Source organism: Drosophila tropicalis, unplaced genomic scaffold (assembly GCF_018151085.1).
Source record: "Drosophila tropicalis isolate 14030-0801.00 unplaced genomic scaffold, ASM1815108v1 contig_573, whole genome shotgun sequence".
NCBI lineage: Eukaryota > Metazoa > Arthropoda > Insecta > Diptera > Drosophilidae > Drosophila > Drosophila tropicalis.
The window spans coordinates 4,082,812-4,226,990 of NW_027173049.1; the positions used below are offsets into that span (position 1 = coordinate 4,082,812).

The 144,179-nt window shown below is 37.6% G+C and overlaps 1 protein-coding gene across 4 annotated transcripts; it reads right to left on the reverse strand.

Annotated features, from left to right (window-relative positions):
• Positions 1-29,848: 29,848 nt before the first annotated feature.
• Positions 29,849-75,836, reverse strand: Dg (Dystroglycan). 4 transcript variants are annotated; one of them, XM_068287627.1, is made up of 13 exons: positions 75,498-75,836; positions 70,697-70,803; positions 57,082-57,276; positions 56,874-57,005; positions 56,661-56,809; positions 39,274-39,360; positions 39,114-39,177; positions 37,930-38,688; positions 32,987-33,055; positions 32,635-32,927; positions 31,421-32,574; positions 30,784-31,146; positions 29,849-30,728 (listed from the first exon to the last, which is right to left on the reverse strand). In XM_068287627.1, exons 2-13 carry the CDS (start codon positions 70,796-70,798, stop codon positions 30,607-30,609), a joined length of 3,489 nt encoding a protein of 1,162 aa, XP_068143728.1. In that variant the 5' UTR covers positions 70,799-70,803; positions 75,498-75,836; the 3' UTR covers positions 29,849-30,606. The 4 variants fall into 4 exon arrangements, with proteins under 4 accessions (XP_068143728.1, XP_068143729.1, XP_068143731.1 ...); XM_068287628.1 differs by lacking the exon at positions 70,697-70,803; XM_068287630.1 differs by lacking the exon at positions 37,930-38,688 and having other exon boundaries at positions 75,498-75,833.
• Positions 75,837-144,179: the final 68,343 nt, after the last annotated feature.

Consider the following 144,179-nt stretch of genomic DNA (forward strand, 5'->3'; position numbering starts at 1 on the left):
CCTGTACCCATCTTTCCGTAGTATTGACCTTTACCATTTCGATAATCCATTTCAGGCCGGACATCTCTGATCTCTTCTTTGAAATCACCACGGTTCACGGCTGAACTGATTCTATGCTAATTCTGGTATTAGATAAGTATCTAGTCTCTTATCGTGCTAGTTTATTATTAAAAAGGACCTGTTTCACTTCTTTTTTTTTTCAGAACCAGACTAAGCAATTCCTTCGTAAAGCTAGCAGTATTTGGGATATTTGATTTATTATACTTTTCCGTTGCTGCATTCTTTGTCTAACTTTTAATTTTTTTTTTTTAATTGGGCGCCACTTGTTTTGATCCGATTATTTTATTATCTGCAATCCATCATCATCACCACCTAGCACGTATGCTCAGGAATGGATTCGACCTCGATACTCAGACTTTTTTTTTCAGTTATATATATATATAATATTAAACAATTTTACTTTTTTTCACAATATTAATATAGCCATCCAGGGTACCACTGGGACGTATACAAATATAAATTAAATAAATAAACAAAATACAATCACACACACAGGAGTCAGCGGACAGCCAATTCGACGGGATCCAATTTGCCAATCAGATCCAGGATTCAGCGGACAGCCAATTCGACGGGATCCAATTGGCCACCCAGATTCGGGTGCTCCAGGTTTTTTTCCCCTTCGATTTAACCTTAACATAAGGTCTAAGAGCCTATCTTATCTTTCTTTTCTTGGTCCTTTTCCTCTTTTTCCATAAAAAACTCAACTCCGCCGTTCTCTTAGATTTCCTAAAATTCAACTTTGTTCCCGGAATCGGAACCGCTCCCAGAACTAACTCGGTTCTGTTCGTTTCTTTCCCGCCTAATTCCCAGCTAATTTTCTAGCTAACGAGCCAACATCATCGATATCCGCATTATTGTTATTCATTTATTTGGCCCATAACATATTAAAGAATATAAAAAATGGTAAGTATTTACTTAAGCTACTCGAGATTTCAGTGTTGAAAAGTGGAAAAACCGGCTAAAGCTAGATTTTAGTGTTGGCAAACGGTTTTTTATTTGGCGCGTTGTTTGACCGCCCTGGTAGCCAATTATTTTACTCTAAATTATAAATAAATTGAATTTAAACCGGCTCGAGGTCAATCTTACAAAAGAAGATTATTTCAAAGGTAACACACAAAAAGGTGAGCAGGTTGTCTGTATAGCTATTTCAAGAACTACCAAGTTCTATCATCAGCAGACTTTGCTAAAGAACTCCAGAATTGCAATAGCCATACCATGTCTTCAACGCTAAAACTAGTTGGGAATTACATTGCCAACTAAATGAAGCGAAAAAAGCTGGCGAAGCCTACAATACCGAAGACCACCTTTTGTGCATTACCCTTAGGCGCTATGAAATATTAGTGTAAGAGCTTCGCCCTTAACAAACTAAATTCAAGACCTGTTTCTTTTTATACACGGTATATTGTACCATATAGAAAAAGGGGTTTTTTTGGAATAAAATTCCAAAAATAACGGCGTGCCTTCCGTTAGTGTTATCTGGTTAGAGATTGCGACCTATTGAAATTTAAATTGAATTTAAACCGGCTCGAGGTCAATCTTACAAAAGAAGATTATTTCAAAGGTAACACACAAAAAGGTGAGCAGGTTGTCTGTATAGCTATTTCAAGAACTACCAAGTTCTATCATCAGCAGACTTTGCTAAAGAACTCCAGAATTGCAATAGCCATACCATGTCTTCAACGCTAAAACTAGTTGGGAATTACATTGCCAACTAAATGAAGCGAAAAAAGCTGGCGAAGCCTACAATACCGAAGACCACCTTTTGTGCATTACCCTTAGGCGCTATGAAATATTAGTGTAAGAGCTTCGCCCTTAACAAACTAAATTCAAGACCTGTTTCTTTTTATACACGGTATATTGTACCATATAGAAAAAGGGGTTTTTTTGGAATAAAATTCCAAAAATAACGGCGTGCCTTCCGTTAGTGTTATCTGGTTAGAGATTGCGACCTATTGAAATTTAAATTGAATTTAAACCGGCTCGAGGTCAATCTTACAAAAGAAGATTATTTCAAAGGTAACACACAAAAAGGTGAGCAGGTTGTCTGTATAGCTATTTCAAGAACTACCAAGTTCTATCATCAGCAGACTTTGCTAAAGAACTCCAGAATTGCAATAGCCATACCATGTCTTCAACGCTAAAACTAGTTGGGAATTACATTGCCAACTAAATGAAGCGAAAAAAGCTGGCGAAGCCTACAATACCGAAGACCACCTTTTGTGCATTACCCTTAGGCGCTATGAAATATTAGTGTAAGAGCTTCGCCCTTAACAAACTAAATTCAAGACCTGTTTCTTTTTATACACGGTATATTGTACCATATAGAAAAAGGGGTTTTTTTGGAATAAAATTCCAAAAATAACGGCGTGCCTTCCGTTAGTGTTATCTGGTTAGAGATTGCGACCTATTGAAATTTAAATTGAATTTAAACCGGCTCGAGGTCAATCTTACAAAAGAAGATTATTTCAAAGGTAACACACAAAAAGGTGAGCAGGTTGTCTGTATAGCTATTTCAAGAACTACCAAGTTCTATAATCAGCAGACTTTGCTAAAGAACTCCAGAATTGCAATAGCCATACCATGTCTTCAACGCTAAAACTAGTTGGGAATTACATTGCCAACTAAATGAAGCGAAAAAAGCTGGCGAAGCCTACAATACCGAAGACCACCTTTTGTGCATTACCCTTAGGCGCTATGAAATATTAGTGTAAGAGCTTCGCCCTTAACAAACTAAATTCAAGACCTGTTTCTTTTTATACACGGTATATTGTACCATATAGAAAAAGGGGTTTTTTTTGGAATAAAATTCCAAAAATAACGGCGTGCCTTCCGTTAGTGTTATCTGGTTAGAGATTGCGACCTATTGAAATTTAAATTGAATTTAAACCGGCTCGAGGTCAATCTTACAAAAGAAGATTATTTCAAAGGTAACACACAAAAAGGTGAGCAGGTTGTCTGTATAGCTATTTCAAGAACTACCAAGTTCTATCATCAGCAGACTTTGCTAAAGAACTCCAGAATTTGTGTGTTACCTTTGAAATAATCTTCTTTTGTAAGATTGACCTCGAGCCGGTTTAAATTCAATTTAAATTTCAATAGGTCGCAATCTCTAACCAGCTAAATTATAAATTTGAGAAATATTGGCTGCTCTGACAGCCGAATAAAGTATTCTGAACTACATTTTTTCTATAAAATTGTTAAAACTTTATTTATTTTATTTATTTATTTATAAGTTATTATACATAATAACTAACTTAATATATAATAACTAAGATAACTAAGATGGGGAGTGCTAGCTACTTTGGCCATCGGCTCGACATGTTCATTATAAGTAACTAAAGATAATATTGTTGTTGTGTGAGTAGGGTTAGAGAGGAGTTGGAGGGGTTGGGTTGAGCAAAATGACCTAATCTAATATTTACAGTTTGAGTGCTTACTTCAAAGATGTGTTGGACTGTTAGTTCCCTTCCGCAATCTGGACATGAAGGTTTGATTTGATGTTTTAGAACGTGTGTGTGAGTTAAGTCGGTGTGGCCAGTTCTCGAACGTTGAGTACGTTGCATTTCGTTCTATATTGGGAAGATGAATGTCGTACGGGTTCTTAGTGTGGATTGCATTTTTTAACGAACTATGGGCAAACAAATCGTAATCAGCAAATCGATCTCTTTTTTAAAATGTTTCCAATATTACGCCACATATTTAGTGGCGCACCAGGTATGACTGTGGTGCATGGGGAACGTGCAGCAAGTTTGGCAGCTGCATCTGCGAGATCGTTTCCTTTAATGTCCATATGGGATCCAGAGAAGTTTTATTTTTTTGGAGTGTCGGATGCAAAGATGGCGTATTTCCGTCACTAGGAAGTTTTGGTGTTTTTTACACCAAGTAAAGTGGATAGGCTATCGCTGCAGATGACGAACTTCCCCCGTACTTTGGCGGCGTATTGGGTTGATTTTAGTACGGCAAATGCTTCTGCTGTGAAGATTGAAAAGTTTGAGGGCAGTAGTCCGTAGGAGATAGTCAATCCCTTACAATCGACGACTGCGAAACTAGTGGAAGTGCCCGTTTTAGAACCATCGGTGTATAAGTTCAGAGGCGTACAACTGGCCTTGTTAGTGATACTCTTTTGGAAAGAGTAGCGTTAAATTGTAGCGTTAAATTGATGGATTCTACTGGCAGCTTCCATGGCGGGGACAGGCTGACCTTGTTCCAACGGTATGGGGTTTCCAGCTAGTGTCTTTTGTAAAAACTGACGCATCTGCGAATTGATCTTATCATCTGTTGTGTCTTTTGTGGTGTTTAGCGGCTGTCAGGAAATCGCTGAGAATGATTGTGTTTTTTGTGCACAGTATTTTTGGTATGTCAGTTGAGCAACTCTCGTAGTCACTTCTGGAAGACCCGCTTCGGAAAGTAGACATTTAGTTGGTGTTGTAGGAAATGCTCCGATACTCCGTCTCACAGCTCTGTGATACGGTGGCATTATTATTTTTAAGTTGGAGCGGGCGCACCACACATAAATTGGCCGTCCGTACTCAATTTTACATAGGATCAATGCCCTTGTTACATGTATGAGCGAGGTAGGATGGATATGAGATTTTAGGGATGTCAGGAATTTTATAATATTAAGGTCTTTACAATGTTGCTTAAAAGTAAGTTGATTGTCGAAGGTGAGTCCAAGAATTTTTAATGCTGTTACTTGTTGTATTTCTATATTATTTTCAAATAGTGTTGGAAATGAACAAAGTTTTCTTCTACAAATGTGAAATAATTTACATTTTTCCAGGGCTAAAGTAGCTCCTGAGGACTTCCCCCCATTGTTCGATGTCTGAAAGTATGATTTGAAGTGTATTGAAGAGGGAATTGAAGTCCGTACATTTACTAAATATAATACCGTCGTCAGCGTAAACTGAAAGCTCGATATTTCTGTGACGTAAGAGAATATTTAGGGATTCGAAGGTAATCATGATCGAATGCCTTTTCAAAATCTGTTGCCAAAATGAAGACATGATTTTTCGAAAAAAGTGCATCAGACGCGTAATGATGGTGCTGTGTTGAGGTTTTAAAGCGATTTGATGAGGGGAAATAAGTTTATTTTTGGTAACAAACCACATAATACGTCTGGCTAGTACTTTTTCTAAAGTTTTGCTCAAACAAGGAAGTAGAGATATGGGCCGGAAGGAAGACAATTCGTTGGGAGGTTTTTGGGTATTAAGATTGGTATGATAGTGGCAGTTTTCCAAACATGTGAATATTTGCCAGTACTAAACATTAAATTGAAAATAAAATTAGGGAGTTGCCGAAGCAATGCGTAGGAAATACGGTCGAAACCGGGGGTTTTTCCTTTTGCGTGCTGAAGTGCTAGCTCCAGTTCTTTATAAGTTAAATTAGAATCTAAATCAGTACTGTCGGGAGAGACGTGGGAGGGCTGATAAAGGTGGGAGGGGTTTAAAGAGTTCTGTATTTACAAGATTTGAAATCGGAAGAGAAGTTGTTGTCCATAGAGTAATGAGGGCCACATACGACCGAAGGAATTTTCGATGTCAGCTGGGGTATGTAAGTGTTGTTTTGGTCTTTGATGGCTTTGAGAGGAGCTGAAAAATTACCGATTAATTTATTGATATCTGTCCATATTTTTTTTGTGGTGGAAAGGGTGTTAATATTAGCCATGAAGTATTGGAAGGAAACTCGCTTAGAAATTTTTGTAAGCGATTAAATTTTCTGTCGTTTGGCAACTTGTGCCAGAGAAACCTCTTTTGTTATCTTAAATCATTCAGTTGGGAGTTGAGCCATATAGATTTACTGTTGAATTTTTTTTGGACGGGTTTGCGGGATGGCTACATGGGCTGCAGTTCAGATGGATTTAGTTACCTTAATCTAACCACAGCTAGAATAACTAAAGCCATCAGAAGGAAAATAGAATATAGTTTAATGTATTCTGATTGAAAATAATCCCATAATCTGTTATAAATTTTACATTAGGAATACATTTTTATACCCTTGCAGAGGGTATTATAAAATTGATCAGATGTTTGTAACGCACAGAAGGAGACGTTTCCGACCCCATAAAGTATATATATTCTTGATCAGCATGAGAAGCTGAGTTGATATAGCCATGTCCGTCTGACCGTCTGTCCGTCCGTCTGTGCGTACGCGTTTTACTCAGCCGTGTTAAGAGCTATCGGGCTGAAATTTTATTTCGGGGGTTTTATTACCCGGGAAAAATAAAGTATGAAAACCATCAGGATCGGACCACTATATCATATAGCTCTAGAAGAACTAGAAGAAACATTTTCATAAAAATCGAGTATGCTATGAAATTTACATATGTGATAATATTGGATATAAAAGCAGATACCAAAATTTGAATGTGATCGGATAAATATAACACAAGTTACAGTCAATATTATAATCGGCTCTGCTCCCAGCTCTGCCGGCAGCGCTGCTTTCGTCATCAACAGAGTACATGCATACACACAGACGCAACGCTACATAAAGTGTATGTGTATGCGTGCGTTGTTTTGCTTTGGGAATGAGGGAAGAAGAAGAACAAATTGTAGTAAAAAGAATAAAATTGGTTTGTTCGTATGAAGAAAAACAAATTGTAAAATAGAGAGTAAAATGGTTTTGTTTGTATATTCATCAATTGAGTTGCAGAAAACAAATTTTGAACATGTAAAATTATTATTACCAAGCACTGCAAGGGTATTTAAACTTCGGCATATCCGATGTTAGCTTCTTTGATATTTCGGCTTTAAAATGGGTCTGAAAAACCATTTTTTTTGGAAAATGATCACTCCCATGTAAGTTTTTGTTGATGGACCATTTGCAAAAGGGGAGAAAAAGTGAGGAGATCGTTGTTAGATTAATATGCGTTAATGAGTTGTGGGTAGAGAGATGGGTGGGGGAGCCGTTGTTAAGTGGGACTAAATTTGTTTTATTTATGACATCTTCAATCCTCTGGCATTCTGACAGCTGGAGCACCATAATGGGCTCCAAGCGTTAAAGTCGCCGGTGTACACAATTGGATAGCGCTATAATTTAACGATATGTAGTAGATCATTAGCAGAGAAGCTGATGTTAGGAGATAAGTAGGAATTAAGCATCGTCATGTTGGGTTGGGATAATATTTCAATTCCAATAGAACGAGTAGTCATATTTAGTGGAATAGCCTTGTGAGGAATGTTCTGACGTATTAGTATTCCAACTACGTGCTTAGCATTAAGATTGGTTGCGCTATTAAAGAAGTAACCTATAAAAGGTTTGGGTGTAGGAATATTATTGTTATGTAATTTGTATGTCTCTTGTAAGCAGATAATATCAGGGTTTTTTTCCTTTATTAATAATAATAGGTTAATATAGTTATTTCCATTGTACGAAAGAGAGAGTCATAGAAAATGTAGAGAAGAAATAATATTATATGCACTGGTAAAAGTTGGGGTTAGTTAATATATATCAGAATCATCAGAGTCGTCGAATAAAATTTTTTGGGAGGGGGTTTTTAATTTGTTTTGATTTGAAAGATTAGAGGTAGAGGGTGTGTTGATGTTAAAATGATTTTGGGTCTTTTCTTTTAGTTGTTTGTTACTTTCAGGCGAAATGCCTGTAAGAGCACCATCGTTAGGTGCATCGAGTTTTTATTTTTTGTGATGTTTTTGCTTAATGGGCAGCGTAGGAACGCCTTTGGTTGTTTGTGTGTTTATTGGTTTGCTTGTGGATGGTTTAGTATTTTCGTTATTATATCTTATGAGCGTAGGAATAGGGAGCGTCTGTCGCTTCCGACTAATGAGTGGGGACGCTAGAGAGCTTCGGAGTGTTTGCTTGTATATTGTTTTCCCTATGTTGCTGATATTTTGGGCATTGGCGGGAAGAGGAAGGGTGTTCTTCGGTACAGTTAACGCATTTTAGCTGTGTGCACTCAGTTGGCGTGTGGGGGGGGGAAGGCACAATTGCCACAGAGAGCATCATTTTTGCAATGTTTGGCCGTATGGCAAAGTGGTTGGCGTTTTTTACAGCGCATTGGGTTGGGGATGTATTCACGTACCTTTACTGAGTGCCAGGAAATATCGATTTTGCGTGGGAGATGATAGAGATAACTCCGGTTGGTTTGGGGGTCATGTCAGATGTTTTAGTGAATTTGTAAATGCCGCAGATTTTATGTGCTTTAATTCTTCTAAGATTTCCTCATCGGGAATTTTGGAAAGGTATGGGGCGTAGATAGTACCCTTGACCTGATTAAGAGTGTCATGAAGCTTGCATTTTATTTCGCAGATGCCTGGAAGCGAAGAAGAGTTGATGAATTTGTCCGCCTCACTTTGGTTCTTAACCAGTATGAGTAGGTTGCCGTCCCGTAAATCCGTGACTGATATAATGTTTTTAGACAATAGACGTAATGCCTTATAAACAGCAATGCAGGAAAATTCAGACATTTTTTTTAACGTTATTCATGTATTCGATAACTATATATTTAGTATTTTCAAGGGTAATTGCAGGGAGTTGGGGGAAAGAAAAATCTTGCATCGGAACTGTCTTTTTGGTGGAGGGCTATCAGAGAAAAAAGCAAACTGATTGCGCCTTGGGCTGTGGGGCCGCTGGGAGGGCCCCATAACTGACGTGCTTGGTTAAGTTTTCTTCAAGCTAAGGTACCGTGTGAAACACGTGTAGAGTAATGAATAAGATGTGAAAAGAACCCAACAGACCGCGGAGGTCGCGAAAGAAGACACAGATAATGCTCTGTTAATAAGAAATAGTGCGTCCGCCCACAACGAAAGCTAGCCGAAGACTGTCTGTTGAAAATAGTACGAACAAAAGATTCAAAAAGACCGCGTATTCGAGTATCCGAAATTCGGCATCTGGCAACACTATCTCAACAATTTTACAGTTTTTTTTAGCCGGAAACAGCTACTTTCAACTAAAGTCCCGCTAAGAACATAAATTTTCTTTTGTTAATTACTTAAAAACTACGAAATAAATCGCCAAGACGCACCTGACTTTGTGCTCGTGGAATTTTTTTCTTTCGTTTGATACCAAATTTATGTAGTTTTAGCGCGTTTTGGGCCCGAGTAATTAACGTAAATATTTACCCTTTTTTTAAGTTTTGAAGGAAATAATATTTTTTATACCCTTGTAGAGTCTACAATGTAGACGGTAACAGAAGCAGAAGTTTCCGCCCCAATAAAGTATCCATATATTCTTGATCAGCAGAAGAAGCTAAGTCGATATAGTCATGTCTGTCTGTCCGTTGGTGCGAATGCGTTTTACTCAGCCATCCTAGAAGCTATTGGCATGAAACTTGGTATTTGGGTAAGATAAAGTATGAAAAGTGTCAGGATCGAACCACCATGTCATATAGTCATAGAAAAACAAGAGGTGAAGAAATTCGAATATCCCTATGAAAGTTACTCATATAATAGGTTTATATAAAACATCAGATCGCCAAATTTTAATCAGATCGGAGAATGCATGGGGAAGAAGAACAAGAAATGAAAATGATATTTGAAAGGTTTTGTCTGTGCATTGATGAATTGAGTTACAGCAAAAGAGTTTGGAACATGTACAAATGCTATGGCCAAGGACTGCAAGGTTATATAACCTTCCGCCCAAGAATTATTCTACAAATAATTTGTATTAATTTTAGGATTATTTTTATACCCTTGCAGAGGGTAATCATCATTCAACTCCTGGATGGCGTTTAGGTTGAGTTCATTCATTCGCTGTAGCAGAGGTAAACTTAACACATGTTCGTGTCCCGTTATATGTAGCAAAGGGGAAGTTAGGATGCCAGGAACCTTGCTTACGACCTTGTTGTGGTTGAGGTACATGGTTCCGTTTATCGTAGCGCTTTTCTCAAACGTTATTAGATGGGTTCCATTGACGTGTGACGTAGGGCCATCATCTACGCTGATACTCGCCCGCGTGTTGATTAATTACATTTAATAATTTAATTATCCCCTCGTCAACCCTTGTAATGGTCTCCAGGTGACTGGGCTGCGTGCGACATATAGCAGATTGCCCTGAATGTAGTCCGCGAGCGCATGTGTCATGCTTAGCCAGTTTGCAAAATGTTGCGTGATTGTTGGTAACGCATTCTGTGACCGCCTTCACTCCGTCGTCGCATTCTGCCACTATCTTATCGTGTATCTGTAGTATGGTGTCCCCATGTATCACAGGGAAAATAATGACCTTCTTACATAAAAGTTTAATTCTAGGGTAATCTATAATTATATGTATGGTACTATCGGACTGAAATATTTTAATGTTAGACACAGCCATTAAATTAACTAAGGAGACTGTTGTGAACTGTTCGGTAAAAATAGATTTTAAATCTTCTTGATCAAAAATGGCTGGGTTTATTATATTAGATTTGGCAAGTGTGACAGTAAGCATAAAGTCTTGAATTTCTGTAATTAGCATTCTATTTCTTGCTAGTAAAGTTTCGTACAAGTGTGGGATATCGGTAATTTCACCACTTCTGGACTGTATTATTTTATTAACAGTATTTGTAAGTAAATTAATCTGCCTTTGAGTTTCTGTGTTAATTATTATTATGCAGCATTTCGCCGGGATAAGACGGAATAGGTGTTTGCCCAAGTTCTTGTATTTTTGGGTGACGGGCGTACTTAGGTGTGGTGCAGACTTTGCAATTTAAGACGATTTCATTGGTTAATTTGGCCATTTTTGGGAAGTAATACTCCCGGAGTATTTGTTTGATATTTTCTTGCGCTGCTCTATGCTATCTGAATCTGATCATCTTTGTTGGTTATATCAGTAACCATGTTCTTGCAATGCTAAAACTTTGTTATGGGGAAAAGTCGCACTAATTCATGTTGAAAGGCGGCTAGTGTAGGAAGATCGCAATGGAGTGCATTTACAACATCACGGTTCACTACAAGCTTTAAGGACTCGTTCTTGTCTGTGAATTGTAACACAAGGCGAGTTTTGCTGCCGAATAGAATTAGTCTGCGATGCAAGTTGTAGCGCGCCTCTTCTGGGATTACTTGGTTTCTAAAGAGATTAACAGGCTTGTCTGTTGTCTCGATTGTGTAGGTCAAGGAAAGCTCACTGTGGACGGTGGCAGCACATGATTGAATTTCTTCTTGTAGGGCATTTACATTTTGCCTTGATAAGGCAGCTGCCACTAGGTTTTCTTTCCCTGGCTTGTAATGAATTTGAGCCTTACGTTTTTCAATAAAAGCCATCCACTTTTTTATTCTCGCATTTGTGTTTTTTTGTGACACGGAAAATGTGAGCGGTTGGTGATCTGTAAAAATGTGCAACTCTCTGGTTCCATACAGGTAGTTCTGTAGTTTTCCCAGAGCCCACACGATTGCCAACAATTCCCTTTCATTAGTGGCGTAAAGTGATTCACTTTGCTTTAATATTCGGGATATCATTGTTATTGGCCTCCCGCCCTGTGAGGTCGAACGGTTTTTGAAAGTTCGGGTACATGAGTATGACATCCTCGGATGCCAGAATGTTTCTTAAGCGGTCAAAGGTGTGACGTTGCGATTCATCAAAGTCGATCGGGACCTTTTTGGACATGTGCTTGCCTACTATTCCATTTTCGCCTTTCAGTATGTCGGTTAAAGGTCTTGCGATTGATGCAAAATCCTTAATAAGCACCCTGTAATAACTAGCAAGGCCCAAAACGATCTTAGTGCATAGAGGCTCTTTGGCTCGGGGTACTCGTGAATTGCCTTGACCTTTTCGGGGTCAGTTTTTGTTCCGTCACTAGAGACGATGAAACCCAAATATTCGACGCTTTCTTTAAAAAATTTTATCTTTTCTTTCGACACTCTCATGTTAGCGTTGCAGAGCAGCTGGAGCGCAGTGTCAATGTGTTTGACATGATCGGCTTCATTTTCAGAAAATATTAACACGTCATCTACGTAGACGTAGCATATTTTCCCGATTTGTTTCCTTAGAACATCATCGATTGCTCTCTGAAATATGCTTCCGGCATTTTTCAAACCAAAGGGTAAGCGACAGAATTCGTATTTCCCTCCGTTTACTGAGAACGCCGTTTTCGCGCGATCCTTTTCAGCTAGATAAATTTGATGGTATCCAGATTTTAAGTTCAGAGTCGTGAAAAATTTTGCCTTTCCAAGATTCGCTAGAATCATTGGAATGCTTGGCATTGGGTACCGGTCGGCAATGGTTCGCTCGTTTAACTTTCGAAAGTCAATAACGAGTCGTTTGTTTTTGTTACCGTTTGAGTCCAAGCCTTTTTTGTCAACAACCCATGCAGGACTGTTGTACGCAGACCGAGATGGTCTTATAATGCCGTCTTTTAACAATTGAGCGATTTCGTGATTAACAAAATCGGCTACACCCATAGGATATGGATAAGACTTGGACAAGGACTTCTTGGTTGTCTATTGTGTGAATTGTGGCAATAACTGAAGTGTTATATGGCAATGCCTCGTTAGAGGTCGAAAATGCGCCCATCCTGTTCAGTATTACCTTTTTAAATTCCTCTCTTACGCTATCAGGAACTATTATGTCATCAATGCGTGTGAAATTAACGCTATCGCAAGTATGGTGTTGCATTGCTTCCGCCGTACTGCCATATGTAATACTACCGCTGTGTAAGTTTAGGGTTACCCCTTGCGTTAGCAAATCGAAGCCTATTATGGCATCAAAAGTATCAAGGGTATCTAAAATGAAAAACGGGGCATTCTTTCCGAAAATTCTCATGAAGCATTTTTCTTTAATTTTACTGGACCCATGTATGAAGTTCACAGTAAATGGGGTGTCGACAAATGTTATGTTTCTTAACTCCTTTACGGGTTTTACATAATTCTTTGCCCTCCCAGTGTCGATTAGAATTTTAAGTGTTCTACCAGCCAACTGTCGCTCGACGAACGGTAGTTGGGAGCGTTCTCTAAACAATTTACCAAATCATTGTCCGGTATGGAGTCGTTCTCATCGCTAGCCGCTGCGACGGCGGTCTCTGCTATACGCGCGTATTGTTGGTCTTGGGCCGAGTCTTTTTGAGAAATGTTGTTAATATTCTGGCGACTCTGTCCAGTCGCTCTAATGCGTTCTGTCTCTTTTGAGATTCGCCGTGAGTGGCGCTACCGCGGGTTTTACCCCAAGCAGTCTGCTGTCTCAGTTTGGAAACTGATGGATCAACATCCATCGGTTGTGCTTGGTCTTGGGCTCAAATTTGTTTACTGTTCGATGTTGGTCCCTGCTCACCCTGTTGGGGTCTGTTTTGGACTTGTTTTCCTGTAAAATGGGGGTTTTTCTCAAAATGTTTTCCCTGTATGGGCATTGATTCCCTTGCTTGTTATTTTCTCCTGGGTGGCTCCTATCTTGAATTGCTTTAGCATACGTAGCAGCGAACATGCTCCTTTCTATAATATTCTCAGCCTCGCGAGCCAGTGCTAAAGCCGAAGGCAAATCTTTGGGCTGTGCTGGTATAACTAGTGCCTTAATAGGCCTCCTCAGGCCTGCCATGAAGGCGTGCAGAGCATCGCTCCTAATTTATGTATTAAGAATGACGGCTGCTTGCACCTCATGCGTCATGGCAATTTTATTTGTAATAAGAGTGAGTTTTTTCTCACCCTCATCATAGTACTGCATTAATTCTAGGTCTCCTTGTCTAACCATTTCTAATTGATGTCTAAGAACGCGCAGAGACGTTTTATCGGCGTTTGTGCAATCAAGTTTAGCAATGATTGCATCGAAATTTAGCGCAGTGTTATGTGAGGTAAGCACTGCGCGTGCGGCACCACAAAATTTATTTTTTAAAATGATCACTGCCTGGTAATGTGTTTCACTCCCATAGTATCCCTTGTAGGCTTGATATGCCTCTATGGCTGATTTTCTCCAAGACACATATTCTTCATGGTCACCATTAAAATTCGGCACCGATTTCGCAGCGTCGAGTCCAACCTCACATCTAATGCTGGGGTCAATTGTTACGCTTCCGTACACCTGTACTTGGGGCGCTTCAATTCTAAATGAGTTCACTTGGTTTCTCAGATGTTCGAGTTCTGCGTGTATCTCGCCTCTTATGCGTTGTTCTTGTGCGTTAAGCACGGTGCTGACTGCGCTCTCTATTATAACTTTTAACGTTTGTGGATCATTTCTGTTTGATCGAGTGCCTGAGGCCTAGATTGTACTATAATATCTTCGTCGCCATCAGATTCTTTTTTAATGTCCCTATAGGGCCAACTCATTGGCAGTTATTTAACACAGTGTCTTAGCGAATTCAATCTAACAATTCAATCACAATTAAATTCAATGCAAATAAATTCAATGCAAATTAGTTACAAATCTAATGCAAATTATTCACAAGATCACTTTATGCTGCCACTTTTATTATTATTTTTTTATTATTGTTTTTATATTTGTTTGGTTTCAAATTTCTATATTATAATTTGTCTTTATTTTTTCCGAACAGTCACTTACATGTTGGTAGGGTGTGTATTCTTAGAGGGTAATCCAATTCCGGTTGGGCGCCAGTTATTATGTTGGATATGTCCACTGGTTCCTGTTAGGGGTTGCCGTTGGTGGGATCCAGCTTATGGATTGATTTATGTTGATTAGGATGAGATACGATTAGGTATCTGAATCACCGTCCTTGTGGATCAGCAATATATTAGAGATTATAATTTGTGTTACGGCTAAGTGCCGGAATTATGCTTCTTTATTGTTAAAGGGTTATACCAAAACTGAATATATTGAAGGAAATAAAAGAGAACTAAACCTAAGTACATAAATTGGAATATGAATCTAAAGCTAAATACATAAGTGGGAATATGAATCTAAAGCTAAATACATAAGAAGTAAGGCGTATGGTCATGCTATGAGCTCATGGTCAGACGCTGTGTCAGCGTATTTATGCTTATGTGGAATTCTTCACATCGACGTTGCAGCTGCACAGATTCTTCTAAGACTTAGTGCAGGGGCAGTTCGCTAGATTGTTTGTTAACTTATACAGAGCGTAATCTGATGAACGTCGTGTTTTTTTAAACTTCTTGTAATATTGAGTCTTCACATTTTTCAAATTGGATAACTATCGAGAGAACCAGGGAGGTTTGTTAAGCCGCTCCAGCCTACCAAGAGGCACACAAATATCAAAGAGTAAATTCAGAGTATCATAAAAAAACGAACAGCTGTGTTCATGTCTCTACAATTGTACAGATAAGACCATTCGGTAGTAGTAATGTTTTCATTAAGGCTGGCAAAGTCAGTCTTACGAAAGCACCTATTTAGAGGTAACTCATTTGAACAAAATAATGGTGAAAGCAAGGGCAGATCAATTTTGAAATTTAATGTAGGATGAAATTTGTCTTCGGGAAGAAGAAATGGTTCGATCCTAGAAACATCACAATAAGAAGAATCCAATACAAAAATAAGATCTATCGATTTTCCATTAGAATTTAAGACAGGATTGACTTGCGATAAAGATAAGCCTAGAAAGCCATCAATAAAGTCATGTGACATAGAGGGCAGCAACATGGTAGATTCATCTGTTGATGACCATGCTAAAACGGGTAAATTAAAATCACCTACAACAATGAGCATGTCTTGACCGGAAACAAAAGAGGAGACAAACTGAATTGCCTCTAAATGATTTAAATATACCATAGGAATATAGGAACAAGTAATAAAAGCATTAAAAGATTTAAAATTTACTTTAACCGACAAACTCAATCTCCTGGGTACTAATAAAATGAATCATTTCAGATGATAAAGCAGCACTTCAATAGGCATCGTTTTTAAGAGATCATTCCCAGGTGATACCGGTAATTCCTTACTAATCGCATTCACAACCGGACTCTTAAACGATTTCAATTGCTGTACATTAGGAGTGGACAGCAAAGAATATAATCATGGGAGTCAACCTCCTTGCCTTAGTGGTGACTATGCAATTATTTTTTGAGCAGACAACCATTTCACCATAAAGTTAAATTTATTTTAAAAAAGGAATAAAAAAAATTAAAAATTGTAAAGGTAAAAAATCAAAGAAGCTAACATCGGCTATGCCGAAGTTTGTATACCCTTGCAGTCCTTGGTAATAATAATTTTACATGTTCAAAATTTGTTTTCTGCAACTCAATTCATCAAAATACAAACAAAACAATTTTACTCTCATATTATCAAATAAGTAAATTTCATAGCATACTCGATTTTTATGAAAATGTTTCTTCTAGTTCTTCTAGAGCTATATGATATAGTGGTCCGATCCTGATGGTTTTCATACTTTATTTTTCCCGGGTAATAAAAACCCCCGAAAAGAAATTTCAGCCCGATAGCTCTTAAGACGGCTGAGTAAAACGCGTACGCACAGACGGACGGACAGACGGACATTGCTATATCAACTCAGCTTCTCACGCTGATCAAGAATATATATACTTAATGGGGTAGGAAACGTCTCCTTCTGTGCGTTACAAACATTTGATCAATTTTATAATACCCTCTGCAAGGGTGTATGAGAATATACTGACCAGTACTGACTCAAGGCCTAATGTGCAGAGTAAGCCTTCACAACTAAAGAAATTAACAAGCAAGAATACACAAATCAAACAAGAATAGGAAAGAGCGGGAGAGCGGGTCAAATCGAACACATGCAACAACAATTTGTACGCAAGAGCGCGAGAGTTAGTTACAACGGTAAAGACACAAAAGCAATAGAGATAAGCAAAACAACAACACCGCTATTGCAAGTATTGTTGTAAGTTTTAGTTTATGTATATTTAAACAAAAACACAAAAGTGACAGCAAGAATTCGCGAAATAAAAATAAAATAAGTATGCTGAAATTATTATTAAGTCGATAATGAGATTAAAAGTTATAGAAAAGTATTTAGTCGCGAAAAAAAAAAATTAAAAACGCGCAAAAAAAAACCTGCCCGTCCTCAGCAACGAGTGAAAAGTTTTTGTAAGAGTCAACGAGGTAGCATATGGTATGATGAAACATGTAAAATTTAATTAATAAACATACAAACATTTGTTCTACGAAATTTGAAATATTTTTTTCAATTGGTGCATGGTATACCAAAGTCGTCGGGACGACTTACTTATATATTAATTTTTTATATATGGGCATTTCCGGAAAAAGGTCAACCACAAGATCCAAACATAAAGTACCATTATTTTTTATTAAGAAATGTTCCAATTTTATATTTTTGGATAGAAATAGTGAAAAAACGTTCAAAATGTACAAAATATGTGTACGAAAAGTTGAGTTTGTGTTTTTGGTGAAATTGCTACTTTTTTTACAGATTACTCTTTTTAATTATTTGCGGCATTAGAGGTTCTGTTAACATAAAGATTCTGCTCCTAAATGAAACTTATATACGTGAACTAACCGTAATATATATAAAGAGACCCGTAAGAGTACGAGTTTACCGTAATTTCCCTTATTTGTGAAGTCGTCTTTTTTGTCGTGTGAGTGACCGAAAATCAGTAAAAGTTTTCTAACCGCTTGCATTTTTCCAGAAGAATAGATGAAAATATATTTTTTGCGTGAAATTGGTTTAACAATCATAAAAAACAAAAAAAAATCCTTTGGTCAAATCATTTTTTGTTTTATTAACTACGAAAGTTTGTCGTGTGAGTGACCATAAGTGAAAACCCTTATAAATACATTTGTTTGTAAAGTTATCGTTATTTTAATTGAAATTTAGATGGAGAAAGAAAATATAAATAAAAACCAGAGGGCCGGGGCTAACTTCGACCGCGTCAAAGTTTGTATACCCTTGCAACTTTTTTGGTAACTCTTTCCTTACCTATTAGCCATCAATGGCTAATGTTTGCGAAAGAATGGCCTACAATCAAAGGAAATAACGAAGATATTGATCATAGTCACTGTTTTCCACCGATCGTTCCTATGGGAGCTATATGATATAGTCACCCGATCTTTATCAAATTCGTAACAGTCATTAACAGATATATTAAACTAACAAATGTTTAATTTGAAAGCAATTGCGTTGATCCAGACGGACGGACGGACATGGCTATTTGAACTCGTCTCGTCGTGCTGATCAAGAATATATATACTTTGTATGGTCGGAGATGCTTAGTTCTATGCGTTGCACACTTCTGACCAAAATTAATATACCCTTTTTGCAAGGGTATAAAAAGTGAAAATCTCAGGCGGTATAGGGTAAAAATAAAAAGAGACCCACTAAAACTTGCGGAATACAAAAAAAAAGAAAGACAATTAACCCGAAATTACAGAAAAAAGGCAGAGAATCCAATTGACGTCGAAAGTAGGTTCTTTTTAACCTAAGGAAATATGACACCGAAAAGAATATAAAAGTGGGCCGAACTTCCTATTCCCAAAAATCCTACATAAATTAGTATATATTTCTTGGGCACAATTTGAAAATAAATTCTTCTTTCTCTAACATTAAATGAATAGAGTATTTATTAGTCGGTCAGTCACACTTCTAATCTCCACGCGTACAGTCGAAACAAGAGCGAGCTAATTTACGTTCCCTCTATCTGTAAGCTTGAATATGTACGACAGCTACAACCACTTCCCAAGACCGTCGAAATCTACCAACAAAATTAAACGTCGTAGCAACACTATTGGCGATGCAATTGCATCTGCCTCTCCTACAATGTCTCAACGCAGAAAAACTTACAAACGAGACCAAAACTCTAAAGAATACACTAACTACTTCCTACCACTCCAAGTGCGGGACGAAGCGACCAATGATAGGGCGAACGAAAGTGAAGCGGAGGCCCAAACAGTGGTTGAACCCAAACCACCTCCAATAACTGTACTTAAGCAAAGTGCAGAATTCATCCACAAACTTATCGGAAAACTTAAAACCCAGGAGTACTTTATAAGGTCCATTTCCATCGGCATAAAAATCTTCCTACCAAACATGAAATTATTCGACAGAGCCTCCTTCATGCCCCTAAGACCACTCAACCATTCAAAGCAGTACTATCAGGACTGGATAAACACACTGGTGAAGATGTTAAAACCATGTTAGTCAATCTTGGACTACAATGCCTTGACGTTAAGATTGTTGAAAAGAAAACAAAATCGAATCATAGACTGCTGCTGTACATCATATATTTTACCACCAAAAGCATAACAATGCAGCAACTGCGCGAAAAAGCAACATCTCTTCGGCTAACATCCAAACGCAAGCAACAGATCTCATCTCTTTCGAAGAAATTAACACTATCCTAACCGAGATGATCTCCAAATTAAGCTGCTGCTTTAACAAAGGCGAACAATTTAAAGTTATTACAGAACTTGCTATTAAACATGTCTATGCAACTAAATAACTCAATTGACGGGATTAAAATCATGGCATGGAATGCGCGAGCCCTCAAAACAAAAAGAATCGAATTAGTTATGTTTTTAAATGATAATCTTATTCATATTGCCCTGATAAATGAAACATGGCTTACCCCTAATGATCGCATTAGTGTTCCCAACTATACCCTATATCGATGCGACAGAACCTCAAGCAGAGGTGGTGGGGTTGCTTTAGCTATTAACAATAAACTTGACCACAAACAAATATCCGGTGTCAAGACGCACCTCATAGAAAACGTAGGAATCCAAATTAAAACTAACTTGAATAGCTACCTTAGTATATTTGCCGTTTACTATGCGGGCAACACTGCAAAATGCCTTTCCAGTGCGTGTAATTTAGCCGGTAATAGGATTCATATGAAAAATATCTACAAGTCAGACCTGATCAAGTTTTCTTAATTAAGCGGGGAATTCTTTGTTCTTGGTGACCTTAACTCTAGGCACCGTAACTGGAATTGCACTCGAGCAAATAGTTGGGAAAATATTCTTCATGACCTCGCCGTACTGGGCAAATTTAATATATTATTTCCAAAAGATCCTACTTACATCCCAACATGTGTAACGTCTAAGCCCTTCACTATCGATCTCTGTCTAACAAATTTAACAAATCGTATTAGCAACCCGATAGTTTTTAAAGATCAAGTATTCCAAAAACATAGCTCTCATCGAGAAAACGCTTCCAATCTTCAAAAAAGCTAACTGGAAAATGTTCAAACGTGTAGTTGACAATATGCTCATGCCAAATGAAGTAAGCCTTAGTAATCTTCCAATAGCACCTTCTCATATAGATTCGCTAGTCGACTCATTTTCTAAAACTATTAATTGTGCCTTTACGAGATCGACTCCTCACAAACACATCCGAGATACCAACATCAAGCTTCCAGAGCACATTTCTATTATCAAAGCAAGATGTAATCATCTAAACTATATAATCCGCAGAGAGATATTTATTTTTAACAACCAACAATGGAATAGAAAGCAAAATGAACAAATGTAGTAAGTCTTTTGGAACACCACTAAAGCAATCAAAAGAAGGAAACAGTATATTCCCACCTTATATTAGGCTGATGTGGCTTATATAACCGAAATTGAAAAGGCTAATCTATTAAGCAATTCCTTTGCATCTAAACACTGCTTGACATTTTCGTACTCAAATCTGATTACAATAGACTTGGTTGCCAGTACTGTGCAAAACAATATGAGAGATCAGATTCAGATCAATAAAATTACGATCAGCGAAATAGTTTCCATCCTAAAAAGCCTGAAACGAAAAAGTCCAGCGCACACTGGGCTGAATTGCCAAATAAGTGGCATAAAGTCGAATAACTCATATATCGAGCTGAAACTTGGTATATTTGATAAGAATAGCACTCTAAATATTGAAACAAAATTTGAAGTTCATTTGACCACGCCTACCCCAGTAGCCCATATAAGGCAACAATGCGTATACGTGATCACAAAGGAAAGTGTGAAAACTATATAAAGTACAGATAGTAATATAATATTTATTATGATTAAATTCTTACTTAAAGACAGGTCTTAGTTACTAACAATTTTAAAAAAGTTCATTTTTTAATTGTTTTCCACATCTAATTCAAACGCATATGGATTTATATCCTCTATTTCTGAGTCGAAGTCATCATGAAAACTGTAATCATTATCTAAAGACTGAACATTTATTGGAAAATTATAATGTGGCGTTTCTAAAAGTTCAATGACATCTCGCGGAAGGGGTTTTTTTTTATGTCGAGCTGCCCTTTTCTTAATGGATATACTTGAAATGAGGGGATCTGAAGTGTCCATAGATCTTTCGAATACATCCATCATATTATTGTGATTTAACAAATCAAGGTAACTTTTGCCATAGTTTCTGTAACTGTTATACCCATAGGTCTCAATTGCAATTTAGCTTCCTGGACATTTCGGTAGCTTGGATATATGTCACAATTATGCTGTTTGCTTATTTGACGAATTTCATTGTATAATCGTTTGCTTATCGAGTTTTCCAGCAAGAATTTCAAAGCTTCATTTATTGTTAAAGGTATTGGTTCTGCAATACCGAATTTTCTTTTAGCTTCAGTTGCATCACATTCAGAATTGCTAAAATTTTTAAGCACAAATGCAGTGTTACTTTCATTTGATTTTCTGGCTGCCATTGTAGCAGCATGAATCAAGACGGGGCCCAGCTTCATCATAATTTAGCTTTGGTCTACCCAATTGAAGACTGTCCGTATCTTCTTTATTGTCCAATCCAATTTTAAAGCTCATTGATAGCCACTGTGAATGTTTTATTCGGAATGTGCGCATATTTCTGCTGCACTTTTGTAAATTCGAAGTAATGTATATTTCAAAGGTTTTAACATTCTTTTTAATTTCACTAATGCTTTCATTGGTTAGCGAACATTCCGTCAATTGGCCAAATATCCAGTTTGCAAGAACGGCAGAGTTGCGGTCGCTGTCAATCCATACGTCCAGCAGCGTTGAATGACAGAACTCAATGTGATCTACAAGTTCAGAATACCGCCAAAGCCGCAAAAAGCCGCAAACAAGATTATTACTAACTTTTTATACACACTCTCTACTTAGTTTTCACATACATTACATATCCCAGAAACACACAGAAGGTAAGTTTTTACTCCGCAGAAGACGAACACGTTTGTTTAATTTTCTATCTTTTTGGACAATACAAAACAGTACAGATATACAAAATATAATAAATTTGAACACCAAATTGTTGTGTTTTATACATTCTACATAGCTTGGCCTCCAAAATCCATTTTTTCCACTATCTTATTTTTCTTTTGTGTAAATTTGCCAAGCGCTCAAAGTAAATAAAAAATTTCTCGCAAATTTTGTCGCATGCATCAGCTGACTAATCACCTGACTTTGAAGCTTGATCAGAATGACAGGGTTGCATGTTTGGTAAAAGCTATCATCGATTTTTCCTATTTAGGGACTCTAGTTTGAATATACATAATTAGAATTATTATTTGCTTCCACAAAATTTTCGACTTTATGCCACTTATTTGGCAATTCAGCCCAGTGTGAAGCGGTCCAGATAACATATAGAATATTTCCTTAAAAAACCTTCAAGAAATTTCTATTAGTTTTCTCGCTGCTCTACACAATAGCAGCCTACAAATAGTATATTTCCCAAATCCTTGGAAAATAGCTAAAATTATCCCAATTGCTAAAGCTGGAAAACCTCCGGACAAGCCACACAGCTATAGGCCTATTAGTCTTTTAAGCAGTCTCTCCAAAATATTTGAAAAAATAATTAAAAGTAGACTCCTAGTCCACCTAGAAACACATAATATTTTACCACCTACCCAATACGGCTTCAGAGCTGGCTTAAACAGCTCGTTCCCAAACAAGAAGCTAAGGAGCTACGCTCAAAACAGTCTGTTGGACTCGTCTCTGGATATCTCTGGATATTGAAGCTGCTTTTGATACAGTCTGTCACGAAGCAATCATTTTCAAACATTAATAAACATTAAAACACCCACATATCTTGTGAACATCCTGAAAAGTTTCTTGCTAGATCGCTCCCTTTAAATTAAAATAGATGGAAATAGGTCAACAACAAAGCTGGTGTCCCACAGGGTTCAGTTCTAGCGCCAGTGCTTTTTAACGTCTTCATATACGATATTCCGCAACATCCCCGATGTAAGCTATCGATGTTTGCGGATGACACAGCCATCTATTGTAAAGGCATGTATTATGCTGACATTAAACAAGCCATTCAAAGCGGGCTAAACGAAATCTAAGCTTACTACCATAAGTGGAAAATAAAAGTTAATGCCACTAAAACTAATGCCATCTTCTCTTTCAAGAAAAGAAACGCTTGCTTTCTCCCTGACGGGCCTCTGAAAATCTGAAATTCTCCAGTTAACTAGGTAGATACAGGGCGATACTTAGGTATCCACTTCGATAAAAAGCTAACGTTTAGCACTCATGTTGGTACCACAATCAATAAGATTAACAAAACTATCTGCACCCTTTATCCAATTATTAATCGAAAATCTAAACATTCTACAGCTAACAAAATGATCATATTCAAAACCATTTTTCTCCCTATACTAACCTACGGCTCAAGTACCTGGAAGAGATGTGCTGCATCTCACATCAAGAAATTGCAAATATGCGAAAACAAAATATTAAAGCTTCGACTCAACCTTCCATTTTTTACCAAAACATCCACCTTATATCATACGGCTGGCGTCAAAACCATTAAACAGATTATTGACCAATCTGACGACTCTTAGTGAAAACACTACTCTTAAACTACTATTAGACAGTTAAGGAGCATATTTTCTTGATCACAATACTCATATCCCCTAAGGGTAGCCACTTTTAGTATCCGAATCCGAATTCTTTGTCTTTTAGTCATCCGAATATGCCAGTGTGCCAGGTGCATAATTGCTTAAGTATTGGCTTGAATAATGGCGGAAAGTTCCTTTTTTCATGACAATTTTTTTTCTGTAAACTCTAATATCTTGGACGATCTTCTAGGCACTTAGTGTTTGGATTTTTATTTTTTTAGGTTTTAATTGAATTTGTTGTATTTAATATTCGGACCAAAAGGATTGTTTTGGTTGAAAATTGTATTTCTAACAAAAAATTCCATGCTCAATTTCTTCATTTATAATTGGAAAATTATGTTCGATTGAATTTATTATAAGTTGAACAACTTCAGCGTGAGCTGGAAATAATAAAAAATTCACAAGTGTGAATTATTGGTAAAAGTATTGGCCGAAGTATCAAAACGTCACTTGTTTGTGTAAAATCTAATTTCCGATTGGTATTGGAAAATTTTCATAGACTAAATGTTTCCAAAATGTATGCACAGGCAAAAGGAAGCCTTTTCAACCCCATAAAGTATATATACATACATATGTATGTACATGTAAGTATTCTTAATCAACATTAGTAGCCGAGACGATCTAGCCAAGTCTGTCCGTATGAAACACCTAGATCTTGGAGAGCAAATTTGGTGTGCAGGTTCTTGTAGCACGTACAGTTATTGAGTATATTTTAAAATTTTGCCTTGCCCCTTCCGCCCCCCGAAAATTAAATAAAACAGATTTTCTCGAAGACTATACCAGCTGTAGACATCGAATTTGGTATGCGTACTTTTTTAAAAATTTTGTCACTCCCCGCAAATTAAAAAAAAAAAAACGATTTTGCCGAGAACTAACCATACATATGTAACAAAATTTGGCACGTAGACTTGTTTAGTATGCGCGCAGATTATGATTATTTACTTCCGCCTTCATAATTTAAAAAAAAGTAGCTTGCCTTCCGCAATTTTTTTAAATAACAAAATCAAATTCAGCACACTAATTAGTATTATTCATTTCTACCAACCGGCCAAGTACAAACTGATTCAATTATATGGAGGGGTACACGCCAGGATGCTCTCATGTCTTTCCGCGCCTTGTATGTATATGCATTGCCTTCCCTACTTGAATCCGTTTGACAAGCATAGATTAAATCAACAGTTGCCCATTTGCGTCAAATTTATGAAAAACATACATACATATGTAGGCCTCTCTTATTATTTCTCTGATTTGTGTTACAATTTGTGCATAGTCCAATGTCCCCTTAGGCTAGGAGTATGCAGGCTTGAATGCAGCAGAAATTCTCATGCTCTATGCTTCCCATATCTTCCACCCGTAACAAATTCATGAATTGGCATGTATCTCACAATACATAAAGCATATTCTCATAGCCAAAGCGTTGAATTTAGCTAAATGTTAAAAAAAAAAAAAAGGAATCTGCAATTTTGTGTGAAGTAGCTGTAAATAATAGTCTGGGACAGCTTCTTCTTAAGATTATAATTTTAATTTAATTATTAAAGATTTATTTAGCTTAAAATCAAAGCCGGCAGAAAAACTTTTAAGTTATTACGAGCAATCAAGGCAAACGGACGCGCAAACATGGTTATGGATATATAACAGTGATCGGCACGGCCCATTCCCCGGACTGGGCCTAGCTCTGCCGCAGCGCACGTGTTTGTTGCAACACACAAATCACTTGCTGTTCAGCAACAAATAATCGGTTACCGGTGAATCACCAGGGATTCCCCGGGGACATGTCGCTTGTCTCCGGGGACAAACTGGCTACACTCCCATTTAAATTGCGGCGTCATTTAACATTGCATGTCCTAGCTTTCAAGACCGGATGTCGCTATGTCGCTAGGTTGTCCTAGGGACCACAGGGACAAAAACGACAGATTGTCGTAGGGACGATAGGGACAATATCGATAGTTTGTCCTAGGGACTAGAAGGAGAATTTCCATAGTTTGTCCTAGCGACCGGAGGGACAATTTCCTAATTTTGTCCTAGGGAGTAGAGGGACATAAATTACATAAAAAAAAATAAAATAATTGAATTAATTTTTTTAAATTTATTTTTTATTTAGCTAATTTGGCAGCTGCTGCTTTAATTTTCTGCTTTTTGGGTTGTTGTCCTTATTTTTGACTCAGGCCATCGCATTCTAAAGCCCATTCTGGCTACCCCGAGGAAGTGTTTTGAGCTGCTTCTGGAATAAAAAATTGCAATTAGTAAAAATAAAATAAATTATAATATCAAAACTAACGCTTTAGCTTTCAACAATTAATCTACTTACCAAGTAAAATGTTCAAAACCTTTAGATAAGTTCTAAGGCTCAACTTTTAGTTTTTCGTATCCATATTGTGGCTCTTCAGAAGAGAGTCAGCCACTTCAGATGTCTGTAAATATAAAAAAGAATTAAAATTTTGTGATTTTCATATAACAATTGTATACTTACATGGCTTGTTTGACTTTCCGACGTAATGCTGTTTTTCAAGTCAATTATACCCAAATCAGTTGCTAATGTTTTTTTTATTTAAAGAAAAAAAAAATGTAATTATTGCAAAATAAAAAAAAGTATCCTTTTGGCACGGCCCGGGGTCGAACTCGCATTTGATTCTGTTGGCAAAATACTTTGTTTTCCTTTCACTCTGTGTTCTCAGATGTTTTCACTCATTTTCTCACTCTATTGATTAGTGTTGTATTTTAAAGAGAAAAAAAAAAAAACACTTTGCCATAAAATTACTATTCACTATTTGGTATAATATTAAATAGCACTAACCTTTAATTGTATCTAAAATTAATCAGAAAACACTAATATAAAATATTTTCACTGCGTGCTCCGAAAAACGACTCGAACAGAAAAACAACAAAAAAATCAAAGAAGCTAACATCGGCTATGCCGAAGTTTGTATACCCTTGCAGTCCTTGGTAATAATAATTTTACATGTTCAAAATTTGTTTTCTGCAACTCAATTCATCAATATACAAACAAAACAATTTCATAGCATACTCGATTTTTATGAAAATGTTTCTTCTAGTTCTTCTAGAGCTATATGATATAGTAGTCCGATCCTTATGGTTTTCATACTTTATTTTTGCCGGGTAATAAAAACTCCCGGAAAAAATTTCAGCCCGATAGCTCTTAAGACGGCTGAGTAAAACGCGTACGCACAGACGGACGGACAGACGGTCAGACGAACAGACGGACATGGCTATATCAACTCAGCTTCTCATGCTGATCAAAAATATATATACTTTATGGGGTCGGAAACGTCTCCTGTGCGTTACAAACATCTGATCAATTTTATAATACCCTCTGCAAGGGTAAAAAAATATAAAACAACAACACAGCCTCGAATGAGAAATATTTATATATACCCTTAAGGGTATAGCAGCAATTCAGTACCAAATTGTCCCCGCCGACAATGTCGATTTCAGACGTTTTCTGGCGTATCCCAATCTTCCAGGGATGTTATTTCCACCTCAGTACCTTCAGCTGTGTTTGTAAGATGGTTTTTGCGTGCTCGTTGGCTCTAGGACAAATCCCGTGGCCGTTTGTTATGCAGGAGGATTTTTCCTCAGCAATTGGTATTCGTCAGGATATATAGACCCTGGAATTTCGGCATTGGGATATATCCTCGTGCCTTCCAATGCGCTATGGATCATCCTGGAGCCGCTTGACGTCTCTCTTTTTATTGCTTGGGCACGGTGTTCCAAGGTATTCCAAGGACTTGTTTGTTGTCTGATAACTTGAGAGGTTACTCGTAAGGTCTTCTCAGTTATTGTACTTTTCCCCGATCCTTTTCACAGGACTTGCTGAGCTTTTAAGGTTACTCGTAAGACCTTAAAACTCCTTAGTTGATCACGACTTGTTGACTTGATCCTTTCCTTGATGGGTGTTGCCTTTATATAGGGAGCTTCCACGGCCTCAGGAATTGATTGGTGTTGTACCGCTATCCAGCTGGTACTTTTCCATCGGCCCTCTGCTTTCACCCACGCATTTACTTGTTGCTATGCATGGTGGCTTCCGTCCCTTTCTCTCCTTTGCGGCGCCTTCCCATAGGCTGCCCAATGTCTCTCATTGATTTCATAATGCCTATCTTCTCTGCCTACGCTGCCGTTGCCCGTCGCTTCCCTTGATCCATCAGTCATACCAGCTATGCTTTTTTCTCCCATATAGGAACCTACATATACAATCATACATCTGTATTAAAATTAACTTAGTCTATTATTTTATATTAATTAGTACGATTATTCTACATGCTAGTATCTAATTTAATTATATCGCGCATAATTCATCCACCAGATATGGGGCTTTCCTCAATGTTTATTTCCCCTTCTTCGACTTGTATATTCCCCTCACATATCCACGAGCAAGATCTCAACACGCTCGGCTCTGATGCGCAGCGCAGTCAGAGAGCACCTGCATTATCCACCGGTACTCTCTCTCGCACACGCATAGTGTACGTGTGACTGCTCTCCCACATCTCGCTCCATGGGCCCCACGCATGCTAGACAAGTGCATGCATTTCTCTTATTATCTTTCCCACTCTGCGCTTTTGGGTCTCGTCAATGCCCTCAAGATTCGTCTCACTCGCGCTTTCGTTTTTTGGGTGTAGCCGATTTTCTGGGTTACGACTTCCACGCATCTTCCCGCTTGGACGAAATTTGTCAGCGGTTGCTTGTGGTTCGATCGGCCATACTTGTGTTTGATCGTATATCGTATGCTTCGATTGAGTTCGACCGGTCCCAATTGTGCATGCGCGTATATTATTCGACCTGAAAATCACTGTTTAAGAATGTGGGATATATGTATGTGTATCCTCTTCGGCATATGGTAACATCACTTCTTCAACAATTTTAACCTAAACATGCATGTCCATGATGCCTTCTATGCAGCATATAAGACCAACACCGTAATAGGGAAAACAGCCCGACACCAACACACTTGATAGTCTTGGTGAACAATACTCCGTGTTTTTTGGGCGACAAACATACAGCTTAAATCTACTCCTTCTAAACATCACAATTTTGGACTCATCTGACCACAGTATGTTTCGCCATCTTCCCCAGGCCAATTTAAGTGGAATTTTCAGTATTCAATCCGTTCTTTTCTTAAAAAAACAAACTTCTAGCAATAGTTTAGGTTTACTGCATAAAAAGATCCTTCACTACTATTATTTTGCTCGCTCTAAATTTGGCATTAAGCTTAAAAATGAAATAGCATAAAAGTTAAGTTCCCAAGTCAGGTTACAATGTAATAGACAAGTGTTAGACATTGCTAATAACGGTATTTAGAGGTGTTAAAGAGATCAGAATATTATCTTGCAAGTTATAGTAATAAATATCAGCGAGTGTTATGCGCTACTATTTTTTTGCTCGCAACTTTAAATATAGGCTGAAGCAAACTACCAAAATTAAACAGTTCAACTATTTTTCCGACTGCTGCTTTCGTCGACTTCCCAACCAGGACAAAAGTAACATTCGGAACAGTTCCTAGTTCATGAAAGTATTTTGTTTCGGTTTTCGTTTTTGCTGCTGCTTTTGCTTCCACTGATTATAGTTTCGGAAGCAGAAGCATCAGCACACATCCTGGCGTTAAACAGTAACAACACCACAAAAATAAAGGTAAAATGGAGGCCATTAAAATTTTAATGCGCTGTTTTGCATTGGACTTTTTGGGACAAATATTAGGATATAATTAAGAAGGATTTAATTATTGGCACAAACAGAGAAAACAAAAATAATAAAAAAAAAAAAAATGTTATTCGCTATAACCCATCATGTACCTGATGGATCAACCTTTCAACACTTGTTGGGGTTTGAACCCGATATCATCAGTATTGTAGAATAGTATTGTAATAAATACTAAACACTAAAATCAGAAATTGAATTCAAATGCATTTAAATTTCAAAGTCATTCAATTCGTTTCGAATATTGTTTACTCAAATCTATGTTTTTATCATTCATGCAACGCTCTTGTGTGAATATGTCGACGAAGCAAGTCAAAATTATGCCTACCATTATGTTTAACCCGACTTTTAACTGATTTACTTACTTATTGTTGGTTTCGAACAATTTGTTATATGTATTACTTTATTTTGAATTAAGACAGAACTTAATTTTATGTGGGGTTAGAGGTCCGTATTAAACATGTATGTATCTTTGGCTTTTTTGGTTTATTTAAAATAAATGGGTTACTTTATGTGATTTTCCATTGTTATATCTATTGATCGATATAGATTTTTAGCTCAATATTATATTAGTTGTCTGTTGTTTTAATAAATCTTAATTAAAGGGGCTTGAACTTTATACGTGAGCGTTATTTGTAATGTTAATTTGTTATGAGTTTAAATTTTGAAAAAAATTACAAAATAATTTATACTCTAGGTAAATTCTCAGTTAAAGTTTGCGTTAATATGTCTAGCATTAGGTATGAGAGAACTTTGGGTTTAAATGTGTGAGCTAAAAAAGGTATATGTGGTATGGGAAAAAAACTTTGTTTTTAAAATAAGTAGATGTGGTTTTTTAATAAATTGTGAGTTTTTAAATGTTTAAATGTTATTAACTTAAATTAAGTTACTTATAACGGTATAGTCAGCAAGATAAATTTGTATTTATGTCTAACACATTTCAGTTTTCTTAGTTTTTCTCAATTTGCACATTGTTTCTGTAATAACCAAAAACCAAATAGAGGAATTTAAAAATACTCTTCCTTTGTGAACTCAATCACTACTTAATCTCAAATATTATCCATTCTTTTTTTATTTTATACATAGAAAACGGCTAGAAATAGCAAAAGCCTTGTATAAATTATTATAATTGTAGTTAGTGCCAAGAAACGTATTGGGTAATGTTTGGCAGAGTTTTTGTGATACGTTGCGACGATTGATAATGTATTTGATTGAGGATAAATATTTATGGCGAAACATATGGTGGAGGCTTGCGATATGATGGGGTGGCTGGAGACTTGCCGCGCGCTTCTCGTCCTCCTACAACAACAGCAGGTGGGGGGACATACTCATCCACGTCGTTGTCACCTATGAAGGCAGGAGTAAAAATTTGACGGAACTGATTATTTATGTAAGTACTTACCATTCATATTAGAAGTATTGTAAGACGGTGGAAGCAATGGTGGCTTTTCGTCTTTCAGTATCACGGGACTTTTATTCCCCATTTCAGGCTTCTCTTCGAATTCATCTTGGAAAATAACAGGTATACCTTTGTTGCGAAACGATTTACGTTCCTCATCGTCACCCAATTCCATTTTACCACTCTTGTTCCGACGTCTGTGCAAACAACAAGCTATAATGGAGGCCAGCAAAATCATTACAACAATAATGATAGCGGGTAAAATAAAAGTAGCTATATTGTGTTCACTAAAAGTTGATTTTAAACGGGGCTCTTCAGGTCGTTTTGGAATAAATTCATGAGGATTTATGGCGTTGTAATCAGTTACTGCAAAATTTAAATTAAATTTTCATTAGAATTATATATACGTGACAGTCAATGAATGAACTAAATAATAAGGTGTCGGCCATTAACCACGTGATGCAAATTAAAAAAAAGCTTTGTTTTCTCTTTAAAAAGTCAATTAAGTTTAGAAACAATTTCATTAAAAATTATGTATTATAATTAGACTTGCACGTCTGCTTTTTAGTCATGCTAATAATGGACACATTTCTATGACAAGCAAATGACATTTTAAGTTAAATAATCAGATATAACTTACTATGGCAACTACCAATAGGCACCACAGAAAAGTTGGTTAAGTTTAAATCAGGGCCCATCCAACGTTTGACTCCTTCTCTTAGCATTTGATCGTTATCTAAATATACATTTCTGGTGGCAGCCAATTCTTTATCAGGGCATCGATTTTGTACTTTAAACAGCGATGTATTATAAAAGTTCACAATAGTGCCATCTGAATCATGATGTGTTGTTATCGAACGTATTTGTATTTTATTTGTGTTTGCATCGTTATGAATTTTGGCAATGCGTTCCACAAACTTCCGTTGCAAATCCGCATTAAAATTCTCATGGCGAATTGCCAAATACGCTTTAAACAAAGTACTGAACTCTTTTTTGTGTGCATGAGCCACAACAACAACTAGGGCGTCGGTTGCGCTGAGACCTCCACTATCCTCAGCAACTAGCAAATATTCCTCAGATCCTATATCTCCACTTTTGGGAATTCCAAAAAATTCCTGATTTTTGGAATCAAATTGTAGCCATTGCCGTGCACTGAGCTCTTTGTGATCTTTGCTTTTTAAGGTAAGAGTTAGCTCGTTGTCATTAGGATCATAAAAGGTATCGCCGGGAACTTTGTAGACCAGCAACTGACCAACACTAGCATTCACTCGATCTACTTGATTGCGAGGCATAGGTGGCAGGTTTTTAGTCATGGTAATAGTTGGTTTTATTTGGTTTAGCTCTACTTTTTGACAGGATCCAATCAAGTTTCCTGCAATGGATTTAATACTTAACATAGGTTGTACTAATTCGTTTAGACGGTTGACATCTAAACTGCTAAGTATGTCATTTAAAGCTTCTTCGGGACATTCTATTGAGGGCAGAGTCTCATTAAAATAAACAAAAGTAGCGTTGTGAAGATTTTGCGGTTGTTGACGTATCTCACGTACCACAACAGCGGCACTGTTAAGATCGTGCAAAGTCTGTACTAAGGCATGAATTAGTTTTAATTGCCAATCAATGCTGCGATCATTATTGTCAACTATTTCCACACCTATACTGATTTCATGGTTGATGGTCCTCACTGCGCGATGTTGCTGTACGCTGATTTCTACAACCTCAGAAGTACTTGCGTTGCTGGAATCGGTGGCGGTAAGACAATACTGCCAACGAGAAACAGTGTCGTCCAAGGGTCTGTTAAAAGAATTCAAGAATTAAATTGCAATCAGGATTGTTTTAGTATCATTATCTTACAGTCCATAAAGCTCCCTTTTATCAGAATTAAATTGTACCCAAGATGAACCCTTTAATTCATTGCCATCCATATCAGTCAGCTCCAGTCTAAGATTATTGTAATCTTCCGCATCAGCAAACGTTTGCTCTGGAACGATAAATTTAAAAGCTTTTCCCGACGTCACAGCCAATTTTTGCAACCTCGTCTTTATTATGGGCGGACTATTTTCCATGGCTGATTCTAAATCGTCTAAAGTTGCAGGTATTTCCACAGGTGCAAATGTAGATGAAGGAATGTCAATGCTAGAACCCAGCTGTAAGAAATTGGCAATGGTGATGATTAAAATTCGTATCCAAGTGTTTAAATGCTAACCTCATTCCCAATTAAAGTAATGAAGTCAGCATTGCTGATAGCATTCGCTTCAATAGTTGGGTTCACCACCTGAAAATTGATACAAAAAAATAAAACATAATTTAAAATATTTGTGGGAGTTTAATCAAAATTAAATCGAAATTTTTCTAAATTAAAGTGACCTGCGTAAAGTAGGCTGAAGGCCATCAGAGAAGTTTTTAAAAAAATAATTCTTAACATTTATCCTTGAAAATAAAGCACAATTTTAAGGTATTTTGTGTTTTAATCATTTTTATTATTTATGTATGTGCTCAAATTATTAATTAACCAGAGGGCCGGGGCTAACTTCGACCGCGTCAAAGTTTGTATACCTTTGCAACTTTTTTGGTAACTCTTTCCTTACCTATTAGCTATCAATGTAGCTATGTTTGCGATAGAATGGCCTACAATTATAGGAAATAACGAAGATATTGATCAAAGTCACTGTTTTCCACCGATCGTTCCTATGGGAGCTACATGATAAAGTCACCCGATCTTTATCAAATTCGGTACAGTCATTAACAGATATATTAAACTAACAAATGTTTAATTTGAAAGCAATCGCAATAAAAGTAACGAAGTTATTTACAAAAGTCACTATATCATATAGTCACCCGATCTTGATCAAATTTGGCACAGTCGTTTTTAGGCATAAAATCTCTCTCTCTTGACGATGTGCGGCCGTGTTTCGCTCTTGTTCTTCAGCAGCATAGCTCGGATCCAGACGAGCTCGACTATGTGCGGCCGTGTTTCGCTCTTGTTCTTCAGCAGCATAGCTCGGATCCAGACGAGCTTGACGATGTCCGACCGTGTTTCTCTCTTGTTCTTCAGCAACATAGCTCGGATCCAGACGAGCTCGACGATGTCCGACCGTGTTTCTCTCTTGTTCTTCAGCAGCATAGCCCGGATCCAGACGAGCTCGACGATGTCCGACCGTGTTTCTCTCTTGTTCTTCAGCAGCATAGCCCGGATCCAGACGAGCTCGACGATGTCCGACCGTGTTTCTCTCTTGTTCTTCAGCAGCATAGCTCGGATCCAGACGAGCTTGACGATGTGCGGCCGTGTTTCGCTCTTGTTCTTGAGCGCGGTATTGCGGATCCAGGCGAGCTTGCCGACGTTCACCCGTGTTTCGTTCTTGTTCTACAGCATTATAGTCCGCATCGAGACGAGATTGGTGGCGCGATTCCGTATTTCGAAGGCGTTGTGCAAGCCTAACTCGTAGGCTGCGGCGCCTTTCAGAATGATTCTGAGCGTCGAGTAGCCGTTCAATTTCTCGCTGTTCTACATTGGCCTGTCGGACAGTAGCGATGTATTGAGAATGGCGATTATTAATTTCAGCCGTGTTAAGCTGATAATAGACACGAAATCGGTTCCGTGCTGCCCGACGTCGAGTTCCTTGGGATGAGGAAGCAGCGCGTGGCATTTCAAAGGCTTTACATCGATTTACACAAAAAAAAAAAAATAAAAAAGTGAATTTTCATATGGCAGTTTGAAATCTATTGAAATATTTCCGTCTCGTAACCAGAATTAAAAGATACACTTTGATTGTTAGATTACCTTTAACTGACGTGTTCCAACAAAATACTTATTCACTTTAGTTACTGTTTTAAACCACTTTTAACTTGTTATTAAACACTATAAATTACATGTACTTTTCATTCACTTTATATTATATAGTTATGTTTACTTGTCTGTTGTTCACTTTAAATTAAAAGACTTTTCACTTTACACATTCACTTTGGACTTCAAATATACGATGTTGCTCGCTCAATTTTTTTAAATTGACTAAACATTGCAATGAAATGTGCAAGGTAGGTACCGAATTTAAAAATTGAACACGTGCACTATTACGCAACAGGTCATATTTATACATAAATGTTTACCTATTATTCCCACATATTATTGCCTAATTGGGTCGTTACCTGAATCCAATAAACCCATTTTCAAAAACGGGCCAAATAATTGGTAAACAACATTCTTGAATTCACTTTTTTTAGGACTTTCAGGCATAGAAACGGGAAGACCTGTGGGTGGCAGTTCCAAATTCCATTTTGGTATTTTCCGATAGGTACCGAATCAACCTGTGCACTATTGTATTTTTTAAGCAAACGCATCTATGCATACTTTTCACTTACCCTTTAATAATCACTCTTTTTGGTTTAAATGGTATAACGAAATAGTTAAAGGCAAAATTGATTTTTTGGCATTTGTGACAATAGCTTAGAAAAAACCGAAGTCATCGAGAAGATTTACTATTTAACACCGACTGCTCTTTTGGGAGCCAATGTCACCCGATCTTAATCAAATTCAATCAAATATTAAGAAAGTTAAAAGTTCGTGACTTAGCGGGTTGTATGGGATCTAGTCAGCTGATCTTAATCAAATTTGGCACAAATATTAATACGAACACAAAACTGAAAAATACCAACGTTTATAACAAAAGCTATAAAAATAATTAAGTTATTGAAAAAGTCACTGTTCGTGACTAGGCCGTTTGTATGGGAGCTATATGATATAGTCACCCGATCTTGATCAAATTTGGCATAGTCGCTTATAGGCTTAGTAAACTCTCTAATATTAAGTTTCACGACAATAGCACAGAAAATAACGATGTTATTGAGAACAGTCACTGTTCGTGACTTTGTCGTTTGTATGGGAGCTATATGATATAGTGGTCCGATCCGGCTGAATCGGAGATATACAATCCCTGCTGTATGTTAGTGTTTAGCTTTTTGCCTCATCAATTTTGCAACACTTTTTCTGAAAACTTTGTTTATATAATGTTAATGTTGATGTTAATTTTTTATGGCTGCTTGTCTATTAAACATGCTAACAAGGGGATGTTTAGGTATGCGAAACGCATTGAAGGAAGCATCTTCGACCGTATAAAGTAAATTCATTCTTGATCAGCACGACGAGACCAGTTCATATAGCCTTGCCATATATATGTATATACCTATGTATATATGACTTTATAATATAGCTTCAAACACAGCGACCTTTATAAATACCTTCGTTACTTTTGACGCGATTGTCATAAAAATTTATATTTGTCAGATTAACCTACCTATTAATGACTGTGTCAAAGATCGGGTAACTATATCAAATAGCTCCCATAGGAACGTTCCGTCGATAACAGTGACTTTTATGAATAATAACATTTGTCAGTTTTATATTTCTCTCAATGACTGCCAAATTTGGTCAAGTTCAGGTGATTATATCAAACAGTGAGTTTGACCAATACCTTCGTTATTTGGTGTGCTAAGATTGCAGGCCGTTCTTTCGCATACATACTCTTTAGATAATGTTTTTCTGCAACCGCAAGGGTATAAAAAACTAAAAAAACCCTAGTAGATCAATTGCAGAGATTTCAAAGTAAATGAATTGCTCTAAAATAAAAGGGGTTTTAACTATTCATTGTGAATATAGGTTTAAAACGCGTCACAACGTCAAAATTTTAATAGATCTGTTGATCGGTTTCAGCATGATTGCTGGAAGCTACAAAAAAAAAACACATTCCTGTCATCGGAAAAGCTTAAAAATAAGTTAAATCCACCAATTAGCAGAAGAACTATCCGGGCAAGATTGATATTAAGTCTTGAGCACGAAAAATATAAAACATAAAATATATTTTGCTACCCAACATGTGCTTCGGGCCTTTTCAAAAAATGAAAAGGATGAAACAAAGGTAAATTTGTTTGGATCTCATGGCAAGGTGTTTGTGAGACAGCAAAATCACTGCTTATGATCCAAAACAAACTTTAATGACCGTTACGCACCGAGTTGGCAACATTCTGTTTTGAGGATGCTTTTCTTCTTCAAGTGTCGTTCCGTTGTTTTGGATAAAAGGTAAAATATGCGCCATCGGCAAAGCAATACTTTGCGTTTCTTTCCCGAAGAAGAATTGCATTTAAAGTAGGAATATTCAGCAGTAAAACGATTCAATAAAAATAAAGTTCATATTTTGGGGTCGCCATTTCAGTCCCTTGACCTAATAGAACTTAATAGAACTACTACTTTTGAGATTATCGTTTGCATTTTATCTTCCAAAAGTATAAGTTATTGCTTTCGTTTTTAAATAAAACTTAAAAAAAACCAGAGGTCCGGGGCTAACTTCGACCGCGTCAAAGTTTATATACCCTTGCAACTTTTTTGGTAACTCTTTCCTTACCTATTAGCCATCAATGTGGAAGAACGTTTTATCTAAAAAAGGCTTATGTTTGCGAAAGAATGGCCTACAATCATAGGAAATAACGAAGATATTGATCAAAGTCACTGTTTTCCACCGATCGTTCCTATGGGAGCTATATGATATAGTCACCCGATCTTGATCAAATTTGGCACAGTAGTTTATAGGCGTAATAATCTCTCTAATATCACGATAATTGCGCTGAAAATAACGAAGTCACTGTTATTGAGAAAAGTCACTGTTCGTGACTTTGGGGTTTGTATGGGAGCTATATTATATAGTGGTCCGTTCCGGCTGAAACCGAGATATACAACCCCTGCAGTATATACAAGCCTACGTGCAAAATTTTAGCTCTGTAGCTCTTACGGTCTAGTAGGAGTTTGCGTTGATCCAGACGGACGGACGGACGGACATGGCTATTTGAACTCTTCTCGTCGTGCTGATCAAGAATATATATACTTTGTATGGTCGGAGATGCTTCGTTCTATGCGTTGCACACTTCTGACCAAAATTAATGTACCCTTTTTGCAAGGGTATAAATATAAAATTTTATATATACAATTCTTAAGATAGCGTCATGAACTCCAAAAATTTGTATTTGATAAAGACAGACTCAAGAAAAAACGGAATTCTATGCAGTTTCTTCTGCCTGTTACGTCAATTTCGGCAAATTTAATATAGCATTTAACCCTCTGGGTACATGGTATAACCAGACTTACAAAACCAACAATATTACCTTTGATAAATTTGATTGTGGTGTAGCTAAAATGGTTGACTCTGTTAAAGTTGACATTGTTGTTTCTGTTGATGGGTATTGTATTGTTGAAGTTAAAAATTTAGGTGATGAAGTAGACGTAATGTTTTCAATTTCGATGTTAGTTGATGCTGAGAAAGACGAGGGATAAAACGACATTACCGATGAGGACGAGTACTGTGGAGTCGTGGTGAATTCAAGGGTTGACTTATTTGAAGAAAAGTTTGCATGACGAGGCGAAAAAAATTCTAGAGTTGGTTTTTCTTGGACCTGTACGATAACGGCGGTGCTTCCTTGAGTTCTCATAGAAGTGTTGGTTACTGATTCGGTGTCGAATTCTTTAGGATTATTGTATATGCTAAAGGGATTCTTCAAAGTGATGGGACTTCCTATAGATAGAAGCGGAACATCTGTAGTAGTCAAAGTTATTTCCACGTCATTCTGTTTATGAGTGCTGGATTCTCCCCGAATAGCTCCTAAGCGTTGTAATTCAAACTGTTCACCATTGTCAACAGCTACATCCATAGTTATAAGAGCTAGCTCTTTAATGTTTTTGGTATTTTCAATTGTTTTGCTTATCACCGATTCCAATTTCGAGACACTTTCCTTAATTTCCTCTTCCACATTAGTAACAATTGATGCTTCTAATGGTGTTGATGCTATTGATGTTACTAATCGCGTTGATTCAGCCACAGTAGGCAAGAAACCCGGTGCACTGACATTCTCCCATATTAATGCTGACTGAGGTTAGGCTCGCGAGTTTTATGATTTTTTTGAAGTAAACGTTTTGCATTTATTTGTACCATTTTAAGTAATGGTAATAGGAAAAAATTAAGAATGAGAGAGAGGAAAAGATGTAATATTAAATGAAATATAAACATTATCAAAAATGATGTCGTGTTTCTTTAAATTAACATTTTAACTTTCGGAAACAACAGCCGAATATTCACTGCCAAGCATTTAATAAGGAACAAGATTTTTTTTATAAATTGACATCTCTAATCAATGACAAATAATTTTAGTTTTAGTTTTAGTCTATTTCTTTTTGTTAAAAAGACGTCAATTCATAAAAAATTCTTGTCTATAGTAAAAAATATAAAATAAAAAATGTTTATTTTTTGTAAAAACAAAACAAAAAAAATAAAATACATTCATCTTATACTCACGACTGCATGGTGATGCCGATGTGCATGGGTTGTACTGACTACCGGAACTTCTGTGTTTAGGTCACTAATACAAAGAAGGAAATTATAATTTTTTTACATAATCATCCATAGGTACCTTAAAAATTGATTGACGGGATTTAGAAAATAATTTGAGACATACCTTACGTCTTCATCCCCATAATCATAGTCCTCATCGTTGTCCGCACCAGAACCTTCATTCTGTGATTGGCGTCGCACTCGTTCAGATCTTATTAGAAATTAAACAAATTTAAAAAAATGTTCATATAAATACGTATTAAAAATGACCTTTAGATCCTATTTTATTTTAAAATTGAGGTCCGATAGATATTGACAACAAATATACAGTTGCGAGCAAATAATTAGTACCGCATAACATTGACCTATGCTTATTAATATAGCATTCAAGATATTATTCTGATCCGTTTAACACCCCTAAGTACCGTTTTTAGCAATGTCTAACACTTGTTTGTTATTTCTTTTTTAAGCTTAATTGCCAAATTTAGAGCAAAATAATAGTAGTGAAGGAAATTTCCATGCAGGAAACTTAAACTATTGTTAGAAGGTTGGCTTTTATTACTCTATTTAATATGTTGAGTGTTTGGGATAGAAAATTCACTAAAGTATTCCAATCTGCAAACTTAAATGGGCCGTGGTACGCACATTGTTTGGGCTGCAACTGAAGCAAGACTCACTATGCTGAAAAGAGAAAACGACCGAAGAGAGAGAGAGAGACCAAGAACGCATGTTACTTTGAAGAGAAAAACTTGGAGATTCGTTACGTCAATTCTTTTTTTTCTTATTTCTTCTATGAAAATTTTCAGAATTTTGAATTTTGTAAAAGACAGCGTAGTTTGCTGTACTTGAATTTTTACTCTTGAAATTAATCTCGTTCGATGCGGTTTCACCTTCTGTGCCCGCCGACAATTGTACTATAGTTTAGGTTAAAAAAACCTTGCCTATGCACACCTTGCCTATGAACACCTTGCCTATGCACAGCCCTTTATAGTGAGGTACTTATTTGGTTGGAGCCCACAAAAAATTGCAGGCGAACAAATTGTCCTATTCTTGGAACATTACAAAAAATATTGACCCAGCATTATTGAAAAAGGGATTGACATTCAATTGGTACTTCAACCCACCAGCGGTGTTGGATTTAGCACAGCCCTCAATAGCTACATAAGTAAAACTGACATAATTCATAAAAGTAAAAGAATGTATATGCTTTATACGGTCGGAGATGGTACTTCTGAAAAAAATGAATATACCGTTTTTGCAAAGGTAAAAAAAAATTCCAAACGCGTAACAGAATGGCCACCACTGTATGACAATGAAAAGGTACGGATAGTTTACAAGCAGTACCATTGTTATATATATACCAAGACCGGGTTCCTTTGATAAAAATAGTATATCCAAGATGAACACGTCAGTGTCCATGCATAGTCGTTTCTGGCCTGGCTCTAGCTCATGTTACGCTTGTGCATACATTGCCTATGTGAATATATGTATGTGCATATACAAATGTACATACATATATGATCATGCTTAGCTGTAGATTTATGTGAATATGTTTATGTACATACATCAATGTATATATATAAACATATTCAAGTGCACAATTATATTTTAATGCGTATATGTTTAATTGTTTATACTTGCAACAGAGTGTTACAAGTTGAGTTCATTGTACTGAATGATTATTTGTATGAACATACTACACCTCCCCTTTTTAGAGAATAACGTAATATTATGGAGTTATTAATAATCATTAGTTAATTAATTAAAGGTAAAATAAGGGTAAGGTAAATGTGTATATTAGAAAAAAATTTTTTTTTTTGTGTTTTAGTTTGTGTCTGCTTAGACAAATTTTCTTTCTCTCTTTTCTTTTCGAAATCATATGAATATATTTTCGATAATAGATGAATCCATAAAAAATTTTTTATATATATATATATTTTTTTTTTTAATTACCTTTTGATATTATATATTTATTTTATTATTTTTTTTTTTTTAATCTATCTTTATGTACTTTTTGTATCCTAACTTTTTTTTTTTTTTTTTTTAATTTTTATATTGTTATTTTTACCTATTTCTACAACATCGAAGGGTCCTAAATACACTGAATCAAGCCTATGACCAGTTTCGTTTTTTAAGAAAACCTTGTCTCCTATTTCTATTTTAAAATCTGATACTTTTTTATCATTTATTTCTTTTTGCTTAATTTTATTGTTTTCTAAAAGTATTCTAGCTCTTTTATACGCGTTTTCTAATCTAAACTTAACTTCCTTAGAATAGTCTTCTATATTATATATTGGATCTATAGTATTAACGCTATTAAATTGAATTGGTAGGTTACTTTGTCTACCAAATACAAGTTCATATGGACAATAATCATGTGTTACTGATGGTGTTGTGTTAAAACAATACACGAAATACTGTAACCATATGTCCCAAGTTTTATCTACTGAAATATATGAACGAATGTACTCGTTGAAGGTCCTATGACTTCTTTCAACGGTACCTAATGTCTGGTGATGGTGTGCTGTAGATGTTATGTTATCTATTTTCAAATATTTGCACAGCTCAGTAATAATGGAATTTTTATATTCTGTTCCCATGTCCGTAATGAACGTCTTCATTGGACCGTACTTCAGAATAAAAGATTCGAATATGGCTTTTGCTACAGTTTTTGCACTTTTGTTTGCAACAGGAACTGCTACTAAATACTTTGTCAGGTCACATATTAATGTGATTGCGTATTCATTCCCATTTTCCGAATGCGGTAGTGGACCGATCGTGTCTACTATCACTCTGTCAAAAGCATATAGTGGTGTTTCGGTTATAATCATAGGTGATCTTGTATGTTTTGTCGTTTTCGACGTCAGGCATTTTGGACATTTATTAATGTACTTTTTTACACATTTAGTCATGTTTTTCCAATAATATCGTCTCTTTATTTTTGTAATTGTTTTATTTATGCCTGTATGACCTCCTTGAATTGGATCGTCATGGAATGTAGACAATATAGCTTCTTTTTCTTTCTTATTATTTACTTGGGTCACCGGCTTGAGTAGCGCTACTCTTAAAAATTGTAAAATTTTATTGCCCATATTTTTGAAAGATTCTATTCAAATAGTTTCAAAGATCTTTTCGCTCGGTGCCACTTTGACTTTGGTGATACTAAGTATACCGGCTTCTTTTTCGAGCCTTTGAAAAAACTGACCTAAGTCGAGAATTCCATTGGTATACATATCGCAAATGTCAATTCTTGCTATAACTTTCTTGCCATGTTTGAATGTGGTCGAGGAATCAGTTATTCGCAAGGTCACTACTTTTCGTACTTCGTCATTTACAATAACGTCATATACGTTGGGCTCGGAAGCTTTTTCAAGATTTTGCCTTGGCAATAGTTCTTGTTTATTTTCTGCGCAGAAATTGTTTTGCCTACTTTGGTACCTGGTAGTGACTTTCAGAATTTTTTTGTTCATGTCAATTAGATCGGATATTGTTATCCTTGATAGGGCATCTGCCACAAAGTTATCTTTACCTCTCAAATACTCTACTGTAAAGTCGTACTCTTCCAATTCTAGCCGCATGCGTGTCAGTTTTAAACTCGGGTTGACCATGGAGAACAAATATGTTAATGGTCTATGGTCTGTTCGCACTGTGAAATGTTTTCCATATATATATATGGTCGAAAATATGTTATTGCCCAGTGTATTGCTGCTAGCTCTTGTTCTGTAGTACTCTTGTTGCTTTCACCTTTAGTGAATGCTCTTGATGCATATGAAACTGGAAGCTGGAGTCCATTATAGTTTTGTGTTAAAACTGCTCCACATGCTTGTTTGCTTGCATCTGTGATTATGCAAAATTCTTTGCTAAAATCCGGGTACTGCAATAGATTAGGTTGAACGAGCTTTTCTTTTAAGTATTGGAATGCATTTTCGCATTCTGCTGTCCATTCGAATGGAACATTCTTTTTACATAATCTTGTTATGTGCCGGGAATATTCGGCGAAATTTTTTATGAAACGTCTATAGTAATTGCAAAATGCAACGAAACGTCTAGCACTATCTGCATCATGTGGGACTGGATAATTCTTGATGACGTCAAATTTTGTGTTGTCTGGCAAGATTCCTTTATCTGTGCATTTGTGACCTAGGAATGTCACCTCATGCATAAAGAATGAGCATTTTTCTAGATGCAGTTTTAGATTATTTTTTCTGCATAGTTTAAAAAGATCTACTAAATTTTTAATCATATGTTGTTCAGAACAACCAATAACGATTAAATCATCCATATAGAGGAAAGCTTGACTTGGCTCAAGCCCCGAGAATGCTATTGTCATCATTCTCTGAAATGAATTAGGTGCTATTTTTAGACCGAAAGGTAATCGTGTAAAACGATATGAGCCATTGCTCGTTGAAAAAGACGTTATATCTCTTGATTTTTCTTCTAGTTCAATTTGATGAAAACCTGACATTAAGTCAAGGCAAGAAAAATATTTTGCTCTTCCCAATTGATCAAGAATATCATGAATTCTGGGGAGCGGAAACTTATCTGACAGCAATTTTTTGTTTATTTGACGATAGTCAATTACTAATCGCCAGTTTTTTTCTTTAGATCCCGAAAGTGTTTTCTTTGGGACTAGCAAGAGTGGGCTATTATAAGGCGAAACAGATGGTTCAACAATACCCTGTTCGATTAACTTTCCAACTTGTCGCTGGATCTCGTTTATTTGGCTATGCGGACTCCGGTAGTTTTTCACATATACCGGTTCATCATCCTTAAGTCTTAATTTTTTGTTTATAAAAATTATTTGTTGTGATCGGTTCGGTGTCAAGTCCGAACACATCACTATATTCAGTGCATAACTTTTCGGTTTGTCTTTGAATAGTATTGGGAAATTTTTCTTCAATTTATGAATTACAGATTCTTTTCTTATATCTTTATTATTTTGAACTAAATCGTAGTTCGAAAGTGATTCAAATTTTATATTGTTAACGCCTACTATTTGGCATTTCTCTGTGGTATTTAAGAATCGGACAAAAGTACTTTGGGCTGTTGTAATAGTGTTTGCAACATAAACGCCCGGTTTAATTTCCTGATTGGGAATTAATATTTTATCTTCTGCTGAAGATAGTTCTATTTTGCGTACCACTTGGGATCTTGCTGGTAGAAGTGTTGAGTTATTACCAGAATTGAATGTTATTGGAACATAAATTGGGTACGTTAATTTTTGTGGTCTAAGTATAAACCAATCTTCTGAATTGCTGTAATCTAATTTGCAATTAAAAGTTTTTATGAAATCTAATCCTATTATTCCATCGCATGGGATTGCGAAATCTGAATGAAGCATGTGAAATTCGTATGGAATAATATATTTATCTGTCTGCAATTCTATTGAGACTAGGCCTTTGGAGTTTATTACTCCTTCTCCTATGCCTCGAATGTCTATAGTTTTGTTTACTTGGATGTCGTGAAATACATCAGAATTTTCTTTTATTATTGAAATGTCTGCACCGGTATCAATTAAGAATGTTATTTTCTTATTTGTTTTAACATTCTTAAATGATACGAAATTATTAAGACTTAGGTTAATGGAATAGACTTTATTTTTTAATTTTGAGCATTTGGAGGATCTTGTCCGTTTCCCTGGTCGCTTTGGGTAATTCGGACATTTGTGTTGTTGTAACCATTCTGTTGGTTATTTGTAATTAATATTAATATTTGTAAGTGTAAGACTTAATTGTCAATTAAGTCTTGGACTATGCTAGGGTGCCTGTTGTTTATTTTTTCAAAGTACCTGTCACAATGGGTAATTTTTTATTTTTTTTTTTTTTTTTTTTTGTATATATGTATATATATTTTATCTTTTGTTAAAAAGGTTTTGATTTATAATTGCTTGTGTGCATATGTATTTTTAGATCTTATCTAGATCATTAGCTTGGCTTAGAGCTCTTTTTGTTACACATTTATTGTGTAATAGGTAAGCCTTATATAATACATATGCGCACAATATTATGACAATTATTAAAAGTAGTATGTTCGTTAATCTCATATCAGCATTTGATGATTCAATTTTATTTATGACATTTGCAGTGGAGTCCACTGATTTTGTTTCGATTAACCCCATTGTGGGTATAACGGATATATCATCAAATTTACTTATGCTATTATCGAACATACGTATGGGATTTTTGTTTTTATTTATTACAAGTATACAAGAATATGAAATAAAGTTCATAAAGACAGGTTAAAAACTTTTGTATAGCAATTACCTAAAATTTTTTTTTCATAAATATGTTTTGACCGGTACATATTTGTCTGAATTTGATTTCTATTTGAAATATTAAAATAAAATTGTTATGGATTCATGCATATATTTTTTTTTTTTTTTTTTAATTATTTGTGAAGAGAAAAAAAAAGTAAGAGAGAAATAAAATTTATCTCAACTGTGTCTTGCACAGCGAGCCAGAGACGTGGAAAAATTATTGAAAATGTGGTTGGCTCACAATTCAGGTATACATTTCATTTGTTTTATTGTTAAAAAAAAAAAAAAATCTCCAACCACATTGTTAGTAAAACCCTATCAGACAGTTAGTATGTCGCAAGTTGCACTTTCGTGATTCAACTTGCTAATAAGGTTATTATTACAATTATTAAATTAAAGGCAAGTTAAGGCTTGCGCATTTCTGCGGCCCCCTTGAGTTTCTTCGCTCTTTGGCGAAGTTCAGCTTTCAGTATGTCAATACGCTCTATGCAGCGTTGTCGGTCTTCCTCCGTCTTCAGAGTGGGCAGTAGATTGCGGGCCCGGTACTCAGCTATTGTGAGTGGGCGCGATCCATCGTTGGGATACAACTCTAACGCTTCTTCTAGCGTCGGCGCATCCCTTTGCTCGATAGGAGCAGATTCCGCAAAGGGAATATCTTCACTGTTCATTCGTGTTCCTTGTTGGTTGATTGGTTGATTTTCTTTTGGTTCGCTTGATTTATCAGTTGTTCCAACCGCTGCTTCTGCTTTCTTCTGGGCATTTATTCCAATTGATTTAAAATAAAATTTTCATTTAAATAAATAAAATGTTCATGTTTTGTGTTGTGGTTAATATTTGCAGTTGTTGTTCTTCTGCCATTAACGTTGATTGATGGTTTGATTTTTGCATTTGGTTTGCAGATTGCAGTTGTTGTTTTTGTTAGCAGATTGCGGGTCCCCGGTCCTGTCACCAAGACCGGGTTCCTTTGATAAAAATAGTATATCCAAGATGAACACGTCAGTGTCCATGCATAGTCGTTTTCAGAATGATTCTTTATTCCAAATTATTATTTTGCTTAAGCTAAGTTTACATACATATTCTTATGCTGCGACTTATGCGACAGCTACAAAAGAGAGGGAGAGTGTCAGTACATACAAACATATTGTTGGAGCGCTTGCATCAAAGTGCTTGGTCAGCGTTCACACGCTGGCCTGGCTCTAGCTCATGTTACGCTTGTGCATACATTGCTTATGTGAATATATGTATGTGCATATACAAATGTACATACATATATGATCATGCTTAGCTGTAGATTTATGTGAATATGTTTATGTACATACATCAATGTATATATATAAACATATTCAAGTGCACAATTATATTTTAATGCGTATATGTTTAATTGTTTATACTTGCAACAGAGTGTTACAAGTTGAGTTCATTGTACTGAATGATTATTTGTATGAATATAATACACCATACGACATGTTCTTCACATTCTGCATTTTGTAATTGGTGGCATAATAATCTATTCCTTAAAATGCCACAGAATTATCTTTTATGATATTTAGCTCTTTGAATTGGTTTCTAGCTCAATCCTCCATTGTTGTCGTTTAATAATTTGGGCGTGCTTTTGATCAAAACCTGTCTTTCAATCTTAATATACATTGAAGTGTAAACAGTAGTGTTTAAGAATAAACATCGTGTTCATCTGAAATGGCTTCACCAAATCAGATTGATCAAAGAATTATACAGTACGAAACAAAAATTTAAAACAAATATAAGTCATAAAGATTCATATATGAAATATTGGTTAAATTCGCAATATCAAGTCGCCAACTCTGAGCGTGAAATATAAACATTAGAAAAAGCATTTTTAAGAAGAACGCAGCATCCTAGAGTCTAAGGGTTCATTTATGTACACAACACTTTTGTAAATAAAATTAGTTCATATTTTGAATTCAAGGAATAAAGTTCGTGTTTTTAGTTGTGGTACTACATTTCCCTTCAGTAGTCTTCTTGACATTATAAAACGTTGATGACGCTTGCGTATCGAAGGTTTCAAATACTTTTTAAAATCGCCGAACTCTGGAATGTTGCTCCCCAGTGTGAAATCCCTAATACGATATGCACCAGCGTAGTATTGAATTGTTACAGAAGCGCAACTCATCAAGTTCGCGTTATGCGGTCTTAATAAAGAACTTAATCTTCCCTTACCTTCTAATTGTGCCAGACTTCTCATGAATCGTCCTCCACTTCACAACCGTAGCTTTGTATTCTCCATAAACTTATCAACGGTGAAGTCAGTTTTAACTTGATTTATCAGTTTTCCTATGCCGGGCCACAAGCTTTTTTTCTTTTCATCTTAGTACTTATATGCTTCACTAAGTCGATATCCCATAGATGTATTGCCCATTTCGTCGGAAATCTCAGCTCGCTTGAAAGTTGCGCAACAAAAGGATCCTTACATAAAAGCAGTACTCGAAATTATTAAATCTCACCCTTATGATGACTTCAAACTTAAAGGTGAAATATTGTACAAAGTCGTTGAAGGAAATGATTTACTGGTTTTAACCAAAGCAATGGAGCGAGAAATAATCACAGATAGTCATAATGTTGGACACTTTGCGCTACAGAAAACAATTCACGCTCTTCAACAGCAATTCTGGAATCCACATGTCGAGAACAAAGTAAAACAAATCATATACAATTGCATTTCTTGTATCATCAGCAATAAGAAACTAGGAAAACAGGAGTGCAGATGCACTGTATTGAAAAAGGGGAACAGGCCATTACACACTAATTAGTTGATGCTTTCTCAAAGTTTGTATGGCTATTCAACACTAAAAGTACAGGAACTGAAGAAGTTTTAAAAAAACTTGAGGAGTGGTCGAACGTTTTTGGCCAACCCCACCGCATAGTGAGCGACAGAGGAAGTGCATTTACATCAAATGCCTTTGTTGACTACATGGAACAGAATGGAATCGAGCACGTATTGACAACAACTGGAGTGGCCAGGGGTAATGATCAGATAGAGCGAGTAAACAGGGTTATTCTTTCGATGATTTGCAAGCTGTCGGCTGAGGATTCCTCAAAATGGTATAAATTCGTGGCTCAAGTCTAAAGAGCTATAAATTCGCATGTACACTACTCAACGAAAAAAACCCCGTTTCAGTTAATGTTTGGAGTAGAGATGCAGAACAAATCAAACGACAAAATTTTATCTATGTTGGAACAGGAGCTTATTGAAAACTTAGAAAACAACAGGATGCAAATGCGTGTGGAAGCAAAGAGCCAAATAGAACAAGCACAAAAAATTTATAAGCAGAACCATGATAAAAAATCAAAGAAGCTAACATCGGCTATGCCGAAGTTTGTATACCCTTGCAGTCCTTGGTAATAATAATTTTACATGTTCAAAATTTGTTTTCTGCTACTCAATTCATCAATATACAAACAAAACAATTTTACTCTCATATATGTAAATTTCATAGCATACTCGATTTTTATGAAAATGTTTCTTCTAGTTCTTCTATTATTTAGTGAGCCGATCCTTATGGTTTTCATACTTTATTTTTGCCGGGTAATAAAAACCCACGAAAAAAATTTCAGCCCGATAGTTCTTAAGACGGCTGAGTAAAACGCGTACGCACAGACGGACGGACAGATGGACAGACGGACATGGCTATATCGACTCAGCTTCTCACGCTTTTCAAGAATATATGTATATACTTTATGGGGTCAGAAACGCCTCCTTCTGTGCGTTACAAACATCTGATCAATTTTATTATACCCTCTGCAAGGGTATAAAAACGCAAAGACGATCGTAAATACCAGCTGGGCGATCTGGTCGCAATAAAACGTACTCAGTTTGTTGCTGGGAGAAAACTAGCAACCACTTTTCTTGGACCATATGAAGTAGTTAACATCAAGCGCAACAGCCGATACGAAGTGAGAAAAGCTGCTCAGGTAGAAGGTCCCACAACAACTTCAACAAGTTCAGACAATATGAAACTCTGGAAGTACGTCGAGACCAACGAAGAACTATTGTCGTCTGGGTCAGACGACGAGGATCAGGATGACCGAATGTAAGGTGGCTATAACGCATGCACCGACGGTGTGGCATCCCTAAAGAGGGCAGGATTTCGGTCGGAGGTTGCCATCATGTGAGAAAAAGTAGTCGAGCGTCAGTAGCAGAAGAAGTCGCGAGTTGTCGGTCGAGAGTTAAGTTGCAAGTCGTCAGTTGTTTAATTTGCCTAAAGTTGTTTAAGTTGCCTAAAATTGTTTATGTTGCCTACTAGAAGTCGCAAAATATAAATATCCTAAGCTATATATAAACTTAATATAATAAAACTACACAATAATAATCTACATACATATATTCTTGTTAGCATGAGAAGCTGGGTCAATATAGCCATGTCCGTCTGTCCGTCGGTGCGAATGCGTTTTACTCAGCCATCTCAAAAGATATCGGGATGCAATTTTTTTCGGGACTTTTTATTACCGGGTAAGATAAAGTCTGAAAATCATCAGGATCGGACTACTATAACATATAGTTCTAGAAGAGACATTTTCATAAAAATTGGAGTATCTCCATGAAATTTACTACTATGATAGTATTGGATATAAAGACTTCTATTCCAAAGTTTGATTCTGATCGAATAAGTAGAACACAAGTTACAGTCAATATAGATCGGTTCAACCGCTGCCGGCAGCGCTGCTTGCTGCCTACTACGTCATCATCAAATCTACAGAGCACATGCATACACACACACGCAACGCTACATAAACTGTATGTGTATGCGTGCGTTGCTTTGCTTAGGGAATGAGGGAAGAAGAAGAAAAATTATGGAGTTGAATTGAGTTTCAGAAATCAAATTTTGAACATGTAAGATTATTATTGTCAAGGACTGCAAGTGCATATAAACTTCGGCATAGCCGATGTTAGCTTTTTGTGTAGCCTCCGTTGGCTTTTACAACTGCATTTAGACATTTATTCATTGATATAATCAAGTTTTGAACATAGTCAATGGGTATTTTGGAACATTCCTCCATGATTACCGATATATGGTCACTTTTGTTCTTTGGCTGACGCTTGGCGGTACGTTTTTTGAGATATGACCACAGATTTTTAATTGGGTTCAAGTCTGGGCTCTGGGCAGGGGTATAACAAACTTTTTTACAGTTGTGAAGCAACCAGCACAACACACTGTTGGACTTATACTTAGGGTCGTTATCTTGGTAGAACTTAAAGTTCGGTTTGCCATCAAGATAAAAACCAAATTTGCTAGCACTGCCTACTAAAATGTTCACCTAAAATGTCCAAGTATTGATGTGTTTTCAATAAAACATAATTGGCCACCTCCTTTGCTGGAGATGCACCCCCAAATTTTCCAAATTTTACGGTGGGCTTTAAGGGGTTTTCGCCACACTCTGCTGAGTCCATCATTGTAGTAAAGCATTATTTTTGTTTAATTGCAAAAGATGACATCATCCCAATAGGATTCGGGCTCTGCTACAAAGATCCTGGCAAAACTTACCCGTTTTTCTACATTCTCTGCTGACAACAAAGGTTTTTTGCTGGCAACACATGATGAAAACACCTGTTGTTTGATGGCCTGACGAACGGTTTTACGTGAAACAATAATGCCACAGTCTTCCTCCAACTCACTAGCAAGGGATCTTGTCGAAATGAATGGATTCTCTTTTATCTTTCTGCCCTAGGTGTTATTATACGGGGCCGCCCAGTTGTGGGCTTCGCATCTAGGCTTCCCTCTGATTTTGCGCGATTTAAAATATTTTACACCGTCTTCTTTGTAATGCAAAAAATTTTTAGCTAGTTCAGAGACCGTTTTACCGTTAGTGTGATAATAAAAAAAATCAGTTGTGTGATATCAAAAGATATGCGTTTGCCCCGCATTTTGATTGCATCTGAAACTTTCGCACTTATGCTTCTCTTACCATCTAACATTTTGTCGTTTTTGACGCAGAAAATTGTTTATTTCATAATTCTACGCTTTAGAAACTCAATTACAACGGTAAAAATACGAATTAACTACAAAATAGAAACCGAAAACAATTTCTGTGTGTGCCTTCTCTAGTTTTTGTTTTGTTTTATTTTCATCTTAAAGTAGAAAAACGAAGAAATTTTTCCTTGTGTAAACACTTTTTTGCCAAACTGTACATATTTATGTACTTAAAAAGCGCTTGACGTAAAGTCAAGGACTGCATTAGATTTAAACTATGAGGGATGTAGCTTAGGGGTGTTCCTATTTTCAAGAATTCAAAATTCACCAAGTGCCAGGCGTTTTTTTTTTTCCTTTTAGTCTAAAAAAAAATATTTTGGGGCCAATCGAATTATGGTTCATGGACGCGGAACTCACCTAAAATTTTCAGTTTGATGCTCCCATATAAACATACATATACCATTCAAATATCATAAGAGTGACAGACTGTTAACACCATTGATGTTATTTTAAGAAAAGAAAAGAACAAAAACAAATGTTTCTTAAATAATGACTAACTAGAGTTACATTTTTTACAGTGGGTTATTTTTTTTATAAGCTGCAACAACTTGAAGTAATAATTGCTTTTCTTCCTCGTGGTTTGTGAGATCTCTGTTGTACTCCTGCAGAAATTCCACTTTCGGCCATATTTACGACAAGAAGATTCATTTACGACAAAAAAATCCCGGCAGTATGTAAAACATTCCTCAAATTCAAATGGTTTGTGTTCCAATTCAATCGACCCAGTTCAAAAAATGTTTGTGGCATTTTAGCTCACTCAAAAAAATTGTTTGTTTTTGCTGATACAAAGTCAGACAAGGAGTATTTTTGAAAGTTTACCAAATTAGAATAGTGTCTAATGTTTTTTAGTTGAACAGTTTGTTCCTTTGACTGTAGATTGCTAACCATTCAAATATTTTTATCGCAGGAGACATTTAATTAAAAAAACACCAGAGATATTAAATCTTCGGCAAGGTATGGTGTGTCAGTATTTGCATATTTTAAAGAATTTATATGGTTCAGATTATTATCTATGGAAAGGAGCTTTAGTTGCGTTTGTGCACTTAAACCGTGCTTTAATATACATTTTGACTAAAACCAGAGGGCCGGGGCTAACTTCGACCGCGTCAAAGTTTGTATACCCTTGCAACTGTTTTGGTAACTCTTTCCTTACCTATTAGCCATTAATGTGGAAAAACGTTTTATCTAAAAAGGCTTATGTTTGCGAAAGAATGGCCTACAATCATAGGAAATAACGGAGATATTGATCATAGTCACTGTTTTCCACCGATCGTTCCTATGGGAGCTATATGATATAGTCACCCGATCTTTATCAAATTCGGCACAGTCATTAACAGATACACCCATGATGAATATAATAGGTACACCCCTTAAAATTAATTTTTTTGACTTTAAATTAGCACAACTTTTTTTCTTTTACCTTAATCACCAAAATTTAAATGCACATTTGTTTATTGAACATTTGTGTATTGTTTACCATAATTTGGAAAAGAAAAATTATTTTATTCAAAAGTTACAACAAAAAATATGAAATTTCAGAATTTCGTGCTTGATGAAAATAATAGGTACACTTTAATTGACTAAGTTTTATTTTTTTTTTTTTGGTTTTGAAATCACTGAAAATCTATTTTTGTTTCATTATCTGATTAATATGGAATGTATCCACCTTAATTTTACCGTTACTTTTCTCATCCGACTGGGAATACTCTTAATCAAAACTTGGCAGGACTCTATCGAAGTCTTCTTCGACGCACTCCCACAATTGTCGGTTGTTGCCACTTTTTTCTGTTCGAGACTGATCCTATAGCTCACCCCACAAGTTATCGATGAGATTCAGATCCGGAGACTAAGTGGGCTAGGTAAGAGCGACCACTATATTGACCTCTAACCAAGTTTTTAAAATTTTTGAGGTGTGTTTTACGTCGTTATCCTGTTGATAAACCCACCACAGGGACTTTTTTTCCTCTAAATATGCTAGCATAATATTTTCCAGGACATCCCTATAGTCAGCTGCTCCCATCATGTCAGATACTAGGAATATTGGATAGTGTTCTGACCAAGACAAACAACCCCACACTATAATATTTTTAACACCATGCACCACTGTAGCGGTGATCAAAGTTTTTGGTTATAGGGCGCCTTAAATGTTAGGAACAGTCATTTCCGAAAAGATAAATTTTAGTTTCGTTGCTAAGAAGGATATTAGGCCGGTTTTTTTGAACTTCAGATGCTGCCCATGTGAAGTAGTCGTTAAGAAATCTTTGCTATATGATCAAATCTTTGGTTCGCATCAAAGGAACCCTTCTTGCGATACGAACTGATAGATTAGCCATTTGTAGTCATATCCTAATTGGAAAAACATTAATATCATTGTCCATTTTGGATCCAATGGCTCTCAAGGACTCGAAAGTGTCCGAATTTCTTAGGTTAGGAGTGGTTTTCTCTTGACCCACTTAGTCTCCGGATCTGAATCTCATCGATAACTTGTGGGGTGAGCTATAGGATCAGTCTCGAACAGAAAAAAGTGGCAACAACCGACAATTGTGGGAGTGCGTCGAAGAAGACTTCGATAGAGTCCTGCCAAGCTTTGATTAAGAGTATTCCCAGTCGGATGAGAAAAGTAACGGTAAAATTAAGGTGGATACATTCCATATTAATCAGATAATGAAACAAAAATAGATTTTCAGTGATTTCAAAACCAAAAAAAAAAAAATAAAACTTAGTCAATTAAAGTGTACCTATTATTTTCATCAAGCACGAAATTCTGAAATTTCATATTTTTTGTTGTAACTTTTGAATAAAATAATTTTTCTTTTCCAAATTATGGTAAACAATACACAAATGTTCAATAAACAAATGTGCATTTAAATTTTGGTGATTAAGGTAAAAGAAAAAAAGTTGTGCTAATTTAAAGTCAAAAAAATTAATTTTAAGGGGTGTACCTATTATATTCATCATGGGTGTATATTAAATTAAGAAATGTTTAATTTGAAAGCAATCGCGTTGAAAGTAACGACGTAATTTACAAAAGTCACTGTTTTCCACCGATCATTCCTATCGGAGCTATATGATATAGTCACCCGATCTTGATCAAATTTGGCACAGTCATTAACAGATATATTAAACAAACTAATGTTTAATTTGAAAGCAATCACGTTAAAAGTAACGAAGTTATTTACAAAAGTCATTGTATTCGCCCGATCGTTCCTATGGGAGCTATATGATATAGTCACCCGATCTTGATCAAACTTGGCACAGTCATTAACAGATATACTAAACTAACAAATGTTTAAGTTTAAAGCAAATGGCGGTAAAAGTAACGAAGGTATTTACAAAAGTCACTGTTTTCGACCGATCGTTCCTATGGGAGCTATATGATATAGTCACCCGATCTTTATCAAATTCGGCACAGTCATTAACAGATATACTAAATTAAGAAATGTTTAATTTGAAAGCAATCGCGTTGAAAGTAACGACGTAATTTACAAAAGTCACTGTTTTCCACCGATCGTTCCTATCGGAGCTATATGATATAGTCACCCGATCTTGATCAAATTTGGCACAGTCATTAACAGATATATTAAACTAACAAATGTTTAATTTGAAAGCAATCACGTTAAAAGTAATGAAGTTATTTACAAAAGTCATTGTTTTCGCCCGATCGTTCCTATGGGAGCTATATGATATAGTCACCCGATCTTGATCAAATTTGGCACAGTCATTAACAGATATATTAAACTAACAAATGTTTAATTTGAAATCAATCACGTTAAAAGTAACGAAGTTATTTACAAAAGTCATTGTTTTCGCCCGATCGTTCCTATGGGAGCTATATGATATGCAGTATATACAAGCCTACGTGCAAAATTTCACACTTCTGACCAAAATTAATATACCCTTTTTGCAAGTGTATAAAAACGCCAACATCAAGCAAACCATTCGCTTCATTTTTTTATACCCTTGCAAAAAGGGTATATTAATTTTGGTCAGAAGTGTGCAACGCATAGAACGAAGCATCTCCGACCATACAAAGTATATATATTCTTGATCAGCACGACGAGACGAGTTCAAATAGCCATGTCCGTCCGTCCGTCCGTCCGTCTGGATCAACGCAAACTCCTCCTAGACCGTAAGAACTACAGAGCTGAAATTTTGCACCTAGGCTTGTATATACTGCAGGGGTTGTATACTATATCATATACCTCCCATACAAACCCCAAAGTCACGAACAGTGACTTTTCTCAATAACTCCGTTATTTTCTGTGCTATTATCGTGAAACATAATATTAGAGAGTTTATTACGCTTATAAACGATCAAGATCGGATGACTATATCATATAGCTCCCATAGGAACGATCGGTCGAAAACAGTGACTTTTGTAAATACCTTCGTTACTTTTACCGCCATTTGCTTTAAACTTAAACATTTGTTAGTTTAGTATATCTGTTAATGACTGTGCCAAGTTTGATCAAGATCGGGTGACTATATCATATAGCTCCCATAGGAACGATCGGTGGAAAACAGTGACTATGATCAATATCTTCGTTATTTCTTATGATTGTAGGCCATTCTTTCGCAAACATAAGCCTTTTTAGATAAAACGTTCTTCCACATTGACGGCTAATAGGTAAGGAAAGAGTTACCAAAAAAGTTGCAAGGGTATACAAACTTTGACGCGGTCGAAGTTAGCCCCGGCTCTCTGGTTTTAGCCGAAATTGATGTATAAATAAAACCAGGGGGCCAACTTTTTTGGTAACTATTTCCTTACCTATTAGAAATCAATGTGGAAGAACGTTTTATATAAAAAGGCTTATGTTTGCGAAAGTATGCGTTGCACACTTCTGACCAAAATTAATATACCCTTTTTGCAAGGGTATAAATATCTTAAAGGAATAAATGGGTCTCGACATCCAGCGTGCATGGTTAGTTGGTCTAGGTGAAAAAAAGGATACTGTTCTGCACCAAAAAAAATTAAAGCTATCTGAAGCAGTTCTTTATGATCTTTTTGGCTCTGCCATTTTCGTGGTTCACCAACACCATTTTTAAATTTCTCCTTCAAATTTGGCCATGATTTTGAAAATCTTTTAACTATCGCGAAACTTCTCAGCAGCTGTTTATTTAAATATACAAATATTTTTACCAATAAAAAGATCACTTGCTTGATTTTTTCCCCATAGAACTAAGAACACCCACTAAGAACAATGTAGCTATAAGATAGTGTTTTTTGTGTTTATAAGATTGCTTGCTTACCTGATTGTTAATTCCTTATGTCTATTAAATATCATCCACTTTCCAAAATTTTCCTCAGTTAAAGCATTAATCGTACCGTCTTTGATCTGATGCGAAATATCTTTAGCAATAAATTTACCCATGTTGAACAAATTAGCACCACAACCTATCTGTAAAAAAAATTGTTTTAAAGAAAATCTAGTGTTATTTAACCTAAAGTTATCATGTTCTCACAACAAAACTAGCTCGTCCTAGGGATTGTTTTGGGTAATTAACGTCTTTAATATTCTTGCTCCCCTTGTATATAGACATCAAATGCATGGCGTTTAAATCATGGTTTGAAATTGAATCCAAATAAACAAATTCCTTAGAAGCCAAACAAGCATATAAAATTGAAAAAGAAATTATTAATAGAGATTTTAAATTCAAGTATTTATCTTACCTTTGGTATTGCAAAAAACGTAGCTAATTTTTCCTTTACTTGATCTCGTTTTTCAGTTGATAATTCGCTCCAGTCATACATTTTAAGCAGTAATCCAAAAACTACTTCGATTTCTGACTGCTTACAGTTCATAAGCTCCTTTACATATGGGTTTTGTTTAAAGGCGGGTACATCTGGGGGCTCAATAAGAGGTACCTAAAAAAGAAGGTTGGAAAAAGCTTTATATTTCCTTATTAGATAAAAAGATAGTTTAGTATTTTTAATTGAATGATTGAATCTCAGTGTACCTAAACTAGGCAAACCTGTGTCGTTTCCGAGGCCTGATGGTGTACCCAAATGTGTACTTAGGGTAAAATGAATTAAAAACCAGAGGGCCGGGGCTAACTTTGACCGCGTCAAAGTTTGTATACCCTTGCAACTTTTTTGGTAACTCTTTTCTTACCTATTAGCCATCAATGTGGAAGAACGTTTTATCTAAAAAGGCTTACATATGTTTGCGAAAGAATGGCCTACAATCATATTGACCAAAGTCACTGTACTCCACCGATCGTTCCTATGGGAGCTATATGATATAGACACCCGATCTTTATCAAATTCGACACAGTCATTAACAGATATATTAAATTAAGAAATGTTTAATTTGAAAACAATTACGTTAAAAGTAACGAAGTTATTTACAAAAGTCACTGTTTTCGACCGATCGTTCCTATGGGAGCTATATGATATAGTCATCCGATCTTGATCAAATTTGGCACAGTCGTTTATAAGCGTAATAAACTCTCTAATATTAAGTTTCAATATAATAACATAGAAAATAACGAAGTTATTGAGAAAAGTCTCTGTTCGTGACTTTGGGGTTTGTATGGGAGCTATATGATATAGTGGTCCGATCCGGCTGAATCCGAGATATACAACGCCTGCAGTATATACAAGCCTAGGTGCAAAATTTCAGCTCTGTAGCTCTTACGGTCTAGAAGGAGTTTGCGTTGATCCAGACGGACGGACGGACGGACGGACGGACATGGCTATTTGAACTCGTCTCGTCGTGCTGATCAAGAATATATATACTTTGTATGGTCGGAGATGCTTCGTTCTATGCGTTGCACACTTCTGACCAAAATTAATATACCCTTTTTGCAAGGGTATAAAAAAAAATGAAGCAAGTAAGTCGACTCGTCGACTTGGGTATACCATACACCAGGTGAAACAAATATTTCAAATTTCGAAAACCAAATGTATGTCTATTAAATTGTTTTTACATGTTTCATAGTATGTGCTATCTCGCTCACTCTACGAACACACGAGCACTCTAGCGCCGCCACTAGCCAACGGCCAATTCTGGCCTTGTGGACCGCTTAGTAAAATACGTTCATACGCATATTTTGCATGTTTCTAGTCCGATCTCAATAAAATTTGGTAGTTTTGTAGAAATAGAAAAGATTAATTAGTCTGCCGAATTTGAATGCGATAGTCTACAAAAACTACAGGAGAAAATCGGTTTTTTTCTTAATTATAGAGGCGGAAGTGGGCGTGGCAAAATATGAAAATATATATACTCTGCGCGCATACTAAGCCAGTATACATAAAAAAAATTTTTAAATAGCCAGTTTCTGCGCGTCTATTAAACTAGTCTGCATACCAAATTTGATGTCTCTAGCTATTACACTTTTTAAGAAAAACAGTTTCATGTGATTCCTGGGGGCGTAAAGGGGCGTGGCAAAAAGTTTGAACAATTAATTTCTGCGCGCTAACTAAACGGTTTTACAAACTAAATTTAATGTCTCTAGCTGTTATACTTTTTAAAAAAAATAGTTTTATGTGATTCCTGGGGGCGTGGCCGAAATTCCAATTAACTCTATATATGTACATAATACACGAGTATACATACCAAATTTGGTGGCACTAGCTCTTATAGTCTCCGAGATCTGTGTGTTCATACGGACGGACGGACATGGCTAGATCGACTTGGCTGTTCATCCTGATCAAGAATATATAAACTTTATAGGGTCGGAGAAGCTTCCTTCTGCCTGTTACATACATTTTGGCGACTTTAATATACCATTTCACCCTATGGGTGTATGGTATAATGAACAAAGTGGTGACATATATGTATATGTACATACAATATGGGAAATTTTTTTCAAAACTACCCTTCTATTCTCCATCTCTTTCTTTTCATGCGTATACCCCTTCCAAAGGCCGCTGTTTAGATTGGCGTAAAATGTCCCTTATTGATAGGCAAAAAAAATATCTAATTCTTATCCGATTTTAATGAAAAATATGTCATTCGATGGGAAATTTAATTTACTTTCTTTCGTAATTCAAGAAAAAAAGTACTTTTGTATGAATTAGTGTCGTAAAATGGACTCGCCCAAAGGACCAAAAATTTTCATACAAAATTCAGATTTTCAATTGGCCCCAAATTGAAAGTTGGGGCTAAATCCAAAATTTGTGGTATGCAGTTTATCTTAGTTTTGCTAGATCTACAACTTATTCGAAGATTTCAAACGTCTATCTTTAATATTTAAGATTTTGGAAAAAACGTCTTAAATAAATGCCCCCCAAAAAACGGACTTCTCTTTGTTCAAATGCACCTGTGAAAAAAACGGATTGAACTATGAAGACCATTCTTACGGTCCATTATCTGAACACAATAACCAAGAAATTACAGAAAAAATTATTCCATTAAGTTTGTTAGGAGCCGGGAAAATCAAAAACACAAAAAAAAGAAAAGAAACGTCTTAAATTCGTGTCCGCCACTGTATGTATGTACATATATACTCACTTCTGATACCCATACAGTAGTGTTCTTAAAACTAAACGACATCGGCTATTCGCCTCTTACTTTTTTTGGCTTAAAGAGTGTATAAAAAATAGATTACATAGTGCACTTTTCAAGTCTTTTTTATACACTTATAGAGGGTACTATAAAATTGGTAAGATGTTTGTAACGCAAAGCACACAATTCCGACATTATAAAGTATTTATATTCCTTGATCAGCACCAGAAGCTGAGTTGAAATGCGTTTTATTTCGCGATCTACTTTTTGAGAAGACAGTGTCGAGTACATACAGTCCACGGCATAAGTATTTTGACAAAAGTTGTTGCTCTCTTTAGCGATTTGTTTTGAAGAAATTGAGTTGTTAACGGTTCTTACTTTATAAGAAATGCATACAACTCTTAATAAAAAAGCAGAATGAAAATTTGTTTTTTTTAATTGCTCTATGCATTTTCTTAATTTTTGCTTTACTGTCTTCCGTTAGCTGATGAGAGGTGGACAAAGGTATTCTCAGTATTTAGTCTTTAGTATTCTGCTCAAGAGTAAACAATTATCACACGTGGTTATTATTGTTCAATAATTAGTTCAATGAAATAAAAAATCAATTTTACTTATTTGTTTTGCAACATTATCGTATTTGCCAAAAAATATATTGCTAAGCCCCATTGGTTTTGGCGTCAAGTTTTATGGAGTGATGAAAGCTCCTTTTGCTTCCACTGCTCCAAAAAAAAAAGTTTATGTGACAATGCCAAAAATCACACATCAAAAAAGAAGACCGATTTGTGAAAAAGTTAGCCATTGGGGTGGGTCAGTTATGTTTTGGGGATGCGTTGCTTATAACGGCGTAGGAGATTTGGTTCCCGTCGATGGAACCATGACGAAAGATAAATATTTGACCGTCATTAAAGAGCATGCTTTGCCTTCAGGGGATAAACTTATCGGAGAGTCCTTTATTTTCCAGCAGGACAATGCGCCATGCCATAAGGCAAAAATGATTACATTTTTTTTTTTAATGAAAATGAAGTAAATGTCCTAGATTGGCCACCGCAAAGTCCTGATGTGAACATTATTGAAAACCTATGGGCTTATATTAAGCGACAGCGTTGTGCTGATCTCGAAAGGACACGGCAGGACACTATTTCTGAGGTTGGAGAGCTCTGGAGACATATTTCGTTGGATTACATCCGTAACTTAGTAGATTCGGTCACGAGACGTCTACAAAAAGTAATAAATGCTAAAGGAGGGTATATTTTTTATTAAACATATGAAACAATACGTTGAAACGTAAAATTTGATTAATTTTTGTTATTTTGGACATTTGTCAAAATACTTTTGTCACCATGCATTTAGTTACTTCGAATTTTCTGATTATTAATGTTAATTTTAGGAATTCCTTTTTGAGTGAAATAAACTGCGGATATTCATATCTTTTCACCAAAAAATATCTCTTTTCTTTTTATGGTCTTTTAAAAAAAACCAGAACATATTCTCTGAAAATTTTGTTTGTCAACTTACTTATGCAGTCTACTGTATAAGCCAACTTAACAAAAGTGCTGTGAACACCTACCACTAACCGCTAGCAATTTCCTCCCACGCTCGTTCTTCCACTTAAAGTGGAAGCATCTGGCAACCCCATAACTGTTGACAGAGATGTCAGATTAACAAATGTCATACCGTGTTGGAAGCGTCATTTCAGTACAATTTTATCCATGGAACAATAAACACCTAAACAACGCGCTGAAATTGTTCAGCTGTATATTCAAAATAACTTCTTAATTGTGTTAACTAAACGTGCGTGGAAAAAGAAAAATAAAGTTAAAACATCGTCTGGAGACAACACTGTACGTCGATTATAATCCAAATTTATATCGTCTGGTAGTGTTGGTAGTGCCAGTCATCTGTCCAGACGAGAATATTGATGCCGTTCGAGCCAGTGTTGCAGAGTAACACCGTATGGGGTAACCGTGAATGGGGAACGGTTTCGGACAATGATAACCGATTTTTTATTGCCATTTGTCCGTGAAAATGAATTGGATAATTACTGGTTCCAACAGGACGGCGCTACATGCCATACAGCGCATGCCACGACGCGAAATGTTCCCCGGAAGAATAATTTCGAAAAATGGCGATTAAGACTGGCCACCGAGATCACCTGATTTGACGCCTCCTGACTTTTTTTATGGAGATATTTAAAATCCAAGGTAAACTGGTAAACCAGAGACATTGGCTGCGCTGAAAAAAGGGCACATTTTGCGGTCAAAGCCAGAGGCGGTCATTTACGAGATATCATATTCAAAAAGTAGTTAGAACAAATCTCCTTAAACCTAAATAAATGAATTTAAAAAAAAAAAAAAAAATTAAAAAATTCCACTTTTTACTTTGCTATTGCAAAAACAAATCCCTCCACTTTAAATGGCCCACCCTGTAGCATTCAGATTACTTAGGCAGAAAGAATGAAAATATAGAAAGGAAAGGTAACTGACATCGAAGAAGTCACAGCAACTATCAAAGCCTTTAAGCCTAAGGAATTCCCGGGATCGGATAAAAACGACAGCAAGACTATAAGGGCACTTCCAGAAAACTGTATAGAGTTCTAGTTAAAGGCCACGCTAAATTTCTCGTGGAAACATGCTGAAGTCAAAATGATCCTAAAACCAGGCAAACTTGTCGAAGCTATCGAATCTTACCGCAAAATCAGTTTTCTGCCAGTCCTCTCTAAAATATTCAAATTATTGCTCTTAACGAAGATATCGGCGAAGCTTGATAACCAAGACATATTACCACACCATCAATTTAGTTTTAGAGGTCAGCTTCTGAGCAGATCCACCGAGTCGTGCAACATATTATGGAATATTATGAACTTCGTACAATCGAAACAGACATACTTTTGGCAAAATTTGCCGGTGACACTTTAGGTTCGGGATTATCTAAAATGGTCCAAGAATGGGCAAGACATTTGAGAATCGGAATTAACACAAATAAATCCCAAAGCGTTACATCTACACAACGAGAAGAAAACTGCCCCGAAGTATTTTACGATTACCAATTCCACAAACAAGGCAACATATCTGGGAATGACCCTCGTTGTTAGATTATCTTTTAAACCCCACATTTCAACACTAGTGAAGAAGCACAACTACAGAATGAACAAACTAAATTGGTGATTTTTAAAAATAAAAAAGAAGAAAATCGTCCCGACCATCTTAGAAATACCAAGTAAAAAATATTTAAAATTTCGAAAACAGAATTTTTATTACATGCGACATAGCCTTAACCATCTCGCTAACAATTACAAAAACACGAGCACTCTAGCGCCGCACAGTTGGGCCTCTGCTCGGATAGCGTTGCAAGAATCGATTTTTTCATTATCACGTTTGGCAAAAATTATATATGCAATCAATAGGGAATACTTCAGAGATCATGAATCCAAAATATTTTTGAAATCGGTTGAGATTCCTGGGTGCTTGAGACGTCCAAAGTTGAGACATTTTTAGTAAATGGAAACAAATGATAACTTTTACAAATATTGGGCGATTTCAACAATCTTTTGGTTTTATCTGAAAAGTATGTTCTTTATTAAAGGTATCTTTCATAAATGAACTATTAAAAATAATATACTAAGAATAATAATATACTAATAATAATAACATACTAATAATAATAATATACTAATAATAATAATATACTAATAATAATAATCTATCTATATATAACGATAACTGATCAATCGTCATTGAATTAGTTGTCACATTTTTCATCATTAAATAATTTCATTAAGCACCACGAACACCCAGCACTCTTGCCCAACATTCATTTTGAACCTTTTATCATAAGCTTTTGAAATTTTTTTAATTACTTTATCGGTTTAGAAGCTATGATTTTTGCAATGTAAAACGCCAAAAATCCTACCGCAAACTCCGCCCTTATGAACCGCCTCGTGAAACATAGGTTTGTGGAAATTAGTAAGACTAATGAGTGTGCTGTGTAAATTTGATTTGATTTACATTTGCAAAATTTAAATTGACAAAATCAAGAATTGTTTTATACAGATAATAGTACAGCAGATATTCTGAGGCAACCGTTCGGTTACACGCATTAGAGGTGCCGAACGTGTTCGACCCCGGGGGATATCAGTGACAGGCCCTGATTTAACATGGTCGGAGATGCTTCCTTCTATGCTTTGCACACTTCTGACCAAAATTAATATATCTTTTTTTCAGGGGTATAAAAATAGGCAAGGCAAGCAAAGGTTACAATCATAGATGCAATATAAATTTTTAGTGTATGCATCCCGATTACAGATTAATGTATGTACAAGGTGGCGCAAAAGAAGTCATCCGATGTTGTTTGGCTCTTATTATACCCTTGCAAAAAGGGTATATTAATTTTGGTCAGAAGTGTGCAACGCATAGAACGAAGCATCTCCGACAATACAAAGTATATATATTCTTGATCAGCACGACGAGACGAGTTCAAATAGCCATGTCCGTCCGTCCGTCTGGATCAACGCAAACTCCTCCTAGACCGTAAGAGCTACAGAGCTGAAAGCATGTAGGCTTGTAGATTCTTGTATATCTCGGACTTAGCCGGATCGGACCACTATATCATATAGCTCCCATACAAACCCCAAAGTCACGAACAGTGACTTTTCTCAATGACTTCGTTATTTTCTGTGTTATTATCGTGAAACTTAATATTAGAGAGCTACGCCTAAAAACTACTTTACCAAATTTGATCAAGATACGATGACTATATCATATAGCTCCCATAGGAACGATCGGTCGCAAACAAAGACTTTTGTAAATAACTTCGTTATTTTTAACGCGATTGCTTTCAAATTAAACATTTGCTAGTTTAATATGTATGTTAATGACTGTGCCAAATTTGATCAAGATCCGATGACTATATCATATAGCTCCCATAGGATCGATCGGTCGCAAACAGTGATTTTTGTAAATAACTTCGTTACTTTTAACGCGATTGCTTTCAAATTAAACATTTGTCAGTTTAATATATCTGTTAATGACTGTGCCAAATTTGATCAAGATCGGGCGACTATATCATATAGCTCCCATAGGAACGATCGGTGAAAAACAGTGACTTTGATCAATATCTTAGTTTTTTCTTATGATTGTAGGCCATTCTTTCGCAAACATAAGCCTTTTAAGAAAAAACGTTCTTCCACATTGATGGCTAATAGGTAAGGAAAGAGTTACCAAAAAAGTTGCATGGGTATACAAACTTTGACGCGGTCGAAGTTAGCCCCGGCCCTCTGGTTTTTTTTCTAAATGAAAAACTTCGATTCTGTTTTATATATGTCGGGGCGTAGCCTGTATTATTTAAATCACTCATTATCTTTTTACTGTTTTCTTTTACTTTGTACTACTTTCACTTTTTCACTTGTATTTTAAACTGTACGGCTAGTTCCCGGGGAGGTTGTCCACTGAGCTCTCTAGCCCCCCTTTATATAGGACCTGACCTGAAGACAGCTCTCAACATTAGTTACTAAGATGCTCAACCAGGGCTACAACTGACGCACCTGTCAATACATTGGAACTAACTAGTAGGCTTTGACTTATTAGTCAGGTGTCAGTCAGCAAACGCTGCACGGCAGTGTTGTAAACTACACAATGCACTGACACCTGACAATTCTCAAAGCACCATAGTAGGCTCTGATTCATTGACACCTGATAATTCGAAAAACAACATAGTAGGCTTTGATTCATTCTCCGACATATGTATATATATTCTTTATAAATAAACAAAATCAAAAAACAAAATTGAAGTTTTTCATTTAGAAAAAATAAGAGCCAAACAACATCGGATGACTTCTTTTGCTTCTGTTCATATGTGCCAGAGATTTACAGGCACAATCAAACTACATAAACTCCAATGATTTCACTCAACAGTTTTGCAACAACATAAAAACTCTGCACGAATCCAGTATACCGACGGATTTCACGCACATAAATTGAGAATAAATTTGACAAACAGAATCGACATGAATTGAGGTAAGATTGTGAAGTTGTTGAAGGAGGAAGGAACTTTTTAAAGATATGCGGGATAGGAAAAAAGTGGTCGCGATCACAAGCACGCAATTTTTAGTCAGATGGAAGGAGCGAAGGTAAAAAAGAATTGTGGTTTTTCTTTTAGCAGAGAATCGAAAAGTTTGATTCTGAGCAAATACTTATAACTTTGTTCTCTAGGGCGAAACAAAATGTCGATCACATGTGCTAATGCAATATATCCGATCCTCTAATTCCAGCGGTACAAAGAACCGCATCGAACAAAATCAAACCCAATGTTTGAGTGCACCGCAAAACTTATAAATCAATGCAGCTGGTATATACACACTAGAGAGCTGCATGAGTAGTCAAAAAACCTTATTCGAATTGACAATGCTCAAAATGAGTTGAGTGAGTTCGAGTGCGAGGCCGAAAAAGTATGAGTGAGTGAGTGCTCTAGCACAGGACTCATACACACAAAGCTAAAACACATAAGAGAATTGAATGAATTGTGACAGGTAAAGAAAAGTGAGTTGGTTTCGAATGGATTCGAGTTGCCAAGTAGTTTTTCATTTCATTTATTTGTATAATAGAAAAGAAAGAGAGAAAGAGACAAAAACCAATGAAATGTAAACTGTTATTTTTTTTTTGCATATATTTTATTACATTTATTTCTATTTTATATTGGAATGCAAGAATATAATTTTATTTATATTTTCTGAGTTACTAGAAATAAGACAACGCTTTTCTGAAATCAAATTTCTAGCGTTGGAAAATGTTCGCTCCGAAGCTGCGCTGCTCGCTGGAATACACAATATTTTGCAACTTGTCTTATAAAGCAGAGGAAAAAAATTTGCATGCAAATTCCACCAAGCCAATGGGTCAAAATCTTTTCAACGACACAAACGGAATGACTGTACAAAATTTGTAAGCTATAACTCGAATGAATTCGAATTCGAATTGTGTTAGCCAAATTTTTCATTCGGTTTTATACTTCATTCATTCGAACTTTTTTCGTTGGATGCTGTGAGTTATGAGAAGCAATATACATTCACACTCACACACATTCACTCTAGTATTAGCAAGCACTCACTCAATTCAATTCAATTCGAGTCCATTCATTTCTTTATATGTATTGAGTGAAGCCGAGCAGCTCTCTAATACACACATAATGGGTTTACAAAATGGAGTGGTAAAGAGCGAGGAAGAAAATATTGCGGGTATGACGAAATAAAATGGGATAGAGTGAGAATTTGAATGTTATGTACATATGTCTATGTGTGCATGTTTGCGAACATCTAAACATTGACGCCCAAAAAAAAAATATGGAACACTTAATAATATCATGGTCGATATTATCTTTGACAGCTTCTGGATAGCTTCTTTGATATTTTGAATATATGGAAGGTCTGTGAAAAAAAATGAAGTGCAAACTGGAAAAATAACGTAACCGATACCACCTTTACTGGAGTAAAAACCTTCGCTTTCTATCCCTCATTATATTTATGAGTGGAAAAGAGATACAAAAATAATTTTGTTGATTAAGGTAGTTCATATGTTGTACCTTAAAAGCGCGAACTAAGTGGTGGGCAATATACATTATTCTCTCTCATTATTGAATATTACGAAAGCAAAATTTCCACCACCTGTTTTTGTGATAGGGCCACGGAATAGGTAAACAACAATTTCTGTGCGTTTAATCTGCATTTCACTAGCTTTTAACAGTAATGGATCTTCATTTCGTCTGCGTTTGGGACCATCTCAGTACCTGCTACGGATCAACTGTAAAAAAACCCCCTTTTAGAGATAGATGATCAATGGCGGTGAAAAAATGAATAATGTTGATTAGAAAGTTATGAATATGTATAATATTTGACAGAAAGTTTAATTCAGTTTCATTTATAGTTCAAACAAAAAGCACTTTTGTACATATAGGTGTCGTAAAACGGCGCACGGTGGGGCCTTTTGGCATTTTACATTGCAAAACTTATAGCTTTTAAATCGATACAGCGATTTAAAAAATGTTTAAAGCATATGATAAAGAATACCTCAAGCTTTAAATGTTTGCCAAGAGTGCTGGGTGCTCGTGGTGCTGTAACATTTAAGGTCAAAGTCAGAAAATATTTCCCAGCATGTTTTTCCTTTCCGGTTTTTTTCAATCACAAACGGAATTTTTCATCGTTTAAAACGACTATGTAACATTTTTTAATGTTTTACATTTATTTTTTAAAAGTAAAGTAAAAACTAAACATTTTTTTAATTTTGTTTACCCTTGCAAAAATTGTATATTAATTTTGGTCAGACGTGTGCAAAGCATAGAACGAAGCACCTCCGAGCATAAAAAGTATATATATTCTTGATCAGCACGACGAGACAAGTTCGAATAGCCATGTCCGTCCGTCGTACGTCGTACTAGACCGTAAGAGCTACAGAGCTGAAATTTTCCACGTAGGCTTGTATATACTGCAGGGGTTGTATATTTTGGATTCAGCCGGATCGGACAACAATATCATATAGCTCCCAAACAAACGCCAAAGTTAAGAACAGTGACTTTTCTCAATAATTTCGTTATTTTTTATGTTATTATCGTGAAACTTAATATTAGAGAGTTTATTTTTATTATTATTTTTTCAGAGCTATATTAGAAAGTTCATTACGCATATAAACAACTGTGCCAAATTTAATCAAGATCGGGTGACTATATCTTATAGCTGGCATAGAAACGATCGGTGGAAAACAGTGACTTTGATCAATAACTTTGTTTTTTTCTTTGTAAGCCGTTTCGCAAACATTAGACTTTAAAGAGCATAGGTAAGGAAAGAGTAACAAAAAACTTGACGCGGTCGAAGTTAGCCCCGGCCCTCTGGTTTATACTTAAATCGCAGCTAGCTCGGGTGTGGTCAGTCTCACGATAATTGACAACAACGGTGTATAGTTAATTTAAGCGCAAACTATTCCTAGACCCTAAGAGCTTGTATATACAGCACAGCTGGATCGGAACACCATATCATATAGCTCCCATACACACGGCAAAGTCCAGAACAGTGGCTTTTCTTTTTTCATAGCTATTACCTAATTTAATATTGCTTAGTATAACTATAAAGACTGCCAATATTAATGACCTAACTAAATTTAATTAAGATCGGGTGACTATATCATATAGCTCCCATAGGAACAATCGGTGGAAAACAGTTACTTTGATCAATAACTTCGTTATTTGGCATGCTAAGATTGTACGCCGTACATTAGACTTTAAATAAAACATTGTCCACTTTGACGGCTATAAGAAAGGAAAATTTAACAAAATAAACTTGCAAGGGTATACAAACTTCGGCGCGGTCGAAGTTAGCCCCGGCCCTCTGGTTTTTTATTGATTTATTAAAAAATAGACTGAATGGCGTTTTTTAAAAAAGTTAGTCATCATTATGCATTCTTAAAGCAATTAGGAATGAGTTTAACAAAACTTAATTTCACAAATTTTTTTTTTTTTGTCTATTAATCCATTATTGATGATACTATTAATATGTTTATAACACACAATCGTAGTTGGACCACTCTAGTCTTAATCTTCGATTAATGCAAATATGTTTAAATAAAATTTATTAGTCTAATATTATGTTTACATTGCACAATAAAATATTTTAAATGCAATTACATGGTTTAAAAAATTTCAACACACTTGTTTTTCGAAAACTTGCAGTCATGGACTAATACTAAGTAAAAGGTTGTCATCATCGCACCCAATTACTACACGACACCCATTGAACTTACAACACTTCTTCATCAACTTACAACGGTTGCTTATTAATGGTCGAGAAAAAACCTTTCAGAAATATACTGCATTTTGATTTAAGTGATTTCTGTATGTGTTTTGATTTGTATTGTCCAAAAGGGTAAAAATTTAATGCGAAGTGCTTTTGTGAAGTAAAATTTTATCTACTGCGTTTTTCATAATGTTCTTTGTACATACATTTGTGAAAAAGGGTAGAAAGTATAAATTTAGCAATAGCAAAAGTTGTTGTTCCCTTCAAATTATGGATCTACTTAAATTGAAGTTAGACGTAATAAAAAATCTAAATTAAAAAACAAATATTTTATAAATTATTATACATATATGGGCGCTGAGGTAGGCTTTATTATACCCTTGCAGACGGTATTATAAAATTGGTCAGATGTTTGTAACGCACAGAAGGAGACGTCTCCGACCCCATAAAGTATATATATTCTTGATCAGCATGAGAAGCTGAGTCGATATAGCCGTCTGTCCGTCCGCGCGTATGCGTTTTACTCAGCCATCTTAAGAGCTATCGGGCTGATTTGTGTGCTTTTTATTACCCGGAGCAGATCAAGAATGAAAATTGTCAGGATCGGACCACTATAACATATAGCTATAGAAAAAACATTTTCAAAAAAATTACATAAAAATTGGAGTATCCCCATGAAATTTGCTTATGTAATAGTATTGGATATATCCAATGCGTGCGTTGCTTTGCTTAGGGAATGAGGGAAGAAGAAGAACAAATTGTAGTATGAAGAGTCAAATTATTTTGCTTGTATATTGATGAATTGAGTTGCAGAAAACAAATTTTGAACATGAAAAATTATTATTGTCAAGGACTGCAAGCGTATCTAAACTTCGGCATAGCCAGATTTAACTTCTTTGATGTTTTATAAAAATAAATTTAAAAATCAAACATATATCAGTTCGATATCTGCATTATTTGACTTTATTATAAAAATTTTGTCGATACGGCCAAACATGCGCTTTTTATCAATGTAACCCTTTTCTACTTTGCCTTGATTTCATTCAATGATTATCTTACATACTCACATGAGTATCATCTACATTAAAGTCCATCTCAGCGTTCACAAAAAGTACCCAAACCAGCGCGATCCACCAGCAGCTGAATGCTATCCTTCGTTGACAGTTCATATTCCCTGAAAACAGACAAAAATGTGTATATGAGATACAACTTTTTTTTTAATTTTCCAATTTTGTTGTAATTAAAGACCAATTTTTGGTGAAGATATGAATAATTATTTGCAGTATCTTTGGTAAAATTTTGAATTCTATATATGTATATACATATGTGAAGGGGCTGAGTCCACTGGACCAAAGTACAATGAACTTGACACCAATTCACTTGTATGTACAGCTGTGTTCACAAAAATATCAGTGCCCTTAAGCTTTGACTTCAAAATTGTTAAATCATATTACCAGATGGCCGGGGCTAACTTCGACCGCGTCAAAGTTTGTATACCCTTGCAACTCTTTTGGTAACTCTTTCCTTACCTATTAGCCATCAAAGCCATGGAAGAACGTTTAATCTAAAAAGGCTTATGTTTGCGAAAGAATGTCCTACAATCATAAGAAATAACGAAGATATTGATCATAGTCACTGTTTTCCACCGATCATTCCTATGGAAGCAATATGATATAGTCATTCGATCTTTATCAATTCGGAACAGTCATTAAAAGATATATTAAATTAAGAAATGTTTAATTTGAATGCAATCGCGTTAAAAGTAACGAAGTTATTTACAAAAGTCACTGTTTTCGACCGATCGGAGCTATATGGTATAATCGCCCGATATTGATCAAATTTGGCAGTCATTGACAGATATATCAAACTAACAAATATTTAATTTAAAAACAATCGCGTTAAAAGTAACGAAGTTATTTAAAAAAGTCAATCTGTTTTCGACAGAGCGTTCCTATTTTGTGTGATACCCATTGATTTTAATGGTATCATCAAGACGTTTTGGCATATTTTTCATAATTTGTTCAGTGTAATCTTTGCCGATTCCGTGAAGTCTTTGTTGTAAGCCAAGATATCGAAGCAATTAGCGTTTATGTCTCCGCTTAGATACTCAGCTTGTCTGCTGTTTTATGCCTCCTGCGTATCCTATACTCTTACTTTGTACTTTGGCTTTGGTTTGTTGTGTGAAACAACGAATGGTATGTTCTTCACAGATTCCAAAACAAGCTTCTACGCAGAATTGTTGAAGTTCCTCCTTACGTGAGTAACTGAGTCATCCACATGGATTGGGCATTCGGTACCTCTAAGGGTTAGAAACCCATGAAAATGCACCAGCACTCAAACTGCTGGCCAACAGCATGCAGACTAGACGTCTAAAAAAAAGCCACCCACTTGACCTGCCATTTAGACCAGAGACGGACTGATAAATCCACTCCCATCTCATGATTATCTTTGACAATATTTGCTTATTTGCAGCATTTAGGATAAATCGCAAAAAAAAAACAAGAGGGCCGGGGCTAACTTCGACCGCGTCAAAGTTTGTATACCCTTGCAACTTTTTTGGTAACTCTTTCCCTTACCTATTAGCCATCAATGTGGAAGAACGTTTTATATAAAAAGGCCCTATGTTTGCGAAAGAATGGCCTACAATCATAGGAAATAACGAAGATATTGATCATAGTCACTGTTTTCCACCGATCGTTCCTATGGGAGCTATATGATATAGTCACCGGATCTTTATCAAATTCGGCACAGTCATTACCAGATATATTAAACTAACAAATGTTTAATTTGAAAGCAATCGCGTTGAAAGTAACGAAGTAATTTACAAAAGTCACTGTTGTTCCACCGATCGTTCCTATGGGAGCTATATGATATAGTCACCCGATCTTGATCAAATTTGGCACAGTCATTAACAGATATATTAAACTAACAAATGTTTAATTTGAAAGCAATCGCGTTAAAAGTAACGAAGTTATTTACAAAAGTCACTGTTTTCGCCCGATCGTTCCTATGGGAGCTATATGATATAGTCACCCAATCTTGATCAAAATTCGGCACAGTCATTAACAGATATACTAGACTAACAATCTTTAATTTGAAAGCAATCGCGTTAAAAGTAACGAAGTTATTTACAAAAGTCATTGTTTTCGCCCGATCGTTCCTATGGGAGCTATATGATATAGTCACCCGATCTTGATCAAATTTGGCACAGTCATTAACAGATATACTAAACTAACAAATCTTTAATTTGAAAGCAATCGCGTTAAAAGTAACGAAGTTATTTACAAAAGTCACTGTTTTCGACCGATCGTTCCTATGGGAGCTATATGATATAGTTGCCCGACCTTGACCAAATTTGGTACAGTAGTTTATAGGCGTAATAAACTCTATAATATATATAACTTATCTCACGACAATAGCACAAAAAATAACGAAGTTATTAAGAAAAGTCACTGTTTGTGACTTTGGGGTTTGTATGGGAGCTATATGATATAGTGGTCCGATCCGGCTGAATCCGAGATATACAACCCTTGCAGTATATACAAGCCTACGTGCAAAATCTCTGTAGCTTTTACGGTCTAGGAGGAGTTTGCGTTGACGTCCAGACGGACGGACGGACATGGCTATTTGAACTCGTCTCGAGAATATATATACTTTATATGGTCGGAGATGCTTCGTTCTATGCGTTGCACACTTCTGACCAAAATTAATACACCCTTTTTGCAAGGGTATAAAAAGTATACAATAAGAAACAACAAGAAAAAAATAACATTTAAGAGTCAAAGGCACGGAAAGTTCCTGCACGAAATAAGCTGTGACATGGAAACACCCAATAGTGTTCGTTTTTAAAAATTTTTTTAATGGTTTATTGTTTTTTAAAAAGAAGAAAAATAATGAAAGTGAAGGATTTTAAAACAAAACTGCATTTACCAATTTAGATTTCTTGAATAGTTCAAAGGTTAGAAGGGTTTAAAGTATTTCAGTACCTCTACACGAAATAATCACAGCCACTTGCCGATAGTGCAACCATTAATTGTTTACTGGAATGTGTTTGCTGTCTAAAGCACAGTTGTGAGTAACCTTCCGAATCAGATGTCTGGCTCTTATTATTCAGAAATGGTGAAGAACGATGACAAAGAGTGCCGAAACACCAGCGTGTTAGTTATGTTGGTGCTCGTGTCTTAAGATCAAGATCAAGTTTTGAATAAGTTCCTCGAGTGCAGAAGACTCACTCTTTCATCTGCAATAAAGTTAACGGGACCCTTTTACCAGAGAGTAACCTGGAGTAAGTCATTAGCCAGCGTTTTTCTAATCACCCCAAGCATACACTGTGCTTTCTAGATTCTTCCAATCTAACTCAGACGGCTTTGCAGGAGTGCGTCACATTTATTTCACGTGTGCCCTCCAAATGGTTCACATTTGAGAATAAAGGGGAAAAAAAAAAAAAACCCTGCAGTATATACAAGCCTACGTGCAAAATTTCAGCTCTGTAGATCTTACGGTCTAGGAGGAGTTTGCGTTGATCCAGACGGACGGACATGGCTATTTGAACTCGTCTCGTCGTGCTGATCAAGAATATATACATATACTTTGTATGGTCGGAGATGCTTCGTTCTATGCGTTGCACACTTCTGACCAAAATTAATACATATACCCTTTTTGCAAGGGTATAATAATTATGCTAAAAATCAATCTTGAATTTAAAATTTTTGCGCAGCCTTTGCAATATGACTCCAAAACTGTAATGGCCATACCATGTCTTCAACAATAAAACTAGTTTGGATTGGATCTAAATTGCCGTCATTCATTGCAGAGGACAGACATTTTTATTTTGCGCTCATTAAATTTAAATTTTTTTCTCACGATTAAAATCTTTTCAATCACACGACACATCTACAGTTACTGGCTAGCACTAACACTAGAACAGATATAGAAAGTCACGGTGGCAAGTGAGAGGTAAAAAATAACAGGGTTGTACAAATAAGCATACCCTTGCAGTCCTTGGCAATAATATTTTTACATTTTGAAATTTCTTTCCCTGCAACTAAATTCATCAATACACAAACAAAACATTATTACTCTTTATACCCTTGCAGAGGGTATTATAAAATTGGTCAGATGTTTGTAACGCACAGAAGGAGACGTTACCGACCCCATAAAGTATATATATTCTTGATCAGCATGAGAAACTCAGTCGTATAGTCTGTCGGTTCGTATGCGTTTTACTCACCCATGTTAAGAGCTATTCGGATAAACCTTTAAAATCCAAACTAACAAGAAAAGAAAAAAATTTAAAATATACACCGATGCTTTATTATGCAAGAAATAAAATCTTTTGTTAAAAACTACTGCTTAGATATTTCTTGCATATATATGTTTGTACATACATATGTACATCTATTTGTTTTACTTTTTGATAGTATTAAAGGACTGTAGAACTTACTTTTTTAAATTAGAAATTGTAATGATTCTTAAATTGCAGTTCTAAATGGCGACATCTGACAAGCCCCCGCGGATTCTCTGTCGTATTTCCGGTGACCGGTACTGAAGGGATGATTTATCATATTTTGTACAGAAAAGTCGTTTATGTTAAATGTTATGGAGCAAATACAATAGGTGTACGATTTTCAGTGACACTGACTGTGTGTGGAATTAACAGATTATACATTAGTTTGGGCAAACATTAAACTTCGTACAAAAGCGAAGAATATGTTTATATACATACATACATACATTTAAATTTTATCGTGTACATATGTATGTATCTATGTATGTAAAGCATGCATACATATGTATATGCATACATACGAATGGTTTTACACTTTGTAATCACCTTTCCTGATGACTTAGCATACATCATATACTTACCGGGTGGTTTGGTATCTTTCTTTTTAGTTGTGCTCCCTTACAGTCAATTTACGGGTTTAGAACCACTTTGCGGCATAGATACAAATTACTGTCCTTCTTTTCACTTTTAATAATCAATTCAATAAAAAATATACAGATATGTTAGAGAATGTGTTTACTGTTCTCTTTGTTGATTGGGTGCAATAATGGCCAAATATCACTCGACGAAGTTATTAATTTACGCATTACGCTCTGTAGCTTTTACACATTTTCAAAGATATTAGTTTTTCAGTTGCATTAATAGAAAACACAACAATTTAAATGCCTCTTATTGTCTAAATGTCAGATATGACACATAGTAATGTTTTAGCAAAAATTGCTCAACAGAATAACAATTCTGTTTCCACCTAGCGACATTTGGCGGAACATTGAATGTGTCAATATAACACCCGAGCTCGACATAATGCTTCTATGGAGAACGGTTGGCATATCGGATGGATGTAGCATAATGGACAACAGCTGCTACAGCCAGAGTTGTTTCTATATTCAGTGCGAAGAAACAATATTCATTATTGATGCAACTGATAAATACCTATTGTGGATCTGTAGTTACTTATTAGAGTTGCAAATTCTTGGGCACAGCATTAAAGGTTGTGTCAAGAATACTCATGCGACGCATTTGAAACGAATCAAAATAACAAAACCACAGCTGATCGAATCTTACAATAAACCAGTAATAATTAACACAGAAACTCAAAGCAAATTAATTCACTAACAAATACAGTACATAAAATAAAATAATCCAGAAGTGATGAAATTAGCAATATCCCATTAATAATATCCCCAACAAGAAGTAGAACGCTAATTGCAGAAATTTAGGATCTTTTGCTTACTAAGACGCTTGCCAAATCAATTATAATAAACCCGTTTTTTTTGGTCAAGAAGATTTAAAATCCATTTTTATCAAACAACTCACAACAGTCTCCATAGTTAGTTAGTTTAATTGGAGGTCAACATTAAAATATTTTAATTCGATAGGACCATTTACATTCTTATCATTACTCTAAAATTAAACATCTATGTAAGAAGGTCATAATGTTCCCCGTGGCACATTGTGGCACTTCAGATACACGATAGCGTAGTAGTGGATTGCGACGCCGGAGTGAAGGCGGTCACCAAATGCGTTACAAACAACCACATAACATTCTGCAAGCTGTCTACTCAGGACACATGCGCTCGCGGATTATAGGTCAATCAGCTATGTGCCGTACGCAGCCCAGTCCCTTGGAATCCATCACAAAGGTTGACGAGGGGATAATCGCTGTCAACAGGCTTGCAAGCATCAGCGTAGATGTCGGCCTGACATTGCACATCAAGCGGGACCCTATACCTATACCACAACACACAGCTGTAAACAAGGTTCCTGGCATTCCTGCTTCCCCTTTGCTGCATATAACAGGACACGATCATATGTTAATCCTACCTTTTGGTTCGCCATCGGAGTCAAATAATGAATCGCAGATATTCGTCTAAAATAATAAAAATCAGGAAAGTGACTGTTCGGAACAAGTATGGAACAATCGGATAGTGAAACATTCAAAAAGAAATAATAAACCAATATGACAGCGAATAAGAGCGTAAAATGACTTTTTAAGTAATTTGCCTTGATTAAGAGATTAAATGTATGCGGTTCTATTGTTAGATTTATATCGCAAAAACACTGTTCTCGACAACTTTCAATGAGTTGGGCCTATGGGAACATTAAAAGTTAATCCGATACAGAAGATGATATTATAATAGGATCTGGATCCGAGGCAAACCGAAATTTATCCATACTTCTCAGAAAGACTCGGTCCAAGAGCTTTTAAGTTGACTTTTTGCAGAGGACGGGCGTGTTTTTTTTTTTGCGCTTATCAAATTTAATTTTTTCTCGCGATTAAATACTTTTCTACTAATAATAATTTCAGCATCCGAATTTTATTTTCATTTCACGAATTCTTGCAGTCGCTTTTGTGTTTTTGTTTAAATTTACATAAATCAAAACATACAACAATACTTGCATTAGCGGTGTTGTAGTTTTGCTTATCTCTTTTGCTTTTGTGTCTTTACCGTTGTAATTAGCTCCCGTGCTCTTGCGTACAAATTGTTGTTGTATGTGTTCAATTTGACCCGCTCTCCCGCTCTTTCCTATTCTTGTTTGATTTGCGCTCTCGTCTTTTGCCTACCCGCGACTCTGTGATACGTGTTTTTGTTGTTGTGTATTCTTGCTTGTTAATTTCTTTAGTTGTAAAGGTTTATTCTGCACATTAATCCTTGTGTCAAAACTGGTCAGTATATTCTTATACACAGATTTTTTACCTTTACAATTTTTATTTTTTATTCCTTTTTATACCCTTGCAAAAAGGGTATATTAATTTTGGTCAGAAGTGTGCAACGCATAGAACGAAGCATCTCCGACCATACAAAGTATATATATTCTTGATCAGCACGACGAGAAGAGTTCAAATAGCCATGTCGGTCCGTCCGTCCGTCTGGATCAACGCAAACTCCTCCTAGACCGTAAGAGCTACAATTTTGCACGTAGGCTGCAGGGGTTGTATATGTCGGATTCAGCCGGATCGGACCACTATATCATATAGCTCCCATACAAACCCCAAAGTCACGAACAGTGACTTTTCTCAATTCGTTAATTTCTGTGCTATTATTGAAACTTAATATTAGAGAGTTTATTACGCCTATAAGCTACTGTGCCAAATTTGATAAAGATCGAATGACTATATCATATAGCTGCCATAGGAACGATCGGTCGCAAACAGTGACTTTTGTAAATAACTTCGTTACTTTTAACGCGATTGCTTTCAAATTAAACATTTGTTAGTTTAATATATCTGTTAATGACTGTGCCGAATTTGATAGAGATCGGGCGACTATAGCATATAGCTCCCATAGGAACAATCGGTGGAAAACAGTGACTATGATCAATATCTTCGTTATTTCCTATGACTGTAGGCCTTTCTTTCGCAAGCATAAGCCTTTTTAGATAAAACGTTCTTCCACATTGATGGCTAATAGGTAAGGAAAGAGTTACCAAAAAAGTTGCAAGGGTATACAAACTTTGACGCGGTCGAAGTTAGCCCCGGCCCTCTGGTTTAAAATAAATTTAACTTTTTGATAAAATGGTTGTCTGCTCAAAAAATAATTGCATAGTTGCCACTAACACTGTGCAACACCAAAAATCAAACCGCACCCGACCCCTTTTTCTGAAAGTACATTTATTGACTAGCAAACCCCTTTTTGGATTTTTCAAAGTTAGCTTGTTTTTTTGATTTTTAGCGAGTTGAAATTTTCCATTTTGAGGTTATTTATTAGTTTGTCATTTAAGCCAAATATGACTTATGACTTACGTATATCGATTCCATTTTCATGCATTCGACCTAAATCATCTCATTTGTTGTGGAAATAATGTTAATGGTTAAATAAATTAATTTTATGAATGTTATGTAACCGAAAATGCCTTATTTAGCTACGGTTTTCGAAATAATTACAATTAAGCCCTTTTTTTCGTACCCTTGCAAATATGGTATATTGATTTCGGTCAGAAGTGTACAACGCTTAGAAGGAAGCATCTCCGACTAAATAAAGTATATACAAGTTAACACCATACAACAGCATTAGTGGCTGCAGCAGCATCAGCGGCAGCAGCAGCAGCGCCAACATCAGCGGCAGCAGCAGCAGCGCCAGCATCAAGAGCAGCGCCAGCATCAGCGGCAGCAGCAGCAGCGTCAGCCGGGGGTGGCTGGGTGGAGAACACGCGAGAGACATTACAAGAGGAATAAAACCATTATAACGTGAGATCGAACCAAAGTCTTGATGATTGGGTGGTGTGCGTGCCGTTGGGGGGACGGAAATCAAATCCTTGCTACTGCAAGGTGACCTCCTCAAATAAGAGGAAGTTAACTGGCGCCCGAGCAGGGACCGTCTTCCGTCGCGTCTTTAAATAATAAAATTGTTTTTTTTTTTCTTGACCATAAGTGCCTTAAGCGAATGTGTTCCCAAAATAAAGTGAATAAAAAATTAAGTAAATGCAGTAAAAAGTGAAAAAAAAAATCTAAAAGTTTTTTATCTTGTAAATGCCCACCGAAAAATTAAAGCGGATGTCACGAATTTGTGTATTGGATGATGAGACATTTCTCCGAATCTCAGCAAATACAATTTTTCAGTTGTTTTGCGTGTGCCGAACAAATTCAATAATTCTAGTTGATCTGCGACCGCCGCGACGCTTCTAAATTCCTATAAAATAAAAGCATCGCTAAGCAATTGTTTCAATTGCTCTGCGTGTGCCAAGGTTCCTGGGAACCTTGACAAACGCAAAATTTCTTGTTGCTCTGCGACCGCCGCTACGCACCTAAAATTCCTATGAAATAAAGACAGCGCAGATCAAATATTCAATTATTCTGCGTGTAAGTGTAGCAAACAATTTTCGTTTCAAGATCACTCTCCCTAAATCTGTCAAACAGACAAGTCGTGGTTTATTTTTGATATCAAATTTCCAATGATAAACAAATTCTCTGGTAATACTGGCATTATCTGGCAATACATAAGTAAATTTTGGTTTTGTGTAACTGGGTTTCAAAATCCTGTCGGTGAATGGCATAGGTAAGAAATTCTTAAAATAATAAAATAAAAAAATGTTTTGTTTTGTGTTGCCAAGTGAATGTGAAATGTTGGTTTTAAAAGAATAAAAATAAAGTTTTAATTTTTTGTGTCCGGGGTTCAAATCTCCATCAGTGCATGATATAAAAAATAAAGAATATCCGCTGAAAATTAAAGTGGTTGGAACTCAAAGAGTTAATTTGGGAGTCGAATTTTACATTCTCATTGGCGACATAAATGAATAAAAATTATAAAAAATAAGAAAAAGGGAATAACATTCGTTCAGCAATTGACGGGCACTCGTGAACGTGGCGGTTGGCGGTCACCTACAAAAATATTAATGAGTGTCAAATCCACCGCGAGTGGCAAGTTATAAAGAATAGAATAAAATCAAAAATGCGCAGGTATCGGCCAACAGTGGTGCTTCCCACCGAAGGTATTCTCCCAAATGAGGATGTGGAGTCACCTCCACCTAAGTAGGTCCTTGTTAGGACTAAAAGGGATAATGGAGATCTCTCTCAACCGACATAGGGGGGCATCACGATAAACAGCCTTGCGACAATTAAAAACGAAAATATTCAAAAATTGAAAACAAAAAGCAAATAAAATTGTGAATTAACATAATAAACAAAAAATATAAAAAAAAAAACACAATATGAAAAAGAAAAAAAACAAATATAAATTAAACACTTCCTTCACTCACGGTATAAAAAAATATAATTTTTATTTAAAGTCACTTTACAATTACAACTTAATGATAACTGAAAGATTCTGACTGAGTGAATTCCGCGGAGCTAAAGCGAAGTTTTACCGGATGGTTTCGACTAAGGCTTAAGACTGATTTTCTATGATTTGATTATGTTGGATGAAGGCTTGGATAATTGACGTCGTCGCAGGCGGCGGCGTTGGCTGAGTCCAATAGTCCACTAAGAGCGTGGGACCATTCTTTGTTTACACAAGTGTTCAGGACCATTCTTTGTTTATTGCCGAAATTTGTGGGGTGATTCTGGGTATCAGGTTTGTTGTTTATCCTAACGATCGGACTGTTGCTGGGGATAGGCGATCATGCGACAAATTGGCATCTGACGATTGAGTGGGGTGACTTGTTGTTTATCCTAGCTATCGGACTGTTATTTGAGACAGGCGATCATGCGACAAATGGGCATGTGACGACTGGGTGGGGTTGACCAATGGGAATTGCTTGTGATGATGAAATAGGATCGGCCAATGGGCATGTGTTGACGGACTTGGGTTTTATGGTATAAGTACTTGACTCCTTGTTATGATAGAAGTGCTTAACTCCTCGCCCTTTAAGTGCGGACGTCCTCGGTCGCAACAACATATTGAACTGGCGCGATTGAGACTTCCATTGGTGGACCATGGTTGCCTGTTTCGTGGCTGCAGAATTTTTTGATGATGTAATATGTTATCACTGCGGCTGCCAGAAGGGTTAGAATAATCCAGCTTGACGAAGACATAATCAAGTTGTTTCTTTGGATTCTCTCCAGATTATTAGTATTATTGATGTGTAGTTCCTTGATCATTTCCAGAGATAACCTTTCACCTCTTTGCTGCTTATCTGATAGTAATTGCAACAGCGGCGGTTGAACCTCGACTTCAAAGCGTGTCTTCACAATATACCAGGAGTCTTCTATGACGACTGTCGCGTTTTCCGCTTGAATTATGAAGGTGCCTTCTAGGGTAATATTTTCTCCATTGATGTTGATGTCTCCTTGAAATTGGTTCAGCAGCAAGGTACCGGGCATTATTTCCGAATGGGATTTTACGTGCTGGTTGTTGATGACCTTACATTGTGGATTCCTTCTTTGCAAGTAGGCTCCTACACATTTACTGTTTTCTAAATTAGTCAGATCTTCCAGTTTACAGATTGTCTTACCATTATGAATATTACATTTACTCTTATTGATTAACCCGAAGTATTTCTTGTTACATTTCATGATATTCTCATAGTCTATTTCTTCTATAAATTTTTGATATTTAATTGGTATTGCAAGGATTTGTTTACAAATTTCATTAATTACTCTGGGTAGGCTAACAATATAAAGGAGTGATTTACCGTCTGAGGCTATGCTGACCTCGGCAAACTCTATTAGTTCTCCAATGTTTACAAATGTTAGACTCTCTTCTTTAATTGTGTCAATAAAATCTATTTCATCAGAGGACAGTATTAATGAGTTTACGGTATTGGCCTTAGCCCAATCAATTGCGTAAATAATATTTGTTATTTCTTCTCTTAAAAGACTCAATTTAAATTTGGTTATTTCGATTTCTTCTGTCTTATTATTATATTCGGGTTTACCTCTAATTAATATGGTATTAGTTATCTTAATTAAATCGTTTATCTTATTTTCTATTAGATTATTAATAATGACCTGCCGATTATTGTTTTCCAATTGTTCATTGATCTTATCTACCACAATCTTATGATCCTCGTGATCAGGTGTGCCCGCTAACCATTTCCAAGCCGTGCCAAGTATATCAAGCGATCTTTTGTTTCTGAATTTCATCGGCTGAAGCCTCCTTAATTCGTTCTGTATCCGAGTTATCTCATAGGCCAAAAAAGGTTGATACGGACTAAGGTTTGATGAATTCTTAACGACTTCTTTTAGAACGGATATGGCCATTTGATATTTTTCTAATTCGATGACGTGAATGATTTTAAACGTTCCGTTCTGGCGCGCGGCTAACCCGGTTTCCAACATGACCACTCTTGACTTAGTATAGTCTAATATGGTTGTGTGACCCCAGCAAAGTGGTAACATGAGCAATCTGTCGGAAGAGGATGTTTATCAATACTTCAAGTGGTTTTTATGAACTATCCTTCCTGACCTGGTTTTAATCTTGGTATTAAGATCTTCGGCTACTATTTCTTTTTTATATCTAGACGTTAGTTTCGAGCCTAGCCGTTTATTAATCCTAACGTAGATGATTTCACCTGGATCGTAGATTTTGACGGGTTTTTTTGTTTTATTATGGTACTCTAGGTCCTTATTTTGCTTCTTTAAAATGGTTTCTGCAATCTTTTCCCTTTCAAGTGCTAATTTTTCTGGATTATGGATTAAATTTGTTACAAAAAATGCTTCTATTGGCTTTTTGTTGGTGGTACTATGGATGGTTTTATTGTATTCGTCAACGGCTTTGAATATTAGATCCTCAAATTCCATTTCGGGGTGCTCTAGCTTCAAGCATCTCATTATTTCTGTTTATGTTGAATGAAATCTTTCTACTTGGCCGTTGCTAGACGAAGTATATGGTGGAGTAGTGTGGACTTGTATACCTAACTGATTATTCAAAAGAAATTTTATTGATGCAGAATTTAAAGCCTTTTCGTTATCCATCACCACGGTTTTTGTCATACCGAAGGCTATTAACAACTCACGTAAGGGTACTTTAAGATGTTCTGCTGCTTTTGAGTTTACGAGTTTAACTTGCGCGTATTTAGAAAATTTGTCTATTGCGGTTAAAATAATCTTATTTTGGGTGGAATATAAATCTATATGAATAATTTCACCTGGATATTTCGGAATAGGGGTTGGTTGTATTTCTTGGTTCGGAGGGTGTCTTTGGTATTTAGAGAGTTTGCACGTTTGGCAAGAGTTTACTATTGCTTCTATCTTTTTCTTCATACCGGGGAAAAAATATTCAGATAAAATTTGTTTTTTATTTTCAACGGAATTTCTATGTGCTCTGAGGTGTTCTTTTATTATGATATCTTGTTGTTGGATCTGATCATGGACATCTATAGTTTGAATATGCGTGAACCTTGCCTTGTAATTCCTAAAATGCTCTGGAAATATTTCTTGGATTTTTCCCATGATACTTTCAGAAGTAAAAATACCATTAACTATTCTAGGATCCATTTTTTCTTTCAAGATGGTTACAAGATCTTCTTCGGAATAATTGCTTCTCACTATTGTATGTCTATGATATGTAGGGAACGGTATTTCAAAGGTAGTGGATTCGTTATCACCAGTGAGGATAAACAATTGGTTTTTAAAGACATTGATGGGAACTTCCATTGCTGGAATGAGTTCATGACCTGAGCTTTCATCACTATGGGCTGTAGCTGACGTACTGCTAGCATTTATGCTGGTAGGGTTTATAGAGAGTGCGTCTGCTACCACATTTGAGCTACCCGGCTTATATTTCAACTCGTAGTTATATTCCTCCAGGTAACTTTTCCATTTCTTCAGCTTTGTGTTGTTATTTTTCGGGCTGAGAGCATAAGTGAGAGTCTGGTGGTCAGTGTAAATGATCACTTTGGATTTGCCGTATACATACATCCTTAACTTATCCAATGCCCATACTATTGCTAGCATTTCTCTTTCATTTGTAGCATAATTTTCTTCGGCCTTGGATAACGCACGGGAAAGGAATGTAATGGGTCTACCGTTCTGTTCTAGAGAAGCTCCTAATGCAAAGTTTGAAGCATCAGTGGTTAGATGGAACTCTTGTTTAAAATCAGGGTATGCTAACATCACATCTTGTGATACTAATGCATTTTTTACTTTCTCAAAGGCATCGAGTTCGGCTTCACCGAATCGGACTTCAATCTTGCTTGAGACATTCTTTTTAGCTCTGCCATGTTCTCCTCTCAATAACGCCGTCAAGGGTCTAGCTAACTTAGCAAAATCTTTGATAAATCTTCTGTAATAACTAGCTAATCCCAGGAAGGACCTTAGTTGTTTTAGGTTCTTTGGTATGGGGAACTTTTTAATGGCTTGAATTTTCTCTGGATTGGTTTTAACTCCTTCCCTTGAGATAACTACGCCTAGGAAGTCAACACTGTGTCTTAGGAATTTGCATTTATCTACTTGGACCTTCATATTCGCTTTGGACAAGGTAGAAAATACTAGAGCTAGATGTCGGAAATGCTCTTCCTCAGATTTACTGAATATTATAATATCATCAATGTAGACATAGCAAATTTTTCCGATGAGGTCTCTCAAGATGTCATCGAGAGCTCTTTGGAATATTGATGGGGAATTTTTTAGACCGAAGGGGAGTCTTGTGAACTCATATTTCCCTCCATTTACAGAAAATGCTGTTTTTTCAATATCAGATTCCTTAAGGGAAATCTGATGAAATCCGCTCTTTAGATCAAGAACAGAGAAATACTTATTGTTGCCCAACTGCGCAACCATTTCTCCGATTTCAGGGATAGGATACTTATCCGAAACTGTAACTGCATTGAGCTTTCTGTAATCAATGACCATCCTATATTTCTTATTCCCAAGGCTATCGCTCTTTTTAGGGACTATCCATACAGGGGAATTATAGGGCGACCGTGAGGGTCGTATTATACCATCTCGTAGTAATTCTTGTAACTGGTCTTCTACTACTTCTTTGAGAGAAGCTGGGTACGGATAATGTTTGGTGTAGACTGGAGTGTCTATTGTCGTTCGGATTTCTCCTTGGACATTAGTAGCATAAGTCAACTTCTTATTTGGGTCTGCGAAAAGCGATTCGTACTCCTCTTGGAGTGCCTTTAACCCTAGTTTCTGCTGATTGGTGAGCTCCTCTGATTCGATCGTATGGACCTGATGAGCTCGCATCTGCTTTACTTTAACAACGTGAGAGTTGTTGACAAATAATAGATCTTTCCCTATATCAATAATGGCGTTTAATTCTCTTAGTGTGTCATTACCTAGAATCCCATGGAACGGATTCAAATTAGGTAATAAGAAGAAAGTTATAGGTTTGTTGGGCTCGTTAAATAAACCCAAATGGATATGGCTGGTGATTAGAATGCTACCACTTACGGTGTTCGCGTAAAACTTGTGTTCATTTGTTTTGACGTTTTTGGCTATTTCTGGTTGGACATAGTTTTTGTTGGAGCCGGTGTCTATTAAGAAATTGTATGCGGTTCCGTCTTTGTCCCGGACAACAAAGTACGGCAAAGAGGAACACTTTAACCTAAAAAATTAACGGTGTCCTCAATTTGTGGCTTTTGAGATTCCTGTGATTGTGATTTGGTTTCCTCTTTATTCTGCGGGACTAACTCTGAGTTGTCACCTTGTGAGGTAAAATATTCCTCCTGCTGTTGATATTCACGAACCTCAGAATATGGGACTAATTCGTAAAGGTCTTCTTGGCCTTGGTAAGCAGACTGATAATCGGACATATCGGAGTAATGCTCTTCTTGAGGCGGTATGGTGATATATTGTTCACCTGACATACCGGTTTCGATATGGAATTGCCTCTGAACTTTATTGGGAAAATTTCCGGTGGACTGGTTGACTCTTTTGAGAGCAAACTGTTGTGGTGAATTAGCGTTTGGCTTGTTCATGTAGTCAACTTTTTTGTTAGAATAGAGCCGTCGACATCCATAGGAGTTGGTGCCGGCTGAGGCTTCGGAGCAAATGGCCTCGGTGGTGCATTGAAAAACATGGGGTTTTTCGTTTGAGGAAATTTATTTTGGGGAATGAACACGTTTTGCATTGGTTTTTGATTATAAAAGTTGTTGTTATTATAAGGTTTTGGTGGAATTGCCGGTATGTATGATTGTTGAGGTTGCAAGTAATTTTTTGCATAATGCGGGGGTTTTGGTCCTACTGGTGGACGAGTGTCACGATGGCTGATATTGTTCCTAGCCCTTTTATTGTCCAACATCTCGCACAGTTGCAATGCATGCCTCAGATCTCTGGTTTGAGCTAAGCTCATTCTATCTGATAGATCTCCGTTAAGACCTCTGATGAAGGTATCTAGAGCCCTATCTCTGACCTGTTTTACCATGGCTTCCATAGTCTCGGGAGTGTAACCCAGTGTTTCGATTTGGTCTAGTATTAAAGACATCTGTTGGTAAACGGCGAAGTAAAATTGATGAATGGATGCGCCTTTCTGGGTCATGGTGAATAGCTGATATTCTAGAGTGCTTAAATCTCGTTTGTCTGAGTACTCAGATAACAGACACTGAGAGATTGCACCCCAATGTAAAGCAGTGCGATATACTTTCAACAGTGTATTCGCATGGCCTGTAATTTTGCCTCGAATGGTTACCAGAATTGCAAAGTATTTGGGTGTTCCCTGAATGGGAGCATACAATTCCATCAAACGTGTGGCGGAAGCAAACCATGTTGAGAATTCTTCACGACTACCTGAGAATTTGTCAAGATTTTTTACGATATCTGGCACTTTGTCTAATTCATGCCAGTTATCCTGGACGCTAGCTGTCTGGTCCCTAAAGGGAATGTGTCCTGGCTGGGAAAAATTTAATTGTTTCACTATTTCCTGTAGCTGAGATGACAAAATTGTTTGGATAGCTACATCTAATCCTTGTATCGACAGTGCCTCTATTCTATTTACGGCTGCTGCACCTGAGGTGGATGCTGTCGGAGCATCGGAAGCTGCTGCCTGACTACCACCCTGCTGGAGGACTGCTGCTTTAACCCAGTTGTCATTAGTCATTTTGGAAAAAATATTTCGAACCAGGTTTCTTTCAGGGAAATAAGTGTTACGATATCGCGAATATTATGACGTCACGAACGATATAATGCCGCGAAAATTGGATTTCAGTTTATATTGACAAAGGTATAGCGGTATGTCCGCTAATCTTGGTGGAAATGGTTTTTGGTACTTAAATACTTAGTTTGTGGTATTATGCAAAATTTTCAATATTAGATGATTATTCTCTTTTTTTTTCAAAATTATTTCTTAAATCTTAATTTGTGGTATTATGCAAAATTTTTCAATATTAAATGATTATTCTCTTTTTTTTCAAAATTATTTCTTAAATCTTAATTTGTGGTATTATGCAAAATTTTTCAATATTAAATGATTATTCTCTTTTTTTACAAAAAAATTTTTTTTTTTTTTAAATTTTGAATTATTTCTTTCCCCTTTTTTTGGGATTACTTATTACTAGTTTCTCTTTCAATTTTTGATTCTTTTTTCTTGAGTGAGAAAAAAATTTAATTAAGGATTTTATAAATATTTTAGCTTGTGTTTTTCTTTTTTTCTTTTTAAATTTAAACTTTTGGTTTTGGCTCACAAATTTTTTCTCACTGTGTTTACACAAATTCTTTTATCTTTTCTTGATTTTCTTTCACTTAGAATTATTTTGCTTAACTTACATTATTAATAACATCTTCGGTGCTTGTACTGATCGGCTTGTAGGAGGGCTCGCTTTTCCAACGTTGAAGGTACTAACGCTCCTGGGCAAACACGTTTGGGTTATCAGTTTTCCTCTGAACGGATCTTGGAGGAAATTGCAGCGATAAATTTGACCCTGTCTGATTCTTGGTGTAGTTCAATATAGTGTTTTTATTTCGTTGACACTTTAAGGCATTTAACGCGTTTTCTCGGTCACGACCACTGATATCTTTCACTAACACTCGATCAAGTTTTATTTAGCAGGGTCCCTGCTCGGGCGCCAATTAAACACTTCCTTCACTCACGGTATAAAAAAATATAATTTTTATTTAAAGTCACTTTACAATTACAACTTAATGATAACTGAAAGATTCTGACTGAGTGAATTCCGCGGAGCTAAAGCGAAGTTTTACCGGATGGTTTCGACTAAGGCTTAAGACTGATTTTCTATGATTTGATTATGTTGGATGAAGGCTTGGATAATTGACGTCGTCGCAGGCGGCGGCGTTGGCTGAGTCCAATAGTCCACTAAGAGCGTGGGACCATTCTTTGTTTACACAAGTGTTCAGGACCATTCTTTGTTTATTGCCGAAATTTGTGGGGTGATTCTGGGTATCAGGTTTGTTGTTTATCCTAACGATCGGACTGTTGCTGGGGATAGGCGATCATGCGACAAATTGGCATCTGACGATTGAGTGGGGTGACTTGTTGTTTATCCTAGCTATCGGACTGTTATTTGAGACAGGCGATCATGCGACAAATGGGCATGTGACGACTGGGTGGGGTTGACCAATGGGAATTGCTTGTGATGATGAAATAGGATCGGCCAATGGGCATGTGTTGACGGACTTGGGTTTTATAGTATAAGTACTTGACTCCTTGTTATGATAGAAGTGCTTAACTTATATAAAATATACAAATATATCAACGACAAAAATTTGTACATACAAACACTTATTCCATTTTTCATCTTTTCACATAGCACCATCGTTCTTTGGACAATTTGGAATCGTTGAAAAACGGAAGAACTGCAAACTACACTGTTATATTTGGGGAAAGAAGAAATACTCACAACATTAACATACGATAATTAAATAACGGGTGAGTGAAGAAGTTGCCTCTTGGAAATTGTACTTCGAATTTATTTTCGGGCGAATAAAGCCCACACATACCCAATTAAATTTAATTTTGATTCAGCAATAAAGAAAGTTCGAAAACAAAACTTAATGAATAAAACGAAAAATCATACCCAATTTTATCCTAGAAAAAAATGAAATTACACTATTGAAATAAACTGAAAAAATTTATTATTATTTTTATTTTTTTTTTTTTTTTAAATCGAAAAACTGAAAAGAATTTATTATTTTACTAAAATCAAAAAATAAGTTGGAGAACAGAAAAAAGTACAAACAATGGAAGAAATCAAACAGTCAATTAAATGTTGGGTAGAACAAGTGGCAGTGTTGACCGAGGAGCTAAAAAAGCAAAAGGAGAAAGTAACAATCTTAGAAGATAGGCGTGGGGAAACTGTGGTCGAAGTGGCTAGCCCACCCACTCGCGCAACAAACGAATATGACCTTATGCAGATAGCAACCCTCCCCGATTGCCTAAAGAAGAAGTGCAGGAAAATAGAAAAGTGACAGTTCGTACTAAGTCTGGTAAACTCATTCACAAGGCACACCTTAAATCTAACCGTAAGCGTTCATAATTCGCACATTTGGCCTTACTACTATTAATTTTTCGTTGTTGCTGTTTTTTCTACGTTTTTCTTTGGGTATGTCGCGATTAAAAAATTATTCGAAATCACTATCTTTTATCAAAATAATTAATAAATGGCACTCTTCACAAACCTGGTAAATAATAAAACACAATACCATTTAAGAATACTAACCTAACATTGTAAGTAATATTTAATGTCTCCACCACCAAAGATGCTCACTCTACAACAGTCTGCTACAGCTCATTTCTTCAGCTCCTGTTATCCCAAAGCTCGCTCGAACCGCTGACCTGCGCCATACCAACTTTACAATTGAAGATGCAAGACAAAAAGATGCTCTGATTGCAGATAGCTATGCTGACAAGACATTAAATGGACTGGGCAAAACGTAAACCGCTGTCCTATTTTGCCGACCCAGAACCTCTTGATTGGGCATTCCTGGAAAACATTACGGGTATCACCTAGGGGGAGGAGTTACCATACAACAGCATTAGTGGCTGCAGCAGCATCAGCGGCAGCAGCATTAGCGGCAGCTGCAGCAGCGGGAGAGTGAGCAGAACGGGCCTAGAGGCCGAAGCCGCAGGTGGCTGGGTGGAGAACACGCGAGAGACATTACAAGAGGAATAAAACCATTATAACGTGAGCTCGAACCAAAGTCTTGATGATTGGGTGGTGTGCGTGCCGTTGGGGGACGGAAATCAAATCCTTGCTACTGCAAGGTGACCTCCTCAAATAAGAGGAAGTTAACTTACATATATTCTTGATCAGCACGACGAGACGAGCTCGTATAGCCAGTTCCGTCCGTCTGTCTAGATCAACGCAAACTTCTCTTAGACCACATTAGACCACATTAATGACTCTGTAAAATTCTTTAAAAATTATATAGCTGTTATACTTATAAACCAACGATAAAATATGCTGCATGCACCGGATTGCTTTAGCCTAAGCTTGAGGACTGTTTTTTCGTGAACATCACACTTTTTAAAAAACCCCTCTTCGACTGCAGTAGGGAAAAAAACTTGGAAGGGTATAGTTTTCAAAATATTTTAAATTTATAAAATTTTTTTTATGAGAATATATGTGAAATTACGATTACTCGTCGCGGTAGAACTTCCACAACAGTAGCAAAAGTTATTAATATTTGGTGGAGGACACCTGTTCTTAATACTGATTTTTATGGCAGTAAGTTTAATGTAAGTTTTGAAAGTTGTGCTTGAGTATATGGCGTGCCCTAACCGGTGTCAATTGCTATCGGTCATATTCTTTGCACTATATTTAAACAAATTGACTACTGCAGTGGGTGACTTGTCCAACGTTGCCGCTGCGGCTGATGCTTCGGGACCGCGGCCTCTCGTTGGCATACCACCAAAGAAACATATACATGTTTGTTTCTAAGCTAGACCCAGTTGTCACATCTGATGATGTAATGGCCTATATTCGGAAGAAAGTTAACGTCTCGAATATTGCGGTGGAAAAGTTTAAATTTTTTTATTCTCGGGACATTTCGTTCTTTAAAATTAGTGTTTCTGCCAATATCTTCGACATTATTTGTCGAGAAGATTTTTGGCCGAAACATCTAATAGTTAAGGAATATAAGGAAAGAAAAATCGGCAACCGATTCGCCTGCCAACAACAACAACTTATACTATTCCTGTCACATCAGCATCTGCTGGTGTGTCCGTCCATTAACATGGGTTACCACAACGTTAGAGGACTGAAATCTAAACTTCATAATCTCTATGTAGATAGTCTTTCTTTTGAACATAACATTCTAGCTTGAGCTTTTACAGAGACGTGGCTAAAACCTGTAGAAGAAGGATTTCACTGTCTTGAGGGTATTTCCATAATCCACCAAGAACACAATAAAATAGAGTTTCCGACTCGTTCTTTTGAGTTTGGTTTATCGAATGATTCTTAAATGTATTACAATTGTTCAGTAGAGCTAAAGTCCGCGTGAATGCGCTGCCAGTGAAGCTAGCAGAGGAGCGGATATACATATATACATATATGTTTCAATAATTATGTATGGGTCGCTGCGGGAGAGTGGGAGCGTATCATGTTCACTTGGTGACTGAGTCGTTGCGCATGTTAGATATGCCGACTCAGCACTGTGCAGTACCATCCATTCATGTTACCGAGAATGCGTGGTACTTGAATTTGTATATACAGGAATATTGCAACAAAGTGCTACAATATGTTTATAATATTATTAATGTATTAAAAGGAGTACAGTGATCATTTTATATGTGAACATGCTACATCTCCCTCCATTAGAAAAATGACGTAATTATATGAAGTTATTTTAGTATCTTTATGAAAAAATTTTTGTTTGGTTTTATTTTTGAGATTTTTTTTAAAGTCATATTTCTATTAATATGAGTAACAAAATATTGATTTATTACAAAATAAAACAAATTTTTTGTTTTGTTTTTATTCTCTTGCAGAGGGTATTATAAAATTGGTCAGATGTTTGTAACGCACAGAAGGAAACGTTACCGACCCCATAAAGTATATATATTGATCAGCATTATAGATATAGCCATGTCCGTCTGTGCGTATGCGTTTTACTCAGCAGATCAAGTATGAAAATTGTCAGGATAGAACCACTGTATCATATAGCTCTAGAACAAACATTTTCAAAAAAATTTCATAAAAATTGGAGTATCCCCATGAAATTTGCTAATGTGATAGTATTGGAAATAACATGAGATCCCAAAATTTCAATCCGATCGGATAAATAGAACACACGTTACTGTCAATATAGATCGGTTCAACCGCTGCCGGCAGCGCTGCTTGCTGCCTACTACGTCATTCCTCAAATCAACAGAGCACATGCATACTCACACAGACGCAACGCTACATAAACTGTATGTGTATGCGTGCGTTGCTTTGCTCAGGGAATGAGAGAAGAAGAACAAATTGTAGTATGAAGAGTAAAATTCTTTTGTTTGTATATTGATGAATTGAGTTGCAGAAAACAAATTTTGAACATGTAAAATTATTATTGTCAAGGACTGCAAGGGTATATAAACTTCGGCATAGCCGAATCTAAGTTCTTTGATATTTTTTGTTATATTTTAGGATGGTGTTGTTATTCTATGTATGACCATACTCGATATATTTAGAGAAAATAAATTGATTATGAAATAAAACCTTTTAACCTATCCTTATTTATTTTTATTGCTTAAAACTGTTATATTATCGTTGGCTCCTATACTTTCAACCTTATATGGTCCTGTATAAGTTAACACGCGCAACACAAGTTATGCTGAGGGCGCACTTAGACCGGACGCGCATGGGACACCCGACACCACCATGCCCACGCTGAGTGACCGCTCCGAGAAGAGTCACGAGGCGTGGAGTCAGCAATCTGTCGGCGGCTCTGCGATGGGCCGCGGTCTGTGTCTGAGGGATGTAGCCTTGGGGTCTGGGTAATTTAAGTTTAGTTTTAATTCACCAACCAATAAGCTCAGTTGCGGCTTAACAAAGAATATTTAATAAACGAATAATCGAAATGTCGTTTAATTTATATTTGAAATCTAGCTTATGACCTGTTTCATTCCATAGCAAAACGTGGTCTCCTATCTTTAAATCAAAGTCTAAAGTATTTCTATCTGAATTAATTTTTTGTTTTGCCTTATTTTCTTCTAACATTAATCTAGCTCGTTTATACGCCTGTTCTAATCTAAATTTTGATTCCTTAGCATAATCTTCTACATTATACAATGGTTTTATATTATCTATGCTATTAAAACGTTTTGGAAAATTCGATGTTTTACCAAATACCAACTCATATGGACAATAATCATGTGCCATAGCGGGTGTTATATTAAAACAATATGCGAAGTATCGTATCCATACATCCCAGTCAGTTTTGTCAGCTAAAATGAATGATCGTAAAAATTCGTTAAGTGTTCGGTGGCTTCGCTCTACAGTGCCTACTGTCTGGTGATGATGTGCGGTTGAAGTTATATTTTTTATTTTCAAATTTTTACATAAATCTTCAATTATTGAATTATATTCTGTTCCCATGTCCGTAATGAACGTCTTCATTGGACCGTACTTCAGAATAAAATCTTCAAATATAGCTTTTGCTACTGTTTTCGCACTTTTATCTTGAATTGCTATTGCTACAAGATATTTTGTCAAGTCGCAGATTAAAGTTAATGCATATTCATTACATTTTTCTGATTTAGGGAATGGACCGATCGTGTCTACAATTACCCAGTCGAAAACCATTTGTGGCGTTTCGGTAATAATCAATGGAGTTTTAATATGTTTTGTTGTTTTTGACTTTTGACACTTATTAAATTTTTTTATGTACATTGAGATATCTCGTGTTATGTTTTTCCAATAGTAATGTCTTTTTAGTTTTGCTAATGTTCTAGCTATTCCCGTATGACCTCCTTGTATAGGATCATCATGGAATGTAAACAGTATTGCTTCTTTTTCTTTATCATTATTTGATAATAGGGTCACCGGCTTGAGTAGCTCTACTCATCATTTACAATGACTTTGTATACGTTGGGCTTAAAAGCATTTAGAGATTGTTTTTGCAAATCTTCTATATCATTTTCTTTTCCTGCGCAGGAATTTGACTGTTTACTTTAATTTCTGGTAGTGACTTTCAGAACTTTATTATTGCTTGTATATTTTGTAAATCCGTGATTGTTATTCTAGATAGGGCATCAGCTACGTAATTATCTTTACCCTTTAGATAGTCTACTGTAAAGTTATATTCCTCTAATTCAAGTCTCATTCGCGTTAGTTTCGAACTGGGGCTTATCATTGACGGTGAAATGTCTACCATAAATTTATGGTCTGAAATGTGTTATTGCCCAGTGAAAGGCTGCTAGTTCCTGTTCTGTTGTACTTTTGTTGCTTTCGCCTCTTGTAAAGGATCTTGATGCGTATGCAACTGATAGCTGGAGTCTTCTTTTTTTGTGTTAGGACTGCTCCGCATGCGTACTTACGAAATGCGAAATCTGGGTATTGCAAGAGGGTTGGATTCATTAATGCCGATTTTAGATGGTCGAAGGCCTTTTTACAGTCAACTGTCCATTCAAATTTTACACCTTTTTTTACATAATCTCGTTATGTGACGAGAGCGGTCTGAAAAATTTTTTATGAATCTTCTGTAATAATTGCAAAATGCAACAAATCTTCTAGCACTGTTCGCATCTTGTGGGACTGGGTAATTTTGAATTACGTCATATTTTGTGTCGTCGGGTAAGATTCCTTTGTCTGTAAATATATGCCCCAAAAAGGCGACTTCATGCATAAAGAATGAACATTTTTCAGGATGTAATTTTAGGTTTTGTTGCCTACATTTCTCAAAAACATCAGTTAAATTGTTGAGCATATGTTTTTCGGAACAACCAATGACTATTAAGTCATCCATATAAAGGAATGCTTGAGAAGGTTCAAGACCAGTGAATGCTATAGTCATCATTCTCTGCAATGAATTTGTTGATATTTTTAGACCAAATGGTAATCGTGTGAAGTGATATGAACCGTTGTTTGTTGAAAAGGACATAACTTTTCGTGACTCTTCCTCGAGTTCTATTTCTATATTCTAGCCGTTCCCAGTTGATCTAAAATATCATGAATCCTTGGGAGTGGAAATTTATCAGACAACAATTTTTTATTAATTTGACGATAGTCAATTACTAGTCTCCATTTTTTCTTTTCAGAATCAGGAAGTGACTTTTTTGGTACTAGCAACAGATGTTTCAACTATGTTATCATATGATACAGATGGTTCAACTATGTTATCATCTATTAATTTTTTGTTTACTTGTTTTTGGATTTCGTCTTTCTGACTATGGTGATTTCTATAGTTTTTTTTATATATACATAGGTTCATCATCCTTCACTCTCAGTTTTTGTTTGTAAAAGTTATTGGTGGTTATTGATTCGGTTTCTAATCCGAATACATCACTATATTGTGTGCATAATTTCGTTAGCTGGGTATTGAATTGTGGTGGGTAATTTTTCGAGAGTGTATTTAATACTTTTAAATCTGTTTTAACTACTTCGTAGTTTGAAAGTGGTTCATACTGGAGGTTATTTAAATTGATTAATTGGTCTGTGTTTGTTGTGTTTAGTAATCTTAGGAATGCGTTTTCGGATAATGCCATGGTATTTGCAATGTAAATACCATGCTGAATTTCTTGGTTCGGAATTAATACACTGTCTTCTGCTGAGGTTATTTCAAGTTTTCGGACAACTTGTGATCTTGCTTTCAGAATTATTGAATTGTTGCCAGAACTGTAAGCTATTGGTACGTTTAAGGGATATTGTAAATTATTTGGTCTAATTATTAGCCAATCCTCAATGGGTTTGAAATCTAGTTGACAGTTGTATTTTTTTATAAAATCGATGCCTAGTATTCACAAGGAATAGCGAATTGAAAATTAACGATGTGAAAATCATGTGGGATCATGCATTTAGAAGTTTTGATTTCTATGGAAGTAAGTCCTTTTGATTTTGTTATCTCTTCACTTATCCCCTGTATATTTATTATTTTATTGGTTTGGATGTATTGAAAGATGTCAGCATTTTCTTTTAATATTAATATACCTGCACCTGTGTCTATTAAAAATATCAATTCTTTTCCTGTTGCTACGTTAGTGAATCTTACAAATGTGCTTTGACTGACAATGAGACTGATGGTATAAACTTTGTAATTGTTTATTGGTGAGTATCTAAAGGCAGCTGCGAGTTTCCCGAAGTGTTTTGGGCTACCCTCACATTGCTGTTGTTAGAGTTGTAACCTCTGTTTTCTTGGTTATTTCCTCTATTATTATTTCTTCCGAAACCTCTATTGTTTCCTCTGTGATTGTAATTCTGGCCGTTATTGCGGTTATTGTTATAGTTATTATAGTTATTATAGTTGCTATAATTGTTATAATTACCGCGACCATTTCCTCTACCGCGATAATTATATCTGTTATTACAATTACCACGCATTCTTTGGGCAAACAGAACCCTATTTGGGTTTCCAGTTATCTCAGTACTCTTTTGTAAGTACTTTGCTATGGCTTCATCCATGGTTCTAAAGTTGCCAAGGTCAAGGATTTCAATCATTGCTTCTATAGCAACATCAGTGCTATTCTTATGAGCAAGTTCCGCTGGCGTACCTTCATCGATATAAGAAGTTTGCTTAAGTTATCAATCTCCGTTGTGAATTTGTCAGCGGTTTTACCATTCTGAGTTGTATTCTTTAATCTGGCTTTTATAACTATGGATGTTTCACCAACTATAATGCCTTGCAATTTTAGTATTATTGCATCGATTGAAGTTTCATGTTGGACTTATTATTTAACTGCTATATCTTCGAAGTCGCCTTTTTCATGTTTACTAACCTTAAAGTTGTTATAAATCTTTGAAATTGTATATTTTGTCCATTGAATTCAGGGATGGCGTTTGAAGTATCCTTCGGGCATTTAATTCTGCCATTTTGTGGTTTGGATGTATGACACTCGTGTTGAATTCTTATTCTGATTCGTTGTCTTGTTCAGACAATGTTTCTATTTCTATTTCGTTATCTTTCTCAGATAATGTCAATAGCGCAGGAATTGTTAGATCGTTTAGATCTTTTTCCTCTATTTCTCTCTCGCTGGTATCAGACTCTTCAACTTCTAATTCTATTTCTTCTTTAGGTATGTATTCTTGATCTTTATCGGTGTCTATACTCAAAGGTGAATTAAGTATGGTAGGTGCAAATATATCTAGGTTGTATTTTCCCTTTATAGGTTTGTACGCAACTTGATCAATAATATTCAATAATCAATAATCAATAGATTAGAAATCTTAGACAAGTTCGTTTTACCTATGTTTTCTCTATTGTCATGCACTAATTTTCGTGCCTCATTGAAAGAATCAACAAGAATTTTTGCATGCCTATTCCGAGTTTCCTTCTGAATGTTTCTTTTTTGGAGTACACATTTATACGATTTTTTAAAAGTTTCTTTTATGCCTTGGATATGGGGAATGAATTCTTCCCATTCAATGTTTTAGGATTAATGGCAAGATAAATTAGCAAGTGTTCTGCTTCTGATTATGTTCTCGTGATATTTAATCACTATGCGCATGCAGAAGTCTCTTTACATAAATGCAAAGCCTTAAGAAGACAAACAAATTTGTTTTTTCTTTTAAATTTAATCCTCCTATTCTATTACCTCTACATCTGAATCCTCTGTATTTACCAATTCGATCATATCCATAAAAAGTTCGTGAAGCCATTCTTTTTGGTTCCTTAATCAGTAGTTTACTATATGCTACCTTTAAGGATTTTTCCATACGGTCTACTATATTCCTGTCAAATTTAAAATTATTAGATATCCAGTACCTGATTTCCTTGTATTTGTAATAAGCCTCACCTGAACGTATCAGGTAATCAAGGAATGGTGTGTATATCTGTAAATGTTTTAATTCGACTTTGCCCATTTCTGCGATAATAAGTTCGAATTTTTTTTAGTTTGCGCGCTCTGTTTCATCCATTAAGTTGAAACGTAACGTACCTGCTGCGCGAAACTAGTTTGCACTCTACTGCTACCCTGTACTGGAAATGTTTCTCCTATGAAGTCTAAATACGCTAGCTTGATTTGCGCCAAGTTTATTGAACGCTGGGGTAAGGTTCTTTGTTCACTTTTAAAAATTTTGATCAAATCTTCTGCTATTGTGGGGTTCCTATCATTTACCTTCTCGAATTATTTATTAAGAGTGGTCATTTTATACCCTTGTAAAAAGGGTATATTAATTTTGGTCAGAAGTGTGCAACGCATAGAACGAAGCATCTCCGACCATACAAAGTATATATATTCTTGATCAGCACGACGAGACGAGTTCAAGTAGCCATGTCCGTCCGTCCGTCTGGATCAACGCAAACTCCTCCTAGACCGTAAGAGCTACAGAGCTGAAATTTTGCACGTAGGCTTGTATATACTGCAGGGGTTGTATATCTCAGCCGCATCGGACCACTATATCATATAGCTCCCATACAAACCCCAAAGTCACGAACAGTGACTTTTCTCAATAACTTCGTTAATTTCAGTGCTATTATCGTGAGATAATATATATATATTAGAGAGTTTATTACGCCTATAAACTACTGTGCCAAATTTGGTCATGATCGGGTGACTATATCATATAGCTCCCATAGGAACGATCGGTCGAAAACAGTGACTTTTGTAAACATTCGTTGACATTCGTTGTGCCGGGGGTGTGTTTTTAATTTGCAATTAAAAACTTTTTTCTATTTGCACTCTCCTTGCCATCACTCGCACTCTACTCACTCATTTTTTTTTTTTTTTTTGTATATGATTTCTCCTTTTTGTTGCGGTGTTTTTTTTTTTTTTTTTTCTCCAGGTCGCTTGGGCCTCTTCGACCTATGTCACGGTCGCCATGTAGTAGAGGGTCTTGAGGGTCCATGTTTTTGACTCGTTCTTTTGAGTTTGGTTTATTGAATGATTCTTAAATATATTACAATTGTTCAGTACAGCTACAGTCCGCGTGACTGCGCTGCCAGTGAAGCTAGCAGAGGAGCGGATATACTTATATATATTGTAAGATGTCAGTTTTTTAGGAATTCTTTTAAATGTTCACACATATATCGACGCCCGTATTTTAAGTTGCCATTGTTCCCGCCGCTGCTACTGACTCCATTGCCATGTCCACTACGGTGCCTGCCGCTGCGGTGCCGGTTGCCATGGTGGCCGCCGCTGATGTCGTAGCCACTGCAGTGTCGGCCGCTGCGGTACATGTGACCGCCTTGCCAACCACTGCTCTACCCGCCGCCGCTGCACCCGATACCGACGCATCCAATGCGGTACCCGCCGCCTTTGTACCCGCTGCCGCCTTACTTGCTGCTGTACCCGCCGCAGCTGCACCCGCTAACGCCGCCTCCAATGCGGTACCCGCCACCACTGTACCAGCTGCAGCCTAACTTGCTGCTGTGCCCGCCGCCGCTGCACCCGTTACCTCCGCCTCCAATGCGGTACCCGCCGCAAAGTACAGCTAACAACAACTGCCTCGGCGTTTGGAAGCAAATATTCAGGCACCGCCACAAGTGAGACCAGGTGTTTTAACTGCTCGGGATGGGGGCATTATAAAAGCCAATGCCCGAAGCCAATCCGACCTCCAATTTCCTGCTTCAAGTGCGGCATAGTGGGCCACATTTATAGGAACTGCCCGTCTCGGATGGGGACTGCCGCCGGCACCACGGCCGCCACCACGGCCGACACCACGCCCGCCACCACGGCCGCCAATACGGCCGCCACCACTGCCGCCATGATGATGTGGGCGATAGATTGAACAAACTGGTGAGTGTCGCTTTTGTTGCAAGATAGGGAATTTATAAATCTGTTTTCCCTTCTCGACTCGGGCAGCCCAAAGAGTTTTATCCGTGAATCTGAAGTCCTCCCCAACTGTCGTCTTAGGCCCAGTAGATTGAACTGCCGTGGCTTAGGAAACAGCCAACTTCAGTCTTTGGGCCAAATCGTTTGTAGGGTTCACCTCCGCAGCACGGAGACCATCCATACGTTTAAAATTTTACCCAACAAAGCAACTGAATTGCCGATGATTCTCGGTAGAGATCTCCTGTATAAAATTAATATTAGACTTAAATTGAAAGAGATTAAATATGAAAAAACAACTATGATGCTTATAAATAAACCGACTGAATATATAAACATAAAACTCACGGCTGTTCTGAAGTCATTTGATTTATTGAGGAAAGATACAATATGTAAGAATGATATTGTATCTGCCGAATTGTTGTCTGATTCTCCCCTTCTAAAAACTTCTGCAGGACCTTCGGAAACACTGAATGATGCACTTATGGCTATAAATGCCATTGAGGCCCTGCTGTCAATGATTCAGAGTTTGATATAGAGGCCACTTTACGGGAAGAGCAAGCCGCACTTTTAAGGTCTATTATTTCCACTGCATATGTACAGGTTGCCCCTGAGTTAGTTGAGCCCGTGAACTATGAGATGAAAATAGAACTGACTAGTCAAACTCCGATTTTCTGCCGTCCCCGCCGTGTGTCACACCATGAATGCATCGAGGTGCGTGAGATCTGTAATGATATCTTGAAAGCTGGCATTATTCGCCACAGTATTTCCCCTTACGCTGCCGCGATTGTCCCTGTACGTAAGAAGGACCACACCATGAGAAAGTGTGTAGATTATCGGCCGTTGAACAAAATTACGGTTCGGGATCATTTTCCGATTCCTCTGTTAGATGATTGCATCGAACACCTGGGTGGTAAATCATTCTTCACCGCCTTGGACTTGAAGAACGGGTTCCACCATGTGAAAATGCAACCAGATTCAATCAAATATACTGCCTTTGTAACCCCTGATGGTCAGTTTGAATATGTACGCATGCCCTTTGGACTTTGTAATGGCCCTTCCGTGTTCGCTAGATTCGTTTATTCTGTCCTTAAGAAATTCATAAACCAAGGTCAACTGGTGATCTATATGGACGATATACTAGTAGTATCGCATGACTTTGAAACCCATCTCGAAATACTGACGGAAATACTGTATACGTTAAGAGTGAACGGGCTATGCCTGAAGCTGACTAAATGCCGTTTTGCGTATAGGGAATTAGAGTATTTGGTTGGCGCTGCTTAGGTTTATTCTCATACTTCCGCTGATTTGTACTTGGTTTCGCCAAGATTGCGTATCCGATTTCCCGATTGTTAAGAAAAAATACCCCTTACGTCTTCTCCGAGGAATGCCTCGAATCCTTCCGAACTGGTTTCGGAGCAGTGCTCCTCCAGAAACATACCGACGGTAAATTGCACCCAGTGTTCTACTTCTCTAAGATAGCCTCCGCTGCCGAATCGAAACTACACAGTTATGAACTGGAGACTTTAGCTATCGTGTATGCTTTGAAACGTTTTGAGACGTTAAGTTCATTCCGTTCAAAATCGTGACGGATTGTAATTCCCTGGCGCTGACACTGAGAAATGGTGGGCATTCCGCAAAAATTGCTCGCTGGGCCCTGCTGTTAGAAAATTACAACTACACAATTGTACACCGCTCGGGGGTTAGCATGCCCCATGCCGATGCTTTAAGTAGAATAGAAACCGCCGCATACGTTGACGATTTAAACCTCGACTTCCAATTGCAGTTAACTCAGAACCGTGACCCCGATATTGTTAAACTCCGAGATGATTTAGAGAAACATAAAATAGCAGATTTCGAACTGCGTGACGGAGTAGTGTACCATCTGTCCCCGACGAGTGTACCTCAACTTTATGTCCCTTGGGAAATGATTAACCATGTCATTCGAATAGTGCATGAGAAGCTTGGCCATATGGCCACTGAGAAGTGTTGTGCACAAATCAAGAAGTACTACTGGTTTCCGTCAACAATTATATCAAAAACTGCCTCAAGTGTATTTATTATTCCGCTTCCGCTCAAGACAACCGCATCACGCTACACAGTATTCCGAAAATGCCCCTGCTGTTTGATACCATTCATATTGATCATCTAGGCCCCCTTCCGTCCATACGCTCTAAGAAAAAATATCTTCTGGTTGTCATTGACGCTATCACTAAATTTGTGAAGCTGTACCCTGCAGCCACTACCAATTCGCGTGAAGTATGTCAGACGTTAAAATCTTAGTATTTCGCGAATTACAGTAGACCCCGACGGATTATCAGTGACCGCGGTACCTGCTTTACTTCTTCCGAATTCGCAGAATTTCTAAGGGACAACAATATAATTCATGTGCAGAATGCCACTGCCTCTCCCCGGGCCAATGGCCAAGTCGAGCGGGTAAACCGTGTCTTGGGCCTTATGCTAGGTAAACTGACGGAACCGGTGGACCACGCGGATTGGGTCCAACAACTGTTTATTCCACAACGAAATTCGCCGCTTCCGTACTCCTATTCGGGGTGGAACAACGAGGTGTTGTAGTAGATGAATTAACCGAACGGTTGGGTGAGAGAACGGCGGAAGTCGATGCCTCAGAGGTAGACTTCCGGAGATTGGCCTTCCGTAATATTGTCAAGTCTCAAGAATATAATGCTGAGTATTATGCGATGCATCACCCCCCTGCCGTTAGTTTTGACGAAAGGGATTTCGTAGTTATTAAGAATGTAGATCCTTCGGCAGGTACAAACAAAAAAACTTATCAGACGGTATCGTGGCCCATACGTTGTTCAAAAGAAACTTCCGAATGAGCGATATGTAATCCGGGATGTGGAGGGCTTCCAGATCACCCAACTGCTGTATGACGGGGTACTAGAAGCCTCCAAACTAAAGCTATGGGCAGCCCCTGATCAAGATTGCACTTCAGATATCCAAACAAAGGCAACACTTAATGTTATTATTTACCCCTTTGTTAGCAGCCAGAATCGCGGTCGATTCCTTGTCAGGACGGCCGAGTTGTAAGATGTCAGTTATTTAGGAATTCTGTTAAATGTTCACACATATATCGATGCCCGTGTTTTAAGTATCGATTGTTAGTAGTAAGATAGTATTTTAAGTATCGATTATTAGTATTAAGTTGCCTATGGATAATATCGGTATGCGGCCTAAGGCCGCACTGGTGAGTCCCTCCTTCTTCTTCCGGCAACGAGCGAAATAGCCAGACGCAGTAGCTGCGCAGCTTAAAATAAATCTTTTGCCATCGTTACTTATAAATATATTTTTCACTTGGTGACTGAGTCGTTGCGCATGTTAGATATGCCGACTCTGCACTGTGCAGTACCATCCATTCATGTTATCGAGAATGCGTGGTACTTGAATTTGTATATACAGGAATATTGCAACAAAGTGCTACAATATGTTTATAATATTATTTTTGTATTGAAATGAGTACAGTGATCATTTTATATGTGAACATGCTACAAACCTGATATTGCTGATGCATCGGTTTTTTCCACAAACGTTTATATATTCAGACGTGACCGGATATCTCGCATAGGCGGTGGCGTTGATGCTGCTTTATCATCTGAAATGGTTAAATTTTCTAGTACCCAGGAGATTGAGTTTGTTGGTGTTAAAGTAAATTTTAAATCTTTTGTAAACTTGTATTTATTTTCTGAAAAATAGATTTGTAAGTATCGATGGCAAAAGATTTTTAATTCCGATGAGCATCTAGATGTCTGTCTCGTTTGGTGGTTGCCGGAAGAAGAAGGAAGCCACGATTCAGTGTGGCCTTAGGTCGCATACCGATATATGCCTTAATACCATCGATACTTAAAATGCTAACAATCGATACTTAGAAATACCTACAATCGATACTTAGAAATACCTACAATCGATACTTAGAAATACTAACATCGAGATATGTGTAAACATTTAAGATAATCCCTAAATAACTGGCATCTTACACTTTTAATGCTTTTATTACTTGTTCCTATATTCAACCATTGTCAGACGTGGTGGTGTATTTAAATCATTTAGAGGCAATTCAGTTTGTCTCCTCTTTTGTTTCCAGTCAAGACATGCTCATTTTTGTAGGTGATTTTAATTTACCCGCTTTAGCATGGTCACCAACAGATGAATCTACCATGTTGCTGCCCTCTATGTCACATAACTTTACTGATGGCCTTCTAGGCTTATCTTTATCGCAAGTCAATCCTGTCTTAAATTCTAATGGAAAATCGTTAGATCTTATTTTCGTATTGGATTCTTCTTATTGTGATGTTTCTAGGATCGAACCATTTGTTCATCCCGAAGACAAATTTCATCCTACTGTTAATTTAAAAATTGATCTGCCCTTGCTTTCACCATTACTTGGTTCAAATGAGTTACCTCTAACTAGGTGCTTTCGTAAGACTGACTTTGCCAGCCTTAATGAAAACATTACTACTACCGATTGGTCTTATCTGTACAATTGTACAGAACTCAGCTGTTCGTTTTTTTATGATACTCTGAATTCACTCTTTTATATTTGTGTGCCTCTTGGTAGGTTGGAGCGGCTTAACAATCCTCCATGGTTCTCTCGAGAGTTATCCAATTTGAAAAATGTGAAAACTCGATATTATAAGAAGTTTCAAAAAACACGTCGTTCATCAGATTACTCTTTGTATACATACACAATTCTATAAGAATTATCTTCAGCGGTCTAAGCTTCAGTTTTCTTCTGACCCTAAACAATTTTATAATTTTGTTAAATTTAAACGTAAGACCCATCTTATTTGTCCTTTCAAAATAAAAAAGCTACCACTGATCAGGTAAATGCCGATATGTTTGCGAGTTTTTTCAAATCAACTTATTCCTCAACGGAATATCGTGCAAGTCCTTATCCTTATCATTTAAAAAAGGCTAATTGCATTTTCAATCCAGTGATTGATGAAAGTTCTATTCTTAGCGAACTTTAACTAGTTAAACCTATTTATTCTCCGGTTCCAGATGGTCTACCTAGATGTGTACTCAGGTTCTGTGGAAACACATTATGTAAACCCATTTTAAAATTGTTTCTATTGTCTGTCGTATATCATTCTTCTGCATAAAAATGGCAAAAAGTCCGAAGCCTCTAACTGCAGGGGGTATCTCAAAATTGTCCGCTATTCCGAAAGCTTTTGAGAAAATTATAACTTCTCAATTACAACATTTTTGCAGCTCTATTATTTCTCCGGTTCCAGATGGTCTACCTGGATGTGTATTCAGCTTCTGTGCAAACACATTATGTAAACCCATTTTAAAATTGTTTATATTGTCTGTCGTATATCATTGTTCTGCATATAAATGGCAAAAAGTCCGAAGCCTCTAACTACAGGGGTATCTCAAAATTGTCCGCTATTCCGAAAGCTTTTGAGAAATTTATAACTTCTCAATTACAACATTTTTGCAGCTCTATTATTTCGCCATCCCAACATTGTTTTGTGAAACGTAGGTCTACAACTACTAACCTTTTAGAATTTATCTCTATAATTATCAAGGGGTTCAAAAATGCTAAACAAACTGATGTCATATTCACGGACTTCAGCAAAGCCTTTTATTCTGTTAATCATACTCTATTACTTTCTAAATTGAACGACATTGGATTTCCACCTCTTTTCCTTTCTTGGGTTCGAGAATATTTAACAAATAGAAAACAGAAGGTACTTTTTAAGTCTTCTTTTTCCGATTCCATTCCTGTGACTTCTGATGTACCTCAAGGTCGTCATCTTGGCCCTCTGCTTTTCAAATTATTCATTAACGATCTTCAATCAGTCATTGTTCATTCGCGTGTGCTTATGTATGCTGACGATGTCATCACGGTCGCAAAGGCCATGAGTGTTCTGGGTTGCATTAAAAAATGGTCAAAAGAATTTTACGACCCCTATACAACTAAAGTTCTTTTTACTTCGCTTGTCCGTCCTATTTTAGAGTAAGGATCTTGCATTTGGTCACCTCAATATGAGTCGGACCAGATTAGACTTGAATCCGTTCAAAAGCAGTTCTTGATATTTGCTCTTCGTGGCTTAAGCTGGGATCGCAATGTCAATTTGCCTTCGTATTCTAGTAGACTTCTTTTGATTAACCTTCCTTCCCTAACTAACCTTAGAATTATGCTTGGTGTTATTTTTATACACAAGCTCCTAATTGGTGATATCGACTCTCCTAAGTAGACGGAGTAGACATCCTTTGATACCTTTATCCCTAAGTCGTTGTTCTTCTAACCATGCATGAACCTTTTGGGGTCCTCAGCTCTGATTACAACCTTCTATTTCCTGTAATCGGCTCAGAGTTTTCTATTAATATACTAAAAACATCTATCCTTTCCTATTTAGTTAATAGATATCGTAAATAGGTATCGTCAACGTCCGCTAAAAAGAGTCGCCGATACTAGTGACGAGAACTATTCGATATCAGACAATAAGTTGTTAAATTTTTCGGGAACGCCCCCAATACGGAATACAAAGTTTGTTGGTTACTCTTTGGCTTAAAAATCTAGGAAGAATCTTTCAAACAGCAATCGACGATAATCTGATGGAACAAATCGGGAAAATTTGCTAGATGATGTATGAGTATTTTCTGAAAACCAGCCAAAGAGCCTCTATGCATTAAATTCGTTTTTAGGCCTTGCTAGTTACTACAGCTTATTTATTAAGGACTTTGCATCAATCGCGAGACCTTCAACCGACATTCTTAAAAGGTGAATATGAAAAGGTAATCCAGCGCATGTCAAAAAAAAGTTAAGAAACATTCAAACAATCAAAACCAACGCTATCTTCTTCACCAAAAAAAGAAAACCCAATGACTCTTTAAATTGCAACTCCCCGATTCAATGGGTAGATTCAGTACGCTACTTGGGAACTAAGTTTAATAAGAAGCTGACTTTCAAAATTCACATAAGTCTTACAATTAACAAAATTAATAAATTAATTTGTATTCTATACCCACTAATAAACAGAAAGTCTCTATTATCAATCCTCAACAAATAAATAAATAACAAAAACAAGAAACTTTAAAAAATATTTTAAAGTTTGGCTCTTCCACTTGGGGTGTCTGTGCTGCTACGCACATCAGTGAATTATTGCAATTGAAGTTAGCTTCCTTTAGTATCTAGATCATAGAAATAAGCTATTCTTATTGTAAGATAACATTGGCGATTTTCTTTCCTTTATCCTTTATAATAACAAGTCAATTATTTTTACAAGTGTTTGGTCGAACAGACATTTAAATGTCACAGATGGAAAGCCTGTACCTAAAAACACTGTTATCCTTACTTTAATATGTATGCATTAGTATTCGAGTAAAGGTTTATTAGAGAATGAATTTAAATATTCGCTGCAGCGCAGGCAGCTAGAAAATGAATGTAAAGCAGAAATAAAACAATATCCGTTGCAATTCACAGATCGGATCATTCGAGAATAATAAGAAAGAGATAGACATACTGCGATGGTTAAACACATATTTTAACATACATATGTATGTACATATACATCCGCTATTTCCTTCCTCTTTCGCACTCACTCGCCTTGCAAACTAGGTTTCCCAAAACAATGAATAATATCCTGAACGTTTACAACATAGCCCTACACTTAAAGACAGAATTTTTAGATCCGACCAACCCTTGTCTTAACGCAAGTAAAGACTAAGGAAATATTACGATCAAGCAAGGCAAACCAGGAAACAATTTTTAGAAACGACAATGATAACAGGAGGTATGCTGAAGTTTCATTTCTTACGTTCACAAAATTAGGATTATTGGATACCGGTGCCAGCATAAGTTGTATAGGGTCAAGTACGTACAGCGGACGGAAACTGGTAAGACAGCTTGAAGCTGTCAAGCAAATGTTTCCCAATGCAAGTTATCATTTCGAACAAACGTTTTTAACAAAACATCATATTGAAATTGGCGAAGCCAAACCTGTAAAACATTATTATTCCGGCGGTTGAAAAATTAGTATACACCGAAATGGATCGTATGTGCTTATTTAAATGCAGTCACAATTAAGTATACTTACCTATCTTTTGCTCAGCATTGATAATAATCAAGATTCCCAAAGGCAAACATGATTTCCAAAATCGATTTAAAGGATGCCTACTGGCAAATTGAATTAACAGATGCATTCGATCATCTCACTGCATTTACAGTTCCACTTCTATAACGGAGTGGTTGTTAACAAAAAGAAATATTGTTTGGACTCCGGAAGCTCAAACTTCTACGGCTAAGTTGAAGAATCTTTTAATCTTCCCCAATCCTAAAAAATACGGACTTTAATAAGAAATTTTTTTTACACTGTGATGCCAGGAATTATGTTATCGGAGCTGTATTTGTCCAATTATCAGACGCAAAGGAAGAAAAAACTATTGCTTGAGTCGTGTCCAACGCAATTATAGTGTTACGGAACGCGAATCTTTAGCAGTTTACTAGCTATCGAAAAATGTAGGTGCTATTTGGAATTATAAGAATTCGAGGTCGTTACGGATCACTCTAGTTTATTGTGGCTAATGCGTCAGCAAACCGTGTATGGAATATTATCTCGATTTATTTTTTGATTGCAAAAATTTAAGTTTGTAATACCATACCAAAGCATAGTCCAATTTTTAGTCCTTTTCAACAGCTGTATATTGATTTACTTGGTCCTTACACGCGTAGCAAAAGTGTTTTTTTCGGTTTGTTGCTCGTTCTTGACCATTTAAGTAAATAACCTTGGTTACAACTTTTATAAAAGGGTTTTTGTTAAAGCAGATAGTTTTAAAGAACCTGAATTCGTTTAATTATTTTCTAATTGAACTGGGCATAAAACATCAGTATACCGCTTTATATTCCCCGCGAAGCAACGCATCCGAACGCGTTAATCGTTCCCAGTTAACGTCGATGCGTTTGTTTTTAAAAAACCAAGATTAAACGCCTTGAAATCGGCATCTAACGAGTATATGTATCTTCCTCATTGCGATCATCGTTGTATCAATCTTAAGGTTTTTCAGCCTAAAAAGCTTTGTTCGGATTGGACATAGTTACTCATGGCTCCGATTATAAGCTATTGAAGGAATTAAAGTTGTTAGAAGAGCTCATAACAACGCACCAGACCGACCAGTTAAACATTTTGCGCTAGGATATAAGAGACAACATTAAGAAAGCATATGATCGAAATGTAGCACAGTATAATTTTCGCAGTAAGTCTGTCTCTTTTGTTAAGTGAAAATAATTTTTCTTTCTGATCCGATTTTATTTCGAAGCCTCAATCAATTAAAAAAAAAAAAAAAATGTAACACTGTAATAGTTTTTTTCAAAAAAAAAAAGACATGGCAAAATTCGATAGTTTCAACCTATTTCGGGTCCTGCGAATCGAACTGTTTCATTAGTTTTTTAAGTTATCATGATGGTTTCATACAAAATTTTTTGCTGAAGTTTTTCATCAAAGTTGCCACTTTTTTGAAAAGTGTCTTTTTTTCATTTGCTTCTAACTTCTAAAATATTCTTTTTTTTTTTACAAACTTTCTTCAGAATTCTTAGAATGGAAAGGGCTACAAATGTTGGGAAGACATCTAGCCTCTAAATCCGCTAACTGTATTTCTTTAGTTGTTGGACAATATGTATACAGTTGACATAATCTGGTATCCCAATGACAAATGAAGCACATGTTTTTCGTATAACCCGCTTGCAAGCCAGTGAGTAGAGCAACAACTTTTAGGTCAGCACATATCTTCCATTGATGTTTTCTATACTGAACACAATCCAAAATTAGAATTATTTAATCAATAAACAATCGCCATTCCTCTGGTTTGTACTTGCAATTCATATGTTTATTAACCCAACGATATTTTTGCAGTATGCAAACGAATCATTGCCGTTTATTTCGAAAAGGTCCAAAAGCTCTTTTTGTCTTCCTATAGTCGTACACTTTTACATTCTTAGACAAAATGTTAACAGATCGTAAATGATGTGAAACAGACCGCTTACCTTGCGACAATTTTAGTTGTCTTACTATCGTATTTTAACGAGCTTGGGATATCTCGACATGTTGGCAAGGCTTATCGATTTGCGATGGCGCATACATTGAAAGTAACTCTTTATATATCTTTCTGATGGGCTTTGACATCTTGGAATTGGAATATACTCCGAATGAGGTACTGGCGACCTTGTGGATCTATACAAATCATTGGAATGCCGTAACCCATTTTTGGGCCCAACCTTTTTGACGAATTCTGCAAAATGTTATTGCATTGTGTACAGATATTGTATGGTGCCCACATTACATCTCTTTTCAGTGGTAACTTAAAGTACTCCTCATGGTGAATAAGTATTTCTAATATCAAGGGCGTACGTAACCAGTATTTAAATTTGTAAGGGGTAACTTTTTTTTTTTAACTTAACTTTTATAATGCGTTAGATGAAAACCTATAGAAAGTTTTATCAACTTCACCTTTAAGTAAATATATATAAAAAAAAAACAATTTGATTGAAGTTGTTTTATTATAAATCGTAATTTAGATAGGTGTCTGGTGTCTCTTCTGCTGCCATTGAGCAAAATAAATTCTCCTATTATGATCAAGATTCAAATGGAAAAATTTCAATTTTAGCAAAATGCGATTAAAAAAACATTAAAAAAAAATCAAAGAAGCTAACATCGGCTATGCCGAAGTTTTTATACCCTTGCAGTCCTTGGTAATAATAATTTTACATGTTCAAAATTTGTTTTCTGCAACTCAATTCATCAATATACAAACAAAACAATTTTACTCTCATATTATCACATATGTAAATTTCATAGCATACTCGATTTATTATGAAAATGTTTCTTCTAGTTCTTCTAGAGCTATATGATATAGTGGTCCGATCCTTATGGTTTTCATACTTTATTTTTGCCGGGTAATAAAAACCCCCGAAAAAAATTTCAGCCCGATAGCTATTAAGACGGCTGAGTAAAACGCGTACGCATAGACGGACGGACAGACGGACATGGCTATATCAACTCAGCTTCTCATGCTGATCAAGAATATATATACTTTATGGGGTCGGAAACGTCTCCTTCTGTGCGTTACAAACATCTGATCAATTTTATAATACCCTCTGCAAGGGTATAATAATGTCACGTTTCTATTTTTTTACATTTTGTCACAAAGCCCGGGAACGGACAGATTTAGAGGCTAGATATCTTCCCATCATTTCTAGCCCTTTCAATTCTGAGAAACTTTGCTGAAGAAAGTTTGTAAAAAAAATTAATATTTTAGAAGTTAGAAGCAAATAAAAAAAAAAACGCTTTGATGAAAAACTTCAGCAAAAATTTTTGTATGAAACCATCGTGTTAACTTAAAAAACTAATGATGCAGTTCGATTCGGGTCGAATTTTGCCATGTCTTTTTTTCGACTATCACAGTGTAATTCTAACAGCCATATACCCAATTGTCTAGAATCCCGTCATAAATTTCGGCTATAAATAAAGACAGGTTTCACGCACTCGTTGGACTATTTGACCTAGCCAACGCCGCTGCTGGCGACAACAAGCTTTCATCCAACATAATCGATTCATAGCTAATTAGTCTTGACCTCAAGTTTAAATTATCTAGTAACTTCCTTTTAGCTCCGCGAAATTCACTCACACAATGTATTGTGTATGGTAAAGGTATATAGGTATTACCTATAAGAAGGTAATAAAAACTATTTCATCCATCCGGCTCGAACGACCAAGAATGAAGGGGAATTTAGCACCGCAACTACAAACACGATCTTCATTCCTTGAATTCAAAATATCCACTGATTTTATTTACAAAAGTGTTGTGTATATAAATGAACTCTTAGACTCTAGGCGACAATTGTTCTTAAAAATGCTTATTCCAATGTTTATATTTCATGCTCAACGTTGGCGACTTGATATTGACCCGTTGATATAATCTTAACTGCTTTTCCACAGAGTGTGGACGCATGTTTTGTTTGGTTTTTTAAGCCATACTTGATATATGAATCTGTACGACCTATTTTTGTTTTATGTTTTGTATATTTCGTTGGTCCATCTGATTTGGTGAAGCCATTTCAGATGAACACGATGTTTATTCTTAAACACTATTGATGAATAAAAGTTTGTTATTTATGTAAGATGAGTGCTGGGTTGCCAGGTGATTGAGAAAAGAGCAAGAAAGTTGCAGTGAGTCGAGAAGTAGTGTCGTCGTCGAAAAGTTGTCAGCGAAAGAAGTCAAGTCGTTATAAATTGAATATTAAACGTTGTATTTAATTAAGTATAATTTGTGAACCCTATTGATACTATTCGTTTTTTGTAAACTGATCTAACTTTAAAACTCTATTTGTTCATATACAAATAAATCCATTACATTTGGGGGCTCGTCCTTGTGCTATCGGTTAACATAAAAACAATCAGTGCATAAGATGTGAAATGGTTTTTAAAAGTTGGTAAAAATTATTTAAAGTTGTAAGTTGCTATTGTAAAATTTCCGAGAACAGTTGTGAAATTAAAAGAGGGTTGTTGTTGTTAAACAAAAGCGGTAATGTCAAAAGCAAAGCGAACTCCGGCAAAAAACACTGAGAAAAAACGCGCTGGCGCCGAAATGTCGCGACAAAGCGAGACCTTGAATGTGGTTCAATAATTTTGAACTGAGTGCTGAGGCCATGTTTCATATAAAGTCAATCGCAGCAGAAGGTAATATAGATATGAAATCGGTACTGCGCTATGTAGTAGACGGTTTGAACATTAAGAACGACTTAAAGAACAACTTATATTGCGCCCAGTCATTCAGAGAGCTACGAGAAAAAAATGAAATATATGAGCACGCAATGGAAATTGCAAAGATCGATGTGCCACAAGGTTTGAAAAAAGTGACCCACAAAACCTACGAGAAAATACCCCGTTGCTTTAACTCCGAATCAAGCGAGCATCTTAGAAAGGAATGCAATATAACAACAAAATGTTTTCGCTGCAATGGTGAGGTTCACATCTCAAAAAACTGTTCAAGGATTGCGAATGTTGCTGCAGTGTATAATTCGAAGCGCATGGAGACTGTAAACATTGGTGCAGTACAAAATCCAAAAAAGTGGACATAAAAGGTTGCAACATTAACGCTTTGGTTGACACAGGAGCGGATGTGCCTTTGGTGTCAAAAATCTGATTGGTGCTTGGTGTTTTTCAAGCTGCGGTCAAGGTGGATGACGTCCAGACAGTCCAAAAATTTATTGTGGTCGCAAACGAAGATGTGCCGTATGATGTTGTACTCGGTTTTGACTTTATGGAAAAGTTCTTCGTTACGTCGTCAGAAGCAGGATATAAATTTTACCCCCCTGCTGGGGACAAAATCTCGGAGCATAATCAGTGAAGTATTTTTAATGTAACAGAAATCGATTCTGATATAGATGTACCCTCAGATTTCGAAAATGACGTGCGAGCAATGATCGATAACTATAAATCTGTTAAGCACCCAACCGTTGAAGAGAGAACCCAGAGTGCTGCAGGGCTGGTTGCAGAATCAACTGATTCAGCAGATAGTCTACAGATTGTCACAGATGGTGTTATCTTGCCGTTTCACCAAACACTAAGCTATTGAAGCTGCAGCAGTAAAGCAACAGGTCGACGAATGGCTCAATGCTGGATTCGTTCGCCGATCGTCATCCAATTTTGCCAGTCGAGTCGTTGTAGTGAAAAAGAAAGATGGCAGCTATCGAATCTGCGTAGATTTTCGAAAGCTAAACAGTATGGTGTTGAAGGATGGATTTCCGGTTCCGATAATTGACGATGTCCTAGAGAAGCTGAGGGCCGCAAAGTTTTATACAATCATGGACATAGAGAACGGATTTTTTCACGTGCCGATTGAAGAAACAAGTAAAAAATACACCAAATTTGTGACCAAGGAGGGATTATTCGAATTCAACAAAGCTCCGTTTGAATACCTGCAGTATTTATCCGATATGTGACAAATGTTTTTCAATTGTTGTTAAATGCTGACATGCTGGATCTGTATATGGATGATATTATAGTCCATGCAACAACAGTAGAAGAATGTCTCAATAAGATGAAGAAAGTTTTTGACACAGCAGCAGCGTTCGGACTTAAACTTAAATGGAAGAAGTGTCACTTTCTAAAAAACTGTCGATTTTTTGTGCGATACGATCTACGATGGATAAATCAAGCCAGGACAAAAAAAGACCAAAGCTGTCAGTAAGTTTAAAGTACCAGAAAATATAAAGGCAGTTCAAGCATTTCTGTGCGATACGATCTACGATGGATAAATCAAGCCAGGACAAAAAAAGACCAAAGCTGTCAGCAAGTTTAAAGTACCAGAAAATATAAAGGCAGTTCAAGCATTTCTGGGCTGGACTGGATTTTTTTGCAAGTTTATTAAGGGGTTTTCAATTATTGCCCGACCATAAAGACGTTGCTTTTAGGATGGATGCCGTTGCACTGATGGCTTTTGAAGAACTAAAAAAAGCTCTCACCGTAGAACCAGTACTGAAACTGTATGATCGCAACGCAAACACAGAAATTCACACAGGTACGTCAAAAATGGGATTTGGAGCAGCATTGTTGCAATGGAAAGATGGCCAGTTGCATCCAGTATGGTTTTGGAGCAAAAAGTCTTCGGAAACTGAGACTCGACATCATAGCTACATTTTGGAAGCGAAAGCAGTATACCTTGCCTGCCAAAAGTTTAGGCAATACGTTTTGGGCATCAAGTTTAAAGATGTAACTGATCGCGTAGCCTTTAAGCAGACAATAAATAAGAAAGATGTTCCTAGAGACGTGGCGCGATGGATTGTCTATTTGCAGGATTTTAACTTCGATATGGAGAAAAGAGGATTCAATGTCAAAGGCTCTGGTTGAATTGTTGCAAAATCAACCCTATGAAGATTATAACTAATTCAACGGTAAAATCAATTCAAAGTCACGTTAAGGTTATTTCAAATGATTCAAGTCAAGAGTAACGCTAAATAGAGTAACAAAGTGAGAGAAACGGAATTTAATGGTGGTCATAGAGCGCAAAGGAGAAATCATCATAATAAACACCCTCCCATAGTGCAACGATAGAAGGCCTTGCAGCGACTAAACTATGGGGTAAGTGCCTAGTGTAGCGACTCTCAACTAAGTTTTTGCGAACTATTGGGTGACCGTAGACCCGAATTAAAGTGGGAAGACTAAAAAATTTGATTGCATATTACCAAAATTAATATTTTAGTCCTACATTTCCTGGTTCGTCCTCACCGAAATGTTGCCCATAGGCACCATTGGTTCTGAGTAGTAAATGTTAAAAATAATACGTATACGTAATTGATGAATCGATATTTTATTTATTTCACTCTTTTATTCTAAATGCTTTAATACGTTTAAACTGAAGACAATTTTTCTAAGACTCTTTGGTCTTTTGCTTTAATATTATATATATTTATTACTTAAACTTATGTGTGGTATGACAATTCCTCTTAGGATTTGAGCAAAGGTGAACTTGGAACACTTGGAACGTGGGTATCCAGTTTTGCACAGTCTGCACCTGCCTTTTGAACCCCATTGAATCCAATGTTCGATTTTGTCACATCTTTTGTCCTTAAGTTTTTCTATAACATAACTTCTTTTAGATGTTGGAGTGGATAAAATTTATGAAGCGGGGGAAGATGGTGCTGGAGATAAATCACGCGAGTCAATATTGAACACAAGTTGTGCTGGACGACCCCTTTTTCGAGATTGAATTTGCATACTAGATCGAAAAAGTTCATTTGCAATATCCAGTTGAAATTGTATTAAAGGCATGTGATGGGCGTTATCTTTGGTGCCGTTTAAATCTCTACGATATAGAAGCCAACTATTTACCACCGCCATATTTATACACCAAAATACAATGCGCATATACCACTTTTTGGAGCGGTGATTAATTTTATAAAGTTCTAATAACATGTCTGAAAGATCAACCCTGCTTATTGTAACATTCCACAATAGCAGGACGAGGAATATGTACATTTTTTCTCTCCTTCCGGCACCAGCGAGTGCATTCTATGACAGGTTGTTCGCCAATATAATTTGAAATTAATTGGACACTTTTGGATGTCATACCAGCGGCAAGCAATTAAATTTAGCGAGATCAAAATCAAAGAAGAGTTTAAAGTTTTGGTCTTGGGGCACATTTGATGCCAAATGAAGAACTATATCCGATGATATTCCAAGCCCAAAAGAATCAGAAGTTCCTTCACCAATAGAAAGGCAGAAATCAAATATAAGAACAGATACTCCAGCTCTTGAAAATATTTTAAAGCCCCACTTGTGTGGTTCTTAAGGAAGATATTGTTTCATGATATGTTGACCTTTAAATGAAATCATTTCCTCGTCAATGCTTTGATACTTCTTTTGCTGCAATTTGTTGCAAACTGCTTTTATTTAGCTGTGGTACTTTATATAACTTGTCGCAGTCATGTTTGTCATTCAGATGGAAATTTACCTTAATTTTTTCAAATCAGAGTCTTTTGAGTTTCGGTATCCTCTTCATTTTCTTCATTATTTTCCTCATCGTCAGAATCATCCCAATTAAATTAGAAAATTTTGTAAATTTCCAACTGTGTTAAGCCTTTTTATACCATTCGGAACCAATGTTGCATATTGGCAACTTTGTCTTTTGAAAATTCCAAAGCAAAGTTTACTTTTGAAGTATTTATGTAGTGTTGATTTATCGATCGTTACTATATTTATTTGTTTATTAATATTTGAATTGTTTGATGACAATCGAGTTCAATATATTGTTAAGATTTAAACACATAGAAATAACACTGGACTACTTATGGACCTTGACGTGCGACTCAGTTGACAGTCTCTTTGCGAATAATCTACGGCCTCTTTAACATCTCTCTCTCAACTTATATAATGATCCTATGCCCTGCTCTCTCTACTACTACTGGAATGTTCGGCCACTACGCGTTTGTCTCTTCTCTTCTATCACTTTGGATTGCTCTCTCTCAATGCCATTTCCCAAATTCGGCCCGCCTGACGGTACATTCGACCCTTATGTCAGTCCCCACAATTTCAAATATTCCGATACAGTTGATGTCCTATTAGGCCCTTCCGCCTGTTCAACTTTCTCTACTTTATATCTTCCATGATTTTTGAATGCCGTTACTTTATAGGGTCCTAAATACTTTCCTATAAGTTTCAGACCAACGCCATATTGGGTACGCTTAATAGCAACCAAATCATTTATTTTTAATCGTTTTCCCTCTTTTCTCTTCAGATTAGCTGGCTTCTTGTTCTCCTCCTGAATTTGTTTTATATTTTCAACTGCCTTCATTCGTATTTTCTTTCTGTGTTCTGCTAGTTCTTCGATTAAAAGATCATCGAGTAGTTCTTTAAGGTTTACATCCTCTGATCTACGCATGTCAATACCGGTTAGGATCTTAAAAGGAGCTATCTTAGTACTTCTAGGTGCCGTATCGTTGATGATTTGCTGAACTTTCCCTACGTATTTATAGCATCCTTTCAACCTGCCCATTTCCTCGCGGTACTCCGGTGGTAATCAATAAATGCACGATGTTCTGATCCTCGCAATACTTTTTGAAAATGTGCGATGTAAAAGCCGCGCCTCTATCAGATATCAATGGTACTGGGTTCCCAAAATTTGTTGCTTGAACTTCTAAACACCGTATCACTTCATTTACGCCTGTGCTCCTCTTGGGATACAACCAAACGTACTTAGAAAAACCATCTATAATAACCAACAAGTAATTATACCGTTTATTTGTAAGTTCCATTGGTCCGACGTGATCAATATGGTAAGAACAAAGTGGTTTGTCACCCTTTTCTATCGAAGTTAGATATCCCTCTCTTTTGCCAGCCTTTGCGTTAACAACAATACACTCCACACAACTATGTACCACACGAAATAACCTTATCTCTCAATTCGGAAATATAGTATAATTTCTCGATCAAATCTTGCGTTTTATTGACGGAAAATTGACCCTGGGTATGCGCAAGTCTAATAATCTCATGTTCCATTGCCGAAGGCACTACTGTCAATTCACAATTAGGGTCTTTAAAGAGAATCTCGTTCTCTTTATACTAGTCTTTATTTATTCTTGAATTTGTTTATCATCGATTTCCTGATCACAAATGGCTAAACGTCTCGGGTGCTGATACACAGGTATTTCGTCGCTCAATATAATTTTCATGCTTACTGGTGCGTTTGCATTTCTTTTTGGCTGGTAGTTTCGAATTAATTTCTCTACTTCCCCTTTTATCAAATGGTTCAAATGCGAAAGATTTATGTCTAGACTCTTATCCCTGTCTTCAATATTTGTGATGAAGATATTTCCAATCTCTCCTGCCCACTGAACATCTGACTCATTTTGTTCTCTCTTTGGCATACTATGGGTGCGACAAACTTCTATATCGTTGCGCATAGCAAACTTAGATCCATTTGCTGTTACATTTATATTGACAGTGTTCAATATCGTTCGACCCAGTATAGCATCAAAACTTATGTCCTGATCTGGCACTACATGAAATTCTATGTTCATAACTAAACCATCCACTTTCACTGGTATTATAAAACTACCGAAAGTCAACACTTTACTGTCGCCAATTCCTGTTAAGTGTCTAGCTCCGCCTAATAACGGTTTCGATCCAATCATAAAATAAATATTTCTTCGCATAAGACATAAACCAGCGCCAGTATCTACGAGTCCTTTAAATATAACTTTAGAATATACGATGTCTTTAAGTTCTAACCCTGACGAAGTAAATTCGCTTGACGGCTGTATTACTACATCTTCATTTTCTACCACGTTTGTATTTGTCTCGTATTTAATTGGATTTTCTGGTTTGCACTGTGCCATTCGATGTCCTACTTTACCACATTTGAAACACTTTTGATCGTTCTTTGGACAGTCTTGTCTGATATGTGATGTATCACCGCAACCATAACATTTCCGATTCTTAGATGTATCAATTATTTTACCCTGATTAATCTTTCCTCCTGACTGAGCCTCAAACTTGTTTAACGACTTGTGTGAAGCACGAACTTTCTGATACGTTTCTATTTGAAACTTCAGTTCTTCTAGATTCCTGGCTTGAAATAGAATAGCTTTATTTACTTGTGAGTCTGGAATGCCCTTTACAAAGTATTCTATCAAGCTCTCATCGTCCAAATTCACTGGTTTGGCAATTTCCATTAAAGCATACAAATATTCATGTAAAGTCTCCTCTCTTTTCTGAGAACGTTGCGATAATATTCTATGAATCTCAGCTGCTGATCGTTTCGAACCAAATTCTTTGCGCAATTCTGCTTTTAATATCTCCCAATTGTTTATACCATGTTGACTCCGAATAAATGATTTAGCTGCCGCAGTTAACAACTGTTTGGCGTATATAAAAGCCTGTAGCTTGTCCCATTGTACTGTAATAGCACACTCTTCTATCTCTTGCACCCATGAATCAATGTCGGTACTACCTGAGCCGGAAAAATAGGATACACTGCCCTCAACATCTTTTAAGGTGTACCAAGATCGACTAAAATTGTTTGTGGGCAATTCGCCTCTAACTGTAACTACCGATTCTACTTCTTCCTCCTCGCTATCTTGGTCTTGAATATCATAATGAGTAAGAAGTCTATTCTGTAAATCACGTTTTCTTCCCACTGTGCTTAGGTTCAATTCGGCCAACTTATTTCGCAAATCTGCGACTCGCAATGCCATAACCTCGTCAAGCTCCATATTACAATATTTTCTTTTTCTTTTTTTCAATACCAATAATTAATGTTAAGGTTAGTTTTAGTAAATTCAATTAAGGTTAGAACTATCTACATATAGTCCCCAAAAATTTACCCAAGTCCGCTCCTGTCCCACGAAGTCATCGTTTAATTTGTGCCAGCAGGTTGTCTGTCCTCTTCTAACGTTTTGTCTCTTGCCGCGTCCAGCTTCTGCCTCTGCCGACGTTTTGCCTCGCGATACGTCCAGCTTTGCCTCTGCCAACGGTTGCCTCTGCCTCTGCTGACGTTTTGCCTCGCGCCACGTCCAGCTTTGCCTCTGCCAACGGTTGCCTCTTCCTCTGCTGACGTTTTGCCTTGCGCCACGTCCAGCTTTGCCTCTGCCAACGGTTTGCCTCTGCCTCGGCTGACGTTTTACCTCTTGATTCGCTCTGTCCAAATATTTCTAGACTGTTCTAGAAAGATTCACTGATCGCCGTCCGTTACCAAACATGCTCGTGCGTGTAGTGTCTGCGTCGTAACGTATTTAAGCACCAACGATTTTATGCAACAAATTTAGCGCAGCCTATCTCGCTTTCTCTTACACAATGATGCCGACACAAAAAGTTTTTGCTTTGTCACTTCGAGGAACTTTATTTGTTGTCTCTTTCACTCACGCAGTGTTATATGTACATATGTTTGTTAATTTCTTTAAACAATATTTCGGGCGAGCCCCCAAAAATGTAGTGTTGATTTATCGATCGTTACTATATTTATTTGTTTATTAATATTTGAATTGTTTGATGACAATCGAGTTTAATATATTGTTAAGATTTAAACACATAGAAATAACACTGAACTACTTATGGACCTTGACGTGCGACTCAGTTGACAGTCTCTTTGCGAATAATGTACGGCCTCTTTAACAGCTCTCTCTCAACTTATATACTATACCAGAGGTAGGCACCCATAGCCCGTGCGGGCACTTTTCTGCGGCATATGATCGTTTTACCATCTGTGTGCATGCCGAAGTCAACACGAAGTGCACCTGAAAGCGTAAAAACAGAATTAGTCTGTTGCAGCATTTCGATGCGAGCGCATCTATGTAAGGTACGATGGAGAGTTACAGAGGCTTAACAGCAGCAAGCGGACAGATGATCACGAACAGCAGAGTTTAACAGCAGAACAACAAAGAGTACAGCAGACAGCAGAAGTGATGAGCACGAGAGAGAGGCAGTTGAAGTTGTAGAGTCGACGAAGCAGCAGTGAGAGAAAAAGGAAGTGAACCGAAGCACCAGATTAAGACCTGAACAATTGTAACTTTTCCAAACTACTTTAAATTAAATTAATCAATAAACTTAGTTGAGTAAGCCTACTCAACTCACATTTGGGGGCTCGTCCTAATTTGGAAAGTGCAAGTTATTTGGAGTTGTCCGGAGGTGTCTCAAAATTGGCCAGAGGAGTCTCAAAAGTTTTGCCGCGAATTTGCCGAGTGACGCTGATGAAAGGGACGGCAGTACAAGCAAAGCGTTCTAGAATACCGATAGTGAGAGTGAGACAACCATACTACACCAGATCAAAAGCAAAGAAGGCAGTTCAGAGAATGGCAGACGAAGCGGGTGGCGTGTTGAAGTTGGATGAAGTTGCATATGGGTGCGACAAACTTCTATATCGTTGCGCATAGCAAACTTAGATCCATTTGCTGTTACATTTATATTGACAGTGTTCAATATCGTTCGACCCAGTATAGCATCAAAACTTATGTCCTGATCTGGCACTACATGAAATTCTATGTTCATAACTAAACCATCCACTTTCACTGGTATTATAAAACTACCGAAAGTCAACACTTTACTGTCGCCAATTCCTGTTAAGTGTCTAGCTCCGCATAATAACGGTTTCGATCCAATCATAAAATAAATATTTCTTCGCATAAGACATAAACCAGCGCCAGTATCTACGAGTCCTTTAAATATAACTTTAGAATATACGATGTCTTTAAGTTCTAACCCTGACAAAGTAAATTCGCTTGACGGCTGTATTACTACATCTTCATTTTCTACCACGTTTGTATTTGTCTCGTATTTAATTGGATTTTCTGGTTTGCACTGTGCCATTCGATGTCCTACTTTACCACATTTGAAACACTTTTGATCGTTCTTTGGACAGTCTTGTCTGATATGTGATGTATCACCGCAACCATAACATTTCCGATTCTTAGATGTATCAATTATTTTACCCTGATTAATCTTTCCTCCTGACTGAGCCTCAAACTTGTTTAACGACTTGTGTGAAGCACGAACTTTCTGATACGTTTCTATTTGAAACTTCAGTTCTTCTAGATTCCTGGCTTGAAATAGAATAGCTTTATTTACTTGTGAGTCTGGAATGCCCTTTACAAAGTATTCTATCAAGCTCTCATCGTCCAAATTCACTGGTTTGGCAATTTCCATTAAAGCATACAAATATTCATGTAAAGTCTCCTCTCTTTTCTGAGAACGTTGCGATAATATTCTATGAATCTCAGCTGCTGATCGTTTCGAACCAAATTCTTTGCGCAATTCTGCTTTTAATATCTCCCAATTGTTTATACCATGTTGACTCCGAATAAATGATTTAGCTGCCGCAGTTAACAACTGTTTGGCGTATATAAAAGCCTGTAGCTTGTCCCATTGTACTGTAATAGCACACTCTTCTATCTCTTGCACCCATGAATCAATGTCGGTACTACCTGAGCCGGAAAAATAGGATACACTGCCCTCAACATCTTTTAAGGTGTACCAAGATCGACTAAAATTGTTTGTGGGCAATTCGCCTCTAACTGTAACTACTGATTCTACTTCTTCCTCCTCGCTATCTTGGTCTTGAATATCATAATGAGTAAGAAGTCTATTCTGAAAATCACGTTTTCTTCCCACTGTGCTTAGGTTCAATTCGGCCAACTTATTTCGCAAATCTGCGACTCGCAATGCCATAACCTCGTCAAGCTCCATATTACAATATTTTCTTTTTTTTTCAATACCAATAATTAATGTTAAGGTTAGTTTTAGTAAATTCAATTAAGGTTAGAACTATCTACATATAGTCCCCAAAAATTTACCCAAGTCCGCTCCTGTCCCACGAAGTCATCGTTTAATTTGTGCCAGCAGGTTGTCTGTCCTCTTCTAACGTTTTGTCTCTTGCCGCGTCCAGCTTCTGCCTCTGCCGACGTTTTGCCTCGCGATACGTCCAGCTTTGCCTCTGCCAACGGTTGCCTCTGCCTCTGCTGACGTTTTGCCTCGCGCCACGTCCAGCTTTGCCTCTGCCAACGGTTGCCTCTTCCTCTGCTGACGTTTTGCCTTGCGCCACGTCCAGCTTTGCCTCTGCCAACGGTTTGCCTCTGCCTCGGCTGACGTTTTACCTCTTGATTCGCTCTGTCCAAATATTTCTAGACTGTTCTAGAAAGATTCACTGATCGCCGTCCGTTACCAAACATGCTCGTGTGTGTAGTGTCTGCGTCGTAACGTATTTAAGCACCAACGATTTTATGCAACAAATTTAGCGCAGCCTATCTCGCTTTCTCTTACACAATGATGCCGACACAAAAAGTTTTTGCTTTGTCACTTCGAGGAACTTTATTTGTTGTCTCTTTCACTCACGCAGTGTTATATGTACATATGTTTGTTAATTTCTTTAAACAATATTTCGGGCGAGCCCCCAAAAATGTAGTGTTGATTTATCGATCGTTACTATATTTATTTGTTTATTAATATTTGAATTGTTTGATGACAATCGAGTTCAATATATTGTTAAGATTTAAACACATAGAAATAACACCGGACTACTTATGGACCTTGACGTGCGACTCAGTTGACAGTCTCTTTGCGAATAATGTACGGCCTCTTTAACAGCTCTCTCTCAACTTATATACTATACCAGAGGTAGGCACCCATAGCCCGTGCGGGCACTTTTCTGCGGCATATGATCGTTTTACCATCTGTGTGCATGCCGAAGTCAACACGAAGTGCACCTGAAAGCGTAAAAACAGAATTAGTCTGTTGCAGCATTTCGATGCGAGCGCATCTATGTAAGGTACGATGGAGAGTTACAGAGGCTTAACAGCAGCAAGCGGACAGATGATCACGAACAGCAGAGTTTAACAGCAGAACAACAGAGAGTACAGCAGACAGCAGAAGTGATGAGCACGAGAGAGAGGCAGTTGAAGTTGTAGAGTCGACGAAGCAGCAGTGAGAGAAAAAGGAAGTGAACCGAAGCAGCAGATTAAGACCTGAACAATTGTAACTTTTCCAAACTACTTTAAATTAAATTAATCAATAAACTTAGTTGAGTAAGCCTACTCAACTCACATTTGGGGGCTCGTCCTAATTTGGAAAGTGCAAGTTATTTGGAGTTGTCCGGAGGTGTCTCAAAATTGGCCAGAGGAGTCTCAAAAGTTTTGCCGCGAATTTGCCGAGTGACGCTGATGAAAGGGACGGCAGTACAAGCAAAGCGTTCTAGAATACCGATAGTGAGAGTAAGACAACCATACTACACCAGATCAAAAGCAAATAAGGCAGTTTAGAGAATGGCAGACGAAGCGGGTGGCGTGTTGAAGTTGGATGAAGTTGCATCTGGTGGCGAAGTTAGTGCTACTGGAATTCAGGCCATGGCTGATAACACCAAAATTCTGCAGGAACTGGTGCAGTTGCTCGGTTTGAAGGTTGGATCAGACGAGCAAAATAGAAACGGTGGTACAATCGCAGCGGAAAGCTTTGAAAAAATAATCCGAGTTTGATGGCGAAACGATTCCGGTAAAACATTGGTTTCGGAATTTCGAATTAAATGCTGCAAAGCTGTTTTTGGAGGCCATACAGGTGTGACAATATTCGGAGCTACGGATGACGCTGGAGAGTGAATTTGGTCAACGAAGCAAATGCAGCGCCGAGATTCACGCAGAGCTACGGGATCGGAAAAAGCACAATCAGGAGTCATTTCACGAGTATCTTCTTCAGATGAGAAAGCTGGCAGCGGTTGGTGACGTTGATGTGCAGTCCGTAATACGCTATATTGTCGACGGCTTGCAGTTGAAAAGCGACTTTAGATATACTCTCTATGGTTGCAAATCCTTTCAAGAGCTTCAGGAGCAGTATGCTGTGTATGAGCGCGTTGCCGAAAGATCGGCGAGACCAACGAGACGAATCAGAAGAGATCGCCTCATTTCCCAAATAAGCAGAAGCACTGCTTTAATTGTGGATCCGTTGAGCATTTTCGTAAAGATTGCGATGCTGCAACGAAATGCTTTCGGTGCAATAAAGAGGGACATATGGCGAAAAATTGTCCTGGCTCAGCTGCAGACATTAATGTTGTTCGTGATGCTACACGTGTGAAGAGGATAGCTGTCGACCCTGGTGACCAAGTCGGTATTCAACAATATTCCAGGCGTCACGATGAAGAAATGGACTTCGAGGCTGCGAGGTCTGGGAAACAATATGACACGCCCAGTTGGATGCTTTGAAGCAGAGGTTACCGTTGATCAAGAGACGACTTCGCACAAATTTGTTGTTATTGCGGATAGAGACATTCAATACGACGCGCTGCTCGGATTTGATTTGATTTCATATCTAAATTCGATCTTTCATCATCTGCAGGGGGATACAAGTTTTCTTCCCCGCAGGGGGAGAAAACTTGTGAGTAGATAAACCAGATAAGTATTTTCAACATTAGTAACGCAAATGATGAAATCGATGTTCCTCCACAGTATGCAAAAGATGTTCAACGGCTGATTCAGAACTACAAGTTGGCAGAAGCTGTAGCAGAAGTACCTGTCAAGCTAAGAATAGTTCCCGATGGAGAAATAACTCCTTTTCGCCAGTCTCCAAGCCGATTGGCAATTGCTGAAGAAATTGATGTAGAAAAGCAGATCGATGAATGGTTAGCAGCCGGTATCATACGTCCGTCTTCATCGAACTACGCTAGTCGCCTGGTCCTAGTAAACAAGAAGTTGATTTTTGTAAGCTGAACCTAATGGTCTTAAAGGACTGTTTTCCTGTTCCGGTGATTGATGATGTGCTGGATAAATTGCAGAACGCCAAGTTGTTTACGGTGATGGATTTGGAGAACGGCTTCTTCCATGTACCGATTGAAGAGGAGAGTAAAAAATACACTGCTTTTATCACGAAAACGGGTCTGTGCGAATTTAACAGAGCCCCGTTCGGATTCCGCAATTCGCCAGCCGTTTTTATTCGCTATGTAAATCATATATTTCAAGAGTTGGTAAACAATGATGTTCTCGATTTATATATGGACGACATAATTATTCACGCTGAGACTCCAAAAGAGTGCTTTGACAAAATGTCACGCGTTTTGGAGAAAGCTGGATCATTTGGATTGAAGATTAAATGGCGGAAATGTCACTTTATGCAGACTAAGATATACTTCTTGGGTCACAACATAAAAATTGGAATTGTGTGGCCTGGACAGGAAAAAACGGCGGCCGTCAGCAGGTTTTCGACGCCAAAAAACGTCAGTGCAGTGCAAGGATTTTTGGGATTAACTGGATTTTTCAGAAAATTTATCTTAAATTATTCCCAAATCGCACGCCCATTAACCGACCTTTTGCGGAAGAATGTTAGCTTCGAAATGGGCGAGTCTCATATGAAAGCATTTCAATTACTCAAGAATGCATTGACCACAGAGCCTGTGCTAAAGCTATACATCAGAGGAGATAAGACTGAGTTACATACGGATTCATCAAAGGATGGATACGGAGCGGCACTTTTGCAATGGTCAGAACTGCACCCTGTTCACTTCTGGAGCCAGAAATCGTCTGAATCAGAGTCACGGCAACACAGTTATATCCTTGAAGCGAAGGCCGTATATTTAGCACTAAAGAAATTCACGCACTATCTTCTGGGCTTGCCATTTAAGTTGGTAACGGATTGCTCTGCATTCAAACAAACCCTGAAGACGTGGATTTACCGAGATTAGTAATGCAGTGGATAATATATCTTCAAGACTTTGACTATGAAGTAGAACATCGACCTGGGGTAAGGCTAAAGCATGTTGACTGCCTAAGCCGCAATCCTTGTATACTGGTGGCTTCTCTGGAGATTACAGCACGTATAAAAGCAGCGCAAGCTAAAGATGATACTCTACGGCCAACTTGTCTTAAAGCCATTGTGGAGATTTTGGGCAGCCGTCCGTTTGAGGGATACAAGATGAAAGGTGGACTTCTTTACAGGGAAGAAAACGGTAACGATCTCCTTATTGTGCCGAAGCAGATAGAAAAGGAGGTGATTATCGACGCTCATAATGTTGGTCACTTCGCCGTGCAAAAAACCCTTCATGCTTTGTATCAATCTTATTGGATTCCCCATCTCGAACAAAAGGTTCAGCAGATTGTGAATAACTGTGTGAAATGTATAATTTTTAACAAAAAACTGGGCAAGAAAGAGGGTTTCCTAAATTATGTTGATAAAGGAGACCAACCGCTTCATACGTTGCATATTGACCATTTAGGCCCCATGGATGCCACTACGAAGCAGTATAAATACATCTTGGCGATGGTTGATGCTTTTACAAAGTTTATTTGGCTGTTTCCGACCAAAACTACAAGCTGCGAGGAAGCGCTAAAAAAATAGATTTATGGTCACAAATCTTCGGAAATCCTGTGCGTATGGTTTCCGAAAGAGGCTCAGCATTTACGGCCAACTTGTTTGCGGAGCATATGAAAACGAATGACATAGAGCATGTATGGACCACAACGGGAGTTCCTCGTGGAAATGGACAGGTGGAGAGAGTAAATCGAACAATTTTGTCGGTTATTGCAAAGATTTCCGAAAGCGATCCAACCAAGTGGTTTAAGGCAGTTCCAGAAGTACAGAGAGCTGTAAATTCTCAGACGCATACTACGACAAAAAAATCGCCGTTCGAGCTCATGTTTGGTGTGAAGATGAACAATAAACCAGCAGACCGTTTAATACAGCTACTTGAAGAAGAGATGTACCAACGCTTTGATGAAGAACGCCAACTAATGAGACAGAACGCGAAAGCTGAAATTATACAAGCGCAGAAGTCTTATAAGAAGTACTTTGACAATAAAAGAAAGCCTGAGGCCGGATATCAGGTTGGAGACTTAGTCGCCATACGCAGGACGCAGTTTGTCGCAGGAAAAAAACTGTCCAGTGAATATTTAGGTCCTTATGAGGTGACGCAAGTAAAGAGGAATGGTAGATACGACGTAAGGAAAGCAGCGGATGTCGAAGGGCCTACAAATACTTCTTTCAGTTGCGACTATATGAAAATGTGGCGCTATATTAAGGACAACTAAGACGATTTATCATCTGGTACAGATGAATGATCAGGAATGGCCGAATGTAAGGTACGATGGAGAGTTACAGAGGCTTAACAGCAGCAAGCGGACAGATGATCACGAACAGCAGAGTTTAACAGCAGAACAACAGAGAGTACAGCAGACAGCAGAAGTGATGAGCACGAGAGAGAGGCAGTTGAAGTTGTAGAGTCGACGAAGCAGCAGTGAGAGAAAAAGGAAGTGAACCGAAGCAGCAGATTAAGACCTGAACAATTGTAACTTTTCCAAACTACTTTAAATTAAATTATTCAATAAACTTAGTTGAGTAAGCCTACTCAACTCACATCTATGTCGCGTTGTTGGATAACTGCACATGAAAAAATTAATTTGGCGGTTGTTTTCTCATTTATTATCTTGCAGCAGATCATCGATTGTGCTGGTTTGAGCGATTGAACCATATTTAATTCACTTTTCATTTGTCACAGTGTAAAGCACACACATACACTGACAGTTTGAGCTGACTCTCTTTGTGCCTACCCCTGTACTATACCACTACGCGTTTGTCTCTTCTCTTCTATCACTTTGGATTGCTCTCTCTCTCATTCCATTTCCCACATTTATATTAAATATTATACGCACAATTTAATTAAACAAAAAATCACTTTTTCGTCGAACTCAGCACCACGTGTTTACTTCACAACAACTAAGTACACGTTATTTCAAACGAAGCTTTGTAAACGCAGATCTACTCATAGAAGATCAGCCGATTAGATGAAAAAAAATCATAGCGGGGAAAAAAAACTTTGCAACATGCTTTTTATACCATATACCCATATGGTGAAATGGTATATCAAAGTCGTCAAAATGTATGTTAGAGGCAGAAGGAAGCTTCTCCGACCCTATAAAGTATATATACTCTTGATCAGGATCAACAGCCGAGTCGATCTAGCCTTGTTCGTCTGTCCGTGCGTCTGTCCGTATGAAAACCTAGATCTCGGAGACTAAGAAAGCTAGAGCCACCAAATTTGGTGTGTAGACTTGTGTAGTATGTAAATTGGTCGAGTTTATTTCAAATTTTTGCCACGCCCCTTTCGCCCCCGCAATTTAAAAAAAGAGTTTATCTCAAAAACTATTCTAGCTAGAGACACGAGGCTGCAGGTCGCAAAGTTTTATACAATCATGGATAAAGAGAACGGATTTTTTCACGTGCCGATTGAAGAAACAAGTAAAAAATATACCGCATTTGTGACCAAGGAGGGATTATTCGAATTCAACAAAGCTCCGTTTGAATACCTGCAGTACTTATCCGATATGTGACAAATGTTTTTCACCCGTTGTTAAATGCTGACATGCTGGATCTGTATATGGATGATATTACAGTCCATGCAACAACAGTAGAAGAATGTCTCAATAAGATGAAGAAAGTTTTTGACACAGCAGCAGCGTTCGGAACCGTAGAACCAGTACTGAAACTGTATGATCGCAACGCCAACACAGATACGTCAAAAATGGGATTTGGAGAAGCATTGTTGCAATGGAAAGATGGCCAGTTGCATCCAGTATGGTTTTGGAGCAAAAAGTCTTCGGAAACTGAGACTCGACATCATAGCTACATTTTGGAAGCGAAAGCAGTATACCTTGCCTGCCAAAAGTTTAGGCAATACGTTTTGGGCATCAAGTTTAAAGATGTAACTGATTAAGCGACAATAAACAAGAAATATGTTCCTAGTGTCGTGGCGCGATGGATTGTCTATTTGCAGGATTTCAACTTCGATGTGGAGAATAGAGCTGGAAAGAGACTTAAACATGTGGATTGTCTGAGTCGCTATCCACAAGGAATTATGATTATACGATCGGAAACGACTTAAAAAAGCACAGCAAGAGGATTCAATGTCAAAGGCTCTGATTCAATTGTTCCAAAATCAACCCCATGAAGATAATAATTAATTCAAATGTAAAATCTGTGACGAATCACATTTCTTCTGCTGGTATCCCAAACTACGCCCCTGTGGGGCCCCTTTTTATTTTTCGTTTATTTTTGATACGCCCATGGAGGGCACATTAAATATCTCAATACTCAAACTAACTGTAGTTCTTTTTTCTGATAGGCAATATTTACGATCGCCGGCTCTCTCTCTTTCTAACTACCGTCTTGATGCGGCTGCAGCGTAGACGCGTCGCGGAGAGAACAACCTCCTGACAGCGCACGCTGCGCTGCATGTCGCCGCTAAAGAGACCATGAGAAAATCGAAAGTGAAAGAGAGAGACGGCGATCGTGACGCGTACCAAAGCACAAAACGCATCGAATGTTTTCACCGTTAAGACATAAGTAGGCAGAGCAAGGGTGGGTTTGAACAGAGAGCAAGAATTAGGAGAAAATCACTTCGCCAGTAACCACGAGAGTGAAAAGTCGACAAGTGCAAGCAATAGCAGCGAAAAGTGCCCTAAGGAAATCATACAGGATTAGCAGGTGAGCTCATGTCCTTAGATCCCCCTTCATTTCTACTTGAGTGCGGCAGGGACCCAACTTACTAAAAATGTGTAGTATCAGTTAATCAACAATAAAATATACATTAACATTTAATACACCCGGCATTATTACTTTATATGTGACCAAATTGTGTATACCCTTTCCCTTCCCTTTTCCTTGACCACTTAACTACTTGAGTGGAGCCAAAGGATCAGCGGACTTCGGCAGGATGAGTCATTCTCCTGCAGTCGCAGTCAGTCGCTGGTCTCTAGGCTCAGTCACTCAAGGTGAGGAGGCAACGGATCTTGGCCAAGCGGGCTTCGCTTGGCAGACGAGATCAGTCGTTGTTACTTCTCTTGGACTCTCTTCTTACTCCTTTCCCTTCCCTTTTCCCCCTTTCATGTGGTCTCAGTCCCCATTCCTAATACTCATCCAGGTCTCCAGATCAAATAAATGTTCTGTAGACTGGACTCTGGGACTGAGAATTGTACCCCAGCCAGAGCTTCTTTACAGATGGCGCCCGAGCAGGGACCTTGATGAGTATTATGGGGGAAATGTTAAATTATATATATATATATTTACGCACATTCATAGATATATATATATATATATATTCATATATGAGTCCACACAAGGGTGAAATTTTTTTTATGTATGTCTATTCATTAATATATATATATATATATCGGAATCAACAAAGAGGCAAAATTTATTTTTTTATATATATATATGTGAAGAGGTGTTGTGCAGATCAGAAAGGTTATGCCCGTCCCTGGTAATTGAGAGAGCGTCTACAAGAAGATAGAGAGAGCGAATTGGAACGAGAGTCGACAGTAGTCAGTTGCAGTTGAGAGTTGAATGTCGTCAGTTGTCAGTCGAAAGTTGTCAGTCGAAAGTTGTCAGTCGAAAGTTGTCGCAAAACTCAATTAAAGTTGTTCTCAGTTGTATTTCACAAAACCAATGTATTGTAACCTAACCACTCAGAATCGTCTATAATACTTTAGTTAATAAACATAATCAATATAATAAACTTTACATTTGGGGGCTCGTCCCGTTCTGAGTTGGATTAGGAGTTACAACTGTGTCGTCATACTCGTCCCGTTGTGAGTTGGATTAGGAGTTACAACTGTGTCGTCATACTCGTCCCGTTCTGAGTTGGATTAGGAGTTACAACTGTGTCGTCATACTCGTCCCGTTCTGAGTTGGATTGGGAGTTCTGAAAAATCGTTGCCTAGTGTAGGAGAGGTGTAAGGAGAACGGAAAGTGGACAAAGTTGAACCCGTAGCAAGCAGACAAACTACCCAATGACAGAACGCACACCACCTTACAAGTCAAAGTCTCAGAAAACGCCAAGGAAAACGCCAAACGCCGTGGCTGTGGCGCCAGCGTCAGCAGAAAAAGCACCGTTTTTGCCGCCAAAAAATCAGCATCAGAAGCCGAAAGAGGAAAGAAAGAAACAGATAGATACAGTGCCCGAAACAGTGATCGATACAGTGCCCGAAACAGTGATCGAAACAGTGACCGATACAGTGATCGAAACAGCGAGCGAAGAAATCACAGAAGCAGAAACCGAAACAGCGCTTGACCTAATGAACAAAATTGAAACAGTGGAAACGGAACAAGCGATGGCTAACGCCGCGGAAATGCAAAATCAATTGCAACAGATGATGCAATTACTGACTCTTAAAATACAAGTCGACGAGCAGCGAGAAAGCCAAGTTCATATGGCATCGAATTGCCTTGAAAACATTGTTGGAGAATTTAAGGGATCTGGCCCAAGGAAAAGGTTTGAAGTTTTCGAGTATAATGCAGATGCATTTGAGCTTAACGAAAAGCAAATGTACGCACAGGCGAGAGGCAAGATGAAAGGTGCTGCCAAACTGTTTTTGGAATCAGTAAGTGTTAACAATTATGCCAATTTGAAAAGCTGTCTAATCGAAGAATTTGAGTGCGAGTTGAGTAGCGCTGAAGTCCACCAACTGTTGAGAGAACGGAAAAAGCATAAACAGGAATCGATTCAGGAGTATATTCTTAGTATGAGAAAGATCGCCTCCGATGGGGATGTACAAGTGTCAGCTGTTTTGCGATACATCGTCGACAATCTATTTCTTAAGAACGAATTCAAAGTTGGTCTATATGCATGTAAAACCTTTAAGGAGCTAAAGGAAGCCTATGAAATCGTGGATAAACTGGCAAAGAACGATCCAAGGAGTATTTTTAAAACCACAACAGATGTAGCAAAGACGCAGCTTCCAAAAAGGCAGTTTTGTTTTAAATGCGGATCAGCTGAACACAAAATAAAAGATTGCTTGGGCGAAACAAAATGTTTTAAGTGCAATGAGAATGGACATTTTGCTAGGAATTGCCCTCTTAATGTTGGAAACGATAAAAAGGATACTCGTGGAGATTTTAAAGTCCGCAATATAGTTAATCGTCGACGAGTTAAAAAAATTTCTGTAAATGGGGTTTTGCTTGACTTGCTTGTAGACACAGGATCGGATGTGTCAATCCTCTCGGAAAGCACTGCGAAACAGTTGCCAAACATCGAAGTGCATAGGAACGAATCTACGTTGACTGGTCTAGGCAAAAAAGAAACAAAACCGATAGGCGCAGTTGTGGCCGATGTTGTTGTTGACGATCTGCATACAACTCAGAAATTTATCATTGTGCCTGATGAGGCAGTTGAGTGCAATGCCTTAATTGGTTTCGACTTCGTTGAAAAGTTCACCGTCACTTACGCCGATGGGGAATACACATTTTCGAAGGGTGGCGCCGTTGGAGACTCAGATAAGGAATGCATTGCAGGCTCATACAACGTCTTTGAGGTTGCCAGTGTATACGAAGCACCAACAATCTATCAAAAAGCAGTTCGCGAATTAATAGAAAGCATAGAAGAGCAGCCGAAACAAACCCAGATGGAATGTCCAGTTAAACTTCAAATTATTCCGGATGCAACAACAATGAAGTCGTTTCACCAGTCGCCATCACGATTGTCTGCCTGCGAGGCAGAAGCAGTAAAAAATCAAGTAGACGAATGGCTGACCCAAGGGATAGTACGGAAATCAACATCGAGTGTGGCTAGTCGGGTAGTTGTTGTTCAAAAGAAAGATGGTACACCAAGGATTTGCATTGATTATCGAAAACTCAACAGTATGACCCTGTCTGATCGTTTTCCAGTCCCATTAATAGAAGAAGTTCTGGAAAAACTTCAAGCGGCCACATTCTATTCAGTTCTGGATTTGGAAAATGGTTTTTTCCACGTGCCGGTGGAGGAATCCAGTAAATACCTAACAGCATTTGTAACAAAAAGAGGGTCTTTTCGAATTCAATAAGACGCCGTTTGGATTTAAAAATTCACCTGCCGCATTTATAAGATTTGTCAATTATGTCTTTCAAAATTTAATCAACGATAATATAATGCAGTTGTACATGGACGATATAATCGTGTATGCCCATTCCGCTGAAGACTGCTTAGAGAAGACACAGAAGGTTTTGCAGTTGGCTGCACAGTATAAGTTGAAAATCAAATGGAAAAAATGCAGTTTCTTACAGTCGCGAATTAACTTTCTTGGTCACATCGTTTGCGGTGGGAAGATTTGGCCAGGCAAAGAAAAAACGGATGCCGTCAATCGATTTGGAACGCCCAAAAATGTTAGAGCCGTTCAGTCTTTTCTTGGACTCACCGGATTTTTCCGAAAATTCATTAAAGACTACTCTCAAATCGCAAGACCATTAACAAATTTACTTCGAAAGGATGTAAAATTTTATATAGGTACAGCTGAACTACAATCTTTGCAGAAGCTAAAGGAGTTGCTAACGAGCGAACCACTGTTGCATCTATACTCGAGAGATGCTCCCACCGAGTTGCACACAGACGCATCAAAGCATGGTTTTGGAGCGATGCTACTCCAAAGTTTTGAAGATAAACTTTACCCGGTGTACTTTTGGAGTAAAAAAACGACCGAATCCACTACCTGATTGGGATTCACTTTAAATTAGTGACGGACTGTTCAGCGTTCAAGCAGACGACGAAGAAGGAAGACGTTCCAAGAGAGGTGACATCGTATGTGCTGTATTTGCAAGATTTCACCTGCGATATTATTCACAAACCAGGAAAAAGTATGCTGCACGTGGATCATCTGAGCCGCTATCCACAATCAATTTATAATATATCAACGGAGGTATCGGCACGCATCAAAAAGGCGCAAAGTATTGATAGCCACATTAAGGCTGTGATAACTATTCTCAATCAACAGTCGTACGAGAATTACAGGATCAAAGGCGGTGTACTGTACAAAGCAATAGATGGAAATGATTTAATCGTGGTGCCAAAACAGATGGAGAATGAAATAATTCGAGAAGCACACGAAATCGGCCATTTTGCTACCCGCAAGACAATGCATGCGATTTGTCAGCAGTATTGGATCCCTCATTTAGAGCGTAAAGTGTCTAATTTTATTGATAACTGTATCCGTTGTATAATTCACAGCAAAAAACTTGGCAAGCAAGAAGGTCAGATGCATTTAATTGATAAAGGTGACACCCCGTTGCATACTCTGCATATCGACCATTTGGGGCCGATGGATGCCACGTCTAAGTCGTATAAATATATCCTTGCCATGGTAGACGGATTTGCGAAATTCGTGTGGCTCTTTACCACGAAGTCAACAGGCCACGATGAAGTCATAAAAAAGCTGACAGAATGGTCTCACATATTTGGATTCCCGAAACGTATTATAAGTGACCGAGGTTCTGCCTTTTTGTCGAACGCATTTGCAGAATTTGTCGCCTAGAATAAAGTCGAACACATCCTTACAACCACTGGAGTTGCGCGAGGCAACGGGCAAATAGAACGCGTGAATCGATCCATACTGGCCGTCATATCGAAGCTGTCTGCAGAAGAGTCGAGCAAATGGTACAAATATGTCCCACAGGTTCAAAAGGCTCTTAACTCACAGGTCCACGCATCAACAAAAGTTTCACCATTCGAGCTGATGTTTGGGACGAAAATGTGTGCACAAGCAGGAGATCGAGTATTATGTCTAATCAACGAAGAATTCATCAATAACTTTATTGCTGAGCGAGAAAGTTTGCGTGACGAAGCCAAGAAGAATATATTAGAAGCACAGATGACTTACAAACGCAACTTTGACAAAGGACGCAAGCAGGATCATGGGTACTTGTTGGGTGATCTCGTCGCAATCAAGCGAACCCAGTTTGTCGCGGGCCGGAAGTTGGCCAGTTGTTTTCTTGGTCCTTATGAGGTAACTAAGATAAAGAGGAACGGCCGCTATGATGTACGCAAAGCAGCCCAAGTGGAAGGACCAAATCAGACCAGCACAAGTTCCGACAATATGAAGCTGTGGAGGTACGTTGCTGACAATGACGATCCGGAATCATCTGGGACAGATGATGATGATCAGGAGGGCCGAATGTGAAGAGGTGTTGTGCAGATCAGAAAGGTTATGCCCGTCCCTGGTAATTGAGAGAGCGTCTACAAGAAGATAGAGAGAGCGAATTGGAACGAGAGTCGACAGTAGTCAGTTGCAGTTGAGAGTTGAATGTCGTCAGTTGTCAGTCGAAAGTTGTCAGTCGAAAGTTGTCGCAAAACTCAATTAAAGTTGTTCTCAGTTGTATTTCACAAAACCAATGTATTGTAACCTAACCACTCAGAATCGTCTATAATACTTTAGTTAATAAACATAATCAATATAATAAACTTTACATATATATGTGTATATTTGTGGTTAGGGTATTTAAAAGTCGCATATACGTTGTCGATGGGCCACGTGATTTTAGTTTTCTTTGCAAGCAACAGTTACATGCGAGAAAGAGACAGGGACACGCGAGTGGCCAGTAAGAATGAGAGCAGACAATTCTCCGTTTGATTCGGGGCGTGTGTGTGAGCTACGAGCATTCTCTCGCCATTTCCCTCTCACTCTTACACACAGCTTTGATTCAACCATTTTTTTTTTCTTTCCTTCATTCACACTGATTTGCAAGTACAGTCGCGCGTGCAGTTTTGTGTTAGTATTTTTTTATTGTGCAAAAAAAAAAAAAAGTTTTCAAAGTGCGTGTGTGGGAAAAAAAACAGTGATGTTCGTGTGCATTAGCTCTCATATGTGTGATGCCACATTCGATCGTGTGAGTGTGTATGAGTGTCGCTGACTCTCGTGTATGTGTGCGCTCACGACACGAATCGTAGAGATTGGCCTGAAAGTGTCAGTGTGTGACGATTACGTCACACATTTCCTCCAAGGCATAAAAATTTCTGGTTCACTCGTGACGTACATATGCGTGAAGAGGCGACTCATAGACATTGACACAATCGCATGGGTATTCGTATGGAAGGGTATGCATGGGTATATCACCTAGTTTACCACACACATGAGCAAAAGAAAACCATTTGCTTTTGTGCTTTTGTATGTTGCAAAAGCAACGGAAGTTTTAAAAAAAAAAATCAAAAGAAGCTAACATCGGCTTTGCCGAAGTTTATATACCCTTGCAGTCCTTGGTAACATTAATTTTACATGTTCAAAATTTGTTTTCTGCAACTCAATTCATCAATATACAAACAAAACAATTTTACTCTCTATTTTACAATTTGTTCTTCTTCTTCCCTCATTCCCTAAGCAAAGCAACGCACGCATACACATACACTTTATGTACCGTTGCGTCTGTGGGTGTACGCATGTACTCTGTTGATGACGAAAGACGTAGTAGACAGCAAGCAGCGCTGCCGTCAAAGCTGGGAGCAGAGCCGATTATTATATTGACTGTAACTTGTGTTATATTTATCCGATCACATTCAAATCTTGGGATATGGGGTTTTATATCTAAAATTATCGCATATGTAAATTTCATAGCATACTCGATTTTCATGAAAATGTTTCTTCTAGTTCTTCTAGAGCTATATGATATAGTGGTCCGATCCTTATGGTTTTCATACTTTATTTTTGCCGGGTAATAAAAACCCCCGAAAAAAATTTCAGCCCGATAGCTATTAAGACGGCTGAGTAAAACGCGTACGCATAGACGGACGGACAGACGGACATGGCTATATCAACTCAGCTTCTCATGCTGATCAAGAATATATTTACTTTATGGGGTCGGAAACGTCTCCTTCTGTGCGTTACAAACATCTGATCAATTTTAAAATACCCTCTGCAAGGGTATAAAAAAAAAAAAAATGAATAAATATATATATAACATGCACACCGGCATGCCATGCTAGGTAAGAAAATCGGCAGAGTCTCCGGTAGGGTTGTGACAGAATTATCAGCAGAGTCATCAACAGGGTTTTCGACAGGATTATTAATCTCATCAGCGGCGTATTCCAGAGAGAATTATTAAAGAAGTCAGCTACTGAGTTACCGACAGAGCTAACAATAGAGTCACCAACGGAACCATCGACAGAGACATACCCGGAAATCAGTGGGGAAAAAAAAAATAGGAATAAGAAAAAATATACATAGATATAACACGCGCAGAGCCAGGCCACTCTAAGTAAGAATAGCGGCAGAGTCTCCGGCAGGGTTTCTACAGAATGATCAGCAGAGTCATCTACAGAGTTTTCGACAGGATTAGTAATCTCACCAACACAATATTTTAGGGAGAATCATTAATGGAGTCAGCTACTGAGTTACCGACAGAGCTAGCCATAGAGTCATGAACGGAGCCATCGACAGAGTCGCCCATGGAATTTAGTTTGTTAAAAAAAAAAAAATTGTTCTTTTTTTACAACAGAAGAGAAAATAGCTAAAGTTGCCAGAAGCAGAAAGCACGAGTCTAGGTGCCTCTCAGAGAGCCATTAGTAAGGTTGTAACCTACCGCATTATGAGTTGAACGGGACTTGGGTATGGGTAACCTAAAATCCACCACTCTCACCCAAAGTAGAGACAGAAGAGTGACGCACAAGGAACTATTTAAAACCAAGCATATGCACTGGCAAAGGGAGTCAGTGTTTGGAACTCAACAAGAAAACATCGAGGGAAAAATTTGCTTCAATCCGGAAGGATAACAACTGGACAAGGCTCATTAACAGGACTACTCACCAATACAAGGATGAACAACGAAAGGATCAACAAGGACATAGGACAAGGACATTCATCGCCAAGGAGAACTAAACTTCAAGGATACAACGGAGATTAATGCAAAGGACATCAGGAAATTCGGCAGCAAGGACCACTATTTTCTCAAGGATATTTTAAACAGTAATCGGAGTAAACGTTTATTTTCTTTGGACAACATCGAGGGAGGAGCTACCCCGTCTCCAATAACTATATCCTACATTCAAGGATTTACTTATTTCAAATCTATCCACAGGCAAGATCTTTCTTATATATATTTGAACCATTGCAAAGATTTTGTTCAAAATAGATAAACCAAAAGCCATCCGAAAGTTTCCCTAGCGGCGAAAATTCCCATTTACGCGCCACCGTTATTTACTTATCCTTGAACAAACATATATATTTTTATATTTTCTGACCCTTCCCCTGCAGAATTTATTAAAAATTAAATAAAATATATACATATACGCATTGGTCAATTTGCACATCCATATCATAGTCTATCGGTTTACCGTTGCTTATCGCTTATATTACGACTCCGAGTCTTTACTAACATACTAGAAATGGGCGTTCATTGGATAAACCATCGTCGCAAAGCCGAGTTGGAAGTCCTTTGTGACGAATTCGGATTAGATACCGGTAGAATAGTGGAAGAACTAAGAAATCGGTTCAGTGAGTTCGCCTCAAGGAAGGATCATCATCCTGAGGTATTAAGTCGACTCGCAGAAATCGAAGCCCAATTTAGTGCCGGGGACAAGAAATTAGATGTAAAGCCACAGTTCAGAGCACCGTCGCCCACTCCCGAAGGAATTATTTCTCAACTACCGGTGCCACAAGACACCAACTATCGTTCTGAATCGCATTCTGGTTCTCCGACACCTTTCGGCATGCCTGGATCAAAGATTAACATCGAACGCAGTGAGCGGAGTCGGGTCCATGAATCTATGGTAGGCCGTACTACTGGGAGCTATGCCTCGATCGTGGAATGTATAACTAAATGGAGAATTGCCTGTAGCGGATCTACCGACACTATCTATTTCATAGAGCAAATAGAGGCTCGAGCCGCGACTAACCGTTTGAGTTTGGAGGCACTGCCTCCGATGATAGCCATCCTATTGACCGGACGGGCCGAAAGCTGGTGGCAAACCAGCGGCTATCCGGAGATGACATGGGTCGACTTCAAGTCCGAATTCTTAGAGTTCTTTTTACCCCCACGCTATTTTGAGAAACTAGAGGATAGTATACGCGCTCGGAAGCAACGCCATCAGGAACCATACAAGGAGTATCTAGTAGACCTTCGGTTGATGATGAAGAGAGCTCATTACTCGACGTTACAGGAACTCGACAGGATCTACGAAAATCTTTTACCAGACTACAAGCTGTATACCCGACGAAATGATTTCCAAACGTTACCTGGCTTAACCAAGTTGGTGGTAAATTATGAGACAATTCGATTGGAGCAAGGCAGCGAGGACTCAGCGCATTCTTGGAAAAGGAGCAACGCCGTTCGAAATAAGCCCATGGATCATATGCCTTCCAGCCTAAACGGGACTGCTATATGTCAACTCTCCGAAGCACTAGTGGATACCAGTACAGCTTGCCGCAAATTTGCGGGAGCTGGTCACTTCGCATGAGAATGCACGAAGCCCCGTGTATTGTTCTGTTGGCAATGCGGACGAAGGGGGGTACGTACCATCGAATTTTGCCGTCGTTCGGGAAACGGGCCAAACCTCCGTCTCAATCTGGGCCAGACGGAGGGACCAGATCAGGACCTCAGCCCAGTAACCCCCTCCTCCTAAAGAAAGACCGCATCCAACTCCATGTCTTCATCAATAGAAAACCAATGGTAGCTAGCTTGGATTCAGGAGCGAACAAGAGTTTTATAAACGAGGAAGTGGCTCTTCAGCACTTCGCTCCGTTCCTTCTGCGAGACATTCATACTAATATTAACCTTGCCGATAATACTCGGGCAGCAATCAAAAGTTCTCTTAGGGCGACCGTACATATGACCTTGTTAGCGATGCCATCGATGATGGATCCCCTTATTCTAGATGTGGATTTCCTTCGGAACATAGGAACTTCTATACGTTGTGGAGGTTTTCTGTTACAGTTGCCCCCTTTCGATAAAACCCACAGCCCAGTCAATTCTACAATTCAGCCATCACTAGTGGCGGATGACCACACGCAGCCGGATGCTCATATAAATCAACTGGATCCTGCAGAAACGTCCGCTATGCCCAAGGATACCTCTGACTCTCAGCATAGCACCAAACCAGTATGTCAAGCAGACTCAGTTTTGCCGCCTCCAACACCTGACGCTATCCGTAAAAACCCATTCTGCCAGCCCGGCGGCAAAAAGAGAACCGGTAACCGAGGTGGACGCCCGATTAGCCTCAGTAGAAGCTGAGACCCGTGACGAGGGCTTAAAGCCAGAACAATCATCCAGTATGGAACAGGAGACACTAGAGCCGGAACTTCAAGCGGTTCTTGATGCGGAAATCACTAAGTTCGACGGGCTCAACGGCGTTACCCAAATAGCACAACATGTCATTGTATTGAAGCACGATCGACCCATGAAGCAGAGGTATTATCCTCGTAATCCGGCCCAACAACAAATTATCAATGAAACCGTAGAATCACTGCTGAAGGAGGACCGTATTGAACCATCCAAAAGCCCTCACAGCACACCAATCGTGTTGGTAGGTAAGAAAACTGGTGACACTCGCATGTGTATAGACTTTCGACAACTGAACACTCAGTCAGTAGTTGACGCATACCGCTTGCCTCATATACACCATATTCTAGAGAAATTGAGGAACGCGAAGTACATTTCTACTCTAGATTTAAAGAGCGGATATTGGCAAATACCCTTAGAGGTCAAAAGTAGAGAGTGTACAGCCTTCACAGTGCCCGGACGCGGGTTATTTCATTGGAAAGTCATGCCCTTCGGCTTCCATTCCGCATCCGCCACGTTCCAGAGGGCTTTGGATAGTGTGATTGGACCCGAAATGGAACCACATGCCTTCGCGTACCTAGACGATATTATCGTAATCGGAAAGACGCTCGAGGAACACCTCTCCCACCTGCTTGAAGTCTTCCGACGTCTACGAGAAGCCAATTTAAGGATCAACGAAGACAAATGTCGTTTCTTCAAGAAACGAATCCAATTTCTAGGTCATGTCGTCAGTGAGGATGGTATTGGAACGTAGAGCAACAACAGGCGTTCGATGCACTCAAGACACGTCTCACCACTGCCTCTGTCGTAGCGTGTCCAGATTTCGCTGTAAAGTTTTGCTTACAGACTGATGCCAGCGATGTTGGCCTCGGCGCAATGCTCACTCAGAGTATCAACGGTGCAGAAAGAGTCATTGCGTACGCGAGTCGACATCTCTTGAAGGCGGAGGAAAATTAGTCGACTACTGAGAAAGAATGCCTAGCAATTGTCTGGGCAATCAGGAAATATCGTTACTATTTGGAAGGCTATCGCTTTGATGTGATGACGGACCTTTTGGCTCTCAAGTGGCTAAACTCGATAGAAAATGCCACGGGGTGTGTGGCCAGATGGGCACTAGAGTTGCAACAATACGTGTTCGAGGTACATTATAGACGAGGTAAACTGAACATGATTGCCGTTGCCCAATCGCGACAACCTTTTTATGTACTTCACTGGGCACAACTAGTAGAACCGGAGTGCAAATGGTATCTAAAGATGCGGCAGCAGGTCACAGAACACCCTGCGGATTTCTCAGACTATATATTCGCAAAAGGGCCAAATTTATCGCAGACGAGACCCCCACCCCGATGACCACGATTCTACACCTTGGAAACTATGCGTTCCCTTAGAATTTCGACACCAAGTGCTAAAGGAATGTCACAATATGGTGACGGCTGGCCACTTGGGAATCAGGAAAACCACTTTGCGAGTGACCCAAAGATACTTTTGGCCTCTTCCGAGATGTCGCGCATTACGTTAGATGCTGCATAATCTGCTCGCAGTTTAAACCAGCAGGCAAAATGCTCACCCGTCAAGTCGCGGAGTCGTTCGATACCGTTTGTACTGACTTTATCGGGCCTTTGCCGCGTTCTAAGCAAGGTAATACGATGTTACTAGTTTTCTTGGATTTATATAGTAAATGGTACCACTCGTAAGGCCACTTCAGCCGCTTTGGAGAAGGCATTCCGGGAAAGGATCTGGGCCCGATTCGGCAATCCTCTCACCCTCGTGAGCGATAACGGTACCCAGTTCACTATCAAGCTTTTCAAAAACTTCTGCAAAATGTCCGGAATTATACTCCAGCATACCGCCCCCTATTCTCCACAACAAAATCCTATAGAGCACAATACCTGGAGAGTGGGCAAAACACTTGGGATCAATGGCTTCCAGAAATAACACTAGCAATCAACTCAAGCGTCAACGACACCACCGGATCCAGCCTACATCATATTATGTCGGGAACCCCGTATGACCGGCGCTCTTTATGACCAAGTAACGGATGTCGCCGGTAACGAACCCCCTAGCCCTGAAGCGCATCCGACGAATGGAAGATATTTTCAAGCTCGTACATGAGAATCAACTGAACGCGACCCAGAATCAAAAGAAATACTACGACCGGAGGCGACGCGACTGGCGTCCAAACATCGGGATCATGGTCATGCTCAAGCACCATGTGCTGTCTAATGCCAACGAAGGGTTCAATGCCAAACTGGCGCCTAAGTATAAAGCCCCGTATAAACTAATCAAGTTTCTTTCCAGCAACGTCGTTAGACTACAAGAAGACCAGGGGCGTGAACGACGTACCGCGGGTCTGGCTGACTTAAAGGCCTTCTATAGTGACGACAGCGAACCACCAGAACTTGGTCTTTCTGAAGACATCGGCCTCGGGACACCTCGTACCCACGGCCCGCACGAGGCAACTAATTAAAGATCTTTCAAGGGGGACCACTTGTTGGTGGGTGCGCCTGCCCAATGTCCCCCTCCCTTCTAATGAGGGGTTCTTCGCACCAATGCTAGGCAAGAATTATCTAAAACTATTGTATATTACTTTTAATCATAGCATTTTTGTAAACCGCACTCATAGGGCCCCGTTAGTACACTCAGAATGCAGGGTAGTTTTAACACGCTTTATATTTCACAGAAGTCTGTCACAGCAAGGGGAAACCACGGCGATCGCGAGGCCGACATAGCCCGTATCGTAGAAGAAATGATTGCGGTGTGGGAAAGGGAACACGGCCCGGTCACGTCCAGCCCCACCACAGGCGGTAGCCCACAGGAAGATCCAGTCTTGCTCTGCCGCGTGGAGTTTGCCCCGACCGACATCCCAACCGAG

Bases quoted from the DNA above. Each gene is read 5' to 3' on its own strand.
- Dg (XM_068287627.1), bottom strand. From the start codon at position 70,798: ATGAACTGTCAACGAAGGATAGCATTCAGCTGCTGGTGGATCGCGCTG. The intron at 39,178-39,273 runs GTATGTCTCAAA...TCTTTGTATTAG, and splicing joins TATGGGGATGAAGACGTAAG to TGACCTAAACACAGAAGTTC. The intron at 32,575-32,634 runs GTAAGATAATGA...TTCTTTTAACAG, and splicing joins AAAAGGGAGCTTTATGGACT to ACCCTTGGACGACACTGTTT.